The sequence below is a fragment of the Melospiza melodia genome, chromosome 1 (genome assembly GCF_035770615.1).
Source record: "Melospiza melodia melodia isolate bMelMel2 chromosome 1, bMelMel2.pri, whole genome shotgun sequence".
In the NCBI taxonomy this organism is placed as follows: domain Eukaryota; kingdom Metazoa; phylum Chordata; class Aves; order Passeriformes; family Passerellidae; genus Melospiza; species Melospiza melodia.
Genome location: NC_086194.1, coordinates 163,619,221 through 163,763,399, shown reverse-complemented (window position 1 = coordinate 163,763,399; position 144,179 = coordinate 163,619,221). Strand labels below are relative to the sequence as shown.

General features: G+C 40.1%; 1 long non-coding RNA gene across 2 annotated transcripts; it reads right to left on the bottom strand.

Moving 5' to 3' along the window:
- Positions 1–43,794: 43,794 nt before the first annotated feature.
- On the bottom strand, positions 43,795–132,714 carry LOC134430650 (uncharacterized). Of its 2 annotated transcripts, none has more exons than XR_010030884.1 (3): positions 132,591–132,714; positions 127,003–127,152; positions 43,795–43,953 (listed from the first exon to the last, which is right to left on the bottom strand). It is a non-coding gene; the product is annotated as an uncharacterized LOC134430650 (long non-coding RNA). The 2 variants fall into 2 exon arrangements; XR_010030886.1 differs by lacking the exon at positions 43,795–43,953 and adding an exon at positions 83,638–83,771.
- Positions 132,715–144,179: the final 11,465 nt, after the last annotated feature.

Genomic DNA, 144,179 nt, shown 5'->3' with positions numbered 1-144,179 from the left:
GCATCTTATAGGCCGACTGTTTTTACAAAAAAAAAAATCAATATCAGCTTCTTTGATCAGTTTGCAAGTTCAGAATTTTTTCATGAGGCTTTATTTGACCAATACATGAGAGGAGAAAGGTGGAACATTTTAAAAAGGATTGAAATGGCTGACCTAGCTAGGAAAATACCACACTGAATAAATCTAAACTCAAAAGATTTTCCTTAATTTTGGCTCTCTTTTAGAGACTATTATCCCACTGGTTTGAAAGTGAGTTGTAAGTTTAGGCTTGCAAAATTCTTTTTTCTTCATTTAGTAGAAATTAAGCCATTAGCAGGTCTTTGGCTATACATCTACATTGTTGGCCATTGTGATGGCTCCAGGGACCTGTTTATGCTGGTATTCTGTATTTAAGGGCTGCTGCACAACCCTTTTGAATAAGAATGAACTGAAGATTTAAAAGTGAGCGCTGTTCCCTCCAAAACAAAGAAGAAAATTGTAGTCTGTACCACTTATTCCAATTGTCCTTGGACAGAAGATTGGATCTGAAAACCCAAGCCACTAAGTACAATTTTTCACTTAAGGGTTATTGTAAATGTGACCTGCTCAGCAATTATGGGGAGCTCGAGCAACTCAGAAGACCACTTGTGTTAGAAAGACAGGGAAGGAACAAGGACAATTCCTCTTGTCTTTAAGGGATGTTGATAAGCCTTTGTCATCATCTTTTGGCTTCCTACAGAAAGAACAGAGGTAGATATGATGCTACAGAAGCAATTTGTGTTGTGATGAAAGAGAGTGGTGACAGACTGGTTTGAGTAAGAACATAGAGAGACTATTTAGACAAAGAATGAAATTCCAAGAAGGAATTTCTTGTAGAGAGAAAACTTGGGTCCAAAGAAGTCTTTGTAGAGTAATTTCAAGAGAAACTGATATTGAACAAATTCAGAAGAAAAGTAGTGGACACTTTTGAACAGTACTGGTGCTGAAAAAACTTATACCTTAACCACGAAACAATGATTTCTTCTCAACTCAAAGTTTTCAAATAAAGACTTCCCTTCTGAAATACTTGCTTTTATGTAGAGAGATGTAAAGGAAATCAAATAATACAAAGAAATCAGATTACTAGATTAATAGTCTTATCTCCTGAGAGACTTGTAGGAAGTCAGTGGCCAGATTTTTGATAACATTACATGGGAAATGTATTTACTGTGTTATTTTGCTTAAAACTAGATACCTAGAGTTTCACCAGCCATGAACAACTTTAATATAAAATTTTTATGAATTTTTTCTCCAATAATTACATTCCTTGATCTCACTTGAGACCTTGGAGCAATCTTGTGCTATGGACAATGTCTTTGCTAGAGTGAATGCAAGAAAGGCCCACTGTGGATATATGGAATACTACATGGGAAACCAAGAACGTGGTTTGAAAAACCCTAAATGGGATTTTCATGATCTTATCATTATCACACTTGCATAGCAGATGTACAGTTTGATCTGATAAGTGGGTTTGAATTTGCAGTAACACCATGCAAACTGTTCCTGTGTATGAAGCACTAGATATTGAAGAAAAAAGGCATAAAAATAGATCAAACTTTGATGCTTGGAGGTACCAAGTAAGACTTGGTTTCAATTGCATTTAAAAAGTTTCAGTTCTTTTGATACCAAACCTCAAAGCAAGAGACCAGGGTACTAATCTGCTGGTGTCCATGTGCTTTCTTACTTGTAAATGTCACCAGTCATTTCCTTAAAAGTCCTGCAAGCAGCTACAGATCAAACATCAGGATCAGCACTGGCCTGTGGGGGACCTTTCAGTGCTTGGGTAGCATGTAGATAATCAATGCTTATAGTTATTAGCACTCAGAATAATGGGTGCTAGAAATCTTTGAACCAAAAGGAGTTTGCAGTGACTTAATTATCATTTAAGTGTATTGTTGACATTAATAACTGGAAGTTAAAAAAAATTACAAATCTTCATTCAGTCTTTTGGGGAGAACAAATGTTATAAGATTTAAGCATCAATATTAAGTCTCATTAATTAAGTATCAATATTGGGTAAAAAACCTGTAGTTCTTAATCTGCCCAGATGTTCTTTCTTATTGTAATTCTGGTCTTCAATTCCTGTAGCCATGAATTTCTGTAGCCACAAAACCTCGTGGAAACGAAGGTCCTGAGCTTTTGCAAATTCCATTTTTCACTCTTATCCAATCAATCGCTTCCATGTCCAGTAGGAATTGAAACCTGATTTTTATATTCATCAAAACTACCTCAAATCCTTTCTTAATAACCTTATCTTGCCATACCTATGGTTCTGGGTGCTGTGCAGTTCACATCAGAATATTATACAATTATTCACTTGTCCCAAAAGCTGGGAGGTTGCAGACACTTGGTGTATTTGCTCTTTTCTTACTTTTCTCTATAGTTCCTTGCATGGGCATTGCTAGCAGGGGTCAATGGGCTAGATGGACACTTGGTATGACCTAGAGCAGATGCAGAATCATAGAATAATTTAGCTTGTAAAAGACCTCTAAGAGCATTAGTAATGCCCTAAACTGAATTACATGCAGTCCTGCAAAGAGCTGTGAACCAATTAATTTCACATTTGTGGGGAGAAGGGTGTGAAAAGCAAAATTCTGAATATGCCAGAGTCGTTCTTTGAAAAGTTATGAGACCAGAATCAGTCCCACAGATGGAAAGGATGCAAAACACAGAAATTTAGAAACTCTTGTGGTCATGAAAGACCACCATTGTATTTGTGCATGACCTATAAGCTCCGGGGCCATGTGTGAAGTGAAACACGCAAGATGTTACTTTAAAGAGAATATTTACTGCAGGTTTGGCAGCTCCTGCTGAATGCTAGAATATGTGACCTCTTGATAATTCGTAGTGCAATTTTTCAAAGAAAGCAGGAAATAGAGGCTTACAGCAGAAAAAAAAAAAAAAAAAAGGAAAGAGAAAGAAAAAATCCACTCTCGCTTGAAAGAAGTCTCTATATATAATGTTCCAGAATACCCTAACTGAACCACTTACTTCACTTACTTTAACCATATTTGTTGTTAATTTAATTATAATGTAGAGTCTCTTGAAAGAAAGAGAAACATGGAAATAAATACAGGCTGGAAGAGAAAACCTCTGTGTTCTCATTCTAACTCATTCTTCATGTAAGTCTAGTTTTACAATGATGCAGAGGAAGTAATTAAAGAACTTCTACTTCCCTGTCTGTAAACTGAGCATAAAAATATTTTCTTTTTTTACTCACAGTGGTGCTTTGAGGCTTTTACCCTTGGAAAAACTTCACTGTTACTAGTGGGATTCCATGGGAAGAAATTGAAGAAGTGTGGAGTAGAAGCATTAAGAAATTTAAATGTGTGGTTGGTCACACCTGTGCTGCAAGCCATGTGTCAGAAGCCATGGAAAACAGGCCCTGCACTGCAGTGCTGAGGAGAGCAGGACAAGCAGCTGAGCAGCAAAACAGGAGGCAATTGTACCAGCCCCCACCCTCCCCATAACCTGTCTTCCATGGAATGGATGTGTCTTGCACTGTCCAGCCCAGAAATATAAAGAACTAAAAGGCAACTGTGGAGTCATCACATTCAGACTCTAATTAACAGTGACATGAAAGCTTATTGTTTCTTCCAAGAGATGAGTTATAGGTAAGGAGAGAACTACTTGACATCTATGTAGATGTCTACATTTTAATTAGGCCAGTCTCTGTTAATTTAGGCAGGATTATACTTATTTATACCAGAATATTTGGCTTTCGTTATTTATTATGGCCATCTTTTTTCTTCTTTTTTTCTTTTTGTTTCCACTTCAGCACTGCCAGTTAAAATCAAAACCAAACAGATCTCTGCAAAAATGGGTCACAAGTCTTTGTGCAAAGCCAGGAAGTTGGCCCTTGGCAGCATGTTCCCATTGTGTCCAATTCCTCCACAACATTCTGCTCCCTGCTGCATCCACTCTACTGCCTCCTCTGACACTGGGATGTCTTTCCTGCAGGACACAGAAATTCGCTATTTTAAGTGCTCATCTCAGCATTTTCTGTGTTATTGTGATCCACTGATGAGTACCTGAAGATGAGAGATATGTCAAAGCATACTTTGGAGTTGTTACATTCTGTTGATTTTGACTTAGCACCTAAGGCAAGGATGAGCCAATCCACAATATTAGAGCTTTCCCATCTCTTCCTGGGAGCTGTGGGAAGGGAGTTTTGCTGCAGGCACACTCATCCAGGTTGCTATTGCAGTGATCCTATGACTACTTGCAGAGATTTCAGAGATTTTGGAACAGCTCACTGAGACTCCTGCAACATCTTGCTCAGCCTTTGTTCTCTGTTGGTGCAGGTGTTAAAGGGTTGTGCTAAGAACAGCAGTCTGTGGTGCAGAATGAGTACAAGGGGTGGAGTCCAAGTTTCACCTGTGGATAAATCATAGTAGAGGAGATGTTGGGGCTGCCTTTTTTACTCTTTTCCACTGCACCATAGTGACCACTAGAGTTTGCTGTATTAACGTTCGAGTGAACTAATCCAAAAGATCTGAAACAGCCCTACAAACAATTACCAAAGAAAGCATGCATTCCCTTACCAGAAGCTGCAGAAACTACAATGCCCTTCTCCAGCTGTTGAGATGAACTCAACTAGAAATGTAGGGGGAACTGCAGGAAGTGTATGATTAAGCAAATGGCACTATTTTCTCTCTGTTGGTACTCTGCCAATGTTCTAGCAGAGTGCTAAGGGACACTGTGCTATTTTCAGATCAAGCGAGAAATCAAGGTCCTGACTGCTGGTCATTTTAGCTAATTAAAGATCCCTTGGCATTTATTTGCAGAAGGAGGGATATTAGCTTTGATGAGCTGGCAAAACTCCAGCTAAGAGAAGAAAATGCGGCAGAACAGGTTTTCCCTGAAGTTCTGAAGAGTGAAACATCCATTTTCTTCTTTCACTCTTCAGAGAGTAGCATAGAAATTTAAATATTATAGCAAAAATTAATTTGGGGATTTTGATCCAAAGTGGGACACTAATTTGGGCAAGTAGATTTATTTCTGGATGAGTCTCCAATGCAGTTACAATATTTTGACATTTGAGACTTCCTAGTGAGATCCATATATTCCCCCTGACAGAGGTACTGGACAGATTGTTCTCACCTCTGCTCATACCCTTGGTTCAGCTGGACACAGTCCTAGTGGTGGCATCAGCAGGGAGAACTCTGACAGACCAGAGAATCTTTTGTAATTTTCAGTGACTACTGCCACCACAGTCCCAGGGAACAAGAAACAAGGAAGAATAGTTCTAAAGAAGTTTGCCCCACCTTGCAGCTCTGGTAATGGGTGTCCTTGTTCACTGTTGGGATTGGAGTCTGCTCTGTCAAGACAGGGAACTGTTTCCCCTGATCTTCAACAAGATTTCAGCTTGTGGAAAGTGATTATTTTCAAACACTCATGATTTGGCTATGTTTTTTACACAGACAGCAAAAGATTCTGCATAGCAAGCCCACCCTTTGCCAAAATTCTATTCCCTGCTTTGAAGCCTGTAAGGCCCAAAGCCTCCCTTCAAAATAGCTTCCCAGCAAAACAATTCTAGGGTGAAGAAAAAAGCATTGTCCCCATCCTCATACCTCACAAACCTCCTCCACATCACATTTTCAAAGAAACCAAAAGAAAATAAAAAGCAAACAAAATTATCCACAAAGACTAAACAATTTTAGTCCAAGCAACTACTGTTTAACAAAGTGATAAGCAAGTGAAAAATGTAGCCAAGCACACCAAGCCAACTTATCTTCTACTAGTTACTTGAAACAGCAATAATATTTACCAGGCTGATGATACAGGAACAAAAGGAGAGCCTGAGATAATAAGCATATACAATTATAATATTGCCTCTTTTAACATCCCATCCATCTGTTTCAATTACTCACTGCTGCTGTCCCCACTGAGGTCATAACCCAGTTCACTCATGGTGAGGTAAACAGAGTTTAATGGGACTAGTTGTAATGAGTGGGTTACAAGATGCCCTTTACTGAATCACAGTCAGGAGTAAAATTCCAAATATTCTTAGGTTCATTTTCCAAGCCTGAGATCTCCAGTCAAAGGTCTCCTGCATAGTCTTGATTTTCATAGAAAATCAGCTTTCTAAGTGCCTAATTCTTTTTGGAATAGAGCCTAAGTCATCTAGCAATAGTGTTTTGAAATTGTGACTTTCCGTCTAGTTATCTTTGCAGAGCCACGCACTTAGGGAATTCATAAACAATAAAACCCAGCCATTGTTTTTCCTGAACTGAGCCCCAACCCAATAGATGCAGTTATTAAGAAATTAGTTAAACTAGAAACAAACACTTTAGGAATTGCCTGAACAAGCTAAAAATAAGAATACGTAACATGATGCAGAAATAAAATATTCTGCCAAAAATCTTGAACAACAGGGATCAGAGGCAGCTTGAGAATTTCAGGGCCAGCCAAAGAAACAAAGATTTTCAGGAGTGACAATTCAACTTAATCAAATGCTCTCAATTGTGACAATTCAGAAAGGCTGGCTGAAGAGGCCATAGGGAGAATTAACTAGGTGGTATATTGGGAAAATGGGGAAAGGAGCAAATGCGTTTCTCAACTTTAGGTGACTGGGAGGATGCTCTATTATTTTTCCTGGTGTTCCTGAAGCATCAGAGGAATTCAACTGCTCAGTTATTTTCATCAGCATCACTCTAAGACTTTGATCATGCTTTGTCAAGACATCAGGAACTGTTCTGAGTTTATAGTATCTCGTCTTCTCATCCCCACATATCTCATATCCCATGAAAATATAGTTTCTTTAATGCCTATCCCTTCTAAATTATAAAGTTGTAAAGTCAATGAACCTTTAATTATTAGTCCTTTCTTTACCCAGTAAGCGAATATTAGGTGTGCCCTTTAAAGTCAGCAAGCAGTAAGACAATGCCTTTCTGTCCAAATTTTTGGCAAATATCCGTGAACACTTCCTAAACTCTAAAGCACGTGATATTTTATGTGCGGCTTCAAGTCCAAGACCATATCAGACAGTACTGTGCTTTAGAGTTGAGGCCACAACCTCCCCCAGATGATGACTGCTGCTGTTCCCAATAACAAAACAAAAGTGGTTGCAGATGGCTTTCCTTGGTCTAACCATTCTGCAGAAGTGATACTCTTCTTTAAGGGCAGTGATCTTTCTGCTCTTCTCCAGCTCTCACTTGCAAACTGCAAGCAGCCCTTTAGTAATTTCCACATACAAACTCTGGGACCAATGAGAGGTTTCAGTCTATTGTGTCAAAGTGCAACCCTTAAAAGGAGAATTTCATTACATTTCAAGATAATGCAGAAGAATCTCTTCTTTCTAATAAGTCTGCCTGAGCACTTGTGTGATGCTTCTGAAATTGCTGTTTCTGCATGTCTTTTAGCACTGTTGGAAGTTTCACCTCATAGGAAACCCTTCAAGAGCAGTAACCCTCTGGCTGCTTGCACAGTTGTCGTGGGAATTGTGTAACCATAGGCACAAACAGGAAGGTATTCTTAAAGAGATTGGCAAGAGGTGTTCACAGGCGCCAAATTATGTAGCCAAGCAGGGCTGAAAGTATTATGTTAAAAGTTTAGAGTGAAAAGCCTAAACTAAAAAAAAGAAAACAAAAATAGCTGTTTTCCTGTGCTGATTTAATGCAAACCTCAAATGCAACTTTAAAAGAAGAAGGTCTTTCCAGACATGGTGCACAGATCTTAGATAAAAAACCCACAGAGTGTTAAATTTCTAAGAAAAATAGCCTATTTATGGACACACTGTCCTGTGTGATCCCCTAAACCCACGGCAGCCTATATTTATCAGATTTTCAACACCATTTTTGTGTGCATTGCATGAACAGTCTTCAATCAGTAAGGCAGAGGCTGTTGAATGGCTGGTTTAGGCTACAACTTTTTAGGAGTTTGTGGGTAAGCAGCAGCAATAACAAACACTACAAGAGCATTTCTGAATCACTTAACCCAGAGCCTAGTGCAGGGGAAGGCACAAAGTGGGATTTAAATGGCCACTATCCCATACTGCATTTACACCAAAACCATTTAAAATGATCCCAAAAACCATCCTCCTACTGAGCACTCTGAGCAAGGGATATGTACAGCTGTTGTATTGCCTGTGCTTGGGGATATGACATGAGTCTCAGCCTCTCACTTGGGGCATCCTGAGCTGGAAGAGGACCAGGATGCTCCACTGGCACTGCCAAGGTTCAGTTTCCTGTAGGGTAAAAGGCAATGCAATCACAACAGATTTCTTCACTGAACTATGAGCTAGGGCATAGATATTTTCCCTGGCATCCCATGGATTATGATGCTTTACAGTGGGTAGAAGTTGAAGGAAATGGAGGGGTGTGCATCTCACAGCTTTAAATGCACCATAAATTCACCTTACTATAAAGGGCAGTGAGAGGATCACACCAACCTACAAAGACAAGCGTTATCTTTTCCTATTTATCACCACATTTACTGTCTCTCACATCAGTCACAGCCATTTCTCTACAGGCTGCACAATGTACCTATGACTATATCACACTCACCTACACACCAAACACCTCCTACAGGAGTACCAAATATTACATTGGAGTAACAAAATAGGACTGTGTCTGTGGATGAATTCATCAGGCTTTGCTAATATTCTGGCATTTATAACACAAATAATTTATGCTTTTCTCAAGTATTTATTGTTAACTGCTGGTGAGAGTTTACTTTCTGGAATATCAGAAGACAAGATCAGAGCCAACTCAGAAATATTATTCCTAGTCTTGCCCTGCTAGACTGAAGAGTCTGTGCAATATCCTGTATGTAAACGTGTGTGCACGCCTGAATATGTGTGTACCAGAAAGTGCTTTAAAATCCTATTCTGGCATGTGATAGAGAGACGTATAAAATAATTTCCATTTCTTCTGGAAAGTCTTGAGAAATATTTTTCACAGATTACCCTCAAGTTTGGGCAGATATAGTTTTCAATTTGTTCTGCAAAATACCTTTTTGCTTTTTACAAGCTTCTTGGTGGCTGTGGACCCACAGATACATTGTCTAGACGGGTAAATTCCATGGCTGGGTGCAGCTGGCATAGAGGTGCTCTCATTCTTAAGGATCCCAAGCACATCATAAACTGTTCACAGAGCTCACACCCAGCCTATCATTTAAATACAGCCACTGCTGCAGTGGAATTCAGCAGCTGCTTAATGGTTCATAGATGGCTCTTGTTCCCAATTAGGCCAGTAGCAATCTTTCTGCTGCTTTCAGTGAGAAGGTTCTCGTGTGCTAAGCCAGGCATGCACTTAAGTACCTTGTTAAATCACAGTCTCAAGGCTTAAACTTTCTCATATAGCATTCATACGGGCTTCACTGGATGCAAATCTGAGCCTTCAGGGTGGAAATAAGTAGGAAGAACAAATGAAAAGACAGAATTTTAGGTAGAAGGAAAATAGGGTGAAGGTGGAGTACACACAAATGGTAAAACAGATGATCCAGATGTTCCCTGTGTGCTCTAGCTGAGCACTTGAGACATCAAAAAGGGGCCAGTTTCATTCTTAGAGCAGTTTCTAGTCTCATAGAGGGGAATACTTAGAGAGGTAAGTAAAGAATGACTGTTAAACATGAGCTAATGAAAGCACTTTGGAAACTCTCTCTAAACTGATGTGAATGTCCATTGCAGTAAGAAGCATTTTCTGATTTTCCAGTGGATAGTGTCCCTGCCCATGACAGGGGGTTGGAACAAGATGATTTTTAAGGTCCCTTCCAACCCAAACCATTCCATGATTCCACGATTCTACAGCCTAGTTCTCTTGGTCTCCTGTAATAGTAACTCTCCATGATTTCAGTACCAGGCATGAGCATACAGAGAGTAAGTCTCAATTACTCAGTCAATAAGCAAGTTTTAGGTATGTTTTCACCTATACAGTCTTCCCCTGTTTGATCAACTGCACACTGTACTTCCTTCTCACTTATTTGCTGACAGAGAGAAGATACAATTGCAAAGTTGCCATTTATTTCAGCAACAGGGGCCTTTGATAACCAATTGCCCGGAAAACCCACTATTTCTAACTCCCTCTGCATTTCCCCCTCCCTCTCAATGCCTATTTTTTTTTTTATTATTTTTTGTGAATAAATTGAGTAGACAGGCTGCAGAATCTCACAGATACAGCACTCAGTTCAATAGACATGATTTAAAAATACTGGGGATTTTTTCTTCCTGTATGACTGCAGAAATTTTTGTAATCCCTTTCACACAAAAAGTAGAACTTCCTGTCAACTGTGAAAAACCAGCTGCTTTTCAAAACAGTTTGATTACTCATCTTTCTCAAAACCTTTTGCCACATGAATATCTTAAACAGATAAACACAATTAATTGATGTGAAATTAAGATGTTACAGTATGAATTAGTGATTCATACAGACTAATGGGAAATTTACTCATGCTCATCACCAACAGAATATGCCTCAAATTAAAAACTATCGAGTTAGAGACTGGCATTCATTGTAGTTTTTACAGCATCTAGAAGAGGACTTAAGCTGGTTTCATACCTTTATATGCAGCTAAAAATAACAGAGTTTAATCAGGAAACATTGGAAATACTTGTAGATGTTTAATTTATGACCACATCATTGTGAAATTTTAAATGTGGAAGCAAAAAAAACCAAAGAAATTGCCTTAGGAAGTTCACAGTACTTTAAATGAGAGAAACCATTTGAGTAATATTTTGGAGGGTTTAGGACAAATTATTTTGGTCTGGAAATTTTCTAAAGGATGTTTTAAGAAATTATTAACCTCAGATACTAGAAAAGCTGGAACTTTTGCTGCAACATGATTTGATTTTATTAAACTTGCCCTTCAGAGAAGGACTCAGTTGAAGAAAATACCTTGTATTGAGGTGTCTGCATGCCAGCCAGGGATGAAATGTATTACAGCTACTGAAGACTCAGAATTTTATTTAATTTCTTCACATAGTTTCTTAGTTAAGTATCAAGTTGGACTCCCAGGTACCACTTTGTGGTTCCATGCCATCTCAAGGAGATCATAGACCTGCTTGAGTGGGTTCAGAGGAGGATAATAAAGTTGATGAGAGGCTGGAGCACCTCTGCTTTGAGCACAGACTGAGAGAGATGGGGTCATTCAGACTAGAGAAGTAAAGGCTCCAGAGACCTTATAGTAACCATCCAGTACTAGAAAGAGGTGGGAAGGGAATTTTTATCAGGAAGTGTGGTAGTAGAACTAGGAGTAAGAGTTTTAAATTGAAATAATATGGAGCGTAAAATTAGATGAGACATTAGGAGAAATTCTTTACTGTGAGAGTGGCAAGGCACTGGAACAGGTTGCCCAGAGACACGGTGGGTGCCCCATCCCTGGAAAAGTTTATGGCCAGGTTGGATGGGGCTCTGAGCAACCTGGCCTAGTGAAGTGCCCCTGCTCGTGGCTGGAACTGGCTGATCTTTGAGGTCCCTTCCAACACAAACCACTCTACAGCTCTGTGATGGGTTTCTAGAGGCATCAGGGGGGCTGTGTTTTCAGCCACATTGCACTGCACTTAACTGCACTGCAAAGACTCCCTGCAAAATGTTTCCACAGTGCCGCTTTTACATTTTTCCCTGTAAAAGGAGGTATCTCTGGGGATTGGTGAAGATTGCACTTATGAGGAGGACACGGTGAGTCAGATCAGTCACAAAAGACTTCCAGCTGCTCAGTACAAACTCCCTGAATATCACTGATCCTTGTGAATATTTTAAAATAGCATGCAAAGAATAAGTAAATGTTTTTAAAATTTAAGAAAGAGTAACAGAAATCACTAGGATATATTGTATTTTTCTTGTGTGTTTTCCAGGCAGTGATTACTTTGAAACATCATTTGTCATCACAAGTCAGATAGGAACTTTCCAGCACTGCCCCATTGTTGTGAATATCTTCATTCTTTCTCTCTTGCTCTATACCTGCCCAGCTACATCACATGGTCAGGAAGAACAGGAACAAAAAATTAATAAATGTATTGACAAACTTCAGAAGATATTTTCCCTGTGTACTGCCAGCAGAAGTTTGAAATTATCTGTAACTTTGAGGAGAAGGAGAAAACATCACAACCAAATAACAAGTCTCTTTCATTATTTCTTGCTAACAATCTTGTTTGATTTTTATTTTTCTACAAACTTCTGAATCCTAAATTTTCATATGCATTTTAAAATTGAAAAAGGTAATCTAAAAAGACAGGATGATATGTACTTTAGTAGATGCTTTACTGTGACCCAAGGAGTGTGGGTCATTTCACTGTTCTTTCCTGAAATAAACATTTTGCCCACACAGACACAGTCATTTGTCACGAGACTTTTGAGGTGCCTGAACAAGGTGTGAGAAAAAACCCTACCTGGACTATAGGCCAATGGTCCTAAATTTGGTAAAAACTTCTCACATTACTTATACTAAGATAAAGGCAAGGCATCATATTCAGCATAACTACCTTAACCAGTTCTATTTTATTCACACCTTCTTTCTTTCTTCTTATAATATTTTCTGGTTATCAAATATTTCAACATTTCAATTCCTTGCCTGTGAAGGTGTGGAAAGACCAGAGGAGGGCAGGCAGAGTCTGGAAAGGAAAAAAGCAGAAGCTAGAAAGAGATGTTTAAAATATGTCAAAGAAATCAATAATCCAGCTGAAAGAAGAGAGCTTTTGTAGCAAATCAGGGAATTCACCTTGGCTTTCCACACAGAAAGAATCCTGAAGCTGAATGCTGCCTCTTCTTACAGCTGTTTTCAATTAACAAACATGAGGCAAGGTGACAGCCAAGTTCTTCACTTCTTCACCTAATCTTCCTTCTCCTTGGATTCTTATTCTAGGAATATCTAAAAGTTGCCTCTGTGGATTGATTTCTCATTTTAAGGACACAAAGTTACTGGTTATTTATTACACTGCTGTGGCAGATACTCAAAGAATGAATCAGGCACAGACAGCTCTTCTTTCTCATTTGACACATGACAAGACAAGTAGTGGACAAAGATCTCTGCGGGAAAGTAAGGTGGGAAGGATCACTGGGAAACTGAGACCATAAATGCTTCTGGTCTTTGCATAACTCCAAGGAAAGAAGGGAGAAGAAACCCTTCCCTCTTTGCTGGCATGTTTTGAACAGCCTAGGACAAGTAGGGAGAATGCCTTTCTTCTGAGGAACAAAGAGGTATTTCTCAGGATGGGTTTCAGAGGGCACATGGTGAGAGGTGAGCAGAGACAACATCTGTTCATCAACCTCTGGACTTAGAGTTTGCTTAACTGAGATGTAAGGAAGGCAGTCACAGGTCTCTTGTCCTTTGGAGAACAAAATACAGGACATAGACTGCAGGAAGGTTGGAGGTTGAATCACCAAGACTCTCTCTAGAGGTAGTGCCACTTTCTGTCTAAAGGGGCCATAATCCCTCGAACTGCAGCTAAACCCAGAGGTCTCACCTAAGGTTCATGACTTTCTTGTGGTAGAAGCTCCTGTGCTATTCAATACTAGGAGAAAATCTAAAAGTGGCAATGGAAAAAAAATGTGACTCTTGGGACATAAGGCTAGTATCAACAGGGGAACACATGTTTAGTCTTTTGATATCCAAAACCAGAATAGGTTCCAGAAGGAGATTGAAAAGAAGACAAGCTGTAGAGTTTCTTGTGTGATGAAAGCAAAAATACTTATGATTCTTTACTGTTGACAGGAACTAATGAGTAGAATTAGTTTCCAAAGTCAAGAAACAAGCAAAAAGAAAGTTGATAAACCAGAATGAGTAGGAATGCTCACATATTTACTATGTTTTGGTTGCTCCAGATCAATGTTAAGAACACATTCAAAAATAGCATTTTACTCTAAAAGGCACACTTTTTACTCATACTTTCTTTTTCTGGCTGAAGGCTCAGATAAAGTCTACAAGCAAGATTTGAAAATTTTGTAGAGCTATGCTAACGTTAGTAGGTAACTGAGGAGTGTCTTGTGATAAAAAGCACAAAATGCTGAAGAGAAGACTCAGAACCAGGGTTCACCTGTATCCTGCATAGCTGGAGACGAAGTTTACTATTTTTGCATCTGTTCAGAATTTGGTCTTAAGTCAGGATAAAATAAACCCAAGCTGCTAATAGTTGATGAGATCACTGTGAAGACATCAAAACATTCAGGTCTATGTAAGCTTCATCTCTGCAGGAAGGGGGACAATTATTACAACCCAAGTGAATTTCATCTCCATTGGGTGTAGCCATGTTGCATGCCTGGTGTGCACAAATCATTTAGATCATTCTCTCTATACATTAAGAGGGAAAAATAAGCAGCTCCACAGGGGGATCAATTCTTCTGTGGTACAAACCTGTGCCCTGTGGGGATGAGACACCCTCTCCACATATGGGGAAACTGAGCTGGTGTACATGCATTACTTTTAACCCTACCAAAACACGTGGAGGAAATGCCACCAATTGTTTTTCCTAATTAACTACAGTTGAATATTATCACTCATCTTCCAGATACAACTGGAAAATACTGCCCATATACTGCCCAATTTCTAGACCACCTGGCATGTACAAAACATCAAACATTGTCTTTAAATATGGATCATCCGCTTTCCCATTAAGACACCTGAATTACATCCTTTTAAAAGAAAGTATAAGCATTCAGCTAGAAGCACTTGAGTTTATTCCTTCAGAAATGAGAGATTAGCAGCATCAGACTAATAACTATGCACAAAACCAATCATCTGAAAGATGCCATGGCAGAAAACTGTGACAGGAGCTGGATTATACAGTCATAAAAACTTGAGAGATTTGTCAAGGGAATGTATAAACCCAGAGTTGTTCCTATTTCTGTTCAATTTAATTTCTTAAGTATGTCTGTTTTTCTTTCTAACATATGATTCTGTCTCATTAAAAAAATAGGGAAAGAAGCATTTTATTTTCTCTCTTTCTCCATATGCATATTAATAGACCAACACTCTAATACATGAGTCTCATTTTCTGTAGCTAGCTGTTGAATTTTCACATATATTGCTAATAGAGGTGGCAACGCTGCCTAAATTTGAAGTTATCCAACACTCCTAATAAATTTTTATTTTCAGTGGCTTAAAATTCTGTCAAACTGTAAGCACTCAGGCTAAAATTTTCCAGACTTGTTATCTGTCTCAGACTGAATTTTTAAAGACACTGTCTCTCAAAACACCTCATCCATTTTTCACAAAGACACTCAGGTAACAGTGGTTGCCCATTTCAGACAAATAAAACAACTGTTTTTTGGGGTAACACTGAATATGTGTTTTTGTGTGGTAGAGACTCAAAATGTAACAGGTGGGAAGTGAAGTCAGGACTAAGGATACTTTGCATGCCATTTCTGTCGCTTAGTTGTAGCCTTTTGAAAGGCCCCTGAGTTTGTCCATGCTCAGACAAGAGCTGAGGCAGTTGGCAGCTGCATGCTTAGAAATTCCTTCCGCACTGGTTGTGTTTTCCTGCCTGCTGCCAGCTCTCAAGGCCAGGAAGTGCCTCTTTCTTTCTCACTCTTTGTGTGAACTCAGTGTTTCCTCTGCTGATGGCTAGGCCCAGGTTCTCTGAAGGAGGATACAGCCCAGTGTTATCCAAGAAAATTCAGCTCACCAAGAGTTTGGAAGTCAGGTGTGGCATTGTATAGTAGGACAGGTAGCACTTGGACAAAATGGAGCAGATGTATCTGAAGCTTCACAGTTCTCAAACCCCTCAGCAAACATTTTGTGCAACTCCACTGGGAAAATGTGCATTTTTGTATCTGCTAGTGCCATTCAGCAGAAAGTATGAGAACATCACCCAGGAGTCACCAAACTAACTCCAGAGACAAGAGGTCTCTGCAGTGGATGCAAAGGTTGCTGGGCCTGAAAGGGCACCTGTGCATGTCACTCAGTTACTACCTGATGGAAGTTTTGTTTTGTTTTTCTCCTTTTTCCTTTATTAGAACTCTAGGAAATTAGCTTCTTTCTCCTTCATGCACAGACACCCTTTTGAAAGAACCCTGACATTTCAAAGTCATGCACTCAGAAATAGCAAGTGAGAAATGCAATGCAGTTAAGTGCATATCATAAAACAAGGGCTTTAACGTAAAATTTTAACCACCTTGCTTCAAAATAAATATGTTGCAAGGTATGTGCACATATACAATGGACAAATTAGACTCTTAACCAAGTCTCTCTTAAATTTCTTTTGAATGGTTTCAGGCTCTTTCTTTCCCATTTCCTGCTCAACCACAAAATTTGGCTAAATGACTTTCTTCAATTTTGTAGAAATGCTTACATTGAAAATCCTACCTTCTTGCAAAGTGAGTCCAAACTTTGGACAGATTTGCAAGAGAGGATGAGCATATTTTGCCATTGTTTGGCTAAAAGCATCCAACAGAATATCACATAGCACATAGCAGTGGAGATTTTTTGTTGTTGTATGACACCAAATTTCCCCCAGCAAAAACACTGTTGACTTTATTTATTTTGATGGTCTTTTTCTCCATAGCTCAGCTGAGAAAATCCACATCAGTAAATATGGAATGCATTTTAGTCATTATCATGGTCTTAATAAAGTTTCTTCTAACTATTGTATCATACTTTAGTAGAGCCTTTGCCAAAGGCATAACAGCACTTCAGTAATTATTTCCCTTCTTCAGGACCATGGACCAACTCAAAGAAGTAGGTTGGGTCATCAAGTGGGGGTAGCAAAAAAATCCGTGGAAATTAGGTCTTGCTGAGACAATTGTTCTATAGGGCAGGGCTGGGGCCCATGCAAGAAACAGCCTTTCTAAAGGAGGAGAAGAAAATGTGGCCTTGATGGAATCAGTGTTGGTTGGTACAGACTTGAAGACTTTGAAATAATTTATTTTTATGAGAACAATACTTTTATAAACATTATATACCATAATCCAATAAAAGGCATCACATCCTCTACTGAAGTTATTTATTTTCTTATGCTTTGGAGAGTGGACCAAAAATTTGTTATTTACATAAATAAAAGCCTTGAATAATCCTTTCAGCTTGTTCAAGGTGATCTGGTCCAAGTCTACACAATGAACCATGCATAACACCTGTCTCCAGCTGAGAACATACTAAGAATTTGTGGTACTTCAAATTGAACAATGTTGAGATATTGGGTATAAATAAACACATTATCTCTTGGACATGTTCTTCACTTGATGTCTAATTGGAGCACTCTGGCATGCAATTCACAAATAAGGGAATGCAAGGACTGTTTTTCTGTAGGAAATATTTTCATATGGTTTTCAAAATGAATTATGACAGTACTGTAGACAAGAGATTACTGTAACTTGTTTGCATCTGTTGCCCTAGAGATTGATGCCACAGTTAGTAGATCAAGATCTCATAAGGAAACATAGGCTACAAAAACCCTGGAAGGTTTATCTATTATAATTAAAATGCATTTAATTCCCCAGGAGCTCAACAAAATGCCCAAAGCAAGACACAGATACAAGAAATTGTATGGGTATTTTTTCTTCTGGTTTAAACCTCTAATTGGTTCCTCCAAATCTATACTTTTCTATGAGAATGCCACCTTCCTCTGGCAGATTTTCCAAGTAAATTGTATCATCCTGTTGTACCAAGACCTATCCCACTGTTGCTTGCACACATTGCAGTTTGTTACAGCATGCAAAACAATGCTGAAATATTTCTACCATTACCTTTATTATTTTTCTCTGTACTTCTAATTCTTTTTTTATTGCATCTAGTAGATCTGTAGAGATCAGTACTAAATAAGGTCAGTAATACTTATATTGTGCTTTTAACAAAAAAAAGTCCTCAGTACTACATCATAACAGCATGTTTTTAACCACAGCCTTGAAAGTCATTAGAACCAATGTGACTTTAATTCATGCATTTGCATTTTGCTTTGTGTAGTACACAGATCAAGTGCTTCAGTATTTCAATATCAGAGATCCTTTCTGGTGTTAGAGGACGTGTTTAACTCCACTTACATTTTCTTCCTTTTCCAATTAGAGATTAATAATTATCAATTGATAGGAAAAGTTTTCACCTTGAAAAATAATTAAATAAATGTGTGTGTCATCTGAAGCTGATTAGAAGTCAAGAGAAAAAAAAATGCATTTAGGTTAACCCAAAACTTTACAGTCTGCAGGTGGTGGCTGCCTGGCGCCTGGATCCACCCTCTCCAAGTGTATGTTCTCTTGCCTGCTACTGATAACTGGGACACATCAAGGGAACAGTGAATGTACCCACCAGTGATACACATCTGGTATTAGAGAAGCTCTTACTGGCTTGTGACATAGTTGAATTTTATGTTCCTTTATTTTATTTTTTCTTCTTTTTTTTCTTTTTCTTGCTCTGTGTGTGTGTTTTGTTTTGCTTTGTTTTGTTTTATTCAGATGTTTCTTCTAAATAATTTCCTCTAATCCATTTCACAAGGAAGAATAATAATACCCTTTTCCTTGGCTAAGCAGAGCTACTTAGCACTTCATTAGGCACCGTGCTAAACACACATCCCAGCAGGAATGGGAGCACAACTCACTTCTTGAAATTGGGCTGTGGGATGTTCTGCACTGATTTTTTCGTTGTGAGAGGAACATCATTCTGAGTTTTATGCATTCTCTATCCTTTTCTCTCAAGAGAACAGAAGACACAACCAAATGGCATTAAAAGTATGGAAAGCACTAGATTAAGGAATATTAAGGAATTGCCTTGGCTCTGGTTCTTGTACAGATAAGGGTTGTGAACCTGCAAATTTTTTGATGACTCCTGTCACTAGCTGGGATAAAAACCCAGAGAAGTGTAATTTGGGATGAAGGCAGAAAAAATTGGGATTTTTGGAGTGGTAATAAAAATTGATAATAGCAATATAGAGGAACTTTTATTTAACTTTTCATAATAAGTTTTAAACATCCTGAGAAAACATTTCCAACATGATGGTTTTTTTGCTTTCACCTGTCAGGTTTGAGCCTGCCTAAAGGACAACTGGTTTTCACTGCCACATGTACATCTTTCTGCACCACCATCAGGGTGCCAATGTCCCTGTGCTGCCACATTAGTAACCATGTCCTTTTCTTTTACTGCTATCATTGCATGTGGTCCTAATCAAAAAACAGAAATTCAGGAGGGCTTCATCTGCTTAAACATGGATTTTTGCAATTTAGGTATCAACATCTGACTAAGCATACTTTGGTCTTTGGTTTTTCAGTACAAGTGTGAAACTTGCAAAATTGTTTTGTTGTGACAAAGGTATAAATTCTACAATTGCTTGGTTCAAAGTTACTAAAATTCTAATTCAAATGCTATGTTACTGTAGCAAAGAGCATACAAAGAAGGGAAAACGGGACTAGTAGGAAAATAACATGTCACAGTATACTGCCTGGAATATATTCTGACCTCGCAACACCCACATTATCTCCCAATAACAGTAATGGAAATTGTGCACACACATCAAGGCATAATATAGAGCTAAGCCTTTGACTGGTTTGATATGTATTTATGAATGTATTTATTCCCTCAGCCAATTTAAACACCTGTGATTCAGAGTTTAAATTTATTCATTAATACCTTCAAATAGAGAAAACCAGTATGGAGACAACATTAATTTAAAGAAAAGCAATCTGATTATATAGTAAAATACATCAGGCATAAGGAAATAAATTAAGGTTAATATTTTTTTATCCCATTGGGATCAATTGTTTGGAAAAAAAATTTGCATGCTAAAAATTTATAGTACAATTATAGATCATTTGTATAAGAAAAGGTACATGTTGTTTTGCATAAACATTAATAGACAGATTCTAGAATATAGAATTTGATAATTACATGCCGGCAGATGTGAAGAGTTGGGCTTGAGATTCATCATATAAACAAAAGCAAGCAAAAGTATGGACATATCTTTTAATTTATGTAATTGAATCTATTTGGACTAGTTTTCCCAATTGGTTTGAAATCACATTGTGAATTATTGTGAAATTAATATGTTTGAGAATTAAAATACTTTAGATTAATAAACCAATTGAACATTGAAAGCAGGCTGTAGATCATGCACCCAACCACCTTCTCTTAGAATTGCAGGTAAAAATTTCTGCATTCTAATATACTAACTATAATTTTGCTTTATTTTGACTATTAAAAGAATTATACTTAAAGGCACCAATTTAGAAATAAAAACCAATATAGTAAAGATTGCAGGCACATAAGCAAAACAAATCAGAAAGATTTGACATTCAGATGTAATGGACTTTTTTAAGTCTTACATCTGTAACTTTGTGATTGGAATTCTTTTAGATTTGAAGAATTGGAATTTATCTCCTCTGCAGACACAACTTTAAAACACATAAGTTAGCTCTTCACTTGAAAACCTGATTTTTTTTTTTCAATGAGGAAGAAGAATTCTTTCCCTGGTATGAGCAACCAATCCAGACTCCAAAACCACCTTACTAGATAAAAAGGCAAGTACTAAGAGCTGAATTCTTTGCTTCTCAATGGGAGTTTCTAGAAGGTCAAATTTCATCAAGCCTGGCTCTTTTATTAGTGTTGATGATGCATCCTCATGTTATGGGCATGCCAAAATGCTGAAACACTCTGAAACTGATCAACTCTGCTATCATAAAAAACCTCAAATTTGTGGTTTTAATGTCAGGAAATTATATAATCTCTTTTAGAGCTCTCTCATAACAAATTGACCCAATTTGTATGCAATAGTGAGTTCCTGAACTTTGGATGGTTTTTGTTGAAAGGGAATTTCCAGATTTGATAGCTCTGAAGCTGTTTATGCTGGGCTCAACAGCCCTGTCTATATCACAGTCCTCCAAATTGCAACAAATCAAAAAAATTTCCCAAGCATGACATTGGAACCTGTTACAAAATATCAATCCAAACTTCCCCAAACATGAAATGAGTTATTAGATCACAAGACTGAGTGTGTTTATTATAAAGATCAGTCCAGTTTGATAAGATTTGTCTTAAATCTTTTTCAAGGCCTTATTTCCTTTATTTCAATGCAAGTTTTATGCATATGTCCACTGTGACTTTTCTTCCAGTTCAGTTCACCTCTGGTTTTTTTCTTCTCATTCCAGTTTTTGTGAATAAAACCTCAGTCTGCATCACTTTGTTTCATTTGGTTTCATAATGAGAGGAAAATTTTAACAGAAAATAATGGAATTTTCAAACCAGACTGATTAACCTAAAAATGAGATGTGAATTTTTTTTTTTCATGAGAAGCTGGAGAAACTTGATAAAAGTACTGAAAAAAATGCTTTGAAGAAAAAGTTTGGAAGGAACTGAAGAAAGATTGTTTTGGTGTTTTTTTGCCTAGACAAAACAATCTCATTCCTGAATAATTTTAAGTTAAAAGAGACAAACATATTTTTAAACCTGAAATATGCAGTCTATGAGAGTTTTGTTGTTAAAATAAGTCAATTTTATAATGAAGAGTTTTACAATAAAAATCAGTTTTATCTTAAAAGTGAGAAAGATTATTTAGTTTTGGGGTTTTTTCTTCAGTTGGAAGTGATGACTTCAGAAGTAATTTACAAGTCCTGCAAATACCTGATTGGTATTCCTGCACAAATAAATGCATAACTGAAAAATTTCTGTCTGGTGCATGGATGGCTTTGAAACATGAACAGGAGTAAATTAGCCAGTTTTAAAAAAAACTTTAATTGAATGTATTTGTTGATGTAATCATATATCTTACCTTCCTTTGATGATGCAGAAGAGATTCAGATGTAATATTACAGAATGAGTAGAATCCAGTCATCCAGTCCATTCTATTCCAACTGTAGAAAGGAGCTCCTCCTCATCAGTGTTGAAACATAGATTTTTTGTTTCACTGACCTGCAGCAGAGATGATGGCTTCATTGTTACTCAATTTCTGTGAAGTGTAACTGACTGCAAAAATCAAAGCACTAAAACGGGGTGTTTAACAGTGGTGCTGTTTTGCTGTGGCCCCCACATATAGCCACAACTGCAGAATACACCACTGTCAAAATTGATTAAATACACTCTGAACATTTAACTCTGCTTCAGGCAAAATCAACCAGAAAAATAGAGGTATTTTCCTCTGCTTTTGAGGTGATCAAAATCAGGTGAGAAAGCTCAGCTGGCCTCCAGGTGTCCCTGCAGAGATTAGACAACAACTGGGGTACTTGTGCAGGACAAGAGCAGAAAGTGGTCATCTCTGGGAAATTTGGTTTAGGGCTCTGCAGACTAGCATCTGCAAGATTAATTGTGTAATCTTTTAAGTGCCAAATACTACATTGACTGTCTCTAGCCAAAGAAAACCCAAGTCACAAGATATGTGAAAATATATCAGTCAAAACACCACTAAAATAAAATGCTCCCTGTGTGCACAAGACTTCCCTCCTTGCTCCTCGTGCTTTTCTAAGTAAGAGGATGAACTACACACACCAGAAGAAAAGGATGCTAAACCACAAACACATAAGAAAATCAGGATGTCTAAGCTTTTTCCACTGCTAAATGAGGGGATTTCTACCAGTAAAGACCTGTACCATAAAGTATAGAACAGAGTCTTTACTCAAAAAGCAAAGAGCATGCAGAGATTTTAATTTGAGCTGAGAATCATAACACATTTCTCAATACATTTTTTCCAGAAGGAAGAGATGCAATACAAATGGAAAATTTATTGGATTCCACTATGTTTTCATCAATAGAGTCTGGCAACTGTTCACTTCATATGCGTTAGTTCACTGCTTCTTTTCTGGGGGGTTCTAAGCAATCTCAAAGACACTAAGTTCAGTTAGCAAGGCTGAATATTTCTTCTTCTTCAGACATCCAGATCCTCCCCTGAAGGTAATGAATTTGGTCAAAAGTTTATGGCTTTCATCTAAACATTAATAAGAAAGAATAGTGAAGAATATGAGCCTTTCAAACCTAAATTCAAGCTCAGTCCCCAGACTCTTTAGCACCTGAAGCTATACTGTCTGAGTGGACTTAGCACATAAAGTGACAGAAAGAATAAATTTCTTTTCCTCTTAAAGGTTTAAATTATTTGTATTCCCTCCTTTTCTTAAGTTTTCTTTGACATTCACACTAATGTAATTGCTTCAACAGCTGACATGCTCAAATAGCAAAGATTTGAATAGGTACTGTGTATAATTAGAAGAGGAATGAGTTTGACCTTGCTGACATAAAGGAAATCTGGGAGAGCTATGGGTACATATATGTAAGAAAAATAGACAGACAGGTTGAATATAATTCTTTAGTAGAGTAGTAGTTAAAAAATGGAGGTATGTCTTGCTGAATGACATGGCCCAGGTCAAGCTCAGCCAAAGAACATGGAACTCTGAAAGAAACAGGCATCAAAATGTCAAGTCAAATTAGTCACTGGAATCAGTTCTGCATAATGGCTGGCTGTGACAACTGAACACTTGAAAATGCAAATAAAAAGAAAACTTGTTCCTCTGTAGGTCTTGAGGGCTAAAACACCTGTTTACCAAGCTTACAAAGACAAATTACAGCTAATAAGCAAGTTTTAAAATAATGTGTAAAGAATTAATCAGAGAAACAAGATGCTTTCGTCCTAGAAACCAGCACTTCTACTGATTCAAGGAATTTGCATGCAAAGCCAGTCTTCTCTGTGACTCACTGCCATGCTTCATTTGTTCTGTTGTGAACTGTGAGGTCCTGGTTTGTATTCTCCCAAATACACATGCAGAAGTGCAAACACCTTATTGCACACGCCAAACGGCAGTCACAAGCACAATAACTTGTTGGCACAGAATTGGTCACATTGAGCACAAAACAAACTACAGCTCCTGTGCAATTATTTGGAAGCATTCATGAGCACACATATGGCATGCAAAGATTAATTATAAAAAACTTCTTTTAATTTTTATTTTCCCTGTAGATGTACAAAAACTGCTAATAGAGTACATGATGCCTGTTCCCCACTAGTTTCCCAGATAGCTACACAGGAAAGTTGAAATCATATTAAGAAGTTTATTCAGTTCCTGAATAAATCTCTTCTGCTAGAGCAGGAGCCGGTTTGCTGGCAGAACCTGTGACTCTGTGGAAGACCCTGGCTGGAGCAGTTCATGAATTACTGTGGCCCATGGGAAGGAGACCCACTTTGGAGAAGTATGTGAGGGACTGTGTCACATGGGAGGGATCCCATGGTGGAGCAGGTGTGAGGAGCCCTGTCCCGAGGAGGAAAGAGTGACAGAGATCATGTGTGATGAACTGGCCACAGCCCCCAAAACCCATCCCCCTGCATCACTAGAGGGAGGAGGGAGAGAAAATGAGGGGTGAAGTTGAGGCCAGGAAGATGGGAAGGATGAGGGGAGGGTGTTTGAAGATTTATTTTAATTTCTCATTATCCCACTCTGATTTGATTGATAATAAATTTGTGTCTCTTTTGCCCATGGCAATAACTGATAAATGATCTTTCCCTGTTCAACCCATGAGCTTTCTTTTATATTTTCTCTTCTCCATCCAGCTTTGGTGGGCACCTGATCTCTAGGCTGGATCAATCCACCAACGTAGTATATCCAAAAGCTGAAGAAGAGTGAAAGTATTCATGATTCTGAGTTAGAAATAAATATTTCAGTAGATGGCCTGCACTAAACACATAAATGCAGAAAGGGTAAAATCTCATTCTACAACACAGAAGCTACAAAATATACAACACAATATCAAACAGTTTACTTTCCAAGAAATTAATATGAATATTATCTTGATTTGAAGATGCAGCAGCTCATGCCCATTGAGTTCCACTTGAAAAGCTGAAGTTTCCAACTGAAACTCAGACAGAGCTGACAGTGTATCTGTGGTCTCTTTGCAGGCTACTCTCACAAAATAAACAACCGCACCCAAAAGTGAATAACTGAGTAAATATTTCCAGAAATTATGTTTAAGTGTCTCAATTCTTTGTTACTCAAGTAAAGTGCTAATAGGATCTTAAAATCAAAGCAATTCTTTATCACTCTTACAATGACAAGTGTGTACAAACATTAAAAGAAAAATAAAAGTACATACACATTAAATAAGAAACTAATTATAAAGACAGGAAGGAAGCAGAGCATTTTAGAGGTTCAATCAACATCGAAGACAGAATGTTTTTTACTGGAAAAAGAAGGAGAAATAAAGAGCAATCTATGAGGGCTTCCTTACATTTCAATTTTTACTTGGCCAGGGTCATGAGCTGCATATATGATTGCAAATGCAGCGAGCTATCTTCAGAGCTCTTCTCTTCTTTCTCTCAAATGTTGAAACCCATACTGTCATCCATGACCTAGCAGAGCAGTGGGCTGAAAAAGAGAGGAATAATTAAAATTGGAGAAAGCAAATAATGTCATCCTGGCTTCTCTGTATGAGTCAACACACAACAGAAGTCTCAGCAATGCTGAAGGTTGTGGAGCCTCATAGAAAATCTTAATAGAAAAACCTTTGTCCCCAGGCAAGCTTATTTGCAGACTTCACAATCATATGCTCCCACAGAGAAGTGAATAATGTCATGAAAACCCAGATCCTTCTGTTTCTGATGCCACAAGATCATGCAAAGAATTGACTCTGTAATGGACAGGAAGAGTCTACGTAAAAATGAGCATTTTTGGCAACGTTGGTAAAGCTGTGTATGCAGTTAAATCATACCAGCCACTCAAGAACCATTTTTACCATAGCCACAGCAACATGTGGATTTGAGAAAAAGCAGGAGCAGAACATAATGTGCTACAATATGGGGGCCCTTCCTTGTTGTCTTCTTTTCCTTCTGGTTCAAGCAATTAAAACCAGCATTGGTCTGACCCTGCTATGTTTGCTTTGAGGGAGCTGAAACTTCCACTTGAATTTGGTCTCCTTCTTCTGCCTTGTACATTGAGAAAACCCATAATCAAAGCTCAACACCTTCTCTTCATCAGTCTTTGAAACTTTCATAAATTTTAGTGCTGGATTTTTGTATGAGGCATGTTTTTCTTTTGCCTAATAATCCCCTTAAACCACAACCCCAGGAGCCTATTCATTGTCAGCACCATGCAGAACAATGGAAAAAAGAAGCCTTAGTTCTAACCAAATGCTGGTCCATGGAACCAAATGGGGAGCAAAGCCAGCTGTGTGACCCCATGCAGGCTCCTATTGTTGACTCTAACCCTTTGCAAGTTGTCCAGATCCTTTTTCACAACACACTGGCCAATAGAATAGGTGAAACCTAATCCAGTTATGCTCATGGTCTGGGATAACCTGAGTATCAGTTGTGTGTCTTGGTTCTTTGACTATCCCTGCCTGCTTCATAAATATCATAACTGTTATTTGTTCTTGGAATTTATTTTGCTGTGAAGAAATGAGTTCCCTTCAGAACAAAGCCTGGGTGTGCCTGTGAGTCCAGACAGTTTGTGGGAGGGAACTCTGCTGGAATGGCATTGAACAAGTGTAGCTTTTTCTTCCCCGTGCTGTCCTCCAAGTTGCACCAGAAAACTCTGCATGTTCATTCCTGCTCTTATGAAGCACCTCGGGGCATAAAATGCATGCCCTCAGCAGTATGCCACGAAAAGTCCATTCCAGGAACCAGTTTAAACATTCCTCACAATTTGAATGGGAAAGCATCACTAAATTTTTTGAGAACATTACAACAATAACAGCAGATGCACTTAGCACTGTTGAATTTAACTACTAATTCTACAGCTTTCCATTATCTCATTAAAAGCTCATGTTTTGGCACTAATGCTGCCTAAACAATGAAGCACCTGAGCAGAGGTGGCCAGTGTCAGAGAAAAGGATGAGAAAATCCTCATGGCTAACATGAATATGCAGAAATACTCAGCAAATGCCTAGGCTGAAATGTATTTGAATACCTCTGAATTCCTTGAAAGACAACCAAAAGCACCTCATCAAACTCTGATCTCATATCACTTTCACTGTTGTGAAACTGTGTTGACTCTGCTGGCTTGATCTTCAAATGTATAACAGTGTAAATAAGAGAAGATTCTGGCCCAGGGTTTTTGATCCCTGTGGCTTGGCAAAATTACTAGAGAGCTGCTGGAAATGAAGGCTTGGGGAACACTATAGCCAGGCTGTATCCTTCCTATTGTCAGGCTGTGCAAGGGACAGAAAAACCCTGAGAATTACAGGCAATATTACAAAAGTAGTAAATCTCCAAAAGACACATTTCCCCCGTACTTTTCTCCTGCATCACCCTATCAATAGAAAGGGTTAGACAGGAACATTATTGTGAGGGAGATTTGCAAGAGAACTTCCGCAAAAACCCCAAATAAACTACTGAATTATAAGTGACAGGACCATGCCAAAATTGCATATACATAAAGTCATCTGACCTCATTGAAAGCACAGGATTTTGTGGGGTGACAGAGGCATTCCCAGGGAGTCAATGAGCTGAGCATAGGGAAAGGAGATGGATTTAACAAGCAAAGCTTCGGGAAAAACACAAATCTTTGGGTTTTAGTCTGCTGGAAGCCTTTGGGTGGGATTGGATCTAATCACCCTCTAAACCTGATTTCACCTCTGCCTACTAATATTGTTGTGTTCTTTATTCTGGAGTAATAATTAGAAGAATACATATACACATAGCCATGTTTTAACAAGACACATGCAATTTTAAAACTATCAGAGAAAGGAAAAAGTAAACCTTACTCTTTCTTCAACTTCTAGAGAAAAGATACAGGATTTTCCTTCAAGTGCTACTCAACCACCTGTCCTTCAGAGAAATCTTTCTAACTTTGAAACTTTTTGCTTTGACCCATCATAACAACCCATTGTCTCTACCAGAACAAGAAGTTATGCCATTATCTGTAACCATAGCAGCAGCAGGAGTAGGCAATTGAATTTTCTGGATGAAATGTCTCCATCAGAAGACATTGCTAAGAGCTAAAATGTCACTGTAAAGAAAGACTTGGGAAAGGAGGACAGATTTAGAGTTCTTATGGTTGTCAAGAGAGGTGTCTCTTTGTCTTCCAAAACCTCAAAAATGCTACTAGAAACAATGTATGAGTCTGGTTCACTTTTTACTACCCCAGTCACCCGAGTAGCACTTAAAAATGAGGTTGTTATATATTTCTCATCAAAAAGCATCAGGACTGCTGTGTTGTTAAAGCTTTTGTGGATTTCATTTCAGAATCATATTTTATATTATTTTTTCACTATCTTTCTGCTACTTAATTGCCCATAACACTTAGTTTTACTAAAGATTAAAAACGGTTTTGTTATCGCAGTGAAGCTGTCCTGGTGACTGGTTAGAAGAATAGATGCCTTCAGCTGAAACCTTCCTAAAAATAAGAAATCAAATAGTAATGATCAGCTGGTCATTTTTTAAAATTATATTTTGTTTTCTAGGGAGTGTTTTAAGTAGACACATAAGCTAAAATGTATATATATTCAATATCTTCTCACAGAAGACATGAAATAGTCGTTAATTTTAAATTTTTTTTAAACTAATTTTAAATTAATTTGTTTAGCATTCTTACCAGCAGTCTATCAACTTCCTCAAAAAATTATTTGTTCAAGGCTTCCCTATAGAGGCAAAAAGGATATTATCACATCACTTTGGAAAAATGTTGTAGATAAGGGAGGTAACAAAAGATTAACCATTTCAATAACCATTAACCAGGATCATAACTTATTAGCCAATATGGCTCTTGTATTGCACTGATAGGCTTTTCAAGAGACACAGAAGGTACATTCCTTTTTAGTCATGCCACACTTACATCAGCAGATCTACCTGAGTAATCTTTTTTTCCACACCTGATATACCTAATATCTCCCACAGAAATAGATGTGCAGTCCTTGTTGAATGCAGTTCCTCTATTTTATCACCATGATTTCTCAGAGCCTATTTGAGTGGCCACAAACCACCTGCTTTGGTGGTTGTGAGAGCCATTGCCTTGGTGCTGTCCATCAGTGCACACAGACATGATGTTTTTGTGAGATGAGGGAGAATAGCTGGACTGGGAAAGTAAGCAGCAACAACACTCACAGAGCGGGTACATAAAAATAACAATTAGAGACATATTCTGATTTGGCCTCCAGATCTTTCCACCAGATCTGGCCTACTGTGGATGGTGTACTCATGTCAGAGACACAGTTTCATCTGCTTTCTGTGCTATTAAAATATATGTAGCTTAAGATCATTCAGAGTATAAACCTATTCATTTTGGAAAATTCTTTTGACATTGTCATATCCAATATCCAGAAACCACTTAATAGTGGAACAGAACCGTCTTTTCCCAAAATGTCATTTTATAATTCTCAGAAGGAGGCAATTTTGGCTTTCCCCAGCCTTGTTTGCATTTACAACCTGTGGTCAAGTTTCATATTGAAAACATGTGACACAGCTATATCATGGCTGAGAATACTTGTCTACATTATGTCCCATTCTTCAAAGTTCAAATATGATCTCACATCTAGTCTGACAATCTTTCCACCGTAACAGAGGCATCATTATCTACAAAAACCTTGCCATTCCAACTAGTAAAATGTTGTTATTTACACACGTAAAGTCAAACCTCAGTGCTGAGGTTAAAGTTATCTCATAGGCATTCACAAATGAGTAGAACTGCATGTAAATAACTGAATTCAGTCTCAAGAAACAGATATTCATCTCAGTCTGGTTAAAATGCTGACAATCTCCTCCCAAAGTAACTAGGTTAAACCCATGAAGGCAAAAGAATACAGAACGTGGAAGGAAAAGGTAGCACTAACCATTAGATGGTTGACATAGTGTACCTCTCTGGTCTTCTTCAAATCATGGTAGACTACACTAAAAACCCACATGTCATTTTAACAAAGGGTTCATCAGACTAAGCAGGATGTTCTTTGGTTTCCTGTTGCCTCTGCTACTGCTATCCTTTGGAAAAGGAGCTGTCCAGCAACACCTTGGAATGTCTTTAAAAAGAGTCCAAAAAAGAGACACAAAGCAACCAGGGAAAGCTTTAAGCTTCCTGCAGACATTATCAAGAGATGACAAGTGAACATAAGATCCTTGTTTTTCTAGGTGAGGCATCTGTGTCATGCTAAAGGTGAACTGAAGCAATCTGTCTCCTCAGACAGACAGACTGAAAAAGAGAAACATACAAAACTCATATGAGTAATTTTTTTCACATTCACAACAGATATACAGGAAAATTTTAAGTCACGTCCAGTGTTTGTTCTCTGAATGATGATGCAAGGTTAGTGACGCACTGTGGTACTTCTGTGGATACAGAACAACAATTGTGTTACCAGAGGATTCTAAGTTCCTTTTCATTGTCTTAAAAAAAAAAAAAAAAAGAAATGGAAGACAAGGAACCCCAGTGTATGTGTCTACTAAGTCAGTCTAAAGTCAGGAGAGAGGAGATAGATCTCACTGCTGTGTGGACTCTTATATCTAAACTTCTGGCCATGAGCTTTCTTCATAATCAATAGAGGAAAGGCCTGTAAACTCAGAAAACTTTAAGGTATACTCCTTATCCTAGAGAAGGCAGAAGCTTTTGATCAGATCAATCACACTCAACTCTGTTGTCTCTATTGAATTTGATTACAATAGGATAACTATCTCAGACAGAAACTTATGGTGTGAATATCAAAAGATAAGGTAATTTCTGGCAGGGGATTTCATGTCATCTACAATGTGTGCTGTCAGTAACTTTGTTTGGAAAAAAGATAGTTAAAAAATACATAGGAATGAGTCAAAGCAAAAGAAATATTAATATAAGAAGCAAATATCTTAATTGTTATCTGCTGTTGAATTTATTCTCTTATTTGGATTATCTTCTATTTTACCATCCCTTATTTGATAAGGCTGTATTCTAAGAGGTAAATATCATGCCAAGAAATATTTCTAAGGCATGGGATGAAAGGCTCAATGATCCAAGTCATAGATAGACACCAGTCTTCAAGATCCTAAAGGTTTCCAGAGCATGTTAACCCAGCTAAAACAGTATAGGCACTACTGAAAATAAACAGTAGTACAACCTCTTGTTGCTGGTTGATTTTTTAAACATTTTTTTCTTAGCATTGGCAGTATAATCACCCTCTTCTCTTCATTTGATTAATCACAAAGGGCAATATTTTCATGCCTGGAACCAGGCCATCTTTTTAATGTATGTTTTTATGATATTTACATAGCAGTTTGAATTAGAGAAGATTGTCATTAGAGCTCCATTCCTGCATTCCATCAGATAAACAAAAAATTATCTGGGTTGATTAGGTTCACCTTGACAAAAGGGTCAATGTCTGAGGCTTCATCTGACAAATTCATAACCAAAGACTTCAAGGGGAATATTTGTTAGTAATTAACTTGAACTAGTTTCTGGAATAGGAATTTAAGGGCTTTACTTTGGTATTGTTTATCAGATCAGGCATCTAAATTTCACTGACTTCTCAAGGAGGTGAGCATGCAGAATGCACAATATTACTGCAGTGTTTTCCTTGGGATATGAACTGTGGGTTTGTGACTGGTAATCAGCTGTATGGATTCCTCAAAGCACTCTCACAGTCAGTCTGAAATAGAACTCATCTGCTATTACTGGCAAAACCATAAATAGTCATGAAATTAAAAACATATATCCATCCATAACCTGGAAAAAGTTGGATCATTCCCCTGAACCTTGTTACATTAATTTAACCAAATAGTAACAGAATTCACTCATAGTTTACCAGATCTTAACATGTCAAGAAAATAAGGTAGGTGTTCCTCTTTCATTGGAGAGGCAGAAAGAAAATTCACATGCATAAGCACTCATATACATATACACCCACTCTTACATACCTTTTTTTCCCCCGGAAGATATTTTGTTTAGACTGATAGTGAGCATCTGAGCCATCATATGAGATCATCATCAGATATTTCCAAGTTCCTGTGAAGGTTCATAATATTTTCTGATTGTCTGCACTAGAAGGAAATCTACCCTTGACAGTGAAAGGAAACCAGGAAACAGTTTTGGGATGCATTTGTCTTAAATTCCAAGCTGCTAAAAAAAGAGCATGTTGTTTATAAAATTGCACGAGCCTGTATGAGTTCTGAGAGAAAAAACCTGACTTCCTTTCTGTGCTGATTTCTCAGCCCACAAGCTGTTTTCTTAGTAAAACCAGTTTATGACAGAACTCTGAGTGTCTCTCAGAGCAGACTGTGTCACAGCTTTGCACTCAGAGCCAGCGTGTTACTGTACCTTGGCAGCTGATGGCTTTCACCTCCATCCTGCATTCAGCACCTTCCCAGACTGGGTTGTTAACAGTTGAGTTTCTGTGTGAAATTCTGACAATCATTTGCAAAAAGCTGAAAAAGTGAATATATTTATATTTTTTTGATTTAAGCTGGATCCTAGCTGGATTTTAAGGCATTCTTAAATACCTACCTTCATTGCTGGCCTGAAATTGATTAAGAGACTCAAGTGAAATGACCAGAATTGGAGGATCACTGGATCAGACAGGATTAGAAAGGTCTAGGACCCATTTGACTTTCATTATTTCCTAGTACCTTGACCCACATAGAGTGCCTAGAGGATGGTTTCAAAGCTCTGTAAAATATGGCTTCTTCATCATTCCTGGATTGTTTCCAGCAACAAATATTAGCAGCTCACCATGATCTTTCCTCTTGGCAATATTCAGCTAAATGAGTGTCTGCTCTAAGCTGTACTGACATAAATCCAAGGTAATGTCACTAAACCAGGGGAAGATATTTGGTTCTGCTCCTTTAACTCTGTTGACTTTGGGGACTCCTACCAGTAACTCAGGGTGTAGACCAAACACTCCTCCCTCTTTTCAGATTTACCCTAGGACCACTGAATTCAAATTTGACCCATAGTCATGTCATCACTTGAAAAGCATCCTAGCTGGAGAAACTAGATCAGGTTGTTAGTATTGCTTAAAATAATTGTCCTTTCTTGAGAATTTTTTTTTCAGATCAGTGACACCTGCTCCCTTCTAATGTGTGGGCTGCTGAAGGTATTAAATTAAAAGTCAATATGAAATGCAAATTTGGATAAAACATAAAAAATTGAAAAATATGAAGTTCTGGGAAGAAAAGACAGAAGATGGCTTAATGTAGGTGACATCTAAATGGGTACATAAGCATGTGTCTTGCTCAGACATAATCCCTGCACGGAAAACAGTGGCCATAGTGATTTAAGTGTAGGAGACACACAGAGAAATGTTGGGCAAAGTCACATGTAGACAACATTTCTGAAAGGAGCATCAGTGTTGAATTATTAGTGTCTCTAATTTCAATGCCAGATTTCCCACAGACTTCAGGGCATGCAAGCCTTCTGTCCTATCCTTGATGATCACAGATTGTCACAAACTTAGTTTTTCATTATGTCATCCAACCTGGTAATGACAGCATCCAAAAGTTTTTAAAGTTGTTTTTCAAGGTTGCATAAGCAAATAACCACCTGATGGAATTTGGAGGAGTAATAGTTTTACCACTTTCAGGTAGATTTTTTTCTGTCATACAGGGGAAGAGTCACAAATCAGTTTCTGCATTAAAAGTGAGTGAATACAAACACCCTACAAGCATGAAATGTCAGTATTTCCTTTGCTTTGCTCTGAGCAAGCCTCAGGAAGCTATCCACTCTGTTGTAAAGGTTTTTGTGAGAACCACACAGGTCATCACATCAGAGGGAAAAACTCTCTTTGTGTGATGGGTTTTGCTACTGCAGTTCATCTGCCTGCGTATTTGATCTGCTACTCTGTTTAATTTTCCTGGAATGGTCTTGCCAGGAATGTATTCACACTGTTCAGAAATTCATTTCTCCTGACTCATTTCCTTTCCACAGTGACATCTCTTGTCGGAAGTGTCAGCAGAAATAAAGCAGTTATCTTGGATCATCAGTGATTTGCATATCTCTGTTAATCGTTTAACCCGAAAATCTAGACAAAATATTCAAAATATTAATCAGTTTCAGTGGGATTTGTTGCTCTTTGTTGAACAAAGATGTTTCAATATCTTTGAAAATCAGGCCAATCTTGGGAACCGAACTACAGATATGAGAGCCCATGTTTGGGTTTCAGTTCTTCAAGTTCTGGCCTTCATTAATTTTAACAGCAAAAAAAAAATTAGGAAAAAAAACCCAATAACAGTGCATTTTCCCCAGGAACTATTGCAGTATCAGTTCAGTAATGAGAGACATTGTCAACAGGCCACTAAGCTGACCTAGTTTAATTTCAGCTAAGTTGATTGGCATTTAATAGCTTTGATGATAATTTGCTGAAAGTTTGCCATGTTATGTGTGTCATGCTGCCCTGTGCCCAAGGTGCACAAGTGTTTCTAAGGCTCGCTTTCCAGGGGGGAAAAAAAAGAAACTGCAGATTTCCTGTGCAATAAATGCAATTAGCGCAAGGCTAAGGGCAGTAAATGCAATCTATGCTGCTCTGGTCCCAGGACAAGAAGACAAAGACTCGATCTGCACCAGAGGAGGTTCAGGTTGGAGAGCAGGAGGAATTTCTTCATGGAAGAAGTTGTAAGGCAATGGAATAGGCTGCCCAGGAAGATGATGGTGTTGCCATCTCTAGAAATGTTCAAGGAACAACTCAGTGCTATGGCCCAGTTGACAAGGCAGTGATTGGCCAAAGGTTGGCCTCAATGGTCTTTTCCAATCCAAATGATTCTGTGGTGTAGCAACAATGCTGCTGCTAATATCCTGATCAAGAAGTCTTCATTAAATCCTTTCCTACCCAACATTTTTCATTATTATATTATTTCATTATTATAATATTTCTGTTTTTCCCTCCAAGTATAAGAAAATCCAGGGAGAAATAAAGTTCAGCAAAAACTCTTTGGGCTACTTTTTTCCTATGCACATGAAAGTGGAACAAGTACGATATCATTGGAGCTGGGTGAGAAAAATGCAGACCCAGGGATGCTCCATACCATGTATTCCCATCATGTGGGATTTGATCAGTGTACTCCACATTTGTGTCTACATCACTCTCCACGTGCACAGGCAGCTCATCTTACCTTTTTCTGTGTCCCTGGTAGCTGACATGTGTGATCTGAGGCTTCCCCAAAGGGACAGAGAGGATGGAGTAAAGATGATCAGAGCTGTGCTCCCTGACTTTCTTTTATTCACAGCTAATGCATTATACAGCTTTGTGGGACTCTCCTTGTTCTCTCTATCTTTTCCCCCAGGGTCCTTTGGTCATGCCAATCATTTCAGGGGAGGATAAAGGCAGATACATAAAGGCACAGTTAGAAGGGGTAGTGTGCCCTCCAGCTACTTTGCCCAGACATGTATTTTCCCCACACAGTTTTGTTCCTCTATGCATGGTGTAATACACTTTGATTTCCCATCCTTTCTGAACTCATTATCATCTGAAGTCAGTGACATTGGCACAAATTAACACCTCATATCCATTTCTAATGAAGAGAAAATATACCAGGTGGACATTTTAGAAAAATCAATTCCCAGGATAAAGCCAAGGATATTAAAGAGAGAGAGAGAGAAAGAAACACAAAGATTACTGAGCACAGCTCTCCTACAGCAGCAGACAGAGTGGCAGCCAGCCATTGTTCCAAAAGGCAGCATCAGCACCAAGAATCAGATGACTAAGCTCCTGATGAATGAAATATTTTTACTATGCTGAAAAAATTCTGGCACTGCAGGGGGACTCAGGATAAAGGATGCAATTTTGGAGAGTCTTTCTGAAGGACACCATCAGATAACCTTCTAGTACAAGAAATTCCAGTATCCTGAAGAAAAATTATGGTTCTGGGTTTCAACAGGCGTAAAAGGATACAGGCTTAAATTAGGTGGGCTTAATGAGAACACACATGAATAGTATTCTCTACTAAGTATCACCAATATTGCTGCAAGAGACAAGATGCAATGCTGGTCAGGGCTCAAGCTGGCTCTGAAAAGGCAAGAGAGCCTGGGTATCCCTGAGTCTTGCAAACAAAGAAATGTCTGCAGCATCCTAAGGTGTTACTCCCTGCTCAGCTGCTCATTGTTACCCCTTGCTGAAGGCTGAGGAGCCTCTGCAGAGCTGGAAGGCAGCAAGGTGCCTACAGCTCATTCATGTCTGACAGCTCTGCACAAACCCCCTCATCGCAGAACTGGGGATGGTAAAATCTCAAAAGCAGGTTCAGCAGTGCTCATATCCTCACTTGTCTGGCCATCACAGCCTTCTGGCACCCCATCCAGAGGTAATGTGGTATCTGCCTTGCATTGCTGTGTCATGGGTGTACCCTCTTTGGGTACCCAATGTGTCACTGCATGGCAGAGGGACCCCATGCCCAGCAAAAAGAAGACAGGGACCAGAAGAAGATTGTTCATAAGCCAATGTCATTCATAAGTCTCATAGTGTCAGCACCATTTGATTAAACTGGAATTACAGAAAGATACTTCAGCTCACCCTTACAAAAATGAAAGGCAGAAACAGATGGAAATTAGGTTTTCAATGCTCATATACAATCATACCTACATACATATGTCCATGCTGAAAAAATAAGGCTATATATATTCTACTGTTAAGAAAATGCTAGCAAAAATGTTTAATAGCATGAGCTAAGCTTTAAAATATTCTGTGGGATTTTTATTCTGTTTTTTTTTTTTCTTCTAGAAAATAGCTTCTGAGCTAGAACCCCTCCACTGAAATAAATAAAAAAAATCACTTTAATCTTACATATTTCAGTTTTTGAGCTAAAATGTTTGCAATGTTGAAAGGGATCTAGAAGATCATCTAGTTCCACCCCCTGCCACAGGCAGGGACACCTTGCACTAGACCAGGCCTTGAACACTGCCAGGGATGGGGAATCCACAGCTTCTCTGGGCAGGCTGTTCAGGGTCTCACCACTCTCACAATAAAGAATTTCTTCCTAACCTCTTATCTAAACTACCCTCTCTTTTATCATGAAGTAATTTTAAATGGTTGAACAAATTTGTGACCAGATCTGGTGGTTTAAATTTGTGCTCATTTCCTAGCAATGATATTCCTTTTTATGAAAACTGGGTAAGTCCAAGCAGTGTTGTGTTTCTTGCATTAAACACCAATCCCAAAATCCAAAGCTTTGGTGGGCATACAGCATCTACAAAGCCTTCATTAACAGTGCTGTGAAGCTTTGAAGCTCCGCTGGGCAACTTTTAACTGATCTTGTTTAACAAAGAGTGCTCCAGGCCTGTGTGTGTTTTTGTGGCTGAACAGGTGAGGATTTTCTCTTTGCTGCCACCAGTCAAGGACTTTCCACCACCAGGATCCAGTTCTGGGATCAGAGGTCCAGGCTGTAGCAGGGGAAAGGAGAAAGGTTATCTCCAGTGACTTTTAGTTCAAAGAAAGCTTTTTGCTTTCACACTTTGAAAAACACCGACTATCAGATCATCTCACAGCCAGGTTAATAGTGGGTTTTGTTTTATTTCATGGCTAGCACAATTGTTACGTTTTGTGTTTGTAGGAATAGAAACTGCTTAAATGGTAGTTGCCTCTCTGTATATTCTAAATTCCTTTCCAAGTCTATAGCCTGCTTATACTGATGGCCTTGTTATCACTGATTCACAGACTTAAAACCAGACTCTTAGGTCCAGTTTTTCCTTGCAGATGAAAGCAATTGTATGCATCAGCCTACTCTATAGTGATGAAGGGCAGTAAGTCATTTTGCTTACTTTCATAGAAGGTGTCATAGGTAAGCTCAGGAACTGTGTCTGGGTGAGTGGACAGTGAGCTGGATGGAGAACTGGCAGAATGGCAGATCTCGGAGGGTTGTGGTCAGTGGTGCAGAGTCTATCTGGAGGCCTCTAGCTGGAGGTGTCTCCAGGGGTCAGAACTGGGTCCAATCTCACTCATCTCATTCAGCAGTGGCTGGAGAAGGGACAATGCACTGTCAGCAAATCTGCCTTGCTGATGATAGAAGAGTGGGAAGAGTGGTCTGGAGTGAGACCTGGACAGACTGGAGAGCTGGGCAGAGAGGGACATAAGGAAGGTCAACAAAGACAAGTACAGGGTCCTGTGCCTGGGCAAGAATAACCCCAGGCACCAGAGGCAGCTCTGTGGAGAAGGACCTGGGGGTCCTGGTGGTCAAGAAGCTGTCCCTGAGCCAGCAGTGCCCTTGTGGCACTCATGGGATCCTGGGTGCATTCGGAGGAGCCCTGCCAGCAGGTCAGGGAGGTGACCCTGCCCCTCTGCTCAGCCCTGCTGAGCCCTCAAGCACTGTTCTGGACTCCACAGTTCAAGAAAGACAAGACAAGGAACTACTGAAGAGGGTCCAGTGGAGGACTACAAAGACAATTAGAGGACTGCAGCACAGTTAGTGGAGTGGAGCATCTCTCTTACCAAAAAGAAAGGCTGAGAGAGCTGGGCCTGTTTAGCTGGTAGGGGAACAACTGAGAGGGAACCTCATCCATGCATACAAATATCTTAGAGCTAGGTGTCAGGAGGATAGGGCCATACTCTCCTCAATGATGCCCAGTGGCAGAAAAAGGAGTAATAGGTTCAATTGAAACACAGGAAACTCCATCTGACTGTGAGGAAAAACCTTTTTATGAAGGTGATAGAGCACTGGAACACACTGCCTAGAGAGGTTATGAAGTCTCCTTTTCCAGGGATATTCAAAACTTACCTGAATAAGATCCTGTTGAACTTTCTTAGGTGAACCTACTTTAGCAGGGAGGGTAGACCAGATGATCTCCAGAGATGCCTTCCAGCTCCAGCCATTCTGTGATTCTGCATGTTATAATTTAGAGACCAGCTCTAATGCACCAAATAACACATATGCATCCTTGTTAGGGGCATGAAACTCCATCTTATGGTGGTGGTCCTTTGATGGGCAGATGTGAGCGGTACCTATTTGTGCACAGATGAGGTCAGGTGCCAGGATGTGTTAGGCATGGCACTGGTACTGCAGGTACAATTAGTCTCAAGTATGTCTGAGGATGATTTTACAGAAAGAGCAACAGGAAGACAAACAGGATACAATCTAGGAAAGGTTAAGGGATTATTGCTCTGATCATAAACCCTGGATTACTTAAAGCAAGTGTAGCATCTGGTTTAACCTAAGAGAATCCTAAAAGGAACACAAATAATGGCTAGGACACGTCACCACATTGGGAAACTATTTGGAAAGAGACATGTTTTCTGACTGCTCTGTAAATGGTCCCAAGACTTGCATAAAAGCACTAGCTAGCATGACTAAACAAACCCTTTACTGGCAAAGGCAAACAAGATAAGGATATTCTGTTCTGTAGTCTTGACAAACCAAGTTTTGCTTAACCTCCTATTAAGATAAAATAAATATATCTAGAAGGAGAATAGATAAAGTTACTATATTTTAACTATAGGGGGTAAAACAAAGTAAGAAAAAAACCCATCACATACAATTCTAAAGAGTTTGTATTTTTCAGAATCTGTGGTCTGGCAGCTCTTTTCAGGATTATAACTACTGCAAGGAAACAACTGATTTGTCTCAGAAAGGTAAGAGAGTGTAAGAAGAAAATGGGTAATACTTTATATTGAATCCAGGCCTTTGGCATTTACATCAGTGAACTACCAAGTAATACACTCCTCTGAAACCATGCCAGCCTGCATTGTAGCTTCTTATCTAGCTTAAATGGAGCACTGTCATTGTGTTTTTCTAATGGAAAAAATACCTTTTCATACCTAGATGGCACCTCCTAAATTGATCAGGCAGCAAATGTAACAATGCACTGAATGGGTTGAAAAGGGATTTGGCAGATACATAAAAGGGAAGCCCAGTGTGGGTCATTAAAGTTGATTATTGGGAGACAGATCCCAAGATGCTGACTGTCAGGAAAGGGTCACCTTGCCTCGTAACCAAATTCCTTACATCTTTTCCTAAAATATTCTCCAGTGGTCAACAAAAGAGTCACAACACTGAGCTAGCTAAAGTCAGTCTCCTGTGCTTCAGCAGTTTGCTGCTGCCTTATCTGCTATTTCTCTTGCAGTTCACGAAGATGATTTTGAAATGCTGGGTTTCAGTTCAGGGCCTGCCTCTCCCTCTGTTCCTGAAATATTTTCTGGTTTTGTTCCTGTTGGGATTTCTGTATGTTGCCTAATGGGGTCTGGTTATAACATAGAACTCCACATTTATATAGGACAAAAATGCCTCCAAGCTGGCATTCAATATATACCTGACGGTAAAACAGAAGAGAGATGGCTTTGACATACATATGAGGCCAATGAAAAAAAATTTCTAAACTCACAGTTTAGTTTATCTACAATTGAACTCGATTCTAGTAAGGAAGAAAAGAAGATCCTTATTTAATATGTCATGAAACCATGGAAATACCTGAGCTGGAACTTGCAATTTCTTTTTAGTATTTCAACAGACCCATCTCCTAGATTACAGGGAAATTATAAAAGTGTTTTCCACCCTTCTTTTTTGCTGCCCTAAAACTAAGTTTGACCTCCACAGTGAAAATGTTTTCAGTAGGAGACCAATCCACATCACTTCCTTTTCCCACAGGATCCATCTCAAGTAACCAACCCCTACAAAGGGTTTTTCCAGGACCTCTTGGGGAAAAAAAAACTGCCTCTTTTTCTCTTATTAATCTGTTTTTTAAAAAAAAGGTAATCCACTACCACTTCCATATTTACACTTTTACAGTTTCAGAGTAAGCCTTGTTTGTTTATGAGTCAGAAGTTAATAAATATCCTCCTTTTTATGTACTCATAAACTTCCTCAGGACCTCTGCATGGCAAAGCTGACAATCTGCTCTTTCAGGGTTGAACTGGGAAGGGAATTAAGCAAGCTGGAAAGTGGATTTTCTCAAAAATCCACTGCATCAGGGAGATGCAAATAAATAATTGCAACCTTATCTTTGCTATTGAATACAGAGGAAGTTTTGGATATTTTGATTTTTGATATTATCTTCTTTTCATGGAGACAAGGTAGTCACAGAGGAACTAAATTGGTGCTCGTAGTTCAAGATGCACAGGGTCCAAGTTCTATCATAGTACCTAAATTTTTCCCTGCACCTTAAACCCAGGTCAAATGTGGTGAAACTCTTGTTTGATCCCTCAGTCTTGAATTTGGAGTAAAGTTGTGTTGTTATGCAGCAAAACCTCTTTCTATAAAGCAAAGAGTGTCTCAGCACCAGAGACATCATGGCTCCGCTTCATGTTTCCAGATGTGAAATCCCTTCAGCTGGGTCCAAAAGGAATGGGGGAATGAAAGAAAAAGAGAAATTTCCTTTATCTTCATTTTCATTCTTCAGGGCAACAGCTCATCTTGGGATTTGCTAACAACCGTTATTCTTCTGAAGGAATAGAAAAAGAGAGTCAAACCTCCTCTTTCCCTCACTGTGATCTTGCTGCAGTTTTCTTTTCTCCCTCATGCCCAAAGAACATAGAAATATTAATCCTGAAAGTAACATAACATATCTTCCACTCTTTTTCCTACACACTTTTCCATTCTATTCTTCACTGTTTTGGGGCTTAAGATTAATACTAGTATCAGAATTTTCTGGAGTCTTTGACATATAAGTTTGAAAAATGTGATGCCATGCTGAATTTCACCAATATTTCAAGTGTCACTGACTTGGTTCCCTTCCCTACATGTTTAGGGTTTTTTTTAGTGCTTTTGTGAAGTGGCAACAGTGACTTGGGCACCTTGCCTCAAATCTTATCTGCTCTACCTTTGTGTTATCATCTTCCATATATTTTCCTCATCATGGTGACCCAAAATTCTCTGTGATATGGGACAGCTGACAGCAAGGAAGCACATGCTGAGAAATAATGTGCATGAACAGAACTACAATCTGTTGGTCATACACCTCTGCCTTACTTATTTAGTGCTCTAAATAAAGTAATTTCTTTTTCTGAGTCACTTCTTGCATTTTTCCTACATTTCCAATTCCCTTTGCTGTGTGGGTTTAGGCCCTTTGGTTTTTCTCTCTGAATACTCTGCCATTCTTATTTCCCTTATATTCTTCACTTGACAATCCTTTCTGCAGGGGTCCTTGAGCAGAAGATTGATACTCTCATTGCAGTTAATTACCGCACACTCATGCACACTTGCCCACAGTGCTGCCTCTGATCCATAGCCAAAGCACTTCTTCATATTTCTCCACAGCCTGTCCTTTGCATTACCTCCACCAATCTCTGTCCCTCCAAATTTTTCTTCATAGTTACTATTCTGTTTCTTTCTCCTCATCTCAGACATTTTCTGGAGGTAACTGTGTGATGGGAATGAGGTGCTTTCAATCCATCCCTCTCGGGTGCTCTTGTTTGTCTCTGCCCTGAGATGCGTGGGATGGTTCTGAGCAGCTCGAGCTTTGAAGGATGAGACTGGACTCTTCAGTTTTCAATCTTCAGGTTGTTTATTATTTCTTATCTACAAAGCTTTTCTTTCTGTCCAGCCAAGGTCTGAACAGCAAGGCAGCTAAAGGCACTCTGACCGCCCCTGAGGTGGCAGCATCTTTATATACTGCAAACTATGTATATCATATTTACTTTTATGTCCCAATACCTATCACCTGTGTTAGACAGTGCACTTCTACTCTAAATCAATCCCCAAGTGCCAACATCATCACAGAAAATGGATGACATGAAGAAGAAGGATGAGACATGCCCTGATTCCTCCATCTTGTCTCCATAACCCCCCCCCACCAAAACCCTAAAATCTATATTTTCACCCTGTAAATATATCATTCCTGCACCATTCAAACCCGAGTGCCTCTCATGTCCTCATACACAGGTGGCAAACCACTAGATAGATCAAAGTCAAGCCACCAGGCACTTCTGGCAACATTCCAGGTCTTCCAAGCCCCCCAAGAGTGTTCCCGGCAACTCTGGACATCCAGAGTGATGTGCTGAGTGCCCACACATCCCTAACTATTAAGATAAGTAGGAATTGTCCCTGTCTGAACAACTCCTATTCTTGTAGCTGGATGAGCCACTGTTCACTCTGCCTCCTGAGGAGCTCAGGCCAAGCTCATCCCTGAGATGCAGGAGAGTCAGTCAGGGCTTTGCTTATGGAACCCAAAGCTCCAGATGTGGCTTAGGCAGCTGCTATAGCCTACTTGCTGTAGGGAAGTTATTCCTGCTGGGCACTGGAGGCAGGTTAGCTAGACAGTGAATTTGCTGTTGATGTCAGAGCTCTGATAGCTTTACATAATTTCAGAGCTCTCCTCCAGTGAGGAGATTCTCTGTGAGTCTTACAATCAATTGGCAGCTTTGACTCCTAAAGAAGCAGCTCCACTTGAGAATCTTCCGTTATAATTATTCTATCCTTGTTCATTTCCCAAATATGAAATAATTAGGCTATGCTAATAAAAATGCTTTAAGCTGCACATGAGGAAGTACCATGTCTTACTTCTCCTTCACTAAAGGTGTTTACCCCACTTCTTCACACCTCTCCTGCTTTGACCATCTTCCTTTGCATCTAGTCCTGAGATATAAGATCCACTGCTTATTTTGCAGCATCCTGATTTTCTGCCAGAATCTTTGTGTTTTAATTGATCTTATTGTGCCATGGTAAGTTTTTCTTCAGCTGCAGCTCATGAGCTATGAATCCTTTTTTTGCCAAGTGCAGAGCTCATACTTTCGCTTGATTTACTGGCACTAAAATATTGTCTGATCAGATGTCTTAGCACAATGCTATTCTCATCTAAGGATGACATTTTTACCTTTCAAAGAAAAACAGAGCTTCACTTGAAGATAAAAAGGCAGAGACCTGAAGAATGTAAACAGAGTCTAGATTCTCTTATCACAGTTGAAGAAGAAAAAAATACCCCAAACTATTTTAAACAGAGGCCCTATATAAGGAAGTCTGCAAAACCACTTCCCATTTCATAGAACAGGATACACCAAAGAAATGATACAGCTTGGCACAAATAATGAAGATAATTTCAACTTTATTTAAATACAACAAGGACGTTTAAAGACATCTCAGGACATAAATCCCATTTTGATTACATTCTTCAGCTTTGCTTTAATGTTCATCTTTTTTTCTGAGTAGAAAGATAGTCAAAACTTGTGGTTTGTAAAAATTATGAGCATCCTGTAAGCAGGTCTGGAAATTAAAACCTTAAATTTCTTCTCCCTAGAAGCCTGGAGAAGGAAGCCAGCATGTAATCTTCTTCCCTTTGTTTTACTGGAATACTTCTATCACTCATGGCTGACCTGGAAGATGAGAGGTAATTTAAACTCAAATTGTCTCAAAAAGAACCAAGCAAAGAAAACAAAACTATATTAAAACAAACAGTCTGCAGTCACTGAACCCATCCTCTCTCAGACTTATCACCCTGGGGACACTGATGGATGGGTCAGAATTCAAGCACTGTAGGCAGGGATCACTGATGAGAACAGCCCGTGCTGGCTGCTGAACAGATGGGCACCCTCCAACCTCCACATATCCTCAGCTGATGGAAATCAGCACTTATCTGCAGGGGTCAATAAAGAAATATCAACATTATGCTGCCAGGAATCCAGCCTATACAGTTTTCAATTTGGATTAAGCTCAGGATTCACAAGTGTTGAATCCAAGAGCAAGGCACGAGAGGTCCCTCAGGATTTTGCCATTTGCAAGTGCCAGTAAAAACCACACAGGTGTCAAGTGAACCTGCACCTATGCAAAGCCTCATGTCCTGCATACATGCAAGGTTCACAAGAGAAAAGACAATTTGAGAGAGCTGTAAGAATTTAATTAGGAGTGCAAACCTATAGTCATTTGGCTCTTGAAGCACTTACACTAGACAGATGAGTCATGATATTAAAAGCCAGTAGCTGGTGTCCCATGGGGAATTTTTTATTGTTGAGGAAAAAACCCCATCTGCTTTCCATTAGGGAATAGTTCTTCAATGTGCCACAAAGTGTGCTTGGTTTAGTTCATCCTTCTATACTGGTTTCAACTCTACTCCTACAATGAAACTCTTTAAAAATCATTGTGTTACGAGAGTAAGGAGAGGCAGTATCAGAAAACTCAAGGCTAAAAGAATGTATATACAAATCACAGGTTCTGCATAAATCTTATGCTTCCAGTCCACAAAGTGGAGAGAATGATTCAAGTCAACGGGAAGACTCAATTAGGCCTACCTGATATACTTTGTTTAAATAAACCAAGCTGCCTCTTCATTTTCCTTCAATGCCCAAACACAAACTGAACGTAAAGCAGAGAATCAACTTCCATGTTCTAGAAGATGATAGTAGAAGTTTTGCCAAGCTTTGCCAGCTTCTGAAAGTTAGAGTGGATGGCATCTATCTGGAAGGCCTCCAGACTTCATACAGAATGCTGATCAAGTCAATTCCAGAAGTTAAGAGTTGGACATTTTAAAGTATTATCCCTTGTTAATATATATGTATACCTATATATAGATAGAATTTTTAATATAAATATATAGAATATCAGCATAATAAATCTCCCAAATATTCCAAAATCTTCCAGAATAATCCACAGAAATATTTGTAAGGCTCAGACACAGAGGGAGGCCTTCAGTCATTCACCCCTGTTCTATGGTGTCATTGGACTTTAAAATTATCCAAGGACTTCCTCCCATGTGTGCACTGCAACATCTGCAGGGCATGACATGCATCATGGCTCATGCTGTGCAGATTCTGGTGATATTTTCAAAATTATCTAACACATGAGTTGGAGCTGAGAATCCAGATTCTTTAGGTAAATCACCTGTCTTTAAGTGGGAGATTCTTCAGACTGTGCCCAAGACCACAAAGGAGGAAAAGTTGCTTGAAAAATATCATCTCCAATGTTGTGTGTGACCCTGGGCACAATTTGCTTCCAAATTATTTGAAGAGAGAAAAAGATATTTGCCAGAGAAATATTTTCAGGACATAGTTATACAATAGCAACTAGAAAGGTCATCATAGGGCATTGTCTGGTGTTTGTTCCTGTGCCTTTCATGGAGAAATCTTTAAAAAAAAAGTTGGTTTCATATAGGTAATAACTCTACCAATTAAAAAAAGAAAACTGAGAAGAGTCCTGTACACTGCCACCTTATAATGTGAGGGAGCTGATGCAGAGATCTTATTGCAGTTCACTGATAGCATCTTTGCTCCTATGAAGCCAGCCAGATAGTAGAAACCACGGCCAAAAAACGTCCTGTCTCTCCAGGCAAGGACACAACCCTAACTGGGACAATGGAGGCAGGCTGGAGTGTCTGAAAAGTGAAAGAAGCAGAGCAGTAATCAAAACAAGTTTGCTTTGTTCTCAGCCTGGGTGTGCCCTCATTTTGACTGAGGAAGTAACTTTGTTTAACATCCCGATCAGCTGAAAAACCTCAGCTTTACCGTAAGTTCAGTTTTTCACATTCCGTTGCTCTTCTCTCACTCTCTGCTGCATTTTCATAACTGACCAGCAGTGTCTCTTCAGTGCTGTTCAGACTGGTTCATTTGATGACCAAGGCCACCTTCCTTGTGAAGAAACTGGTACAAAAAAGCTGTTTCTGCACGTGTGCCAACTGTGCCTGCACATGTTGCCTTCCCATTACTCCTCAAACACCAAACGTGGACAAACATGAACTACATGCTCTCTGGGAATTTTAATGGACAAAAGAGCCTTGTAAAGCAAGCCAGGAAAAAGTATTATTACAGTGGATAAGAAAATAAAAGGCTACAGAGTCCTTTGTCCTTGTTGCCAGAGCTTTTATATCCAGTCCAAGCCCCACTTCACAGGGGGCACCAGCACTCCCACAGATGCTATGCTGACCTTTCTTCAAATACTTCTCAACTCATAGACATCAACCCTTCTGCTTTGAATCTGTCAAAAGAAGAAATTCAGCTCCAGATACACAAATCTTGATGGAGCTCATGTTTGGGAAGGCTGAAGTACAGTGGTTTTTACCGCTGCTATTTCTTCTCAAGGATTTTTGGAAACAATATCAGCAGGTTAAAAAGAGAGAAAATATCATTATGTAGTGCTGGTGTGAAGCTTTGCTGTGTCAGTCTCAACTCAAGAACAGGAGGGGCAGACTGGAGGAAGATGTTACTTGCTTGCTAATGTAAAGAAAAGATGAGAAATCACTCATGTGGAATTGATAGCACCTACTCTTGAAAAATGAATTTGCCATGTAGACCCTGTAGAGCCCAGCCATTTAATCTGTTGAAAATTTGAATTAAACTGTCCAAGGGAAACTTCTGGGCACTGTTTGATTATGGAACCCTTGAGAGTTTTATGACCAGTCAAAAAAAAAAAAAAAATTCTTTGTTTTCTTGGGGCAATGGAATGTATATGGGGAATGTATCCAGCAGTTGTAGCTTTCATCTTCTACAGTGTCTCCTCAGCTTTCAACTACTGACAGCTGCTAGAAGGGGGATGGCATATTATGAAGTTGTACTGCTAAACTTTTATTTCCCTCTACTTCTTTCCCAGAAGGAAAATCAGTCCCTGTACTGGGATGTGGTGCCTTTGGATGTCCATCCTGAACAGGGGATACAGAAAGGGCTGCTCCTGAAAACAGGAACACATCATGAACAGCTGTAGGTGCAACACCAAGGGCAGTACCCAACCCAGAAACCCAACACATTTGAAACACCTGACATACAGACCCCTGAGGCTTTGCTCACTACTAGATGCTTTTTTAGGCAACAACCAAAGCACTGCAGGTGGCAGAAATAATAGCAGTAACAGGTTAATCAGAGCTAGGTGGTTAAAAATAAAACTACCTATTTTGCACAGGTGTTCTGTCTTAAACAGGATGTGGGGTAAGCTGCAAACATCATCATAAAAGGCTTATTTTTTTGGGTGGAGCTAAGAATATTGACACTTAGTGACTTGTCTATTAAACCTGTGTGGTTTCCTGAAGACTCCTTTTCTGTGACTTCTGAAAAGATTGTACAGGTCATAGGATAGTTTTGTTTATGAACATAGGATTGCCCCCTGTTTAAACTGCACAGATAATGATCAAGGGCTAAACCACATCAAGGCAGAGTCCTTCTCTGACTGCTGTGTCCAGAACTGAGTAGCTTATTTTTCTTGACAGTGGTGCTGATCTGAAGTTTGGATATATTTCCAGATGCAAGCACCTTTTCTCTCTCAGGGTTTCAAAACTTCAGTTTCCTATTTTTTCACTGTGAATTGCATATTAAACATAATCTTCATCCTCTTCCCCACAATTCAGACACTGCAAAATCTCTATACAAGATTGTAGCAGCAGTGTAAATGAAAATCCATGACGATCCTTCTATTCACAGGATCATCCACTGTTACCAGGAAGGAGCAGTCTCTGAATTACAAAGTTTATTGTTTTAGTTTACTAGTGGTTGTGGTTTGAAATTACTTTACTGTTGTGCAGAAATCACTGCCATAAAAACACAAGCCACTGAGCTTTTGATACTCTACAGCAGGGAATGAAGCCAAACATATCAGCCTTGAGCTGTGTACTTTTCTGCCCTTAATCTGATCTCAGCAGAGCAATGACATTCCTTCTAGAACATCTGAGCCATTGTGTCTCTGACCAGAAAGGAATACTTAATAGCAACCTTTATAGTGCTTTTATTGAGAATGGAGAGACAAGTGGCTAAAACGGCTTTGAAAGTTCATCCTTTGGCCCTTCCTACCCCGACATCCACCTCCTTTTATATATTCTCTAGAAGATATAATAAACATACCTGATACCTGAAACATTTATCAGATGGTATCCTGTGATATGTTTCTCATTTATGTTGGCTAATCATCTCCACTGCTTCACATGCACAGATATAGGAGATACCTGCTAAAGATTATATTGTTATTTCCTATCTTGCCCATGTTTTACTCTAATCCCTAGAGTGAATACATAGCAAAAAATACATTTTTGGTAGCTGGGAACCTCTGGGATTCTCAGGTCTCAATATTTTGCAGTTTTGAAGAACTGGATAGCAATGTTGGTTGCATAAGAAGCAAATTTCTGCCCACGGGAAGGGTGTGGTGCCCAGCAGCTTTTGGGTCATTGATGCAGAAAAAATGCATGTCTCAGTTTTGATCATCACAACCCTGTAATACTATTCACACACAAACCCAGGAGTTTGTAAGCTACTTTACAAACAACCTGGTGTTTGTTACAGCCAAGTGGATCCCAGAGAATCATTTCTTTTGTTGTTTGGCCTCAAGGTAAATAGTATTGCTAATGGCAATGCTATGAAAATTCAATAAATTGACAGAACAATTTTCCCTGTGAAGTACTTTATGACCTAGAAATTTGGCTGTGGAGAGTCTGATATGTCATTACCCACATTTCTACAAGGAGTGTGGGATGTGGCTGGTCTGAAGGGAAAAGTTGCTATCAACAGCTAATAAGGAGACTTCAGAGCAGCAAGTTTCACAAGCTGCCCAGAGACTTTTGCAGACAGCAGAAACGTCAGACTTTTTTTTTTGCAAACAGTGTTAAGGTACTATTAATGATCATAGCTGTGAAGGCCTCAGGCTCCTCTTTCACAGAAGGAATGACACCTTCAAACCAGCCCCTCTCTGTGTCCAGATGAGGCCCTGGGTCTGAGGAAGGATGAGATGTGCTTTACTACTGACACTGCTCCCAGCCACATTTGCACACCCTCCACTCCCTGCTGTCACCCAGAAGTGACCTCTGTCTTCTGAGTTCAGATGTAGTGCAGTGTCTCAAAGCAGGGAAGGGAGTGTGTGATTTAATGAAAATTTGCATGAGATACAGTTAAAGGCTGACTCACAACTGACAGAAATTGTCTTGAAATATTGTCAGGAGTGTTGTCTACCTCAGCTTCAGCAAGGTTTTTGACACTGTCTCCTGTAGCATCCTTGCAGATAAGCTCAAGAAAGGTGGGTTAGATGAATGGACAGTGAAGTGGATGAAGACCTGGCTGAAGGGCAGAGCTCAGAGAGTTGTGATCACAAGAGTAGAATTCATCTGGTGGCCAGTGGCATTCCCCAGGGATCTATACTGGTCCTGCAGCCAGGAGGGATAACCCCAAGTATCAGTGCAGGCTGGGGCCTGACCCACTAGAAATTATTTGCTAGACCCACAAGCAGCTCTGCAAAGAAGGACGTGGGAGCCTCGGTGGGTGACAAGTTATCTGCCAGCCAGCACTGTGCCCTTGCAGCTGGGAGGGCCAGGGGTGTCCTGGGGTGCATTGGGAAGAGAGTGACCAGCAGGTCCAGGGAGGAGATGCTGCCCCTCTGCTCGGCCCCAGTGAGGCCACATCTGCAGTGCTGTGTCCAGCTGCGGGCCCCTCAGTACAAGAAAGACAAGGAGCTACTGGAAAGGGTTCAGTGGAGGCCACAAAGGTGATTGAGGGAATGGAGCTTCTTTCTTACAAGGAGAGACTGCAGAAGCTGGGACTGTTTATTCTGAAGACTGAGAGGAGATCCCATTAATGAATATAAATATCTCAAAGGCAGGTGCCAAGAGGGTGGTGGCACCTTTTTTAGTGGTATCCACAGACAGGATGAGGAGAAATAACCATAAACTTAAATACAATAAGATCCATCCCAATATGAGAAAAAGCTTTATGTTGAAGGTGACAGAGTCCTGGAACAGGTCACAGAGGTCATGGAGTCTTCCTCTCTGGATACATTCAAATTCCATCTGGATGCATTCCTGTGTAACCTGCTCCAGGTGACCCTGCCTGGGCCAAGGGGTTTTAGAGGGTGATCCCCAGAGGTCCCTTCCAACCCCAGCAATTCTATGATTCTGTAAAATTGATTCAGATGTCTGTGGGACTGGAGTGAGCCATAAGCAAGGAGAGGCCCTTCATATTGTAGACTTTTCTTGACTTTTATTGGCTATAAATCATTAAGTTTTGAATGGCAATGCCTCTCAACACTTGACTCTTTACACAGCTCTTATATCAACAAATATTTTCCCCAAAGTGTTGCAGTAATTAACATATAAATAAACCATGTCTTTTCAAAGCTGGTGACATATGTTAGCAAGTGTTTGCCAACACAAAGCTTAGCATGGCAAATATAGAGAGATTCCATTTCTTCATCTTTTCAGGCAGACTGTTGCTAAAGAAGGTCATTAGCAAGTTGCAGAACCTCCAGTTGTGATCCATATGGCAGGAACTAACAGCTATCAGCTACATCCATCCCACCAGCCTAACCAGTGCATGGGCAAGGATTTTCAGGAATACAGGTTACAAGGTATAAGAAAGCAATACAGAGATGCATCCACAGCTGGTGTATTTTGACATGGCCAAAATCCTAGAATCACAGAACCAGAGGCTGGGAAAGACCCTTAATGTCGTCAAGTCAAACCATTAAACCAGCACTAAACCATGTCCCCAGGTGCCACATCTGCACATCTTTTAAACACCTGCAGGGATGGTGTCTCCACCACGTCCCTGGGCAGCCTGTTCCAATTATTGAAAACCCTTTCAATGAAGAAACTTTCCCTGGTATAAACCTCCCGTGGTGCAACTTGAGGCCATTTCATTTTGTCCTATCACTCACTCCTTGGGAAAAGAGACAAACCCCCACCTGGCTGTCTCCTGTCTATCTCCTGTCTATCTCCTGCAGGTAGTTGTAGAAAGCAATAAGGTCTCCCCTGAGCCTTTTTTTCAGACTCTGTTGTTGGTATTGGTCCTCTACTTCTCTCCAGTTTTGTTGCAGAGGATTTAGTCCTCACTATTAATATTGTAACTCTGAAGATTTACATCTTTGTCATGATGGATTAATGCAGATCATGTCACTGAGCTGAGAGCTAGAGGTGTCCTATCTGTCAAACCTAAATCATTCTTGTAAAGAACTGCTCCATTGTATAAAATATTGCAAACTTTATTCCTTGGCATGGGAAAATATTTGATAAAATAAGCTAAAATGCTAGAGTAGCAGCTTACCCTAGATGGATGGATTTCTGCTGTCCCTCTATGGTATAACAAGCAAGAGTATTGAGCTTGATTACCAGATCTCCTGATGGAGCCATGGACAAAACTAGAGTAACTAAATAATTAATTAGCTTTTGGTGGATGAAATTTTCATTGTAGATACTTGTGGATATTCATTCTCCCTTAGTGGTCTAGTACAAACAACTTGAAAACCTCTGGAGTAGCAATTGTAAAGAAACTGAAATAGAAGTCCTTCATTTTTGTTCTGTCCACCCAACAGAAACCCATCTCAGGTTCATGGAAAGGTGTCAGGAGATTTCATGGAAGCAGAGAGTGGTTTGGGGAACATGACTGTAGAAGCACTGTATTCTGAATATTTTTCCCAATATCCTTCCCAAGCTGATGAGTATTTCATCCATCAATGGCACTCCTGCCTCTCTCCATATCACAAACTCCCAACAGTGAAATTCTTAACATTTTTACATTAAAAAACAACAACAAAACAAACAAAAACCCCCCAAAAACAAAACAAAACAAACAAACAAAAAAAAAACAAAAACAAAAAACAGCCAGTCTTAATTCGGATACAAGATATAGCTAATTTATTTACCTCATTCTAAGCAGAATAGCAACCAGACTACCTGGTGTGCTCTGCATCCACCTTAGCTAAAAACAAGCCAAGTCTGATATCAGAGCATGATAAAGGTGGGCTGGGTCCTCTCATACTGACCATACCCCATCAGGCATCTAAAATCCTTAAATTCTAAAGATCTCACATGGGAATGAGAATTTTTGGGCCTGTCTATAGCCTTTCATCTCGTGTTCCTGATTGACTGTGTTCTATGTCTTGACAGAACTCACTATCCTCATCTGCCACAGCCACTTGCAGAAGCAATTGGCCAGTTGCATTCAGCTGAATGTACCAGGTTATCAGACACTGAAAAAATAAGAAACCCAAAATACATTGTAGATAGAATTATGGTGCTGACACCATAAAATCCTGGTGGATCACTTCTTTGCCTGAGGCATCATGGAAACATGCTTTTGTCAGTAGAAACCAGATTCTTCTGTTTTGCTCTGGCTGGGTGCTCTATTGCAAGTGTGAGCTTTGCAGGTATTCAGGAACTGAGAGCTTAAGGGGTCACTGATGAGGCAGGGATGCTCAGACATATTGAGAACCTGGTACTGAGACCAAAAACACAACCCTTGATTTTAGAACTACTTGTTTAAAAAAAAAGCAAAAGACAGGTAGCCTTCCCCTCTCTAGCTCTGAAAACTAACAAAACTACATATAATAGCAAAAAGTAAAGTTTAGGCTTGAGCAGTTAAAAATCCTTCAAGGAAAGGGAGATAATTCTGTTTATGAATGATGTAATATCTCTTCCTACACAGCACTTGAGGGGTTTTAGCAGCACAGAACAGAATGCACCATCTTTGCCCCAAAAAAACCACTCAGATCTAAGTCACAGGGATGTCCTCTGTCATTCTCTCTTTGCTTCTGGCCCTTTGAACTTTGCCCTTTTTTTCTGCCCACCACTACTTTTGCAAGGATGGTGAGTAGGAATATCCTGGTGCTCAGGACCTAACCCTAAGAACGTCAGGCTGAAGTGAGCAGAATGCAGATCTCCCTGTGTGTGAGCACTGAACAATGCAGGAGACAGCCATGACCTCTTCTTCCCCTCACAGGGCAGCTGCTTTTCAAAAGGAGAAAGTGATTCATTTCCTTGCTACTCAGCCTGATCACTTAATACTACATGTTTAGGAAACAGCTCTGGACTGTGAATCACACAATATTAGAGGTGGAAAGTCTGAGCTGCAGAGGTAACATTTCAGACTCTCCTCTCAAACGCGTCCTATAGGAACAATTTGTTTAGGTGCCCCCTGCCCTGTGCTGGGATTTCTGGCTTTACAAACACAAATATCCCAGACTGCTGCACACAGGATGCACACAGGGACCATCTGAGGACTTTCTGGTCATTTTAAACGTGAAACTTTAATGTGAATATGAGGCACTGTAGAGGATATACATCCGTTTAGGGCTTTGGAAAAATGAACTCAGAGGAGCATTGTGGCACAGCCAACTGTGAGGAGAAATAAGTGTTACTGACTGACAGACTTGTCAGGCAGCCAGGTATAATAAGGTTCTAGCTCCATGTGGAAATAATGGCTTGTGAGTGTTTATTTACTTTCCATTACTTTCAATTTTGATATTCTAGGGAAAGTTTTGGATGACAAAATGCTTTAAAGTACACTCTTCCCTGAATAATGGAATGGATTCAATTGACAGAACAAATAAACTTGAATACTGAGAGCAAAAGAAAACATAAATAGGCAAGACAGAAAAGTGGTGGGAGGCAGAACAGAGAGACAAGGCAGGGAAATTGCATGCCAAGGTCACAGAGCAAGACAGTAGCTAAGACAGAAATAGAATTCAAAAGACTGGCTTGCTTAGGTATTTTTTAAAGCTTAACAAGTTATATCCTGTTTATTAAGCTTAAACAGATTTTTTTTTATTTGTTCAGCTGACTGCAATAGCAATTGTAAATATGAGTCAGGTCTCTTTTCAGACCCTGAATGTTTCTCTGCGCCAGCTCATTCTAAATTATCATCTTATTCTAAGTATTCCCACTCATAGTGGGAGCTATGTTTTTAAAATCAGAAAGCAGCCAGTAAGAAGTCCCATTCTGCTGCCTCTGAGCCATCAAAATGCCCTGGTTGCACATAGAGATCCACTGGCTCCAAAGTCTGTAGCATACAGCTTGCTTTGGGAGATTCATCTTCCCAAACTATTTGAGCAAAACCTGTGAAACTTTGGGCTGAGATCCGGAGCAACTCCATTCTGTGTTGATCCAACTCCCTTGCAAAGCCTCAGATTGAGCCAGGGCTCCAGGACCATCCTGAAGGGCCCAAGTCTGGGATGCTGCAAGACAGGAATGCTAGAGTTCAATAAGAAAGAAAAATGCAAAATAGCAGTGAGCTCAAATATAGTTTATTTCAAATTTTACTTTGATTTCAGATGGCCTGAGTTACACTGTGATCCACCAGCCAGGTATCTCTCTCACCTGAGAAGGGAACCAGAGAAAAGGAGGAGGTTGCATCTGTGCATACATCTGATGGAGAGGGAGATGGAATTCCTAAAGCTTGTTTCTTCAGTGAACAGGATTAAATTTGCCTTTGAGAAGGTTGTGTCTTACTCATTTTAGAAAATTTACCCTGTGTAGAAATAAACAGACAAAAACTGGTCATCAATCTTCACTGAAGCTTTTAAAAATTCTTCTTAGGTATTATGGATGGAGTGAGACCAAAACATATCCTGTTAATTTCTTCCACTATCAAATATGAAGATATGCCACTCAGTTTACTGTGCTCACCAGTGCCATTTTTGATTCTTGTCGTAGCTGGTTTGGGTTCATGCTTTGCCTGATGGTACCTGCTGACTTCACAGGTTCAGCTTTGACTGTATAGTTTTGAATTTTGTTTTGTTTTCTTTTTAAATATCTTCAATTGAAAAAATTAATACCAATTACTATGCAACATGGGCATATTTGGATTTAGAGCTGAACTTGAGGTGTCATGGGGGCACCTGCTGAAAATGGCCAAACAGACCAGCTTTCCTGCACCTCAAAAAGTCCTTGCAGTTTTCTAAGTACTGTGAAACCAAGGTCTCAAAAAACAAATTTTTAGTGTTGTTTCAGTGGAACATAGAGGTTTTTCAGTATATGTGAAAAATATCATATTGCTTCCCTTTAATTGCTGAGCCATGAATTTCATGGGTCTAATTTCACATACTCCCACATTAGAAAATGCACTGTATAATCTCTCTCCATCTCAGCTTCTCCATCAATCAACTGGGAATAATAGCAACTGATTTAGGAGTACTATGGACTTTAATTAATATGTGTACAGCATGTTGAGATCCCTGAAGAATAAGATGCTTTAGAACATCAAAGAATAAACAATGACATTCTTTGTCTTATGTCCTGGAGTCAAGAGACTTTAACATTAAGCTTCAGACCTATAATGGATTCAGACAGAATCCCCTTACAGCACTAAGTAAAACCAAAATGTGCAGCTGCCAACAATTCTATATTAAAAAAAATCACAAGCACTTATTTCCTATAGTCTCAATCTGAGAAAACATTTCTGCATGTTTTCCCACTCCTTGCTCTATCTTACTATTGCTGAAATTTTCAGCTCCAGACCACCACAGGATGATCCTCATTAGCTCCGTGATGTCAAGGAGTGATGCTTGAGGTTCTCACATCAACATCACCAGCACAGGCAATGCATCTGATAGATCTCAGCTGATCTCTGGATGTCCATGAGGCCTGCCCATGGTCAGAATGGGCAGAATATGGTACATAATGTGCCCTAGAGCAGAGCCAGTGCAGCCAGCTTTGGAGCTGAGTGGTCACACTGCAGTGCCTTCCCAAATCAGCCATCACTCGTGCCATCCTCCATTCTCGCCCTGCTGGTCCTCCACACAGCAGTGGATTCTGTTAGTGCAGCCAAATTTGGCTTCTGACCCTGCTGAAGGTTTGTGAAGGTATTGGAAGACCCTAAGAATTTTTGGTTTCTGTATCCTCACTACAAAGTGAAGAAGTAATCCTCTTGGAATTACAGGTAACCTGAAGTCATGATTTCCATCTTTCACTCACCCATCTCCAACACTCTAAAGAGAAGTGTAAGATAAAATGTCATTTATCTCTGGAGAAGATTCTCTCTTTGAGAAATAGGAGGCAGGCAGAAAGCCTGAGTGAGGATCTCCACTATATCTACAATTAAAGCAAACCCATAGATCAGGTATCACACAGAAACAAGAACAGTGTGTGTATATATATATAGTTGCTGCTGCACCCATAGACACAAAGTGCAAAGTGCTCCAGAATTGTGTATTTTTTCTGAGCAAATTATAATTATCAGCAGTTTTAAGTTAATTTCATTAAGTTAATTTCAAAGACTCAGAACCTTAAAGTTTTTCCTTGCATCTGCATCATTTATGAATACCATATAATTATAGATATGGTTCGTTATTCATAAACAAAACTACATTTCCCAAATCCTGTGAATATTAACTAAGATTTCTTATAGTTTTCAATGCTTCCAGAACTTAATTCACTTGTCTTTACAAAGACTTTCCAAATGCTTAATAGAAATCACATTTTATGATCACTAAAAGTGTCATTACCCTTTGAAGTCTATAGCTGAGACAGCAAGTTTCTGAATTTTATTTTTTTTACAAGCATAGGCTTTTCATTCATATTCATTCATATATCCTTAGTTTAGTTTTGTCATTTTTCTGCCTCCTTATTTAGTGTCTGCAGAGGCAGGGAAAGACATCCACAAAGCCAAAGAGACCACTGGAGGTCACAGAGGATTAGCACAGAGCATTTTTGAGTCTCAGGCTAGACTCTGGGCTGGTGCAAGTCAGCAAAGCTTGACTAGCCAAGGATATGCAGCTGGAGTTTGCAAGGCAGCAAAACTCTCCACAGAGAGTACAAAAATACACCTGGCACCTACATGATGGTATTCTTCAGGGGAATAGATCTTGTCTGTCTGGGGCTGGAATTTCTGAAGACAGAGGGAAATGTTTTCAGGAGTGAGGATGTGTTGCACTGGGAGCTTCAGTCACTCACAAGACATTAAAAATATGCAGAAAAACATACAGCAGAGTTGAGTTTTCCAATTTTTCACCCAAAGGAGGAATTGTAAATCTGTAGCTTTCCCTTCCCTCCCTCTTTTCACTGCACTCTTGGCTCTTTCCACCGCCAAGCCCTAACGTGAGTCACCACTTTGCCCTGCCCAGGTTGCAGCTACGAGAGAGGGCTGTTCTTCTTCCCCATCCCTAAACAGTCTCTCTTATGACTCCCTTCAGATGTACCTTGATTCCATTGAAACATTTGAAAATATTAGAGGGAGAGGACAGTTGCTCTCATTTTCCTGGCTATCACCATTTGGAGTGTGCCAATTTCCAAAACTGGGATTGCTGGATAACCACCAGTTATCTGCACTCTGCCTGTGCCTCTGTGGTGTAAAATCTGACTCCTGGTGAGTGCAGGAAAGGTCAAGGACGGGGCTTGTCCTTGCAGTGAAATGGAGGTCACTGGAGCCTGAGGGCCCTGAGAACAGTTTGTGAATGAAAACATTAGTCAGATGTCATGACTGAGGGGAAAAAGGAAGGAACAAGACTCTTCTCTAGGCCATCACATGCATATGATAACAAAAAAATTACTCTGCGTTATTCTGTGGTTTTTACTAACTTTAAACCATGTTGTCCTCCAAAACATCTGGATGCTACCAATGACTCACAGAGTGAGCACTTGAAGCTATGACCATTGCAGATAATTGTGCTGCTGCCCTGTGTAGAAAAGATTTTCTCATACATGAGATATCTTTCTGAATGCAAATCTGAGGGACAGTCTGATATTGAGGCTTTGCTGGAAGAATTTTTAGGACAACTTAATAAAATAGAAGAGATGAGACCCTGGGTCTTGACAGCATTCATTCACTCATTCACTCATTCATTCATTCATTCATTCATGAGTTTTCAGGAATATAGTTGTGAAATTGCTGAGCTGCAGTATGTTTCATTTTGCATAAATAAGCTTTGTTGTCAATGTTAAGAAAGATGGGAAATGTGACAGTCACCTTTAAAAAGGGTTCAGGGATAAATTTTGTCACAATTCACAGTCAAATCAGTAGAAACAACAAGAAAATTTGAATTAGTAGATGTGGGTGAACAGAGCCACCAAGCTCACAGTGGAAAAGATGCTTCAGCTAAAATAATGGAGTTTATTTTAGAAAGCTTTTCATGAGGCCCTTCAGTACAGTCTTAGAAAAAAAAGTAAATTTTCACAGGACAAAGGAACAAATCATCATCGCAACTTGAATAAACTTAAAAGACAGAAAGGAAAACTTAGGGATAAATGTTAAATTTATATAACTGAAGGGAGCTCACAGTGGAAATCCACAGAGATCCATGCTCTTAAAGCACATAAAAAACAGTAGAAAGAGAGTGAAAAGCTCTATGGCAAATACTGAAAATTAAGCAATGTAATGAAACCTAGAAAAAACTGGGGAGTTGTAGTAAAGTCTCATAAGACTGAAGGAGAGGGAAAAATGGCAGATCTAGTACACATATCAAACAGTATAGAAAGAAATCATATCTGCACAGCCAGGGTTTGTACTTCAGCTTTACTCAGTCATGGTAAATGTCTGGGAAATGCTGAGTGCAATGCCCAATAAAACATCCCTCCAGTGCTCAAGGGCAGTCCAAATTTAAGCAGAGAGCTAACAGAAGGGTACAGGCAAACATAAAGCATCTATCTCTATGCTCTATATAAATTTACAAGATATGAATTGATGAAAAGCCTTTAAATCTAGTGTCTAGTCCCGATGAGCCCATTCTTTTCTTATTTACAATCATTGTGAGCAATGGGTTATTAAGGTAAATGGACTTTTGTTTTGACCCTGAGGGGTGGCTCTTGTGTTAAGTAACATGAGTAACAGCTGTTAGACATTTGTTCAAAGTCCATATCCCAAGAAAAATTACACTTAAGAATAGGACAACAATTGGATATTGACAGGCAGGCGTGATGAGATAAGTTTTGCAGAATGAGTGATTTTTGAGTATTCACAGTAACCTGGTCTTCAAAGGGTCGATTTTTCACTGGTATTGCAAATTAGACCCCCCATCAAGTCCCTCAGGCTGGACAAGCAGAGACACTGATCATTTCTGAGCACTTCACTCACCAGATGCATCATTACTGACAATACAATCTTTTAAATTGTTTTACAGACTCCTTAATTTTAGGATATCCCGTTTTCTTCCCCATTGCTAAAAGATATTTCTAATCAATATCCAGGTTTGTTGAATTCTTTTCCCCCTCCCATGCTGCATTTTACTAGCAGCATTTAGAAAATGCAGCTCTCTCTTTCCAATGATTAACAAGCACAGGGACCATTCTCACCATTTTGAAAGCAACTCACTGGCATCCTAAAATCTAAGTAATTTTATAATAAGGAAAAGATGGCCCCAGGCTCACAGACAAGATTTTCTTGAAGGGATGATAGATTTCAAGCTTACCTGGGAAGTAGGAGTGCATAATGCATAACGCACTGTTGGACCACAGGCTGAACAGGTGGGAAAATCAAGAGTGACAAGGAGCACAGCATGGGTACATGGACTGGGAAGGTCTCTTATCTTCCCAGTTGGGAGGACACAGGATCCCATACAGATTGAGCTCTACCTGTTCTTACACCTCTTCCCCTCTCTGGCAGGAAGGCACCTGTGTGTGGCTGAATTAGAGTCAAGGCTGAGGGCTGTGAGAGATGTGATGGTGCCATGCACACTAGAAAGTGGAGCCCACATCTCCAGGGTTTAGGTGACATGAAGGACAGCTGACAGCAGAGGCAGTGCAGATTCAGGGCAACGGAATCATGCTAGAGGCAGAAGATGGATGCCCAGGGCACAGACCTGCTCATGTTGTTGTGGCTGCTGAACTCGGGGCTGCTCTGCCCACCTTTGGCCAGAGGAGCCTTCAGGTCACTTCAGTCAGGTAAGCATGTGTGGATGGACAGCAACCTGACCTCTGGGAATCTCCCTTCCTGTTTTTCTCCAGGATAAGCATGGCCATTGAATGACTGTTTTGTCAACTCTTTAAGGTCTGCCCTTAATTTTGAAGAACAAAATATTGCTGCTGTTACGGTGAGAAGAGCAGAGGCAGCTTGGCTTCTGTTTTTACACAGACTGCAAAGAGCAATTCTGCTGTGCAGAGCACTCAGCTCAGTGCATCTTCCTCTGAGCACCTTTCCCCCGGGGCTCATTGGCAGGCATCAGCTCCCTGCCTCCCTGACTGAGTTTAAGACTCCCTGGCACGGTCTGGAGTGCTGTAACTCAAAGGGCAGCTCCCCTTGGCTGGGGCAGTCGTGTCAGCCCTAGCCCCCTCACCTCTGGAGCTGAAATTATTCGATAAAAATGCCACTGCAGCAGCTATGGGCAGCCAGCTCTGCCCCTCCCTTGTCAGTCACAGCTATCTGCCGGCTGCCTCTGCGCTTTTCATCTCCCTTGCAAGTTGGAGGAAAAGAAATAATACATAGCTCAGCTGTTTCTGTCTGTAGGCATTTAAGCTGGTAAGGCTCAGCTGTATAAATCTTCCCAGCTGTGAGAACCTCAGTGCTTTTATTCCCATGATAAAGCCTTTGGCTCTAAATGTGTTTCAGGGATATTCAAAGTGGAAATCTTTCTCTCCATCTGGGGAATTGCTTGGTGTCGACTGACAAGGAAATGGAAGGTCAGTAGCATTAAAAAAAAAAAAAAAAAGCACCCTGGGTTATAGAATTAACTTTATACTAAACCTCAGTGTGTGTTTTAGGAAGAGAGGGGTGGGAAGGAGGCATGGGGGAGGGGAGGTTCGACTTGCGCAGAGCCTTTCATTGGAAAACTAATGCAGCCATCCCCAAGGCGCTGCGCTGCTAAGATCTGGCATTTTCCTGCTGCAATGGAAAAGGAAGACCAATACTTTCCTTATAGTAACCTTTGCTGAATAATCAGTGTGGTGACATTGAAGTCAGTTCCAGTGGGAAATAATTGCTGTCGCTCTCAGACACAATATGGAAATAAGATGCCACGGTGACAGCGGCAGTTTTGAAGGGCTGGCAAGGAAATACCGATCAAAGATCAATGTCTGGCAGGCAAAGTGTTCACTTCAAGTCAAGGAGAGAATAGTTTAGGCAGAGAGGTTTCTCTTGAAACTGATAGGGTTTGGGCAGAGAATGGGCAAACTCAAATAAAAACCTGGATACAAGGAAATTTTAGTTCTGCAGATTGGCTTGAAACCCAGGGCACAGGATGCAGCTGAGCGCGGGTAAATCCTGATCTGAAGGGTATTTCAAAGGTCAGCTGCTCAGATGGGTAAAACAGCATCCTTGCTATGGTGCTAGGATTTGGCTTCCACTCTGAGTTCCGCTGAACCTTTTCCTGTTGGTGACCATGAACATGACCCCAGTCTCTTTTTCTGCCTCAGTTTTTCACTTATTTAAAGAGCAATGAGCTCTTTCCTTTCTCCAAGGCTGTTGTAAAGGTATCAAAATGCCCATTGCTCAGACAATAAAGTAATGAGCTGAGATGAACTTGAGGCCTTTTTGTTGCCCAGACTTAGGTTATTAAATAAATATGTCCCATTGTTATATAATTATAATTTTCTTTCAAATAAGTCACAAAGAGTTCTGTTTGTGGAACTGATACATATCAGTTTATACCTGGAAGAAATTATCGTCCATTCAGCTAAGTTTTATTCTTGGGTCCTTGAAAACAGTCAGATTTTCTCTTTCTTCACCACCCCAATAGGACTGAATATCCTGGTGTGATCCATGTCCTCAGCCAAAAACTGTATGGGGAAGCTAAAGGAGTCTCTGTCTCAGAGATAAAAAGGGCACAACTATGTTAATCTACTGACAAATTTGATTTTAAACATGTAACTGAGAGTTTCCCAAGCATACAATAATCCAAATGACTGGCTTCTTATAATAAAAAGCAAGCAAATAACTCACCTAACTCTAAGGAGTGATATGTTATCAGCATTAAAAATACCTTAATGATATTTCTCCTCTGGGAATAAATACATGGTTTTGAATAATATACAGAGCTATCAACAAAGCAGAAGCAAATACAGCACCTACCATTTCCCCTGACTCTCATATTTCTAGGAGGTAAATGAAAGCAAACCAAAGCAAATCACTGTGATCATGAAAACATATGGCATCAAAAGCAAGGGGCTTCCACATGGCTTACATGGGAAACAGAATCTGCTTTCCATCAGCATAATGAGAATTTGTTTCCATACTGTTCTGATAAAGCAGGCCTCAGCTAGGAGAATAAATATGTTGGTGTCTAGGGATAAATTTAATTATTTTACATTTTTCATTGGTTTTATATGACCAAGGAATGCAACTTCTTGCTTGCCATTAGCAGGACTTGGATGGCTCACAGCTGCCTGCAGTAAATGACTCTAGATAAACAAGATCTCACAGGAATGAGCTGTAAGAAGGGAAAATAAGAGCAACCTGAGAATCAGCACACATTGTATTGGCAACAACAGCCTGCAATAGAACCCCCAGCCACACAGATCCAAGGGAGGCTGAACTGGGAAAAGAGGTGGATTCATCTGGCTGGGAAACCTTGACTCAGAGTTTAAGCTTCACCACTGAAGCCTCATTTCTAAGACATTTAGAAAGAAAGATGTGTCTCATGAACTTATGAGGTGCCCTCTTACGATGCTGGTGTTGTTTCATGTGCAGTGCATGAGCCTTAAGCTATGGTGCAAAGTCCAGCCAGATCAGCTGGGAACCTTAGAGAGGTTTTTAATTTTACTCAACACAGGGATGGCCTGAGCACCCAGTAAAGATATAGCTATTTCTCTGTCCAAAGAAAAAATAAAAACAGATGTAATTCTCTAGTAGGACTTGAAAAGCTGCTTGTTCTAGCCCACAAGCTGCCTTTATGAGGAACAAACCAGTCCACTTCTCAGGGCAGTCCACCCAGCCCTTTGCCTGCTTTGATCTTTTAGACTGTATGACTCTAATTCTCAAAGTCATTAGTACACATTACACCTACTGATGTGATTTTTGAAAATTGATTTTAGTGGGAAATGGCATCCAAATTCTGATGATGATGGAAGCTAAGCTCTTTTTGAGACAAAATATGGTAGTGTAGAACATCTGCCACAATGAGGAAATGAGGCTTTGCTGATGGTTAAAGCAATACTGAAGGATAATCTTTTCACTATCATTTTAATTGTCTTTCACTCAGAAATTCCTATAGCATTTCCTGTGTCCACGTCCTTTCTTTTCTCACCTGTTATGTCAGATGAAAGATGACCATCAATCAGTATGAGTCATGTGCCAGAGCTTGTTTTTGCCAGCTCTGAGGAGGCTGTGCATTAAAATGGGCAAGAAGAAAATTAATGACCTATCGGGCACAAATCACAATTGCAGTGTTTCAGAAGTTGTACAGAGAAAAACTAATTAAACTGACTGCCACATACCCAGGACAGGAAACTGGGAAATGTGCCAAAACAGTTCCCAAAATAGCTCCTTTCAAAAATGTAAACTTTTTTTTCTCTTCTTTCCTCACTCCTCTCCCCTTTTTAGCCAGTCTGACATTAATTTCTGCATAGAACATCCAGGCAGTAACTTTCTTCCATCTAGTCCCCAAAAAATTCTGCAGATTAGGGTTGGTGTTCCATGCACAGAACAGCTATTCCTCATTGAAATCTATCACATTTCATAAAAGAGCATATTACATCTGATACACCTGATAAAGAGCCACCTCTCTACCAGCATTCCCTGTGGATGGGCCTCAGCCTTGTCCCAGTGTGGACATCCTCATGCTCTTGTTGAAGAAATAAGCAGCAAGACGGAGTTTTGCCAGAAACAGACAATGAAAAAGCAGATTAAAAAGTCAAAATACATCTCCTGAAAACTGGTTGGAGAGAAATGCCACATGAAAGAAATTCACAAGGAGGACTCTCCTTAAGGTCGGTTCTGTGCCTCTCTCTGTCCCAGATTTTGACTGGAAGAGTCACATTTTCTGTATGTCACTTCACAATGAAGAAAATCATGTTTTATTTTCAGTTAGGCCCTATAGCTCTCCAGGATAAGAAAATATCTCTAATTACCCATTTATCAAACACCATAGATTCTTTAGGAATAAAAATTGTATGTTGTCCTTTTGTGGCTCCACTATTTCTTTATTTGCATTTAAAACCAAAGTATCATGGAAAGAACCATCTTTAGTGTACATTAGAGAAACAGATGCATAAACCTTTCTAAATATGGCATAAGTGCTTTTGGTTAATTACAACCCAGAACTAGAGCACAGACATGCAATGAATGGGAACTTTAGAAGTTTCTCTTATATCCCAGCTGTCAGAAGGTACCTCATTTCCAAGCTCCTGTAGATAGGAATTCCATCTCTAAAAACACTGTAGTATGTCAATGTGTTAATTTGTTATTCTGTGACATTAATATGTAGTAGTGGGAGGCTGCATCCCTTTATTTTCAGCAGTCTTATGCTGATTTATGCTAAAGAAGCCCTACAGAGAGGGAGAGATATAAAATGCATGTTACACTGTAATCAACATTAAAAGGAATAAAGTACTTTGGTTTCTACTATCAAGTTTGGCCAGTGATAAAATATTTTTCAGGAGAGCTGACAGCCCCATGCTGCTTTTTCCCAGGAACTGATGATTCTGGCTCTGGGGAGAAACTTCATTCACCCAAGTGCTGCATCATTCTCATAGAGGCACAACACAAAATTCCCACCTGCATGACAAAAAGTTCCTTGAGTATCATCAAGCTAAGCTCAACATGCCAGGAAGCAAGTGAGCAGCAAAGAGATATTGATCACAGAGAAAAAATTTCCAATAGCAATTTTAAACCAATCTTGCCAGAAGGCAGCTGGATTCCAGAGACTGTGACACCAGCTACTGCATCCTTCTGTATAATGCCAGCAGATTTGGGAATCCTTAGAGATCTTTGATGTCAGTCTTTATTCACCACTCAGAAGGGATATATCTGGGTTTTTTTCCTTTGTTTCCCATGTTTCCCTTGTTGAATTGATCTGTCAGTTCTTTTTGTTTTTATGAAAAAAAAATGTTATTTAAGTGTGATCCCATTTAAGGATATATGTGCAGACTGACAGTTTAGATGTTGTTCATCAGTTCCCAGATAAAATATTCAGAAGAAATAAAGTGACTTATGATCCTGCTTCTCAGTTGTAATTAAAAAATTTAAGAATTTACGTTGCAGTGGAAGTCTGAGCCAGCCATAAACCTAGATGGCTGTTGGGAGTTAATTTAATTTAGGTCTCAGGGTCACCTAGGCTTTTTTGAAGATACTCTAGTTATTTTTTAAATTGGATGAGATCCTGAGAATGGGCTGAGGGAAGACTGAGTAGTACTCCATACATCTATAGTCTGTGCTAAATACTGTGCAGTTTGGTCATTTCAACAGAAAGTAAGAAATTTGTTAGACTAGGATAAACTCAACAATGTCAAAAAAGTTTGCTTATGGGTGAAGAGCAGTAGCAGTTTTGAGGATAAAATTCCTGATCCTTTATGCAATACATCCAGGGCACAGTGAACTAAATGCCATTTCTCCAGCCTTTAAACATATATGCACTTAAATCAGCCTTCTGGGATATAGGAGTGTCTGTGCTGGAAGTTCGCCTGAAGTTTAAAGCACTAAAATAGCATTTCAGACGTAGCAGAAGTCAACTGACTTTAGAGAAATTGCGACCATAGGATTAACTATTGCCCTGCCAAACTTGCAGCAGCACAGTATTCTCTCTTTGTCAGAGAGGAGAGAGCTGAGGTGTGCTCAGAACTTCATGGTCAAAACACCAGTGGATTTGAGCTGCCCTTTTGCATCCTAGTTTTCAGCATTAAGGAACAACTGCATCAGCAGCTGGGACCAGTAGGAGGCAGGGATGAAAATGTGTGCCAAGTACACATCATGTCCTCTATCTTCAGAAATCTGGCCCTTGCCTGCTAAGCTGGCCCCTATTTCCTTATCCTGTCCTCCTCATATGTGCTGGCTGGGATGGTAGTGGGGGAAACCTCAGTTAAGTACAGACCAGCAGGGAGACACTGGGCTGCTGCTGACTGTGAGCTGCTAATAGCCCATGCCTGGAAAATGGTAATAATTATGGCATGCTTGTCTGCTTAAATTTTTGCTCTATTCATGGGTCAGCCCAAAAGCCAGAGCTGTGAGCTGGTTTATAGCTCAGGTCCATTTCTCTCTTGGCTGCATTTTGCTCAGTGCGTGTAGTTAGTTTCTAACTGATCAATCTTGTCAACAAGAAATTAGGAAGTATTTAGCTTCTCATTTCTCTGGATATAATGATAGATTCATAGACATTAAGTGGCTGGTACTTACAGCTACCTCATTTTAGCTTAAGCTGTGGCTAAAGCACCAAATTTTGATTGTGAGACACAGGATTCAACCTCATGGCTCCAACTGTTGTGTCTAACTCAGGTATGTATCTCAAGGGATAAAGACAAAATTAAAACAAATTCTACTCCTAATACTGTGAAATCTGATTAGTGCAGAAAGGGCAACTCTGAGCCGATATTTGATATGGTGATGATCACATTTAACCCCATTACTCATTCCTGATTTGCTTAGCATGTGCATCATGCTGGACAAAAAGAAATATTCACAGACCAAATCAATATGTTTCTTTTAACACTGGGTGTGCCCTTGGTTCTTTCAGCTCACAATGACCTCAAGTGCTGACATCTAGATTTGATCCAAGTTTTTATTCTGCTTTACAGAGAATAGCAGAATAGGGAACTCCTGATTCCAGCACTAAGGGAAGCAGGAGTTATGGCCATTCTGGGAATTTAATATAAGTTATTTTGTGCATCACAGTGTATCCAGTGGCACCATTAATTGTTCATTGATCCTCTATACCTAAAAGGTTGCAGCAGGGTTGTTTGCCAGTATCAGTTAAGCAGAACAATGGCTGTGGTTGGAAAAACATTGAACACTTTCTATGTTAATGTTTTGCCTTGTCACAGTTCTTTTTCTGCTGGGTTACTCTGTTCTGACCTGTCATGAAACACCTGTTCTTTAAGTGGTGCCTTTGCATGTTTTCCCTGTTAGTCTCTTTTTCTCTCTCTTACCTCTTTGTGCAAACATAGTTCTGACAGTGACTTTGGAATACTTCACAGCTGTTTTTCTTATTCTGAAAAAAGTCACCCCACCACCCACAAAGGAACCCACTTGGCTTTTCTTTATGTCACTGCCATTGTGTGGGTCTGTAAAGAATCCTGCTCCTTAAAAACTGTGCAACCAGCCACTGTTGTGTCATTTTATTCATCTCTTTGTAATTTTGGTTTTGGATAAAACTGGATTTTTTTCTCTAGGACAATGATGCGGGGGAAAGAAGGGAGCAAATTTTTAAAAAGAGAAAAGCCTGATGGTCAGTAAATAATGAAAAACACTGACGTAGCTAAAAAGCCTTCATGAATCAATGAGTCACCCTGACAAAGGCATGTTGTAGAGCTAGGAGTCAGGGAAACATCTAGACATTTGGCAAATCTAATGAGCTCAAATAACAGATATATTTAGCAGTGCTGTGTGACATGAAGGATGATTCTCATAGTCAGGTTAACCCTTCAACAATGGCAGGCATAATGCCAGTCTTCTGAGCACTGACTGAGATACTGGGCAGGAAAAGTTATGTCTTCTCATGGGGAGAGATTGATGTAAATAAGTGTGTAAATAATCGCTTTCCTATTCCACCCTTGTTTTTGTGAGAGTGACATCTACCTGAAAAGCTGTAGTAAACTACTCAGTACAAGGTTATCCAAGCAGGCTCAGGGGGAAAAATGAGTATTTGTTCTAAGAATGATGATGATGTTTTTACACCTCAGCTGAGCAGAGGCAAGGGGCTCTTTTTCTAATGTCATATAAAAAGCCCAATCCCAGACCCAACAATGTCAGTTCTGTGGAAGCAGGCCAGGATCAGTAACTCTCTGTGCCACTTAAAGGTGTAGAAGGGCAGAGCAGAACTGTCAAAATCAGGCTTTATCATCTCTACAAATTGTGAGGACAGCACAGTTCCAGGACAAGTCTATCAGGGAGAGTCTTTCACTACAGACAGAAGAGTGAACTGTACTGATCCAGGAGTCCGGAGACTGAGATTAAACCTACCAGTAGCACAACAAAGAGATGGAAGATTGGATTCAAGTATTTTATCTAATTTATCTATCTTAAGAGACTTATCTGTGCCTCTTGCACAGTGCGGAAAACTGCTCTCTGGGGTTAGCTGAGAGCAGGGCAAGTAACACTCACTGATGTTATGTCTCAGGTTGGTACCTGGTAACTCGCAGTGTCTGGATTAGAACACAGAAATTTTTCAGAGTTTAATTTCAGGGGAAAACTTTGGTTTCCTTTCAGTTTCAGAAAGAATTAAGAAAATTAGATAAGAGAAATTCCCTCTTTTTTTCTATCTAAGAACATTTCTCCATTTCACCTCTAAGTGATATGGGCAGTATGCCTCAAAGGTCCTCAGAGGACCATTGAGGCCTGAGATGGTGTTTAGTTTATCTAAGTAAACTCCATCCTCAGACACTCTGAGGGAGGTGGCTCTCTTTTAGGGAGATTAACACAATGCCATTTTACTACAGAAAAGAGGTTAACTCTGATATTGATAGTTCTGCTAACTGCTCAATTATTTTAACCCCAGGATAGGAAAAAGTCTATGACAGACACTACAGAAAGGAGAAAATAGAAAGATTAGGAAATATTAAACCGAATGGCAGCAAAAGCTGGCTCAGTCTCACCAGTATTAATTGAAAGGATATTTCTAATAACTTTGGTTTAAGTTAAAGGAGAACACAGTTTTCCAATACTGGATTAGAATTTAGATTAAGTCTAGCCCTTATCACGACCTTGTTGTAGTCTTGACCACTCAATCACTGTGCAGTTGGGTCCCTTTCAGAAAAATGGAGCTCACATTACTGTCTCAGTGATTATATAGTTTCCCACAAGGCAGAAACCCAGTGTGGTTCCCTCTGTCCCCAGAAAGTGTCAACGAGCCCCAAGCTGAAATCACAAAGTGTTGTCACCATGTTGTCTCTATTCCTGAGTGGATTGTTAGCACAGGATAACCAGGATCCACATTTTGGACTGGCCCAAAAAGCTCTGACAGTGGCAATAATATTGCATTTCAAACATAGGCTTGCTTTGCACTGCTGGATCTGGCCATCCTATAGACACCACAAAAACACCACACGGGTAAGCGGGTAACCAGGCTGGCTGAAATTTCAAGCATTTGCAGGGCATTATTTGTGAACACTCTCTAGAGTGAGAATGATACAATTCATTAGAAAATGAATTTTCAGATAAATTTACACAGGAGAAAGAATGACATCTCTTGAAGGAATCATTGCAAATGATTTATGCGGTTTAAGTCAAAATTGACTATGAAAGGTCGTTCGTCCCACAGCTGGTGGAGCAATTTACAGCTGATAAAAATGGTAGCATTCAGGCAGCCAATCTCTATCAAAACCAAACAAATTTATTACAGTGTCTCAAAGCTTAATACTTCCTTCACAGAGCAAAACCACAAAGTATGTGTAAGTTATGTTAGTGGCATGTGTCAATGGCCAAAAAAGAAGGTTTTGAGATGGAAGGAATTCCATACAACATACCTTCTGTGCATTTAGTGAACATCAAAAATCAGCATATTCTAACTGCAATGTTTCTTGTTGCAGTTTTCTGGAAATACAGTTTGTCCTGAAATGTCAGCACATAGAAAGATGGAGGTAAGAGTACAGGACTATCCCACCAGTCCCTTTTCATTCCTGTTTTATAATCAAACAGAAAAGTAAAGCAGATTTGTGAAGGAAAACAGAAACCTTATTGTTATTATTTGGAAGTGCCAGGCTTTAAAAAGAAATCAAAATACAACTCACAGTTGAATTATCAGTCCCCAATCTTGCCCTTATGATCTATGTATTTTATTAAAAATCTGTGAACCCCAAAGTCTATGTCTTAAAGGCTTGCAAAATCTCCAGCAGATGGGGTTTTGTTTGTGCATCACTACTGGGCCACATTTGCTCAGCCTGGCATATATTTTTTCCTCTGCCCCAAAATATTATAATTTGTATGCTTAAGATGCCAGAATTTCTGATTTTTCTGAGCTGCTCTCATCACTAGAACAGGCAAAACTGGCTTTAAGCCACTTATATCTTTCCATGGAGTCTGTAGACAGCCAGATGTCAGTCCAATACCTGGCATAAATTGCAGCAGCCTCAGAAATGTTCTGCCTGCTTATCCACACACACAAAGGGCTACTCTGGTGCCCAAGAACAATCAGGAAAGCAGAGTGCTTCAATTACGTTTCTTTTGCTCCTGATATCTCCTTTCCATTAGGGGAACACAAAGCACAGTGTGGTTCTTAGAAGTTCCTACTTTAAGTAATGAAGAGATTTAATTATTAGTAAGAACCATAAGAGGCGAGGTATCAATTTTGTGACCTTGTAGGGCTGGGACACAGACAATGCAGCATTTCTGAAATTTTATGAGCAAGAATGATATTTTTCTTTCTCCTGGTATCAAATGATCCAGGAGAGTAAGCTCTGCTTTCCATAATATATTAAATATATGCTATGACATCAATGAGGTATTTTTTCACCTAATGTATCTTATATCTCAGTAATTTAAGGTGCAGTCTTGCTACCTGTTCTGGGGACCTAAATTACACCAGCTAAGTGCAGATGCAAAATTATATCCATAATTTTACATGTTTAAAAAATATATTTTGTGTTAAAGACAGACAATTGAATATAATATGTGTATTTGAATGCATATAGAGGACGTAAATTCTGACTGGTTTTCAAGGGAGCATCAGTAAAACATTGCCAAAGGGAGAGAACTGTGTGATATAATCCATCTCAGACATTATTTCATGATCAAGGTAATTTTTCTGTCCCTGTGGCTATATTTTACACAAATATTGTTAAAGAAAACTGTCCCTATTTGTTTCATCATGCTTCTGAATGTAAATTTTGATTTGAAGTGCCTTCTGAAACAGAAAGCGAATGCTGAATTGAAGGGCTTGTGTCTGCAAATGTGGTGTGGGAGAGCCAATGCCTGAGTCACCAGGAAACAGCAATTACATCTGCTGTAAAATCACCTCCCATGCAGAGAGAATCAAGAAGAGGAGCAGAGAGATATGTCTGTGCACAGTGGTATGTGTCTTTAGCACACAATGCCTATTTTCCTTCTATTTGTATCTTTCCATCTCTTGAAACTTCTTCCCTGATCAGGCGGTTAATATTTTGTATGTCTCCTCCTTATTCCATGTCCCAGTCCTTTGACCTGTATCTCTTCTAAGAATTCTTCTTTTCCTATATGGTCCTGAGCATATACATTTTATATCATGAATATGACACAATCTTTGGCACAAAAAAAATGAGGTGTAAAGACTTTTTTTATTATTGTATCGATATGCATAATAGGGTTGAATTAAGATCGCTAAGAACCCTTAAATCTCAATTTTTTATTACATGCCTTGAAATTGCATCTATATTCCCTTTGTGTATTTCCTAAACATATAATTTTCCATGTCTTTAAATTATCAAATGAGGAAAAAGGATAGACTTTGTCTAGAGAAATAGATATTTCTCTATTGCACAGAGAAATGGTGCAAATTTGTGGGACACCCACACAAATCACTGGGGAGTTGGAAATCTGAGATCTGCCTCTGCCACTAGGCTTAAAGCAGAAACTAATAGTGATAGATGATTGTCATCCTTTCTATGAACAGCTCTGAAGGAGAACCAGAAGCTTTTTCAGAGGGTTTTGCAGAGATTTGCTTTATAGCAGACTGACACATAAAAAAATGCATTGAATGAAAATGTGGGCTGCTCTTGTGGACACTGCCAAAGCCTGGCTACAAAACAAGTGTTAAGTGTTTCAGTGTTTCTAAAAGTCAAAACCTTACTCTGAGCCATGAAGCATTAGAAAATTCAAGAAACAACTTCTCCACCTTTTTTCTTTCTTTTTTTTTTTCCCTTTAACTACAACAAAACCAAACCACCTCTGGTTTGTTTGGTTTGTTTTGTTGGGTTTTCCCCCCAACTTCATTCATGAAACTAGCTTCTCTTTAGGAAAAAACCAACCAAACAAAAAACATTTGAAACAGGCACCTAATGTAGAGTATTAAACACCAGTTCATTAAAGATATGAAAAATTATTGGCAGCTGGAAAGCAAGCCTCCCTAATGAGATGTATCAGCCTGATGTTACCAGCTGGCTTACAGCCTCTGCCTATAGCAATTGAGGGAATTTGAGAAATATTTCAGACTTCAGAAAGTCTACAATATAGAACTGGAAGCATGGTAGCCTATTGCTTTTTTTGGAAATCATACACATGGCCTGCAATAAAAAAAAAAGTCCCTCACAAATATTAATATATTAAATGAGGTAAATTTTTATCAGATGTCACACTTGTTCAAGATACTTTCATCTGAAGCTTGAGATAAATTGGTAACAGAGTATAGTAAGGACCCTTCACCCTCTACAGGTGTAGTTTTTGCCCATGGGGTTCTTGATTATTTTGTTTCTTGAGTTTTTCTGAAAAATACTCATCTGGATTTATTTTTACCCATTACAATTTACTAGAGCAGTTCTTCTTGGCACTGTGACTAGGTCTTGTGAAATTCTAAGCTTTTTATATATTTTTTTAAGGGAGTCATTTTGTATTAGCAACAGTGTATTTAGATCTCTCTACAATCAGCTTCTAAGGCTTCTTTTACTCTTTTTCTGGGTATCTGAGACCAGAAAATAAAGAGATGTTAATTAGACATGCTTGTTTTCTAATTGGGGAACAGATGGCAAGACGCTCTAGTATTTTAATGGAGACTGAGGCAGGTTTTGGGGTAATACTTTTGTTTGAGTGCCTGGAAATTGTATAAGCACAGCTCAGTTGCTCCTGTTACGTAGTTGTCTGAGACTGACTGGCTGTCTCAGGACATAGTCACACATCCTCTTCCAGCTCCAGCTGTTCCAGCTGAGACATTTACTCCCCACAGCTGTTCATCACTGCATCCAAACTGGAATTCTTTACCACCCATCTGATTTATTGGTGGAGAAGCTCTCAGAGGCAGTCCCCAGCCTGTTCTAACCAGGTTAACTACCACGGTGGAAGTGCTGTGCCTTTTGTCTGCAATGCCAGGGAGCAGCAGAGATGGGAGGGTAAGAACATTGGCTGCTCAGCTTGGGAAGAGGAATGAGGTGGGAGAGATAAAGCCACCTCTTTGGGAAGTGCTATTAAGGACAGGATGAAATGCATGTCCAGCCTCTGGGAATGACAGCCCACTGCCACTGCAGTGTGCATGCAGAACATCCAGATGCTTCTGTTTCACTTTTGCCTTGGAAAACATCCAAAATCTACCAGCTAGTCTCAAGGCCCTTGCTTTGAATGAGTTTGGAGCTGTCTATATCTATGGAAAGTTAATCACATCTTCAGAGCACTGCAGGGCAAGATCTTGAGAATATTTTTCTTTCTGAAGCAGTCTTTTATTGTCATCACAGTGAGTGGAGAAATAATAGAAAGGTGACATTGGCAAAACAGACTCATTGCCACTAGATGATTTGACCAGTTCCACCAAGGAAAGACAGAGAGAGAGGGATTTCAAAGAAAAATAAGCTTCACATTAGGGTATGAATGTGCTGTATTCCTCTTCTCCCTTTCTCCCTACTCCACTCCTGTTAATTTTAGAAATATTGAAGTCTCCAAAACAGAGGCCTGTCATTATTTCTTGGATGTAGAAGGCTCTACACATTGTAAGTGGCAGCTGAGCCCAGAAGCTACAGCTGTGCTCTTGGTGATCCATGCAGGAAGCAAGGATTATAGACTGAACTAAAATATTTTTTTAAATAATAGAAAAAATATATTGCAGATTTTAATTTTTGAGTGAAGAGTGAATTGTCAGAAAGAAAATAAAAAACAAAACAAAACCAACCAACGAACAAAACATATATACTGCTCCCATTGGCAGTTACTTGGCTGGTAACAATAAACATTTGTGTAGCATAGTATTGCTAATTTCTGGTCTTCTGACATCTCTTTACTTTCTCCTCCCCTAAGGCACAAGGATGAATTTGATGACTCCTAATTTCTATGATTCTATCATAGCATCTCACAGCTTTCTAGCTAAAATGCTCTTCAGTGTGAAATGAAAGATTTAGAAGAAGAAATGTTCTGCACAGAAGTGAAAGGTCCAGGGTGAGATCTAACCTAAGCTGAAAGTGTATGTCACATATTTTTTTTTCATCAGCTATGAAAGAACAAAATAAATTATTACAAATGTGAAAAGCTGAAGGTAGTGAGCACCAGGAGGACTATCCACGGTGATGGTTCTGTGCACAGAATCATCTTTGCCATTATTAGATTTAGAAAGCTCATGGAAAAGTTTATCATTCCTGTGGTTCTCAGACCACATTATTGGACTTTTCATATCTCCTCAAATCTGTTGGGGTGATCTGAAGCATGTGTGTGGGGGGAAATGAGAATTTTTCTGCTTTTTGCAAACAAAATAACTGGGTACTGCTTGAGTGGGCAGGAAAAGATCTTGTCCTCAAACATGTTCATAAGCTCTTTAGTCGTAGAAGTGTTTTAGTAGTAGGAGAATCAAAAGCAAATTTGTTCATGCCAACTATTGCACAATATTTTCCTACTCTTTTGCAACACTGAAAACAATGCCAGGAGAAGGTACACAAGTTAATAAAGTCATATGCCCTTCAAGCTTATCAATATGTACTTGGATCTGTATCATAAGGTTTTCACAGTCTTTATAACTTTCTTGATAGTGAATAATGTGTATTTCAGTCAAGGACTTATATAGGTGTTGTTCACATAACTTTTGACACAGTTGGATCAGTGTAACTTTATACCTGCTGCAGTGATAAAAGCATTAATAGATGAATGTGCTCTTCTGAAACTGCCCAAACAATGGAAAATAGTTTATGGCTTTTGATATTTTTTTGACTGTGTGATATTCTTGTATCACTCCTCTTTGCAAAAATTCTCATCCATATTTTTCAGATTGGTTTCCCAAGAGAATTTACTCAGTTTCTCTGGGGGAAACTGGCTGTTAAGGCTAAATCTGGTCACAACCCAGAGGACCATTTTCCAGCCCAAGCCTATTTAGGAAGGGAATGGCAATTTGTTTTCAATGACTTCACTCACTCTTTCTGCAATATTTCCAGTAAATGTAGGCGTTGTTCTTCTGGTGTGAGCTCAGCAAATCATTCCTAATGTGGTCCTAAGAGAAATTTTATATTACTTACTGAAATATGTACTTTTCTTTATATGTTCTTTATCTCTCATATTATTATGCTGAATCATTGTAAAATGAAAAAAAATCTGATGAGCTATCCACAAAAAAAAAAAAAACCTAAGCAACATTAGATCATCACAACTGGTGCTGCTAAATCAAATGCAAATAGCCAGTTATTAGCCAGCAGATCCAAACCACTGCCAAATAGTTTTTGGTTGCTGTGTTTACACAGTGACAGATTCTCATGTTAGTCATATCCTTCTGAACAAATGTTTTGGATGGATTCTTAAATCAGTGTCCACAAGGAAACAGAGGGAGGCAGCCAAACTCAGTTGAACAGCTGCCATTGACAAAGGTTAAGCATTTACAGTCACTCTCTGCCTGAGTATTCTAAGGAAACAGTAAGGAGTGAAAAACAGAAGGCAAGGATGTTCTGTACTCTGGGCAACAATGCAGTAAGGGCGACAGAAGTGATTCCAAAATAGCCAGAAACTGGGCCAGATCCTGTTCCTGTTAACATCACTGGTAAAACTCCCTTCAGCCTAAAGGGACCAGGATGGGGCAACTGCTCCTTTGAGAGACTAAGGAAAAAATAATGAGGTCTTGACTCTTCTCTTTTTGCTTCCACTTTTTGTTCATGAAGAATCTCTATGGGACTGAATAAAACTAAGTCAGGATGTAAAGTATGTGCTTCCACCAGACTTTCAGGAAGGCTAAGAACATACTGCATCCTCTAAATTTCCCTGAAAAACTGTAGCTGTTATCCCCATTTTTTTCTAGCCACTCATAATATTTCTTCTTCCCCAATTAGTTTCACTGACAAAAAATCAGCTGTATTACAGCTATGGAAGAATATTTTTGGGTGAAAATAAAATTTAAACCAAGGTGAATTTTGTTATTTCAGTCCTCACCTCACTCAACTGTAAATTCACATATATCTAGGATGACTTTTTGGTCACTGCCCTGACATTTAAACCTTAACCCTCACATAAACCATATGCAGGGCAGATGGATGGACAGAATTCACTGACACAATTCTGCTCTGACATCTCTATAATACATTGAATATACCTGCAGGTATCCCAAGGAATGGAAAGTCATGGACAACTGCTGCAGGCACACAGGACACAGGGGAGATATCCTTACTCACCAAGGACAATACAATTTTTAGGTTTCACTGTTTTTCTTCATTTTCTTTGGTTTTCAGATTAAAATTAAATCTGAAATATTTGCAGTAACTCTCCTGTAGATTTTAAAAAAATAAATGCAAATGCAAAGTAGGGAAGATATATTTACTTAAAATTTAGAACCTTACCTGCTTTTAGCCTATAGTGTTTCACTTGTTATCCTATAATAAGCAAGGGATGAGGATATATGCATAAGCTGAAAATATAAATCTTACTTGTAAAGTCAGACAGTATCTGAAAAAAGAAAAATTGTTTTCTCAAATGTCTGATTTGTTGTTCTTAAAGAAAGTGTCGCTGAAGATATATAGGCATTGAGCAGCACACTACTTTGGACTTTTTAGGTTTGTAAAGATCATTTAGTTTCTATAAATTAGGGTATGCTCCAGCACACACTGTGGGCAATGGTAAGACCCGTGAACACAGTTGAAGACAGCTTGGGCTTTTTGGGCTTTTAATCTCTGTGCAGCAAAGCAGAGGCAGAGTTCCTGTGAGGTACCTACTGCACCGCAGCAGAGATGAGGGCAGGGAGCCACAGTGAGACAAGGATCCACTGGCCTCGTGGAGTCACACCTCTCCTGCTCCTTCTGGTTATCAGAGGTGACACCTTCTTTAGGAAAAGAGGGGAGGGAGTGAGTTAAACATTCCATTTCCAGGCCCAGTATTGTTCCAGACACCATTCAATTCTCATAGCATGTCCATACAAAAACCAGCTGATAGAAAATTGTGTGGGGCCCTCTGAGAGAGAAGCCTCTTGCAGTCAGCCAGACCTCCCAAAATCCATCTCATGTCCCATGAGCTTGGAGTCCACTTTTCCCCATTTTTGCCATGATTCTGTTCTAGTGAGAAACAGCTACAAGTGATCCCTCAGCACACAAAACCCCATTCAAGATGGAGTGGAAATGTTTGCCTGGCCCTGGCCTTTAGCCTTTACAGAGAACTTCAAGTGCTTTTAGTGAAGGTCTAAAAACCTGGTCTAGTGGAATCTATTCCATGGCAGGGGTTTGGAACTAAATGATCTTTAAGGTCCTTTCCAACCCAAGCTGGTCTATGGTTCTATGAAGCTGGCCCACCATTTCAACTCTTACATAAAAAACCTTCATTCACCAAGACTGAGATATGGCAACCAATATTTTGCTGATATTGTAGTATAAATAACCAGGATACTACCTTTTTTACCACATTTCTAAGTTCTCTTGGGTCAGTAGCAACATCCATGAACAGTAGTGATGGGAGGCAAACTTGCCATATTTTGTTCAGTGTAATCCAGAAAAGGGTATGTCTGCTCAGACATGCTGAAGTAAACATTAAAGTTTTCCTTAGTTAAGGACTGCTAACTAAATTCACAGCTAGCCCAGGTGGGGCTACTGTTCATGTTAAAATGCTGAGTATGTATCTCAGCCATACAAATTATCCTGAAAACTAAATTCAGGGTAATCTTCTCCTGGCGCTAAATCTGAAGTGGATTAAAACTATATATTTTAACAACATTTTATTTGTCAGGTTATTTTTTTTAAATTTTTAGAACAAAGGAACAAAGAACTGGAAATCTTCCAGAAGAAGGGATAATTTGATGATTCCCCATATAAATCTAACATTTCTTCATCTTTTATAAATGGAATTTTGCAGGTCATTAGTCCGTTAATGTAGTATAACTATCAGTTGTAGAGTGTGTGTGTGTGTGTGTGTGTGTGTGTGTGTGTGTGTGTGTGTAACAAAAAGCATTAAAATGGTTGAGATACAGAGAAAATTGACTGCTGCATAGTCACCACTTTTAATAAAGATTTTTACTACACCCTTGGTATTATGGATCTATAATATGCAAATGTGCAGCATCATTAATATGCATTTGCTGCATACACCCTCCATAACAGAGTATGTTATGGGAATACAAATTAAAAACAATACACTCGACTCAGCTAAATTTTAATGGCCCATTGTATGAGTGATCCCCAGTTGGGAGGTACCTAAGCCCTTTGTCTTCGATGCTTCCTTTCCTTCCCCACATCCATTTTCTTTATTTGCTCTTGTTTTCACGGACACCTCCACAGCTGAATAAGTTAGGTCTCAGCATAAAAAGTAAAGTAATATGAAGGTTCTTTGTTACCTTCAGCAGGGGTAGCTGGCACAAGAACTGAAAGCTGAGTCCTAGAAATTAGTTCAGCCAAGAGTGCTCATAGTGGGATAAGCTTGCAGCCCAATCTTCTGCAGAAATGTACCCTGAGGTTACTTTGGCTTGAATTTGCTGCTGAAGGGAGCTAAGGCATTGCCTAACAGAGGTGAGTCATTTGAGCACATCCCCTGGCACACTTCTGCTCTCTCCTTCCCTTCCTGGATGCCTGTCCAGGGAAAAGAAGCTTCTGATCCCTTCCCCTTCATCCATCAAAACCTCTCTGGAGGGACAAGATCCCTTCATCTGCCAAACCAGACCAAGAGCTCTCTCACTGACTCACATATACCAGTGGCTTAAGTTTTGACAGTGGATGCAATCACTGGTCTCAAGTTTTGCCTTCTGACTCTCTACCAGAGTCAGCACTTGTGCTGCAAGGACAGACAGGACAGACATAACAATGAAGCATCTTTAAAGCACTGCAAATTACAGCCCAGCATTTTAGTGTCAACTGGTGTTGACTGAGGCTTGACCTAAGATGAGCCTCAAAATGAAGCCTTGCAGGAGACAGTTCACAGGCAGAGCAGACAGGGACCCTGCTGGCATTAGGAAAAGCAGATGCCACCCAAAATGAAGTTACCCATCCTCATTAGCCAGTGCATGCAGTCAAACCTAATAACCAGCTTGCTGGTCTCATCAGTGCTTTTTGCCTGCAGGCTCTGAACTTCGTAGATCAGATGCACCTCCAACCACACTGTGGGGACAGTGTCATCTGACAGTGACTGTGAAAAGGAGTGGTAGGGAAGGTAACGTTTTCCACTGACCCAGTTAAACCTAGCAAAGAATTGGCTAAAAGTCCTTAGTGGATGTTAAGAGTTTAACACACTGCCAGTTTATCCTCATGTATTTAAGGCTAATCTTATATATGCTAACATAAACTGAAGAATTTTTAAAAAACCACAGGCACTTTTACAGTTTCCTTTATTCAGTAATGGATTTTTCTTTATTCAGTAATGGATTCCAATGTTATTTTCCTTTACTTAACAATGACTGTCCCAGAGCTTAATCCTTCCAAAATGCAATAGGGAGAAAAATAACACAGCAAGATGCACTCTGCTAATTGGACTTCCCAATATGGTGTGAGGGCATTTGTCACTCAGCCTGCTTATTCAGTGCTGCATATTCAAGCTGTTTCAGCAGGTCTAGCTACTCTTGTGGGAAATTAAGCTGCAATCAGATTCTGCAGTCATCCAGGTCTAGACTGTGATATTGATCACAGAGCAGACAGACTGAAGGAACAAGGTTGAAATGGACACTTTGTATAAGAGCACAGTTACTTGACAGAAAGTGGTCTTTTGCAGAGGCAAATCTGCTATATGAGGTGTAATGTGGTTGACTCCAAAAGCTGTGAATTGGCTGGGAAGCCGTAACATAGGAAAGATTCCATTTATTTTAATATGTCTGTCTCATGTCACCTTGTCCATGAATCTGAATTACACCAAACCTTGGAGTTTAGTGTAATTCAGGATCTCTTTCAGATTTGTAGTCATTAATCACAATGTCTTTCATGGAAATTTCATCACAGATGTGAAGAAAAAGCATGCTGCCCTGACGCAAAGATTGCAGAATCTTTGATGCAGTTGCTCTGTCCACAAATTCTTTGGTAAGTCCCAGCTCCTGCCTACAACAGGAATCAAAAAAGTTGAAAACCTCAGGAAAGCTATACAAGTTTCCATCAAGTGACAGATTTTCAGCTCAAAGCTTTGTCCTTTATCAATACTTGATAACTACTGAACATGGGTTGTTGAAGTTCTTCATGCTTTGAACTAATTTTACCACAGCTATAAATGACATGTTGACCATTGAAGCAAGAATGGGATGACATAATGGAACCAAACATTTTCATCTGCCATTTTCAACTAGCTGATGATTAATTATGAAATGTAATATTGATAATATTCTAAGTGTTCCTGTCCAAAGCTGAGTGGGAGTGGGTATGTAATGTGAAAAAATATTTATTTGTATACAAATAATCCAGGCTAGAATGGGCAAAAGGCTACATAAAAATTACAGTCCTGAACACTGACTTATAAAGCACAGATATAAATTCCAGAGGGCAAGTGATGACAGAGATAGAAATGACAGTTGTGAACTAGGGTATTATTAGCTCACAATCAGAAGTTCCTAACAGAAACTATAAAATCATTAACAAAGTTTTTTATTCTTAAGTAATATTTAGTAGTCTGAAGTAATATATTGTGCACTGTACAGGAAGCTCAAAGAAAACTGCCAGTGAATTGACACAGTCACTAAACCTAGGCTATAAAAAGACTATAGTGAGCACTACTACAGATGGAAAGGAAAGGACTCTTACTGAGGATAAAATAGTTGTAGATTTTAAGAAACCTCAGAAAATGTAACTGTCCAAATAACTTCTAGTGGTACCTTACAAACTCTTCTGACATCACAATATCCTTCACATAATGTTTTCATTTGTGAATAGGATAACCAAATTTACAGACATGCTTAAGCAAAACACATACAAAATAAAAATATTTTGAAATTTTTATTTCCTTTCCTATCTTATTTTTTATAAACCCCAGAGAATAAGCTAAATTAATGATTATTTTGAAAAAGATTCAAAAAGGTTTTAAGTGCACTTGCATCCTACTCTTAGAAATATTTGATCCATTACTTCCATCTCTGTGAAATAATGTCCGTGAGGAAAATACTTGGTCAGCTTTTGAACAAAGACTGGAAATTGCTCAGAAGATATTCCCTTTTCCATACCCCCATGGTGCCTAGCAGCAATGAGCACCCTGCTGTCTTCACAGCTGGAGCTGCTAAAGGAGAGCCCCGGGATGACAAAGACCTTCTTCACAGAACCCTCCCTTTGGTGGGCTGCAGCAAGCATTGCTGACAACAGCTCCTACTGAATTACTTTCTAGCTTACAACAAAAAGACTTTGTTCCAAAATTCTTTCCTAGGACCTACCTGGTACTAAAGATCTTTTTCCTCAAAACCAGCGAGTTCTCTACCAGACATAAGAGAGGAGAAATGGCCTGCACATCTCAGAACCATGAGTTTTTACACTGTGCCTGAGCAAAAGTTTAAAATTTCATATGACCATCATATATTTCTCAGAATAAAGGAAGCAAAATGAGAAGTATTGAATAGCAAGCCTAAGAGACCAAGAAGTTCATGGCAATATCCACCAGAATGTCAGTTTAAGCCCTGTAACTTACAGCAAAGTAGACTTTTAGCAGAGAGATATTTCCCCTAGAGAGTTAAAATCCACTAAGTCCAAGCTGAAGGAGACTGGTTCACAGCAAATAATTGAAAATTCCCCATGCTTCAGTCTAGATTCAATTCACCTGATTGCTGGAAAATAAAATAAACCATCACTTGATAGGATAACCTTGGTTAATCATTCAGTCTTCTACTCATAAGAGGAAGATGGCAGGTCACAGTGCTCATCCTTAATAGCAAAAATAATTTCTTCATTGAAAATTCTGTGTCTCTATATAGAATTTTTCTTCAAAAGATTATAAAAGTTCATGTGAAAAACAGTGCACAGGGAGGTTCAGTCTCGTCTGGCTGAATTGGCTTTGAAGCATTGGTCTCTGAGCCACTTGCTACAATTAACAGGTCCCTTTCCTCATTAATATTGGACCCAGCTGGTTCAGGCCCTGCAAGGATGGCTCATCTGGCACCCTGAAGAGATCAGTGGAGGAACATAAATACAACAGAAGCCACTGCCATCAAAAAAGCTGCTTCTTCAGCATAAGAAAATAACTAATTTACATAAAAAAGTGATATTTCATTTTCTCATTCTATGACCGTTAAAATAAACTGAGCATTTTCTTAATATCCAGAGGAATAAAAAAGGAGAAAAGCAAGAAGGTGTGGCACAGCACTAGTGAGGACCAAATAAGACAGAAGGAAAGGTAGTTCAAGCTCAAACTCTTCCTTTTCCTTTTCCTTTTCCTTTTCCTTTTCCTTTTCCTTTTCCTTTTCCTTTTCCTTTTCCTTTTCCTTTTCCTTTTCCTTTTCCTTTTCCTTTTCCTTTTCCTTTTCTTTTCCTTTTTTCTTTTCTTTTTGCTAAGTTGCAAATATATATTGAGCCAGAGAGGAGTACAGACAGAAAATTTCAGAAACTATAGATTCGGTATCCGAATCAGATGCTGTTTCCCATCCAAGGATCTTTAGATGTTTTAGGAAAATTGATTAGATTCCAGTGCAACTGAGAATGTTATCCCACTCATCTGACAGAGAAAAGAGAATGACATTAATTGCTACTGGCAGAAAACAAGTCTGTATCAAAGCCTGGGCCAAACCTTCCAAATCTTGGTCTCTACTTGTAAGAGAATGTTACTGTCCACTCCAATGACTCTGGAGGTTGAAAATACTTCCTTTTCATATTCCAAACATACACATATATCTATTAAAAACAAAAAAACAAAGATAAAACCTCACCAAATTTTAAAATCAGATATTGGCTTCCTCAGGAAGCCAATGTTTTGACTGCTTTAAAAATTGGTCATTAAAAGACTTACAATAGGTTTCTTTTATCAACTTATTTCTTTGTAAAATAAGTTGATAAAAGAAACCTATCTTATTCATTAAGTTGACAGTCACTGCAATATTCATGCCTTCAAAATAACCAAGTTTTCACTTTCTATAAATTAGTGCAGGGGCACCTCAGTGTTCTCACTCATGTTTCACACACACCTGTTAAGTAGTGATTGTACTTGTGAGTTTATAATGCTTGCACTTCCTGTGGACGGCGGTGCCTCTCCTGCCACAGCCATGAGAGGATTTCCAAAGCTGTTCCAAACGTTTATTATGGGAATAAAAATTGTTATGCTGAGTGAAATCTTACATGTTGAAAAAGTCCAGTTCCTCAGAAGGCTGTGTTCAGCCAACTTGACAGGCTGTGAGGGCATTTGTCCTGAGGCAAACGATGCACTGTCAGCCCAAGGGAGCCCGCTCTCCTGAAGTTTATCTGGGATACCACAGCAGATGAATCATTCTTCTGGTAAAAGCGTCCTTGTGTGTGCTATTAGGAAAGAAAACGGGACTCAGAACGCATTTAGCAGATCTGTAACTGGAGTTGAGCAATGCAGCCAAGCCCCAGATTTCAGCAACACATGCTACTCTGCCCTCACACTACTTGTAAACAACTTCTTTCCTTGCTGCTTTCCAGCCAGTTCACTTCCCTTTCTAATCCCAGGAAGTCACTGCCCACCCTTAAATGCTGAAAGATACATTTTAATCAAGTGGAGAAGTGAACAGTAGCATAATTTTACTTAGAGCACTCACCAAGCCACACTTCAGAGCTATTTGGGGAAGAAACCAACCACAGGCAGGCAGCCCCCCTTGCAGAGTTCAGGCTGGGTGGTCACTGGAGCCAGGGACAACACAGTCAATTCACACAGATGGCCACTAAGTCAGCCAGGCACATTTGGGGAATAGCCAAGATGTTAAAAAGGAGATGCACACCTTCAACTCCCTGCAGCTCGAGTAGCCTAGACCATTATTTAGACCAAATATCACCTAGTAAATTCAATTTCTATTTACAAGAAGCTTAATAACTCCATTCTGTTGCAAATGTATCCTTTTTCATTACTCCCTGTACTTGTTCTACCCCTCAGTCCATATTTTTTCAGATTTCACACATATTCTCTAGAGTCTGTGTGCCATGTTTCTTGGTATGTTAATTGCTGTCAGATCAGAAGGAGCCGGGACAAACTGTACAGTACTCAACAGCCATTTCAGAAGATGGAGAATGAGGAAAATTTGCTTTGACCTGTTAAAGGCATACTGAGACACCAAGGACACTTGGTGAAGAGGGCAACAATCACCCTATGCTGATGAAGACCCATAATTCAAAGATGGGCTCCCATGCTCACAGAAAGCAAGGAGTAGATACGGCACAGGAAGAAACAGCACTGTATTAAAGAGGGAACATCAAAAGCTGGAAAAAGATTTAGCAATTTGTGAGGGCTAATATTTATCATTAATATTGCGTCTGGTTTTAGCTCCATGCTCCCAGTAGATTAAGAATTGCAAAACCTTCACCCTGAGTCAGGCTGAAGGAACATGAAGATATCAGAAAACTTCCTGACTTCCTACTTTTCATTTCATCTTATTTACTTCCTCTTCCTTGTTTTCTTCCCCCTTGTATGACTGAGCATCTTATTCTTTACTGCATCATCCATGTCATACAGATGATGTCCATCCATAAGGCTGGGGAGGGAAATAACACATCTAAAAGACATAGATGCACATTGCAGCTGCCATTCAACAAAGACACAGAGAGATGTGACAAAGTCCCCATCACACTTTGTCCTTCCATGAGTGGCATCTCAAGGTCAGTAACTCCCACTACTTGCTAGCTGCAGCCACTGAAATTAAAATTAGTAAGCTTTGGGTCCCTTTAAATGTCACAGAGGGAGGCCAAAACCTCTTTAACCATAAAGATAACATCTGCCTCAGAAATGGAAAGCCAAAGAAAAAAGCCCAGACAAAACCAGTTGCATAAAACATGTAAAGTTTGCGCTACTTGTTAAATACAAAACATAGTCATGTAAGACAAAAGCCTGTAACAGAAATTTTTAAAGCCCTGAAAATACAGTATTTTTTTGTATCTACATTCTCTGAACCTTATATTTTTACAGGTCTGTAAAAAAAAGTTAACTCTAACATAAGTAGAAATGCCACAGATTTACCAGGGTCACTTGGAAAGTTAGCAGAAAGAGGTCACGCTTCCAATCACATTAATATACTAACGTGCCCAGCAGTAGATTATGTTAATTTTTAGAGTAATTTTTAAGATTTGTAATGCAACACATTACTTGATAGGATTTCTGAGCCTTCTTGGAGCTTATTAGTCTGCCTTTATAAACCAAATGTCAGCTTTATCAAAGTCAAACATTAATTATTAGTGATGGGCGAACCTCAGAAGGTTTAGAGGTTAGGTCTAGTTTGACCAGACAGGCATGAGACCAGCTGCTTTTGTGGGTCATTTTGATGGCAGATTGGACTCCTGATTCTGCAAATGCTGCACAGTTATTGCAATGTAAGCACCCAGACAGAGCCTGCTGCCTTCTAGGAGGATGGTGGAGTGTCCTGAGCTCGGCAAGTGTGGGTCTGCCCTGACTCATCATTGTCAGACTGCACCATCACCACTTCCCACAGCATCCCCTGCAGTGGGTGTGACTGTGCACCATAACAAAACATCTACAGGGAGCTGGGACTAGGAGAGGAGAGGAGAGGAGAGGAGAGGAGAGGAGAGGAGAGGAGAGGAGAGGAGAGGAGAGGAGAGGAGAGGAGAGGAGAGGAGAGGAGAGGAGAGGAGAGGAGAGGAGAGGAGAGGAGAGGAGAGGAGAGGAGAGGAGAGGAGAGGAGAGGAGAGGAGAGGAGAGGAGAGGAGAGGAGAGGAGAGGAGAGGAGAGGAGAGGAGAGGAGAGGAGAGGAGAGGAGAGGAGAGGAGAGGAGAGGAGAGGAGAGGAGAGGAGAGGAGAGGAGAGGAGAGGAGACATATACTGAGGTATATGCGACAACAGATAGAACAAGAGGACACAGTCTCAAGCTGCGTCAAGCAAGATGTAAGTTAGAATTAAGAAGGAAATATTTCACAGAAAGAGTGGTCAGATACTGGAATCATTTACCCAGTGAGGTGGTGGAGTCATCATCCCTTGAAGAATTCAAAACGAGACTGGATGTGGCACTTGCTGCCATGATCTAGTTGAACAGTTAGAACATCGGCTGGACTTGATGATCTTATAGGTCTCTTCCAGTCTTGAACTTCTGTGATTCTGTGATTCTGTATACTACTAATGAGCCAGAGAAGTCTTACAAATATTCTAGGACAGACCTGTATACATTTGTATAAGCTAAATGACATATTGGGAGTCACAAACCCAGGAGCCTGAACACAAATCAATATATTTGCAAGGGCTGTGCTTGAGCTGAAGAGCCCAGCCTCTTCTCAGGACTTATTGGCTCAAATAGGGTGACTTTTTACTCTAGCAGAGCATGCCAACATGGTGTAAGTGAATGGTATGACTTTTGGGTTGAAGTTTGCAATAAAGAATACTGGGTGTGCCAGCATACATCAGTGAAGACAGACCTGAGGGGGGCATGTGTGAGGAGTTAAGCTTTTGGCCTGGAAGTATGATTGCTTACAAAAAATGAGAAAGTTTAACTTGTTTCTGTATTTCTGTGAGTAACCAGATGAGTTTTACTGCATGGCAGAGATTTACTGGGAAAACCTGTGGTCACACTGAATAACCAGCAACAGGACTTCACCAGCTAATGCTCCTCCCTGTCCTGTAACAATGGTCCTTCAGAGCAGAGCTACAAGGCTAGTCCACGACCTCTCTCACTTTTCTTTATTTTTTAACCTGAAGCTGTTGTTTTACGTAACTATCACCATTGCTACTTGTGGGAGCGATAGCAGATGGCTCAGATCATCATCACCACAGCTCAGATTTCTTCTTCACTGCCTAAGGGTGGTCTATCCCTTTCTCCTGTCGCCTGCTGAATTTTTAAGCACTGTATGAAGAGCTTGTAGATGAGAAAGTTCCCTACATACACCCACCTCTTTATTAATTTTGAGGCAATCTTCTGATGGAGGGGAGATGGGAAGGCATTATTTCAAACTGACAGTGAAAACTCACTGAAATCTCATCCTTCTGTTACTTTTTTTTAAAAGCTGCCATTGCATCCAGAGGGGAAAGTGAGCACTTGCATGTCAGCTGTTTTTTGAGAAAGAAGGACTGAGTCCTCTTTCATTTTGAAAAGAAACAGGCACATCCCCCCAGGGGATGGTTTTACCGTGCATTAAAGAAAGCGTCCATGTCATTTCCATTTCCTGTGGGGAAGTCTTTTCTCAGTGCTGCAACTTTTGAGAAAATTCCTGAGGTTCTTGTAACTTTCCTCATCCATTACATGGGGAACTTAAAGAAAAGGACACTTAGGTTTCCTTTCATAGTGAAAACCAACCACCAGAAAATGGGCACTGGTGACACGAAGTGTAAAACTCCACAATAAATTTATGCCTAAGTAATAGAACAAACTGGTTGTGAAGCAGAATCTGAACCTAGTTCTCCCAAATCCCAGCTAACTCTATAGCTGCTGCACCAACTACAGGAGCAAGGAAAGATCAGCATCAATCTTCCCACATCTAATTATTGTAGAGAGCCTACATCTTCCCCCTTAGTGCTTGGAGATGGCCACTGGGGAGAAACATGGCTTTAGATGAATCTTCAGCTCACATCAGCCCAGCTACACTTGTGTCCTCATGCTAGAACAAGAGCAGAGCTTATGAGTAGCTGTGTCAAACCCACGTCAGATGCCTGGACACTATGGCAGTAACAGCAGCAGAAAGCACAAGAGTGAATGACATTACAGCCATAAGGGGAGCAGCGGCCAGTGGAGGAGCCGGTGTGATTTCAAGCATATCAGTAACAGGGACAGGCAGTGTGGAGGCAGATAGGCCTCTGAGAAAGCAAAGGCAGCCAGCTGCAAGACGGAAAATGCTGCTGCAAAGCTGGTGAGACAGATACTCTGATGGGAGTGGGACTGCAGCAGGAGCTGCAGCAGCAGGAGCTGCAGCAGATGCTGCAACTGCCTCAGAGCAGTGAGCAGGCAGAGTGTAGAGATGCAGCTGCAGGTGCTCTTTCCTTCTGAATTCCTAGTGGTCACCACTTGCTGAATGGGAACAAGGGCTTTTACTTTTACACAATAATTTCTGCAAATTACTGGGGTGTGGCAATGCATGGCACTGAGACCAGAATTGCATTTCTCAGTGATGATCAACCCCTACCCCACTTCACAACAGCATGTACAGGCCATTCAGTGGGGCGACAAATACAATAAAGAGTTACTCTGAAAAATCCTACCTCTACCCCTTATGCTGTTCTGTAGCTGAGAGTATTTTATACCCCAGCTTTCTCTGTGAATGCAGACTCTTCTTAGCTAGAGGAGAAAGTGACTGTGACACTTGCTGAAATCTTCATAGATTGGATTGCTCCCAGATTTTCACCGGCTGTGCCCAGCCTAGGTCCTCTCTCAGCCTTGTGACAGACCTTTGTTGAGTCCAGAGAGAGACTGTTTCATCAGATAAGTGGTAGAAATTATGCAAGCCTTTCCCAACATGGCACAACATTCTGATAGTTTGGGACATATCAAGCAAAACAAGACAATATTCAGAGCATGAAATTTTATCATGAAGTAGTTTTTTTTTTAATGTCTTTTCTCAGAAGCTATGCATTCAAATATAAGCATCTGAACCTACCCAATGAACACATATTATTCTGGTAGAAGAAAAGTTTCAACACTAAAATTGAAAGATTTTTGAAATTGGAAGGTAAACAGAAAAATAATACTCTCCATGGCCTTGAGACCATGGTGAAGGAAGAATGGACACTACAATCATGGCCAGTTAAAGATGTGCTCTGTTCATTTAAGAAGAGTCTCAGTTCTCTTTGAAAAAAAGGTGATATTTTCATTCACTATCCATTAGAACTATTTGAACACTTCTTAAAGATATTTATAAGTCTTTCTAGGCAAACATTTCCAAACTGTGTGTGCAGATGAGCCCTTCAGAAGTAACTTGATACCTCCTAGTTACACCATAATAATTGATATTACAAGCTCCAAATTTCTCCCTTTCCCTCTCCTTTTTTTCCCCCTTCATTTCTAACTGTAATTTCTATTCAAATGAAATCTTAAATATTCTGCCCTGACCTTTGCTGGAAGGAATTTAATTACCTATGGAGTTTACATAAATTATATGGCCTGTTTGTTTAAGATTAATATTACACAGAGATCAATAGAGCCATGGAGCATCAGTATAAAATGGCTTCTTGCAAATGCCACCAAAGGTCACAAAATTCTTTCCGGGAAAAGGGGACAAGAGACATGGTGTGGCACATTCCTGTCGTCAGTCCAGTGTTTGTCACTGCTGCTGCATCTGCAGCCACTCAGGGATGATTTATCAGCTGTTGGAGGACACTTAGTACAAACACACTATAAGAACCAGCTGAGGAAAAATTAATTGAATGCAGTGATGACTACAATTCATCATTCTCAAAAAAAATGGCTCAAACAGTGAGAGAAGGATGATACATCGACCACAGCTCAGATAAACTGCTTTTTATAACACTCTTTGGAAACAGCCTCTTGCTCCCACAAATGCAATGCCAGTTTCCTTGTGGAAAAGGCAGCTCTTATTCTTGGTTTATGAGATGATGAGGACACACTCAGTATGCACAGTCAAAAAGATTCATTAGAAATTACATGCTTGTAGCTTGTAGAGCTGCTTTCTGTATGCCCTAGGTATGTTTACCAGAAAATCTGAATTTATTCTCATATTAGGTTGACAGATTTAATGCAGTGAAAGTGCAACACTGTCAACACTTCCTGGCTGATCAAGACTAGATGGAGTGCCAAGAAAATGTTTCCCCATGTTAAAAGAAAATGGGTTGAGAGAACAGAGAAGAAGGAAATAGCAGAAGAAAGTATCCTACTGTTACAGCAGTGATGTGAAATGGCAAATTGGGTTTATGTGGCCAGGTTTTGGTAGTGGGGGGCTACAGGGGTGGCTTTTGTGAGAAGCTGCCAGAAGCTTCCTTCATGTCTGGCCAGTCCCAGGCAGCTCCAAGACAGATGGGCCTCTGGTCAAGACTGGGCCAGTTAGAAATGATGGAAACACCTCTGTCACACACATAGAAGAAGAAAGAAAGGTATTGTGCAAATGTAATTGCATCCAGAGAAGACTGGGGCGAGAAAATGTGAGAAGAGCAGCCCTGCAGACACCTAGGTCAGTGGAGAGGGAGGGGCAGGAGGTGCTCCAGGCTGAGATTCTCCTGCAGCCCATGGTGAAGACCATGGTGAGGCAGCTGTGCCCTGCAGCCCATGGAGATCCATGGAGATGCAGAGATCCACCTGCAGCCCCTGGAGGAGACCCACACCAGGGCAGGTGAGTGCCTGAGAGGAGACTGTGATCCCATGGGCTGTCCATGGCAGGGACCTGCAGGCAAATGGAGAGAGGAGCCCAGGCTGGAGCAGGTTTCCTGGTAGGACTTGTGACCTTGTGGGGGTCCACAGTGGAGCAGCCTATTCCTGCAGGATTGCACCCCATGGAAGAGTGACCCACATTGTAGAAGTTAGTGGAGAACTGTCTCACATGGGAGGAACCCACACTGGAGCAGGGGAAGGACTCTTCTCCCCAAGCACCAGCAGGAGCAACCTGTGATGAACTGACTGCAAACCCCACTCCCATCTCCCTGTGCTGCTGGGGCAGGGGGTCAGGGTGGGAAGGAGGGAGGGATTGGGGGAAGGTGTTTTAAAAGCCTTATTTTGCTTCTCATTGTCCTGCTTTGATTTTGTTAGTAATAAAGTCAATTAATATCTCCAGTTTGAGCCTGGTTTTCCTGTGATGGCATTTAGTGATCTCTCGTCTTAACCCTTGAACTCTTATATTTTCTCTCCCCAGTTGCAGAGGGGAGTGATAGAGAGGCTTTGGTGGGTGCCTGGCATCTAGACAGGGTCAACCCACTGCAATCTCCAAAGACTACTACATCTGAGTCAAACTATAGAGTTCAACCACAGCTTTCCACTGAGAAACCTCTGATTTTGACAATAAATTCTCCTATTCTGACCCTCACCAGAGTTAAGCACCAGATGCCAAACCTTTTGCTAATATTGCTAATGTGAGGGGAGAATTTCACAATTGTTCACAAACTAGCAGCTCCCATTGTGACATATTTTGAAAGAGACCAGTAATTAGTGTACACAGTTCTTAGGACTTCTAACCAATTAGCTCTGTGCCAAAATAGAAACTGAGCTTTTATGAAAATCAGTTCCTCACTGTGGTAATTAACAGAGTTGGTTTTTTTTGTTCTTTTTTTTTTTTTTTATCTGCAAGAGGTGGGCAGAATGATTTTAACTTGACTTTGAGACCTGCAGGCTGAATTTCCAGTCTCTGAAAGAAGGAAAAAGCAAAATGGTATCCTCCTTTGTAGACTGGGATGGAATTCTTTGGTGACAACTATATTTTGGTTGGTATGAAAGTCTTTCTCAGCTCTGCTTGGGATAAACTTCTATTGGGATGTGAGACTTACCGGCTTTATCTCCAGGGTATGAATTTTTGGGGCTATAATAAACGTGGATTATAAACCAACTGGAAAAGTTGGTTTTATTGCAGTTCTACATAATAGAGCACAGAAGCACTTGACCAAGGACTTCTGCTCTACAAAGCAGTACAGCATGCAATTCCATACATAGGAAGATGACTTGAAGCTATACAATCTGGAGCCTCATTCCGAGTATAGTTGGATTCAGGCCTTTGGTTTGATCCACTGTGGAGAGGAGGCTCAGAAGCTGAATTGAAGTGGGATAAAACTTGGATGTTTAAAAGGCCCCAAAAGCCAAGCAGAGTTTTGATGTGGAATTATGCTCTGAACAGCATTAGCAATATTACCAATCTTCCAATTACTATGCAAGCCTCTTTCAGCAAGCCTGGAGTCAGAACACCATGCTGAGGGAGCATTCAAACAGAAATGATACATTCAGGGCAATAAAACTCCCATTGTTTCCATGTCCTATAATAAAGCCTGTAAACCACAGATGCAATCAAGGCCATCTTTTGCAGGGCACTGCACATACAAGCAGGATGAGACAGGCTTTCCTCTGCTCACAGACCACGAGAGAGGGAGGGAGAAGGGTGAGGATGAGGGAAAGGGACTTGTCTCCATGCCCAGCTTGGCAGGAGCAGAGCCCAGCTCTGCCTTCTCACTCACAGCCCAGCAGAGAGGGAAGTACTTCCCACAAGTACCAGCTGCAGCTCAGATGGATGTTTTAGGTTCCAGTTACAAAAGGAGGCCCTAATGGGCAGCCCTGTTTGCTGGCTTGGAGCCTAGGGGTGCCAGAAGGGGTCTGTCCACTCACACCAGCAGATGTGCACACTTACAGTGTGGCTGGGATTTTAGCAACCAGGATGGGCTGCACCTGGTCCCTTGTACAGGGACAACTGGAAATGATCTACCAAGTGTCTGTCAGGCAGTGGGGGACATATTGATTTCTGGTGTAAAACTGCAGTTCATATAATTAACTAATGAGAATATCTTTGAGTTTTTCACCTACGTCCCATTTGATGTCGTTGATGGTGTAGGTTAAGCAGAACATGAAAACTTCCATGTACATTCTGTGCCACTGCCAAACTCTTACTGGCAGTCACCAGCCCTGAGGCAGGCTGCTAACACTCAGGCTTCACAACAGAACTGTGTGGATTTCTACCTTTTCTGAGCAGTGACAATTGTACCAATACCAGCCCATTTGGACACAGGCAGAGGTGAAGTGTCCCAGAAGCCTGAAGGTAAGGGCCATTTGGTGAGTGGACTTGTGTTAGAGCATCCCACTCACAGGCCAGGAGGCATCTCCATACCTTCAGCATCATCTCTGAAGACCTTGTGGCCACCACTGAATTTTGAGTGAGTCTTTGGCTGGCTTTGTGTTTTAAGGGAGGGGATGGGTATATAGGATAAGAATCATCATCTTTGCTGGAACAGGAGAGCATTGAAGCTCAGCCTTGAGATTCTGCATATTTCTTTTTTTTTACTTTTGGGGTTTTTTGGGGTTTGGGGTGTTTTTTGGTTTTTTTTTTTTTTTTTTTTTTTTTGTTGTTTTTTTTTTTTTTGTTTGTTTTTTTTGTTTTTTGGGTTTTTTTGGTTTGGATTTTATTTGTGATTCCTAAGACAAGACCATGATGGGGAGCAAAATGTCTTATCAATACTTTGCAGTGGTAGTGACACAGGGCTTTAATTTAGGAGTATGTATCCACATCCTTTTTATTCCCTTAGGGACTATGTTTTATTCTAATGTGAAAGATACAGAAAATGTCCAGAAAGCCAAACACTGCTTCCAGGACAACTTTAAATTAAAACTTTGATTATGCAATTATTCGATGACCTATGAGAGGGGTAAGAGGTGGTTACTGGTTCATTTCTCTTGTGAGTCAGGATACCACCGCCAGAAATATTAAAGTAGTTTATAGGTTGTGTGATTCATTCTACAGAGGAAGGAAAACACTTGAAAATAAAATTTAAATGATGATGTAAAAATTGAGTTTTTATCTGTGCATGTTACATCAGTGCAAATCTATGCAAAGAAACCTGAAACACAGCTTGGTCCCTTTAGGCATTTCTAAATATTCTCAATTAATACATAATAATTGAAAATCTTAAATACTTGAAAATGTATTATTGTATTACAGACATTGTCATTCTTGGTATAGTAAAAATTAAAACCAGCATTGAACATAAAGCATATTTTACCACATCAAACATTAGCTATGATTATGAATTCTCATCATTCCTTCACCAATAATTTAAAGTATTAGCCCAAGGCAAAACCTTTCTGGCATTCTCCTTATATTACCCATAACAGAATGTCAATTTTAGTACCCAGGTCCTTTCATGTGCCTTTCCTTGAGGTGAAATCCTTAGCTATGAAGGGGCTGTGGCACTTCACTCAGTTTTCCAATGATCTTCATGCAATTCCAGCCTGTAACCAAGCAGAGCAAATGTTTATGCACAGAGCCGAAACAAATCAGCGCTGATGCCACCACTGAGAACTGAGTGACCTTTGGCAGAGGAGCCCAGCTTCCAAGGTTCAGCAGGCAATGAGGATTAATTTTATGGTCTGGACAGAGTCCTGAATTCCAAGCATAGAAATTGGATGTTTGTAATAAGCTATTTACAGTTGCAGTTCTATTATTTTTATTGGTCCTCAAGGACCCACAAACAATGCTGCGCATTTTGGTCACCGTCTCCTAACTCATTGTGTATTCACTGTCTCCATAAATAGATATTGCTTGCTGGACAGCATCCTCCATATCTCTCTCTCTCAAAACAAGGAGCCATTGGGTTAAGAATTACAAAGGCTGAGAGTGAAAGAAGAGACACAGTTTTCTCAGCTTCCACATGGAGTGGCTATAACTCTGTCACCAGGGCAAATGTTGGGAACTATAGGAACAACCACAGCATTTTTAGTAACACAAATTTGCAGAATGTCCAAAAGAGGAAAATTCTGTCAGAACTTAAAGGATAAAACACTCTAATGAAATCTTTTCATAGTGTTGCTGTCAAAGCCTTTCCTTATTTCTCTCTGGTACCTGAATACCACAGACAGGATATTCAGCACATTTTATCATTGCTTGCAATTTTCATTTAATGTATGAAGCCCAGGCAAAGCTCTATGGAAAACCCATTCAAGATGTATAAAGTATGGTGGTGTATGAGGTAAGAGTCATTTTTCCTGCATGCCCAGCCTAAAAGCTGCAGAGTGAGGGCCTGCAGGGACACAGATCTGGAGTCTTGGCTGAAGTTGACATTGTAAACCTGAACTCTGCCAGGCAACATTTTACAATCATTCGGCTTTTCTTCCTCTGTGAATCTGTAGATTCTTCCAAATGCTCAGTGTAGGCAGTACAGATTTATCAAGCACAAGGCTGGGAAGCTTCAAATACAAGGAATGTCTTGGATCCACTGCAGTTTGAACAGCAAATTTGGTCCATATACTGCTCTTTGAAACTCTTTCCATGAACCAGTCTCACAAAGTGACTGATAGATGTATTTTACTGTAATAATGTTAACTACATGTTAAAGCAAAAATGGACAAGGACTGCAGAAACACCAGCATAGAAATTGTAGATTAAATTAGAAAGGGAATATTTTTTTTCCACATTTTCCAATTAAGTCACAGGGGACACTAAGCCAGAACCAGGATGGGTACAGGAGTTGCTGTATACTCCAGTCCAAAGTTGCGTCATCATTATACTGATATTATCAGCATGGTATCTTGGAAAATTACAGGAGTAAAAGGAAAGAAACAGCATGGGAAGAGTCCAGCCCCTCAGTCAGTAGTGTTCAGAGGACCAGAGAGAGAAAGCCATCGTTAATTATTAACCAAGGTCAATATTTATGGCACAGGGAATCATTTTAAGTGTACATTATTCATGTAGGGACTTGTAATGAGCACTTCATGCTTGAATAGAGAATGTATATACTGGGATAATTTTAATAAGAAAGCTCATTGGAAACAGGATATATCTCCTCGGAAATGGTCAATGTGTCTGTCTGTCTCTCACTCTTGTTCCCATTGAATCAGTCAATACTTTCCACCATTACAATTCATGATCAGAAATATCCTTCAGCTGGAAGTTGGTAAGAACGGAATGAGATGTTTTAGACTTTGGTTTTGAAGCTCCTATTTATGCAAACTGAATCCAGACTGTAAATTTTTCTTGAAAAATGGTAATGTAACCTAAATTATGTGAGGAACTCCAGCTATCCATTCCACATACCCAAACAGACAGAGGCCACTTGCTGGGAGCATTTTCATTGCTCAGTTTGATGAAGTTTCTGAATCACACTTCCACTTGCTCCGTGAATCCTTCCTCCTCCTGGAGTGTGTATCAAGGATAAGGATGTGATAAAACACTCTTGAACTAGGAAATGACAGCTTTGCTGTGACAACTGCTGAAGAAACAAGTGGCTGGGTTATATGACTGTAACATGTGAGCCCTTGCATTTGGGATTTGGCTTGTATTCCACACATTCATACAGCATCAGTCATTCACTGAGAGCCTGCTCTTTATGCTGCTGCTCTCACACACACAGAAGAGTATCACAGTATGCTGAGTCAGGCTTTAGGCAAATAAAGATGCTGAATGGCTTCTAATAGGATTTCCAAATATGCCTAAGCACACAAATTCTGAAAGGCACCTCTGAAAACTCCATAAGGCAGTTATGTGCACCTCAAAGTGCTTGAAAATCTTATCATTGAAAGCAAGTAAATTTCTTGCACTCTTTACCTGTGATTTTCAAGAGGGGCTGGAGAGTTTTAAGTGTTCTGGACTCTTTAGTTGTGTCCTTTGAAAAACCCAGCCTAAGACCTTATCCATTGCCAACCACATCAAAGAGAGGAAGCTCAGCAAAGTGATTTAGAAGTTGGTACTAACAAGCACTCTAAATCAATCCAAAACATGTCTCATGCTGGGTGACGTCTGCTATTGATCAAAGGGACAGGACAAGTCAAGTCAAGGAAACATGATTGGGAAAATAATAAAACAGCCCCAGTGAATGTTTCAAGGTTTTTCTTAGCTTGAACGATGGCACTAAAGTGCACTGCTGGCTGAGAGGTGATCATCTGTGGGATACTCCCTAGACAAAGAGGAGACATGGTGTATTAGAGGGACAGTAAAAATGAATTTCCCTCCTCATGACCCCTTTTTTCAATCTACAGTTTATTTATGTTCTTAACATTAAGACTATACACAACTAATTCCTTTCTGACAGATGATGCATTGCTAACATAGCACAGTAGATTGGTACTCTGTAAGGACCTGGCAAAGCAGTTGGTGAGCCTGTGAAAAAGCTGCGGGAGATACTGCCAGCTCACAGACCTGCTGATGGAGTCAGAAAGCCGGAAAGTGCAGAGAAGTTGGGAGACCTGCTTCCAGGACAGGGCTCTTCTCAAAAAGAATCATTATCAGGGTCCATCTTACACAGAGGAAGTTTTTTCCCTGAGGACACTGAAGACACTTTCTGTCTCAAAGGAAGGTCAACTATTGTTTTATGCATGCTGGGTAGAGTTGTGTTGCTTCTTCTTTTTCTATCAGAACTGAAAATCTGGTTGAGAAAAATCCTACTGGCATGATTTCTGAAGGCCACCCACACATCCCTGTAACTTAAACCTCTGTACTTAACATAGGGGTAAATGTCTCCCCAGGGAAGAGGGGGGGAAGGACCATGTTGCAGAGTTACAAACATCTGCAGAGATGGAAGCCCATGAAGCATGTATGTTTCACAGAAGGAGCTCAGGAGAAGGGGAGAGAAAAGATCTTTGTTGCCTGGAAGGACAGATCTTCATTCTCCAGGGGCAGGTGAGGAAGGGGATGCAAGGTCATGACTGAGAAAGGTGAGATGAATAAGGGCTGAAAGTCTCCTGATGTGACTGCAGACTGCCCTGGAGATTCCATCCCTCAAAAAGGGCTGGGAGCTGAACAACATTATCCTGAACTGGGAGACACTGTGAGCAAGGCCAAACCAGCAGCCCCCCTGCCTCAAGTCAGTGTCTTCTCCTTGGCTACAGATTGCAGCCAAACAAGGATGCAAATTGTAGCCAAACAGTTTGCAGAATTGCTGCCTTTTTTTTCCCTTTTTTTTTTTCTTTTGTATTTTTTTTAATAACATAAAGTAGTTAATGAATTTTAAAATAACAACCTTAAAGCTGATCCAAGCTACTCCATTGCAGCTATAAGAAAAACTACCCTGGTCCAGCTGGCCTGCTGCAGAATAACTCCAGACAGCTGGAGACATGGTTAAAGGAATCTAGTCCTCCACAGCTGGGCCGCCGAATGAAAAAGTATCGTGTGATGATCTCAGAGAATTGCTACTACAGAGGAGAGAAACCCTGGAGACAAGGGAAAGATAGTCTTTGAGAGGTGTAAAATTCTCACAGTCAGCCAGAGAAAGTAGTTGTGTGTGCAGGAGAGCCAGCTCAGCCTGGCTTCCTATGGATTTGCCTGTGGTGGATTCGTGGCTGTCTGATCTGAAACAGATGCCAAGCGAAGCTTTTATCAAAGCCAGGGAATTAGAAATCTCTCTCTCCCAGAAGGATTCTCTTCTGATTCTTTCCCCCAGTGAATGGATTAATAGTCTCCATCCTACCTGCCTGCCTGAGACTTGCAGGAATTTGCTGCTACTTTGCGTGACTGAAATGAAAAGAGCAAGTGGGTTAAAAATGCATCAGATTGAGGAAGAATACACACAAAGAACGTGATACTCTTGTTTAGAAAAACATGCTGAAAATATAGCTGATGTGGAACATGCCATCCCCACAACATATTTCCTCTTTAGCCCCTGAATTTTCTTCCTGGTCTGGAAGATTTTTTTTTTATATATAAGGAGTGGGAGAGGAAGGACAGAGCTGTGCATTAAGGGCACTGAGGACTTACAGCTGGCAAAACCAAACCCATTACTTTCAGCTACTCTAAAGAGCTCTGGATAAGTGCAATCCTGCAAGCTGCCTGCCTGCCTTAAGTAACAGGAGTTTCACTGGCTTGCATCAGCCAGCCTCTGGCTCTCCTTATGCTAACCAGGCCAGCATTATTGTATTACATTTAATGGAGCTCCTTATGTCATTCCAGCCTTGCTTCCTTTTTCTAATCCGTGTGCTTTCCCTCCCTCCCATCACCTCTCCCTCCTCTCAGCTGGAGTATGCATACGTGTTCCTCTTCCCCTGTACCAGACACCACTGCAGTGCAGTGCTTATGATTACAAATCATCTCATTAAAGCCAGACAGCCACTCAGCTGGATGCAAATCACTGACCTCCTCCATTTATGAATGTCAGATTTTTCAGGGTGGGAAGGGAGGGAGGAGCAGGGCGGAAAGCGTTCCATTAAATGGCATCCATCAACCCTATCACATTTATAAGCTAATAAAAAGGCTAAAATGAAGTTCATTGGGACTGGCTGGATCTAGTAGTACCAGCTGGTTCTATGAAATATTAATAGAAACAAGACACGTCTCTGTGTTGGAGTCAGTTAGGTGAAAGGATGATACTCTTATTGATAAGTAACTGCCCTGTCCATTCTTCTGAGTGACATCTTCAATTTTCCTTCTGGTAGTGTTAATCCTTCTCTGCAAGTGACAAGACAAGGCTAAAACACAGGAGACTCTCCTACTGAAGAATAAAGACGCATATTTTACAGGGTATCAAAAAGATAGCCTCAACTGGCAGGCCACACCTACTATTTTGACCTTTTCCCAGCATCTGTGAACTTTGCTGCCTTTGTGTAATTCAAAGGCAGAGCTTTGGCTTTAACTGGTAGAGGGAGACATGTCACGGAAGGTGTTGAACCTGAATCCTGAGGGAAAAAATGCAAACTGTAATGAAGAGTTCAGATGATGAAAATGCTGTTTAGCAGCATGGCAGAAGAGCTTGATTCAGGATTGATCAGGATTGATGAAGGTTTTCCCCATTTTGGTCGCCTCTCAGTTCAGCAGGTTCTTGGACTTTGAATTAGGAATAAATATGAGCTAAAAAAATCTGCTTTTTGCTGGGATACATAGGCAACCTGGACATTCACATATCAAGGGAATTAGCTCAGCAGATCCAGACAGATAGGACCAAATAGCTTGAACAGAAAAGCCAAATAATAAACAGGCCTGCATTAATCTCAAAGATCTACAGATGGTCCTTTCAGGTTGCATGAGCACTATAGCATTAGAGGAAGGAGAGTGTACCAAATGACGTCTGTCCTGTGGCAGAGCAGATCATCTCCATCCATGTTAATATCAATTAAGCACTTCTCACCAACACTGAGAAACATTCTCATCTAGCCTGGGCCAACCAGTCAGGCTGCTGGGGGTCTCTGCAATCATTGGGAAGTATCAGTATCAAGTGTAAAAGAGAATGAAAACGACAAAAAGAGGAGATCTCTTTGAGTCACTGCAAACAAGAGTTTCACAAAGGCAGAAACATACACCATAAACTTTTTGTTCTACCAAAGTCTCCTCCCAAGATAATGGCCAGTCACAAGCTTTTAGAGACAAGAATAAATGCACTAGAGCATATTCCTTGGCAGAGCCAGGCAGATGCAATGATAAATTAGCTGGCTGGTGGAAGACTACCCACTGAGTAGAGAACAGGTTGTCAAACAGATTCATTTATGGCTGTGAGAGTGATCAGTTGGGTTCTGAGCAGTTAGTGGAAATAATTATATCACATAAACAGCATGTTTCTTACAAAGTACAGATATGCCATTGACTAGGTAGCAGAAGCACAACTTGTCACTGAGCAAACATACACACAATAAATTTGAAGCTCAAAACCAAATCCTTTAGATTTCCCCAAAACAGTTCAGTTCAGAGGAGAGCTCAAGCATAAGCAATGTCAGACAAAAAGGTAGTAGTTGCAATGGAAGTCTGGTGAGAGGTTTATAGCAATATATTTATATGTTTGTTTCACCCAGAGGGGACAAGAGCCAAATGAGTCTTCAAAAAACAGTAGCTATTGCACACAGAGACATCCATTTGCCAAGTGTCATGCTGCATAACTGCTTACAGCCAAAAAATATCCATTACTACAGTGAACAGATGTGAGCAAGAATAACAGGAAAGGAGAGCTGCTAAGAGAAGTTCTGCAGTGATATTCAGAATGATTCAAAGTACAGTAATACAGGCAGGGAATCTCTCCAGGTAACAGTAAACCAGCCCTATCTTCACAAAGCGTTTCTATTATTCCCACATTTTTGACAACTGCTGGTATTTTAAACCATCTTTCAGGAGCAGTTTGATGGAGTTGGTACCCCTGCAAAGATGAACACAGGCAGAGGAAGGAGATCAACATCCCTTGAGCTGTATGAAAGGCAGACAGCAGATAACATGGCAATCTGCACTGCCTTATTGTTCTGCCCTGACTTGAGTTTGAGAAGAAGCAAAAATGGATAGGTAAGCATAGAACTGGTAGATCATAAACATTCTGGTATTTGACAGTGATGGAACACCTGATTTTTTGGAGAAGATAGAGGATCTATTTGTCTAGGTTAGGCACAGGAATCCCACAACCTTTTTTGGTCTTCAAAATCTCTTTATCTAAGAAAAAAATTGTTATGAAGTACTTTGCAAATTAGACATGTGCAAAAAATATTTGTGTGAAGAACTGCTGGTTTGAGACAGCCTGTAGAAGAAGTTGAAGAGTTTTCTCCTCTTCAGACTCAGCAAGCTGCTTTTCACAAAAGAAAATTAAGATTAAAATGTAATGCAAATAATCACGAGAATACGTGTGGAGTCTAGCAAGTGTTCACTGTCTGTTTTGTTTTTTCTCCAAGGACAGCCAAAGAAGTCAGACTCTACCTAAGCTACTATTTGGCCCCATCAGCAGAGTATGTGTGCTATATCCAGTGGCTGTGTCAAGGAAAATCTATTAAACTGACAGTGACAAATAACCAAATCTCCCCCTTCCAAGGAGACTGTAGTCAGTCTTGCTGGTGTTCTCTTTCGTCCCAGAAACTCTTGAGTCCTGTGCTACAGCTGCCCAGCTTCAGTAGGAGCTCTGGAGCATAGCCTAAACCCAGCTTGATAATTTGGGATAATTAACAGCATTTCCCCAGTCAGAGGAAGGACTTTGAGCCTGGACCATTGACCACTGACATCCTGGATGAGTGCTTCAGCCACTGACTACTTTGCAAAGTGTGGCTGAGGAAAGAAGGTTGTGTAGTAACAATAAGGAATTGGCCACCATTTCAGAGGAAACTCCCAGGACTTGTTAGTATCTCAAAAAAATGAATGCAAGCATTTACCCTTGGGATAGTGTCCCAGATTTGGATTGGGAGTGAGGGCCCTAGAGACATACATCTTGCCCCTGCCCACCCAGTCCTGCAGCTCTCTCTGTCCTGGTTCTCTCTCAGCATCCCACTGTAGTTCCCTGCTTAGCCTACGGCCTGCTTTGAACCCACCCTAAGCACATAATCTCCTGTAAGCTGTGTCCTTAGAGAGCTGCAGTGCTCACCTTATGGCACAACACTGGACAGACAAGGTGGCCACTGGACTTTACCAAGCTACTGAAAGTGGTCTCTGTTGGCAAAGGAAATTGAGCTGGGTCCCACAGAGCTCCAGAGCTTGAACCACTGGTGTCTACACATGCACATGCATTCATCTTTTTATGAGACAAAACCTTTTTATTTTAACTCTTCTTCAGCAAATGCCTTTAGGTAAAAGGGAGCATTCCCATCAAACGCTGACCTAATATAAAATTCCCTGATTGAATAACTTTGCTGAAGGAGAAACTCATAAAATCACATCGTGCTCACTTTGGCCCAAATGTTTTGGTGTTTTGTCAGTCATTTACTATTCAATTCTCCCACTGAAGCCAGTGAACTAGAAAAGAACATGCTTTCCATGAGTACCTAGACTACATTTAACAAAGGACAGACAAAATAAAAGAGGGGGGAATCTACATATTTTCCAAATGGTCTGAATGAACATAGACCTGAAAAGGCTGGGATAGATGCATTTATGTGGCTCCTGATCCACCAGGCTTATCCAGACTGTATTGACTGCCAGAATTTTGAGCCAGCATAGGAGAAATGCATTGATCTGCTGAAAAGTGGCTGGAGCCTGTGTATCATGCTGAATATCTGCACATGGAATCATAGCCAAATTTGGGTCTGAGCCCAGCTCCAGGATGCTTTTCAGGTGAATTTCATCCAAGAAGGGCTTGTACAAATATACACCTGGTAGGGTACTCTATTTTTGTCTCTGCCTTTGCTTAGCTGTACAGAACGTGCTTGGCTGACACAAAACCTGCTGAAAACTCTGCCCAGGGTAAAAGAATGTTCCTGCAGTAGGCATTTCCCTTTGTTTTCTGTATCCTCTCTACTTTTTATTTGGGCTATACCCTTCCCCCCTTAGTCCTCAATGAGGTAATGTTTATCTGAATTTGTTTGCACTTTAGTATCAGATGATGACCCTCTCTCCTTCACATCATCAGCTGACTCTGCCCGTGATGCCAAGTGACACAATGGGTGACAGCAGAGCAGTTACCAACAGTTGCATCAGAAAAGGCATGTGACACCTGCTCTCAGGAATTAAAAAAAGGGTGAGCTCACACTGAAGGTGACTCAGCAACGCTTCTTTGCTGCTTGTTATAAAACAGGCAGGCACAGTTTGATCAGCCCTACAGCCCTTTACTGTAAGAGGATTTGAAGAATCTTTACATGAGCCAAATGACAGAAGCAACCTCAGCTTATACAGACTCAGGGTATTTCTGTCTGCACATTTTTATAACCCCATGCTAGATGAAACTTGCAGTTGCACTCCCTGATGAGTAAGAATCTGAAAGAGCATGAAACAGCTGAATCATTATTCATCTTCCCACTTAAAGAATATAGAGAACAGGTGGGAAGGAGGAGGCTACTGAAGGCCAGCTACACATTTCTATTCCAAACAGAACACTGTTATCCAGTTGCTTGAGATTTGAGAATTAAACATAGGTAGTGGATATTTTTTTTACATTTCTTCTTATCTTGATACAACCAAATGAAGAAATCATCTCAGTGATTGCTTCATGTACAGCATATACACTACTGCACTTCCCAAAGTTTGCATAAATAAAAATTATATGAGCTGAAACTGTACTTTATTCAAGCTACATTATATAAATTCAGTCCTGAAGAGAAGAACTCAGGGATATTGGTGGATGAACAATTGGACATGAGCCAGCAACGTGCACCTGCAGCCCAGAAAGACAACCCTATCCTGGGCTGCCTCTTCAGCAGTGTGGGGAGGGAGGTGACTCTGCCCTCTGCTCTGCTGTGGGAGACTCCACCTGCAGTGTCACATCCAGAGCTGGGGCCCCCAGCACAAGGAGGACATGGACCTGCTGGAGCAAGCGCAGAGGAGGACCATGGAGGTGATCAAAGAGCTGGAGCACCTCTCCTATGCAGACAAGCTGAGAAGGTTTGGGCTCAGTCTGGAGAAGTGAAGGTTCTGGAGAAACCTTAGAGCACCTTCCAGTACCTAAAGGCAACTTATTAGAAAGACAGGGGCAGATTTTTAGTGGGGCCTATAGTGACAGGACAAGAGGCAACAGTTTTAAACTGAGAGAGTAGATTTAGATTTTATATAAATAATAAATATTTTACAGTGAGGGTGATCAGAGACTGGAAAAAGTTGCCCAAAGAAGCCGTGGATGCCCTGTCCCAGGGAGGCTGGATGGAGCTTTGGGCAGCCTACTACAGCAGAAGGTGTCACTGCCCATGGCAAGAGAAGAGAACCAGATGATCTTCAAAGATCTCTTCCAACACAACCCTTTTCTTTTGATTCATAGTTTCTATGATTGTTATCCTTTATATTTATCCTTTATCTGATCTCACTGGGGACTGTTTTACCATTGGTGCAACAGAGTCCAGACTAAAGTGTCTCTTCTGATCACAGGGGTTGTCACCCTCACTCCCACCTCTCACAGACTGGGGAAGATGATGGAGTGTAGGCTTAATCACAATAGTTGAAGGCTGACATCTTAACTGGGTCAAAAGTGTGAGAAAACTGCCTCATACACTGTCTCCAAGTACTGTCTACCTTCTTAAGTATGAGACAGCGTTAAATTTGCCTTATTTTAGTCTTAATACAGAAGAAATGCACATTACCCTCCTACCTTATTCTTTACTATGACTTACACCTTTTTATGCTTCATTGTCCAAATTAAAAAAACAAGCATGAATTAGAACTAATTGAAGTCTCAACTTCTGCAGCTGTAGCCTAGTGCTATAGGTTAATAATAGCTGAGCTCTCAGAAAAGCCCTTAAAGCTTCTAAAATACCCCCACCCTTACACATTAACCAGACAAAAATGAAATGACAAGGCAAGACAAAAAATTTCCAAGCCTCCTCATATCTCCATGACTAATATTACTGCTGTTGTGGAAAGATCAGGAGGAAAGTGAATAAAAAATATAAATTATATTTATGCCTCTCATCCATGTCTTGTTTGTTTTCTCTTTATCGTGCATTGTATTAATGAGGAGGATAATCGTTATTTAATATCCTCTTCCAAAAAAGGCACTCAACCAAAGCATATGAGGGCTTGAAATAATTAGGATGATATAATTGGGTACATTATAGAGGTCATGAAATTAACTGTAGTTAAATTAACTCTTCTTTCTCACATGAGCATAAAGGAGAATTGCCGAGAACACATCTTTTCCATACTAATTGGAAGCAGAGTCATGTAGTATTTTATCTGCCTGAGGTTTAACTCTGAATCACAGGTGTGCTTGTACATTCTTCTGTTGAACACTACCTCTAATTGTGGTCAGCCTTTGTTTAAATCTCCTGGATTCTCTTCTGCCTATAAGCAATACTGAAATTAAAGCTTGCTGCATAGTGCTTTAATCCCATTTAGGTCAACAACTAAATTGGAGCCTTTCAAGAACATTTAAATGTGTCAATGATTCATTTGGCCAGGACTAGAGCAACATTCCTGTTTCATGAGATGGAGCATTAGTGACCTTTTTTTCACAGTAGAAACACTGGTATTTGATCTCCTGTTAATTCTCTCCCCATGGACCTGCTCGGCCACCCTGGGGTGTGTCTGAGCCTGGTTCCCCTCGATGGGCTGATTGTGGCCCCAGCACCAGGCGGATGCTCTGGTGTGGCTCAGCCTGTCCCAGCCCCTTGGACATGCCCAGGGCCTGGGGCTGCCCCCTGCCTGCCCTGCTCATGGCCAGGGCACTGGGCTGGCCCCTGGCTGTGAGAGAGAGATACCTGTGCTGCCAGAGCCCTGCAGGTACCACAGCCCCCACTGCACCCTGACAACTTCCATCTCCAAGGCAGAAATCTTCTTTGAAAGCCAGATGCAAACACGCTTATGACAGTTCTGTTCCTTCCAGAAGCACATTTTAATATCTTGCTGTTAAGAGCCTCATTCCAGCCAAGAAATAGAAATGCAGCTGCTGAGAAAAAAATTACAAATTTAAGTTGAATTCTTTTCAGCCAAAAAAGAAAATGTAAAAACAGTGAAAATTGTTGAAGGCTTCTGCCAAATTTTCAGAATGAAATGTTTGGTTTTTTTATTTCAAAGAAACATTTCTTACTAATTTTTTTTATTATTATTTTTTTATTTTTAAAACTTTTGCTTTCAAGACTGGACTAATTGATGACTCTTCTCCCTAAAAGTAACAGTATTTCAGAGATGCCTGTGCCAGGATCCATGTGTAGGTGTAGCTTTACAACTTTTTTTTGGATGGGAAAGCAGAGATAGGCTAAGCTCATAACAGTCTCACAGAGGCCTGAAAGAGCTCTAGGAGTTTGGGAAAGCCCTGCTTGTGGAACTAATACTCACAAAATGACAACTTCAAATGTTCTTTTGTACGTTTTTGCCCTGTGAAATTTCAAACCATTGAAACATTATTTTTATTAGTGTAAAGGGATACAGCTGGTCTAAACATAGGTTAACATCAGAAGTGAAAATTTAGAATGTAAAAGTGAAGGCTTATTTGCTCTGCAGATAGGGAGTTGAAAACAGCTGTTTTGTATGAAAGCACTCATTACCTCATTTGTAATTGGTATCATTGAGAACAACATGCTGTGGTTGTCCAGGAAGGCTGAAAACATAACCCAGAATGAGTACTTGAAATCCAGCCACTCTGGACCCATCCCTTTCCCAAGAGGAATTTAAGACTAAGAGATAGAGTGGTGATTTGTAAACAGGCAGAAATACCTTCACGAGGAAACAGTCAATGTGGGGGAAGCCCAGAGTGTTCCACCCTTATGCGTTGCCAATTTTCACCCTATTAAGTGAAACAGTGTTCTTGTTGGATATGAGGATGAGAACCAGGTGACCTAGTCTTGTGCTCTTCACCAACCCAGATAATTGTTTCATTCACACACATATTTCAGAAAAGAAAGATGGAGGTGCCATTTACTCTCTCCACCCTCTGCTACCCTCCTTCCTCCTGGGTAGCACCAGCATCCTACAAGATATGGCAATGTGCAGCCTTTCTCCCTCTCCCTCTCTCATTTAAAGTCAAATTGTTTTCTCATTCTCTGAACTTCTGTTCCTCTTTTTTCTTCTTACTGAAAGTGTACATTCCTGGTGATCTTAGTAAGCCATGGTACTGCAGAGGTGTCTGAAAACTGTATTCAAGGTCCTTCCTCCTCAGTGTCACTTCTAAAAATGGTCTGAAATCAACCAACAGCAATATTAGCTAAAATAACTCAGATGAGAAGAAAAAAATTAAAGAAATCTGGACCAGATAACAAAGTCAAATAACAAAGTCTAGATTACAAGAGGGCACACACAGAAAGTAAAAGACAGCAGTAAAACACATTCATTTCCAAAGGTGAGACTTCAGTGAGTCAATCTGTATTCTAAGTTATTGGAATATTGAGGGTTTTAGTGTAATTTTTTTCCAATGAATAATGCAGGATGTAACCATAGATCTTCAGATGGTGTAAATTGGTGTCAGTCACCCCAAGACAGTGCAGAACCAATGGCTGTCATCAACCCAAAACCTGCTGCTCATTTTGAAAGGGGCTGCAACTCTTTGTGCCTGGAGCTCACTGAGGGTTTCAGTCAGGCTGGCTGAAGTCAGCCTCCCATGCTCAGGCTTTGGGATGCGGAAAAACAGCTGACCTAAAAGTGCTTGGCCAAGTCAGAAAAGAGGCAAATGAGAAGTAGAATCCATGGGAAGCACTAGGAAAAGGGATCAGGGGCAGGAGTTAAAGGTGGAGCATGGCAATTGTTGGAGTAACACAAGAATATGAAGATACACAGAGGAAATCCTGTAAGGACAAGAAATGAGGGGACAAAATTAGAAACCTGGGCATCCATCAAAAGTAGCAGCACTGAATGTATGAGGAAGGGAGAAAGGAGGGAGGGAAACCTGAGCAATTTGTCAGCTTCCAGCTGTTTGTCAAATTTGTAATTTTGCAAAGATGTATTAGTATGCAGCACTGCAAAGGGATGACAACAGGTGATGTTTGGCCCATCTGCTACTTTTCTTCACTGGCTTTTAAGAAGGTACGCTGTAACTTACACAGATTACATGAAAAGTGTTTCCTTTTTTTGTTGGATTTGTTTTGTTTTGTTTTTGTTTTTTTTTTTTTAAGGGTAAATTAGAGGAAAAGGGGGTATATTATTATTACTCAGCCTCAGATGCTGAGGAAGATGATATCAAGCAATTCCCACCAGTCCTTGTTAGCTACCTGCAGTGTGAATGTTATAAATATTTCAGGTTTTCTCCCCTCTGGAATGAAGCTCTGACTCCAGTACATCTTGAAGGTACTCCCCATTTCCTTTTTCTAAGCCAGAAACATCAACATGCATGGAAGTGTCTGGCAGTGGTAGATCTGAGACATATATGGCAGCATTACGGTTTGCAGTCAGCTGGGGACACAGAAATCAAAATAAAATTTCAGTCCCTCCCAAGACATAAGATTGGGGAAATGTTAGGCAGCTGAAAATAACCTACATCATCACAAATACACATGTACAAATCTATTTTACAATGTCTGAGCACAAAATCGCTTGAAAGCTTTTAACATCTCCCCCAAGACTACACAATGTTTGATTTGATGATCCATAGGTTATCTAAATATAATAATATCTTCTAAAAGTCAGAGATCTACAATATGCAAACAGAAAGCTGCAGAGTGTCTCCAACAATAAGATTGATGCCATGCTGACTTTTGTTTTTGCAGAACCTTGGCGTGGGTATGAAGATCATCACCTCTTGTGACTCTCTTTGCATTCACTTGATTTAGGCAAGAAAAATCAAGTGAAAATCCCTGAAAATCAAAAGGTATTTGAGTCTGTCGATCAAAATGTTTTTCTCTTTAATGTGCTTGAACATTTTTAGGATAATTTTTATCATGCTCACAGATGGCAAAGCTTTTTCTTTATCCTGCACTGTGACCATTTAGAGTGAATCCAAATGAAAGGCAAAATGATGAATTGCAATGTGAAGAGGTAAGTAATCCCAGAATTTGGCTTTAACATGTTTCATTTGTCTGTAAGAAAAGTATCCATCACTCCTAGTAGATCTAAATTGTTCTGCAGAAGTCACTGCTAAACTGTCCTTCTTTTCATATTTAAATCTCAGAATGTGATAGAACCTTATAATCATCATTTTCCAGGAAGAGAACATAAAGCACAGGACTATGAAAGGACAAAAGTAAAGTTATCTGGAAAAGACTGAACCACTGAAAAAGAGGTATTTGAATCTTCGTTCAGTACCTGCAGAGTAACATTTGTGGAAAGAATCTACAGCCAGTCAACATGATATAATATATTGATTATAATCACTCATATTCCAACACCAAACCTGAAAATGAAATTATGTTTTGCTGGAAAGCTATCACTGTTGACAAACAAAGCTATTATGTGTCACAGATAATTTGATGGCTAGAAGATGAATGGACACCAACTGTTCATGGGCTAGAGAAGATCCGTGACTTTGCAGTGAGGTAGGGGGAAAGCACTGGCAGATTGGAGTCCCCACCTCACCCATACTGAGCAGGTACATTGATGTCTGATTGAAAGGCCAAACCCTTCTCTTTTCTCCCAAGGATGATTGTTAAAGTAGTTACAAGTTGTAGCAGTTTTTTGCAATTGAAACAACACCACCAATTTTCTGGACTTGAAAGTTTGTAGAGCTGATGCAGAGGCAGCAGTTACATCTCCACAGGCAGTTTCTTGCCCTTCCCAGCATGCACTCACACACCTCGTGTTTGTTGTCCTGTTTCAGGACAGTGTTGATGTTTGCAGTAGCCAGGAAGGGCATGGCCAGGACCTGGAGGCCATTCCACACCACCAATCCTCATTTTCCAGGAGATGGGGAAGGGTCCCTTCCAGATGTGCTGCTAGACAGGTACTATTGGGCTTCTTTTGGCAGAGTAGTGAGCATATCAATCCCTTACCTCTCTTGCATACATTTGTTATTAATGTTGTTGTTGTCAGATTAATATTGTTGTTAACACAAAACTATTTGTTTTCTTATCTCATTGGTGTTTCCAGTAAATTGTTCTTATCACAACCTGTGATCTTGAACTTTTGTGCCTCCAATTCTGTTTTCCACCCCACCCCAGGAGAGGGGGAGGAGGGAGTGAGCAAGCAGCGCATGGTTTGGAGTGGTTTCAGGAGGAACACTAAATTGGAGAACACCATTCCCAAGCTACAGCACCTATAAAGGTATCCAAAAGTTTTTTGCTGAGTCCATGGGCTGAACTCATCCACTCTGGAAAAACAAGGCCAGTTCTCAAGATTAAAAACCACACAATGCACACAATCCAGTACTCAGGTACTAAGTCACCAAGAACTACCAAAACACAAAACAACACATAATAGTTATAATATAATCGTGGGGAAAACCCCCGTTAATTTATAGCAATCCTATTAAATTCACTATTAACTAACTGTATAAGACGTTATAGGACATACATATCTTAAGCACCATTTATGTCCCTGAAATGGGTCAATTAATTTTCAGACCCCTACCACAGACATCAAGAGAAGGCATCCCAAACTCAAAGTCCAAATAAAAGATCCAAGAGAGAAAGAAAGAAACTCAAATACTTTGATTTATATTTTGATAATTGTTTGAGGTTCCCAGGCTTCATGACCATTTAAGAGGAAGTCACATTCCCATAGAACTAAAAGCATCCATGGAGAGCTTTCCATAGATGGTGGAGTGATGTGTTACATATACATTTATTTTTCATGGAAGTTGAATGCACATTCATCTAAGTCATTTCTGTTATATTCTCTGACAGCTTTTGAAAATTGCCAGGCTAGTTTTTTGTATTTGATCTTTCAACATTATTGGAGGTTGTATAAACAGGAAGCGATGTATAGCTTCAGCATCAATTAAGATAATTCTAAACAAACACACTGTCACAGTGCTGTCAGTTCCCTGTGGTGGGCATGTTCATGGACTAAGATCACATTGCAAATCCACTTCCAGTGGAAATGGCAGTCCTGGTGTTCCTCCACCTATCTGCAGCTCTGGCTACATTAGTAGCCCAGGCACATCCACACCATGGAGTTAAATACTGCACAGTGTGGTTCATGCAGATTAATAATTGTTACATTACCTGTGGATGGTGGGAAGAGGGGTTGAGCCATGTGGATGCTGTTCTGCTTGCCCTTAGGGCCAGAGAACAGGACTTGACCTGCTTTATTTAACAGTAGCCTGCAGCTCTTATTCTGCTACCAACCACCACAGGACGGACCACATAAAGCAGATGGGCGGAGGCCAAACCATGCTGAGCTTCAGGAATTCTCTGGGTCTTCCTGGGTTTATCAGTGCGTGTTCAATAAGGAACAGCAAAGGGAAATCGGGTTGGGATGGAAGTTGGTGGTCATTAGTCCAACATCATACAGTGGCACATTTATTAAAAATGCATGTTTTTTAATTCCCTTGAAGAAGTAAGTTGCATAGACACTCTGAAGATTGATCTCCCAAATAAAAATCCATGAATGGAGTATCAAAAGACATGGGGAGGTAGACTCCATTACATTTCTGTGCAGAGACTACAAACCCTTCTCTAGTCATTAATTCCTTCCATTGTTTTAGACGAGAAATAAATTCAATATTTCAACTCTGAAACTGGTAGGAAGTTTCTCACAGCATTCAATGAGCTTTTGATTAGACCATTCTTTTAGCTGTTCAGGTCCTGTACATTTACTATGTCTGCAAGTGTGTAACATTGGCTTCTCATATATCTCTGGAGGAGAAGTATCTTTCCTGACATTAATTCTAAATGTCAGACTAAGGCTCTTTATGCCTTCCCCCACTAGGCCCTTACAAATTGGTTGTATATGATTATATCAATAATTTCCACAGCACAGATCTCAACAACATTCTGCAGGGGGACTTCATAAGTGATTGCTTTCCAAGAAAATCATGAGGCCTTCCAATCTAAATAAATGACTGGAAAAGAGCTCCACTTACTCTGTGTGGGTGCTTCCCAAAAGACTTGGGTGGACAGGAAGAGACAGAGTGTGATTTCTCCCAGTCATAAATCTTGTGCAGACAGGATTCTTCTTTCATACCTCCTGCAATGAGCAGTCTGGAGAGGCACAAAGGACTGTCTTGTAAGCAAGAGACTGCAGAGATGCTCAGACTGCCCAGATTTGCACTTCTGTGATCAGGGCCAGCCCACTGAGGGTACAGATGTGTCATATGTGTGCATTGTACACAGGCACATGAGTAAAGATATTTAATGAAATGCTTTAATCCAGGGAGGCAAAGGTAATACTTCAGCCTACCTTAGAATAGAAACTTCAAAGCAGGAAGATTTTCTAAGCAGTTTCAATTGTCTGTTTTCCCTTATTCTCAACCTACTGAGTCAACCTCCAACTACAAGTGAGAAACACAGTGTGCAAGCAGGTCACAGTGGAAGAGAGCTTGAAAATACTCTCCAGAAGGAAATATTTGATTTTCATTTCTTCCCTAGAAGTACTTTTATAGATTCATGGTACTTGATGATTAAAAATGATGCAACATGTCATATGTGGATATGTCTGTATAGTGTATTACCCAAGAGACACAAAAAGCGTCCCTACACTCTGAGCCAACCAGAAGCCATTCAAACCTGGTTATCCCAGCTCTGGGTCTTACCTAATCCACTTTTCAGAAGAACAAATCAGCTCAGGTCCAGCACTGATATAATTGTGTGTATCCAGCTTTTGGTTGCTCTACGCAGAGCGCAGGCAAAACTAACTTAACTCTGCTCACTGTGGACCCTGTATCCCTGCCCACAACAGGGCCATTTGTTGAATACAGAAAATGTTCAGACCAGGGTAAGGGATGTTTTCACTTATAGGAGATATAAAAAAAGGCTGTTTTAAAGTTTAGTTGAAGTTTTTTCTAGTAGAGACACATCCTTCAGGAAAAACAATACAGTGAAAAAATCTGTCATAGACATCTTTTATGAAAAATCCTTTCCTTAGGATTTTTCCTCCTGAGAAGCTGAGACGCCTCAGGAACAAAATGTAAACAATGATTATCTGCTGCTGTGGAATGCAACAGGTGGATCTGTGATTAGCTCATGTTGGTTGTTTTTAATTAATGGCCAATCACAGTCAGCTGGCTCAGACTCTGTCTGAGACAGGAACTTTTGTTACCATTCTTTCCTATTCTATTCTTAGCTAGCCTTCTGATAAAATCCTTTCTTCTATTCTTTTAGTATAGTTTTAATATAATATATATCATAAAATAATAAATCAAGCCTACTGAAACATGGAGTCAAATCCTTGTCTCTTCCCTCAGCCTGAGACCCCTGTGAACATGGTCAAAAAAACCCTCTTTCTTCTTTTCTATTCTGTGTTCCTTTCACCATAAAATGTGTCACTAATTGAAAATGGAAATTAAAAAAGGTGATTAAATTTCTAATATCTTTAACCTAGCTTTGGGAAAAGTCAGGATTTCAAGAGCAATTGCTCTGAAGATTGCCCTTAGAGTGAGGTTTAATACTTCTTAAATAAGTGTGTGTGGGCATGCATGAGCAGCTTTCTGAGTAACTGTTTAGCAGGATGTAGAATACAGATATGTTGGGAGTTATTTTGGCAAGTAGAGACTGTGCACTGTGTTCCAATGGGTGAACAGTGGAATAGAAAGTTAACACTCAGTTGCAGCCTCATATTTTCCTTCCAAAAGCCACGTACATAATCTGGAAAGAGTCTGTATACACCTGTGGTCAAACATAAGCTTGTTGCAGCTTGAAACTTATGTGGAATTCAGAGCTCATCTGCTCAATCTAATATCTCATCACTAGTTGTTTCTTAAGAGTCTCATGATAATCTCATTGTACAAGTATATATTAGTGGACTTGAGGAGTGCTTCAGTACAAATACAGATTTCATTTAAATGTGATGCTTCTGTTTATTTTTTAGCTGCTTGAAAACAGCATCAAAATGCAGGACTGTTAGAAACTGAAGGAAAAAGGTTCTGGTATGAATGCCCTAGATATAAAACAGTAGATTGATAAATCCAGCCAGGGATAAAAGAGTTCACCTCTGAAGCACTGGACTAAATACCAGGCAATCTGTGTTTGTTTTTCCTGGCTTCCAGTGAAAACCTAAGCAGCAGTCACTTGAATCAAGAACTTACCAACACAAACATGTTTGCATGCATACTTCCATGATTACTATCTTTGAATTCAGTAGACAGGCATGGGAATTAACTGTTTGCTGGATCAGCACCTTCACTACTATGGTTTACACCTTACCCATGTTTCACTTCTACTGTAGAAACAAAGGCAGCATATTGCCCTACAGACAAAAAACAAAAATATGTCATCTGTGACAAAGGCATTAAGCACAGACTGTAGTGAAATTGCTGATTTGCTAGTTTCTGCCATTTAAATTAACATGCAAAATTTTCCCAACTTTTCTCCCTGATTATATGCTATCTGTGTTTTCTCTGTGTGAAGAATAGAAACCCACACTGTTTACCTTATGCAGCTTCTTCATGAGCACATGATCTTGGTTTTGTAGGCAGTATCACAGCAGTTCCCAAGGGAATGTTTGTATGCATAATAGTATTTATCTATAATCCCCATAGCATTTTTTTATCAGATCAATGCTGAGCATTTCCATAAGATCTCTAGTATAACACGATCAATATCATTACATAGCTCTATGTAAGGAAGACATTTCTTCTTTAGATTAAATGAAAAAGCATTTTTGCATTCTGAGCCATGTAATCGTGTTACAATGAGAAGAAATTTATGCATCAAAATCCCATTACTGTGACTGAGAGGAACACAAATAAATGCTCATGTATCAATCATTACTGTAATTGTTATTATTATTCAGGCTGATTTATAGAGGACTATTGCTTTTGTGTAGGAACTTAATAATCAATCAGATTTGCCAGCCAAATAAAAGGACTCCAGCTCAGTGAGTATAGAGGTTAGTGGACAAATTCTCCTACCATGGACATGAAAAGATATGATACTGGAATGTTTCTTACAAGTGGTTGACATAGTATTTTAACCATGGACTGAATCCTATGGTGCCTGTTTATTATTTATAAGTATCTTAAAGCTCCCAACCCCACACAGGTTTGGCCTGCCAGAGACAAAAGAGTGTAAGCATTTGAGTGCTTAGCATTTGAGATATGAAAAGCTTCAATGAATATATATATATCACAACAAAAATCATTATTTATCTCTTTTGGAAAATGGTAAAAAACTTAAGGTTTCTGAGGTAGGACAAGAAATTTAGCCTACTTCAATCACTACCTTAACTTCTTTCCAATTCTGATTTTGGTAAAAAGGGGATTAACAAAATTTGGTCTGGTATATTAAAATATACTAAAGATGTAGAGAATTATCAGAGATGAGGATATGTTCCCACAAAGAATAGAAGTAAATGCATGGTGCTGCCTGTAGTCACCAGCATCATTGTAATTATTGCAATGAACTTGACACAAAATGGACTTCTGTGAGCACACAGGATAAAAAAAAATGTACTATGATGTATAACCATAAAAAAAAAAAACTAAATAGCATCTGCTCCAAATCTTGGTATTGATTTTCTAGTAGTTCCATTAACATGATACTTCACATAAACACTCTACCACTCTGAACATTTTGGGAGTGTAAATAATTTTACCGCTGTAATCCTGGTTGACAAATCTCACATGTTTCTTGTATGGCCATGAGTCAGTACATCTCAATCAAAGTTGTTGTGTATTTTGACAAGGGAGGCTCTTAGACACAGCACATCTTCCTTGTGTTTACTGCCACCACATTCTGAAACATGATAATAGCCATTTGAATCAATCCTGGGTGCAGGCGTGGGGCATGAACCACAGCATTCCTTCTTGGTGCCACACAGTTCCTGATATACATCAACAATCCATATCTGAACATGGCAGAGCTGTTTTGAAGAAGGACATAATTGATTGCCTTGTTCTATCATAGTTGTGAAACCTTGAAATTCTTTTTTACACTCTAGATTTCTTTCACCTGGTGGCAAAATAAAATTGATACAATCTGCATTTGAGAGTTATAAAGGCCTAGAGAATACAAGTATGAGGAGGAAAAGAAAAGACAAATCTCAGGATCAGGAATCAGATAAGACATGTTTTCTTAACACTACCAGTGACTTCATGCCTGACTGCGAAGAAAGCTTGGTCTAGTGAAATGAGAACAGAAAAAGTCTGCTCCACCTGCATGTCAGAGATTTTCAGGTGAAGACAATCTCAGAAACACTGAAGGCAGTAGGTAGTCTGAAAAGCCTTTTTGTCTACTAAATAAATCTCAAGAATTATCTGAACAAAAATATTTTTCTAAAGCAGCAAAATTCCTTGCTTTAAACCAATTAAAGTCCATAGGATTATTCCAAGTAAAATAGGCTCTGGCCTCGGTCTTCAGAGAGGCAGTTGTCAATAAATGGTAGGTAATTTCTGAATGAATAAGAACCAGAAAACCTTGGAGACTAAGGCCTGGATTTATAGACAAACTTGCTCCCTGCCAAGAGCTAAGGCATGACTCCCAGCAGCCAGTGCTGCCCCATAACAGGCTGCCCACAGAGGCTGTGGCTGCCCCATCCCTGGAAGTGCTCAGGGCCAGGTTGGATGGGGCACTGAGCGACCTGGGATAGTGGAAGGTGTCTCTGCCCATGGCAGGGGGCTGGAACTGGATGATCTTTAAGATCTCTCCCAGCCTGGATGAACTTTAAGATCTCTCTTCTGTGATTCTGTGGTAACATCATGAAACACGACTTTCACCATTCCTAGGCATCAGTCCTTTTGGGTGAAGTGATACAAATTTGAAGCTGCCTTTCATGTTTACACATTTACTGAGATTATTTTCTCACTACCACAGTCACTGAATCTGCTCAGTTTTATGTAAAATGCATTAATCTTTCTCTTCCAAAGCTGAACGAGAAATGTCTGTTTATCTTGGTGGTTAGGACAGGTGCAGAAAACTTCAGATAGTTCAAACTGAGCAGAGTAAGGATTTAAAAATGGAGTCTACATCTCAGACAGTTTTACAATTGGGCACTGGAATATGACCTGGGCTATAATTCCAATGCCACTGATCAAATTAATAAGCTTGGGAAAATGAGGGATCAGAACTCAGGGCTCCTTTACCACCAGGTTCCCCTTCTGTAGCTCCATCCTTTTTTGCAGAGCTCTAACAGGAGGGACACAAAATGGTCTTATTCAGTGCTCCTGTGACAAGTCAATATCACCAGTTTGAGCCCTGGCAAGGTGATGATGGCCACACCATCTGCCACAACCTGGATGGATTTCCCGTGAGGAAAATAGGCAAAGGGCAGAGGACAACAGCATCCCTGCTCTTCCATTCCTTCTTCTCAAAGGGGCACAACAGCTGCTGGGCTTCACACTGTGGCTGCAGGTGGGTGACAGCTGCCAGAGGAGCCCCTGAGGGGTTCCTCATCTCCAGGGACTGGGAAGGAGTCTGAGTTTCAATCTTCACAACTCTGAATTGACAGCTGAGTTCAGGAAGGAATAGGAAACTCCACTGTTCAGCATCCCATGATGCTGCCAGTGAACTGAGGTTTTGGCAGCTGGGGAACTAAGACCAAAAACTGCAAACACTGATTGATTTTAGGCATTTCAGAGGTTAGGTGCTACTGGAAAGAAGGCTGTCAGAATTGGTCTCCTGGATTTAAGCATTTAATCTTGCAATATGAATCTCAGTCTGTAACCTCCTTTTTGTTTCTTTTTTTCTTTTATAATACAAAAAATCACAAAATTACTGGTTACAAGGAAAGTAACACCACATTAGATTTTGGTTTAAGTTGTCAGAAAATCTTTACCTGAAATACAGTTGAATCCACTTAAATCAATACATGTGAAGAGAATACACCTATTAAAATCAGAGGGTAAATTACAAGTATAACTCAACTTTACAAAAGGAACAAAATCTCTAGAAGAATTTTAGTTTAAGTCAATAATAATGATGAGGATAATAGCCATGTCAAACTCTTTTGAGCTAATAATTCTTAATAGCAAAAAAATATTAAAATATACTTTCAGTGAACAAAGGTTAAGCACTCAGCCAATTTTAAATGTGTTCTCAATGGTTGGAAATCAATGTGTACCTTCAGGCAGATATTGTATATAAACATACATAAAAGCAATGACTAACACAATATTATAACTTGAAAGTGTCCAGTAGGTGTGTCTTATCTACAATGTTATCCTACTGCAAAATCACAGGCACAATTTGTTGACTAGGCATTGACTGTTGAGCAGCAGAATTTCTCAACAGAGAGGTGTTAAACAAGGTTCAAACCCTGAAGGCTTTGAACAAAAAATTGCCACTGAAGTCAGCATGAAAAGATGCTGAGGGGGGGGATGGTTCTATCTCCAACCTCTGTGTACACATGAAAATACTGAACTTTCTCCACTGCCTCCAGTAACACTGGACTCAATGACATTTTTCCTTCCCTGCTTTCAAAGCTTTTCATAATATTACTGTCCTTTCAGCAGTACACAGAGTCAGCTTCCTGAGAGGGAAAGTCTCAGGGAAGGATGAGAAAGGCAAATTTTCTTTCAGGAACACCTCAAGAACTGCCTAGACACTGGGACATCCCAGGACTTCTCCTCAAATGCAATCCAGACTTGCAGTTCTCTCTGACATTAATAAAATCTTAGGGGAACTGTCCTGAGTTATTTCAACTATATAGCCTCAATGAGAACCATCCCAGGAAGGAGGGATATCAGATATTTGCATCTCTTCTAACAGCTTACTATTCCTGCCATGAATAGAAAGAAAAATTTTCCTCCTTGTCTTCAGAGAGATTACAAACTGTCTGGTTTAATTGCTGCAGACACACTCATTTGCAGTTGAAGTTGCAGGAGCCCACAGATGGCCGGCGGACCTGCTAAGGTGAACTGGGCTGCACTGGTGGGACAAACGGTTTCAGAACAGGAAGGGCAGGCAGGGAAGAAACAAAATTTTCTCCTGAAAATAAGGAGATATTCCCATTTTACTTAAGAAAGGAAGATTTTTCTGTGGAGGGAATGGAGGCTTGAGAGTAGCTGCCCTGTTTCTGAAGTGGTGCTTTAACAGCTCTCTCACTTGACTGACTCATGATCATGGATCATTTCTTACATCAGTGAATAAATTGGACTCTAAAGCTCATGGTGCCTCTGGGAAAAGAATTATCATGGGAGCTCCTGCTACTACTCCTGAGGCCACATCTAACAAGTTTTTTAAATGGTGATGGCTCTTTCATACAGAAAATGGATTTAAGTGTTAATCTTCTTGTTTTCTTGTCCTTTAAAATCATTCTTTACAAAGCACCAAAAAATTAATCACAAAAAACCTTCCCCAAATACCTCTTCTGGCCCTAATTTTCTATCATTAAATCCAATTTTATAGGCAACAAGATGTTATTCAACTAAGTACTTAAAATACTTAGGCAATCAAATAAGGCAAGTTCTTCATTAGTAGCACAGAGACCACTTATAAAATTTTATTGTATATCTGCAGTTGCTGGCATGTGATGTTATAAATGTGCAATGAACACATCTTCAAGACTACTGCTGAAGCAGTTAAGTGAGTAAAGAAGTTGCAACCACTGAAAAATATCAGAGTAGTGAAATGTACCTCTCACTAGAACATAAGAAGAAGCCTGCCTAAGTAGATAGGAAGTAAAGAGGTAAATGCCCATTATACTGGCATCTGCTAGTCAGGTAGGTCCATGAGGCACAGAAAACATAAAAGACATGGTGGCTGACAGCAATACTCCCAGTCAGACACAGCTGGACAGAAATTCTCTCCAAGAGTGGTGCCTTATGTGGCTTTCAATGGGATAAACTAGCAAGAACATCTGACAAACTTGTCAGGTGCCAAATTCACAACTGTGTGAAAGTGGAGAAAATTACATTCCCTTCCTCTGCCTTGTACTTTTGTATCACCAGTCAATCTCCTGTGGGCCTGCTGACACCTACTCCATCACTGCACAAGGGAGCATAAATGAGTGCAATTTAAATATCAAGGCTTCAAGAAGGGGTGTAGGCAGAGGCAGGCTGGAAACATCTCTGTCATCTGTGGTCTCACAAATTATCTGCTGTCTTCTCAAGATAGAAGTCATGTTTATTTTGCACTTCCCTGTGCAGTAGTAGAGTAGGGATGAGGGAATTTTAAGAGCTAGACCATTAGGAAGTCAGAAGTCAGATTAAATACATCAAACTTACACTCACCTCTCTTTCTTTGCTGGGAGAGGATCTAACTTTCTACACTTTCAGCACTGAGAACTTGGAAAGCATACAGCTAACTAGGCACTGGGGAGAGCAGAGGTATTTTGATTTGTTTATAAAAACTGTCAAGCACCACCCACACGCTGTCCTCAAGTGACCCAAATATATTCTTCTGCCTGAAGATGAAGCGTTGAGATATCCACCAGCACACAGAGTGCAAAGTGTGTTTTATGCTCCAGCAGGATAGATGAGCAACCGGCACAGAATAACAATAATAAACACACTAGCCATAATAAAACTCTTGAAGTCCTTTTCTCCTGAATAGGAATAAGCCTTGTTTAACTTTCTAAAATATTTGCACAATGGGGCTTGGGTTTCCAGTTTTTTGATATTTTTTTTTTCCCAGGCTTATTTTGGCTAAGATTCAAAGCAGAAGAGCCAAAATTATACAATACACAAATACAAAAGTGTAGCAGTGAGCTAAATATAGCTAAAAATATAAAACAGACAGATGGGCTGGTCTTTAGGCATTTCTAGATATCTAGATATTTCTATTCAGTGTATTTGTAGCACAACCTTGCACAAGGCTGTGGGCCTATTGTAGAGAAAATATTTAAAGCATTGGTCCTATTTCATTGTTTAAAAAAAAAACATGTGGTGGAAATTGTAATTTTTTGTTGTTTTTTTAATCTCTGATCTGTACTTTTTTTTCTCATTGTTCCACAAAAGCAACCTTGTCTTCTGTCTGACTGAAAACAGTACAAGAGTTAAATGAGCCTCCTGAGAACCAAAAGATATATAGTAGGAAACAAAAAATCCCCAAAGAAGCAGGAGCTGGAAACCATGTTGAGGCGTGTGTGACAGTATTTTCCATTCTACAGTCACAACAGAGGCAAGGTGAGACCAGGTGATAACAGCATTAAAAGAGCTGCCTGAAACAGCGAACAAGGGAAAACATATGCGGGCATCAAATTCCATGAAAAGTCTATTGCCTTTGCTGGCCAAAAGTCAATTGGGAACAATTGGGAACATTTTGTTGGAGCTTGCCAAAATGCTGAGCAAATGCTGCACCAGAAAAGTAAACAGTTTACAGAGCACTGGCAGACTAGAACTGAGGAAGGGAGCTTAGTAAGAAGAGAGTAAAGCAGGTCACAGAGCAGTGATTAATGGGCGCAGGAATCTCACATGCAATCATACACCTGCACAAAACAGCCTGGAAATATGGATTGCCAAATGGCCTGTGAAAAATTAGAGCAGGGGAAATATGTTTCAATGTGAAGCATATATTACAATGGAGCAGAAAGTGAATTCTGAATTTTACACAATCTGTACTTCAGAGGGTGCAAAGAAAGAGGACTGCTCTTCAAGGGGACAAAAGAGCTATCAGCAACTTACAGACACTCTCGTTGGTCACTGAGATCCTGGCTTGGCTTTTACTTCTCTTCCAATGGTCTCTACTTCCCAAATGCCTACTTTGTGAGTGGTGAAAAATCCCTAACTTAAATTCTTGGTAACAATATTTTAATAACAAGAATGGGTAAAGCTTAAGTTGCACATGGAAGAGTGATGGATTTTTCTTCTAGTTTGGCCGGAAAACTAATTTTTAAAGCTACTCAAGGCATAGGTTGCATGGAGCCCTATGAATAGCTTTGCCCTTACTCAAATTCTAAGGCTAATTCTTAAGCTAATAAACCTTACTACTAATTAGAACTCTACAGTGATAGACATGACATTTCAGATGGGCTTCTTACCAAATTTAACAGCTTATTCCAGGGAATAGGTAAAGATATTTGAAAGAGGATATCCACATGGTAGTCTTATTTTACCAAGAAAAGTAAGACAATTAGAAATAGTCCACAAAGTTTTGGGAAAATGCAGTATTACCTTTGTTTTTTTGGTCATAAAGAAGTTCTGTGGTCTTGGACAACAGTACACACTATGCTCATCCTATTCAAATGCAATTGGACTAAAGCCAGAGCACATCAAATCTGATTCTTGGTGTCAAGCATTAAATTCAGAATCTCAGTGCGTTTTTTTTTTTGGGTTTTTTTTGCCTAATGAAAACATCTCCATCATTTATTTGTAGCCATTATAGTCGCAAAGAAAATTAATGAAGCTGTAATTGAAAAAATTATGCCTGCAAAGATCAGGAGGCATCTAAAATTACACTCCCGGGAGGTGTGAACATCTGCTTTTAATTCTGCAACCTGTTGATGTTGTGAGCAGCAATAATATAAAAGCACTTCGTGTTTCTATGTGTGTGCACCTAAGAAGGTAAAGGAAAGGTAAAGGCTGAAATTTTTTATCACTAAAGGAAGCCCTTACCTCTGCAGATAAAGTAGAATGGAAAAAAGGTCTCAGTGGCTATGGGAAGACAATTTGACCCACTTTCACACAAGGCAAAGTAGAGTGCATTAGAAACATTTGGGCTTGAGCAAGAAGCAGCCAGCTGTGGACTTACCCAGAGCCCTAACTTGCCTTAGTGTGACTCTGTGTGTGCAAACTATTTGGTCTATATTTGAAGGGGTTTAAGTGATTTATAAGCCTCTATGAGCTCCCTCCACCTGCCTGGATGTCTCCTGATGAGAACATAGAAAAATCCCAGATTTTTTTTTTTCTCATACAGAAATCTTAAACAGGTTCTCTCAAAGCTGAGAAAGCTGGCAAGCGTATGGACCACATTTTCCCAACAAGACCACCAGTGTAACACCAGTAGCTTTTCCTGTTCCCCTACAAGCCAGCAGAAAAGGGATGTGAGCCAACTCTTCTTCTTGGTCCCAGAGGCTCCGTAGGCAGGACCCTGATGGTGCTTTTTTGGCTGTTGCTTCCCCTTGTCAGGTACCTGCTCATGGCAGCCTTGGAGACTCCTGATCCTTTTCTGCCGCTAGCCAGGAGCAGCATGACTCATTATTGACTGCACCACTCATGTTCCTGCCTTTCCAACAAACTCAATTAATAAGGCACTGACTTTCAGCTTTCCTTTCCAGAGCAGGGATCCAGACCAAAGACATTTTTCTGGAATGTCTACATGAAGTTTGTAGCATCTGAAGGCCAAAGGACTTCCCTGTGCTCTGTGTTTAGGGAGAACAGATGCTGCATAGAAGAAGGGTAAGGAGAACAGAGAAATGGAGCCAAAGGAGCTCAACAACTCAGAAAATTTAATTTCCCTACATATTTAAATTGTTAAATGTGGGCAGCCAAGACTGAAAAATTTGCTTTGTGCACGTGGAAGAATTTGATGTTCCATTTTGCCAGTTGTGCAGACAGAGACATATGCAATATTTCCTACAGGGTTTGTTTGGCTTTTTTTTTCCTTCTTTAACAATCTATTTTACAGGGCAATTTCAAGAGATGGCTGTGAGCACACCAGAGAGGTGCTATATCAAAACAAAGTACACCTGATTAATTATCTAACAAGGGAGATGTTTGCACAGCCAGTACCATTCATTTTTCATGTGACAATGCAGGCTTTAAGTGTTAGCAACCACTAAACCAACACTGCCAGAAGGATGTAGTTGCCATCCACACAATCTTTCCTTTCTGTCTCACACACGTGAGTGTTCTGCCAGGGATGTCCCAAGTTCCAGCCCTAATATCTCCTTTGTACTTGTTTCAGTGACTTGTGAGCCATTTCAAATAAGGGTGTAGATTTTTAAAATGTCATTAAATTGTGGTTCAAGAAGATTTAGTAAAAACATTTTAAAATATTGCTAAATTATTACATTAGGGAACAAATTCCCTTTTCTCTCATCTTCATCAGATTCACTCTCCACTAATGAATACGAAGAATGAATCTCCAAGGAATTTATATTTGAGTTTTAAAGGAGGTTCAACATTTGGATTTGGCTATAACTTCAATTTCCTTTCATGAATATTTTATTTAAATCCTGTATTAATCACAGAGTCACAAAGATAGTGCTTCTGTGACAGACAATGAGAGCAAGCAGAAGCAGAAGGCAGGCTTTCTCTCAACCTTAAATATCGCTAATTAAAAATTTCCCTGAAGCCAACTGATACCTGTGTGATTAATGGGCTGGCTAATAAATAAAATGCACCATGCTACTTTAAGACCATTGAACCATAAAAGCATAGAAAGTGTGCCAGTGGCCTCATCATCTTGAAATATGTTTATTAAAGCAACAACACAGAAGTCCTAAGGGTCCTGAATTGCTCCACATCATTAATAACCCGATAAAGCATACACTGAGAAACCTACTTCGGTTCATTATTCCAAGCAAGGAAACTATGAAAACAAGGGGAAAAGAAATCAGAAGAGTGAAGAGAAGCACAGGGCTTGTTTCTCAGATGAATAAACCACCATCTCATCCTTGGTGTGAGTGTGAACAACAGGGAAGGACTGGATGTTGCTGGGACAAAGCCTTTCACTCCCAGATTTCAGTTTCAAATGTGCTCCAGGTTGCTGAACACAGTGCCTGTCTGATGGGTCTTGTTTGGGTTAAACAGTCTAGGCAGCAGTTTGAGACAGCTTGAGGCTCATACTCAAAACCAGGGCAGCTTCTGCAGAGAGGGTCATGGGGACTCAATTACAGCTTCATCTGTGCTTAGGGAAAATCTCTTTCAGTGAAAGGAGCTCAGGGCAGGTAACTGCATCGATATCAGCTTAGTCTGAAGTGGTGCACAGATGTTTCCCCCCACAGAGGTAATACGCACCTTATGGCAATAAATAGGGCAACACTGACAGATCAGCTTGGGTTAGTCTACAACATGTCAGTAACATCTACTCAGGAGCAGATCAGGGAGAAGAGATGCAGCCCCTAACAAACCCTCTGCCACCCTGATGTGCTAAGCCCAGTGTAATGAAACTCTAGGCAGGCTGGCCCAACCACCTTGCAGGGCAGGCAGAGGTGGCAGAACCAGGCTCACATCTCCTGTCTGGAATTTTCTGTGCATTTCAGTACAGAGAGGAACAGTGGGTGAAGCCAGATGGAAACACACACTGATGCTCTGAAAGAGAGCTCTGCTATGAACTAAAGCTCAATATAGCTGACCCACACAGCACCAGTGGAAGGTCGAGAGTCTGTGAGAAATAATGGGCATCAACCCTTGCATCTCACCAGCCTCCAAGGTAAGCAGCCAGGCCTTGTTCTATCACATTCAAGAGCACTTTCCCTCGTCAATCTGATGTGAGTCTGTCTCCACAACCCCAGTGCTTAGCACTCTGGATCCTATGCTGAAATCGCATTTATTCATGCAGAGTTTTCCTTTCCCCTCTGCCATTTTTTCCACAATAAGCACTGATTAATTAGTAGGTTCCTCACCCTTTGTTTAGCCTAGGCCTTTCCCAAGAGTTGCTTAACTCACTAATATACACCATAAAAACACACCTGTATTTCAGATTCATAAGGAAACCAGCAAAATCCTCTATGCCTTTCTCACCAAGGATACATTGAGCTTTTTTCCTTCACTCAGGGTTAGGAAATGAGTTAGGCAAGGAATGGTCTCAGTCTCACATTCTGCTCTGTGGTTTGGCACTGATTCGTCAAAAAAAGAAGAGAATCTGGAGCTGACTCTGCTCTTTAAATAGAATTCTCTCCCTCTGCCATGGTTGCAACTGAGCACAACAGCCAGCTAAGTATCTATTGAAATAATTCAGCATTACAGAACCCACAAAACCCACAAAAGCACAAAAGTTTCCATCATAATTGCCATTTTTAACCAAAAAAAATCATTGTGGACATCAACAGTGGCAAGAGAGGTATCAGGTAGTATCAGCAGTCATTCCTGAATGTCTGCAGCCATTGAAGTGAAGGTCTCCTTCTTCACAACAGCAAAATCAGAGTCATCAATCCATACACATGCATCCATGTGACATGCCAGCCTACTATCAGCACCAAAACCAGACATTGTCCGGGCTTGTGTCAATGAAATGGACCCCATGACTACTCTTCATTGAATACAATTCACTGTCTTACCCCTGGTTTCCTCTGACCCCTTGAAATATTTTTTTTTTCAAATATTAAGTCTCTTAGTGAGGTCAAAGTGAGTAGCCAGATTCATCCATGGCTATTTAAACTCACAGTGAGCTGGCTTAGGTACTACACAACAAATAACATTTCCCTAAAATTAGGCTCAGCCACCCAAGGCCTGGGATATCTCTCCCAAGGTCCCCATCATGCAAACATCTGTATCTGAAGCAGCTCTCTGGGTGCCTCCTGTAGCCAGAGGACACCAAAGCAGCAGAGCCAATGGTCTCAGGGAGAAATACTTTTCACTGAATGGAAATGACATCTTTTGGCTAAAACAAACACAGTTCTCCACTGGCTGACTCAGACTCTGCTCTGAGATGGCTGAAGTGAGCTGTTCAGCTGTAGATACCTGTGTTCTCAAAACAAACATCAACAAATCCTGCCTCTGAGTATTTACTTATTTAATTTATATAGCTGTTCCGCTGAAATGACCGGCAATAATCACAGTCAAGCTCACAGATCAACAAGTTATTTAAAATCTAGCATGTTTACTCCATCTAAAGCTGATCAAAACTATAATAAAAATAACTCCCACCTGTTTGCACTTGTGTAGGAGGCCTCTGGTTGCATATAAAGCACATGCATCTTTACTGACCTCATCTTGGGTACGTCACCATGACTTCTAACAGCAGCCACATGCACACATAATTCACCAGCTTGACACATATAATTGCATGAGATGCATCTGTAAATACAAGTAATTTATTCTGCATAAACATAAGTTTCAGCTGAAGCCCATTTGATATTCATGCAGCAGATTTACATCCTCTCAGTGGTTCGTGTAGAGCTAATAATATAATGATATAATACACCTGCATGTTGGGACAGCTGTAGTTAAATGAGGCAGAGGTTTTCCTCAGCTCCTCAGGGTGGTTAAGGTGATATCAGCTTCACAAGAGGGAAAAGAGAAAATGTTATATATGTGTTGCCATAATCTGGGCCCTCCTCAGAGGACTTTGAGTTTCCAGTGGAAAAAATATGTTTAAAAAATTTCACAGTAAAAAAAGCAATAGGAATTTATTTGTACCTGCTCTGCAAATAAATAAAAGAAACAGCTGTATGAAACTAAGGGTGTCAAATCAGAAAAGACTTTGTCAAAAAACTGAAGTTGTGAAAGGAGTCATAGGATGCTTAAGAGTCCCTTTAGCATTTTCATAGCAAATGTAGAAAGCGATCTGGAGCAGCAACAGAGCACATTTCAGAAATGCTTTCTATCAGCCTCACAAAAATAGTTTACTACATATCTGCTTGTTTTCATCTACATGCTAGCAACATAACCTTCCAGCTACTGAAGAAGATTGCATAAAAAAGGAATATAGTGGCTCAGGTAAAATCATGTGGTTTAAATAATTCTGTCTTCTTACTGATGCACTTTAGGGTAAAAAATATTAGGAAACATTCTAGAACTTACATGTTTTAAGACGATTTAAAAACAAACAAACAACAACAACAACAAAAAACCTAGGGCAACAACTTCAGGGACCAAGTTACAAATAAATACTGATTGTTAGAGGAATGTATACTTGTAGCATTACATCAATTTTAAGCTTCACCTTTGCCAAAAAATTTAGTTCCAGGACAACTGAAATACTGCAGGAAATCTCATCAACTTTTGATGTTTAGTTGGCAGAACAGGAAAAAAATTTACTAAAATAAGCTTTGTGATGCTTGAAAATAATATTTTAATGTCATGATTGATATTATACAATTTTAATAAGCTAAAACCTAAATAAATTATTTTGGTATTTTTTTAACCCATCTCAGCACAGTTGGAATTTGTACAGGAGTTACCTCCGGAGACAATGCTGATTTTATTCTGGTCTCCAAATCAAAATGTAACCAGAGATCACCACCTCTGACATATTTCTGCTGTTTTCTCATCTCAGTTCCCAATACTCAAATATCAGAATCTGTTCCACTTTGCAGAATATAATGGCATAACTTTGATCTTCACTGTTGCACAAGACAACTGGTGCTACCTTGCTTGTGTTTAAACTTAAAAATCCTCTACAAGGTGAAAATCATCAGAGTCATCACTGATACATCTATACAATAACAGAAGCCTCAATGCTGTGTGGTTTCAGAATGTGCCTTAGTCCATGCAGATGATTGAATTAGAATAGGTATGAGATATGAGTAAAATTTACAGGTTTAAGATTTATTGAGAATCATTGTTGCCAAATCCCACTCTTTATGTTGCTGCTCCATTGCTTAAAGGAATTACAGGGGGGAAATGCATTTTTGATGCTGCCAATAGAAGTGATCACTTCACTTTCTGACATGCAATGGTTGCACAAAATACCTCAGATTGCATTTAACCAATGAATGACATCATAAACTTGAATCAGACACTGCTGGGAGCACAGCAGTTTTTTCTTATGATCCCTCAGTATGAGTTGCTAAACAGAAACATTTGTGTTGGAGTCACATTGTGGCTTTTGTAATACTCAAGACTTTGGAGCAAGTCAGTGAAAAGCTATTCATACACATTGTGTCTGGCTCACTATCCCACAAAGTATTTTAGCTCTAATCCACAGACTAATGTTCCTGTAGTTTCTGAAATAGAAATCTCCTAATCCTGGCATCCGAGGAACTACTGCATTCAGATGATAAAACTGAGTTTGTTTTCATTTTTTTGTTTACAAGTGTAAATTTCTTTGTGAATTTCTCAAGATGTTTGTTGTAGATCACGGAGGGAATAAATTTTCTGCAAAAATATTAGTTAGTTTAATTCTTTATCTTTTTTCTCTCTCCAAGCTTTTAGTTCAGATGAAATAAAGACCTTTTAAGGGTACTATATGTAAGTCCAAAGGAACCACCCTCAGACATGACTATGAGCAGAAACAAGAATTTTAACACCATTTTTACTCCTTATAAAACATTTGTGGGTGAGCTTGGTTCAATCTTCTCTGTTGAAAGTGTGAGAATTCATTCAATTAATAATTGCAATAGTACAATTGCAAGAATTAAATCAAGTTTCTAGCTCTGCATTGATCTCCTCTCATGGAGCAGTGGGATTCTCCAGCACAGAGGTGATACAAACAGCTGGCACAGAGGAGAAAAGGAAATAACATGTCTTAGTATTGGATTGTCACTATAATCCAGGGGATCTAGTACAGCCACAAATAAGGTAAATCCTAGTTAAAATCCTTAATCTAATAAATAGGTGTTTTACACAAAGGGAAACAATTTAAAGTAAAAAGGCAGAAAGATCAAATCCAGAGAAGATAGAATTTGGAATATGAGTCTCAACAACCTACACCCCTCCAGTACAAGAATAGGTACTGGACTAATGATTTTTCATGGCAAGATCATCCTTCAGCCCATATCTCCCACTTGCCTTTCTTTAACTCCTGCAATATTATAATGAACTTGAGAGGCTTTCCCTAATAAATTGATATTAAGACATTTCCCAGTAGAAGCCTAATTTGTCAGATAATATTGAGCAAACTCCAGTTAGCTGAAAATGTGTCACATGTGGCTGGATTCAGCAGCTGCCATTTATTATATGGTGCCAACAGCACTCAAACAATGAGTACAAGATTGCAGGTCTGACTGATCATTTCTCTGGCCAGCATCACAAGCCCCTTTTCTCACTGAACAGCTACTCAAACATGAGACAAGTGGCCAGAGTTGACTACTAACCACTCCTGCTACTTTTTCTATCCCTGTGCAGCATATTGTGGTGCAAGGGAAGAGCTTTCCTCAGGAAGATTGTAAAACAATGGCATTGTGGATAATTCCTGAGTCTTCTCCACATCCAGACAATCCATAGGTGAATGCAGAGCAGATGACCAAGTGACCTACGTTTATTGCTCTTTCCAGTTGAAGTTAATTGAAGGTTTTCAATCAGATATCTGTATCTGGAAATTCTTTACATTCCTGTATAGAGCATTAGCCCTTCCCTGAACAGCAGAGTAGGATGCTGTGTCTGGTCTCTGGAGTATGTGTAGGCTCCACATTTTCCCCTGGATATTCCCCCTTAGGAGCTGACTGGACTTTGCCACAGCTGCTTTCTGACCTGCAAAGCCACATTCATTCACATCATATCCAGGGTACAAACTTAGGAGAAATACACACACATCTCTGTGCACTTGTGTCTTGTTCTAATCAGGCATCAGACCCACAATATATATAAAAATATTTCAGAATGGCTATTTCTTCTGTCACTACCAGCACTTACATTGCTATTTGGATGTAATTGCCAGTACAACTGCCTGTGCTCTTCAGCCTGATTTACAGCAGCCAATAAGGAAGCTGACAAGAGAGGAGAAGCTGAGATACTACAGCAGGATGTCAGAGCAGAGAGCTATCAATGCTACCTCTCAGAGATAAAGCTAAAGGAATCAGCTGGTACTGGAATACTCTTGCATTGTGTTGCATTAAAAAAAAAAAAAAAGTTTAAAAAAATAGAATATTTTTTTCTTCCCTAGAGTGTTTATAATCTATAGAGACAAACAGATGTTATCCAAATTCATGGATCAGGAAACTTGAGTTATAATTGCCATGAAACTAATTCACTAGCTTTAGCAAAGGAAGGAGAGAAAAGAGAAAACTAAAAGCAATGTATTTCAAGAGGGCAGACTTCAATAAACACTGTAAATTGGTGGGTGAGATCTCCTCGGAAACAAGTTGAAGTGACAAAAGAGTCCAGAAGAGTTGGCAATTCTTTAAAGAAATGACAGTGAGAGCACAATCAGAAGCCATGCCAACATGAAGGAAGGATAGGAAGTGTAATCAGAAAACAATTTGGCTAAACCATGAGTTCTTCAATGACCTGGAGCTAAATAAAATGTACAGGAAGTGAAAACTACACTGAAATACTAAAGACAAATGTGAATGAATGACATAAATATGTGGGGAAAAATTCAGAAAGGCAAAGGTACAAAAAGAGAGGAAATCTGCAAAGGAAGCAAAAAGCTTTCTGTAAGCACATTTGCAGTAAAAAGAACTCTGAGGGAAAACAGTGGCTTACTGCTCAAAGGAGAGAACAAACTCCTGCCAGATGAGTCCCAGAAAAGTGAAATATTTGGCACCTTTTCTATTTCAGCCCTCACTGGAAAGGTTAACTATGACTAGAAAAAACTATGATAAAACCAAGGAGCAGCAACTCAGGTTGCAACAGAGGAAGATCAGATTAAAGAATACTGAGGGTTCCAATTGCCAGTTCAGTGTGACATTAGGACATTTATGCCAAGATACTTAAAGAACTTAAGAACTAAAGAACAGGCAGAAACAATCTCACAGGCATTAGCAAATCTCTTGGAGAATTCATGCAAGATCTGTAGGGTCAGAAAAGTGAAGGAGTGCCAGCAGAACCACCTATCTGTAGGAAGGAATAAGGGAGGAGACAGGGAATTACCAGGCTGACAGCCTACCTTGATTCCTGGAAAAGTACTGGAACAAATAATCCAGCTCTTTCTAAGTGCCTAGGTAGTAAAAAGGAGAGAAGTGGCAGCCAACATGTATTTGTCAAGATGAAATAATGTCAAACCCACCTAATTCCACTCTAAAACAGAGTAATGAGCCTTGTGGGTAGAGGAGGAAAAGAAAATGTCATACATCTTGACTTTAGTGTGGCTTTTGACACTGTTTCACATAATATTCTCACAAGTAAGCTAAGAAAACCTGGTCAAGATTAAACTACAGAGAAAAGGCAAGCTAAGACATCTGGAAATCTGAATTTTAAGAGTAATTTATCGATGATTTGGTGTCAAAATGGTAGGATTGTCCCACGTGAAAATCACAGTGTTCTGTCCCATGTCTGGAAAAGCTCAGTATTTTTATGAATAATTAAGAAGAAGGGATAATAATGTGTTTATTGCATTTACAAATAAAATCAAGCTCAGGCAGACAGTCTGTAAACACACTGAATGATAGAATGGAAATCAGAAAAATTGTGGCAAGTTAGAGAGGTAGTGAGGAAAAATGAGGTCCAATTCCACAGGAACAAATGAAGTGTATTCACATAGGTGAGAACAACAATTGATTCAAATACAGGACAAAGAACTGTTGTAGAGATAAAGAAAGTGATTAGGGAATCACAAACAATATAAATCAACAATGTTCCATTGTTTTGGAAGAGACAAACATGACACTGGTGTGTACAAGTAAAAATGTCACCTGAAAGATCCTCTTGTCCTACTCAGCCCTGCAAGGCTGCACCCAGCTTCAGGAAGGACTGGCCAGGCAGCAAGAATGTAATGTGGAGAAAAATGTGACCCTGGAGGAAAGAACTGAGGTTCCCTTGGAATAGGGCAAGCTGGAGAGGAAACATGAAAACATTCATTAAGTGCTTGAGAGGAAAAAGGAATAAGCTCTTTTTTTATGCTGAGGCCAGGATGAAACACATGGATTTTAACTGTAGCAAGAAATCCAACAGTAAAAAATTAATTTGACAGACATTTGCCAGAAGTTGTTTAGGTAGAGGTGATCCTAACACTGAATAGACAGATAGCCTAAAAGGCTTCAAAATGTTCCTTTTATCCATCTTTTCTTTTCATGGCACACTGTAGATTTTAGGGACACGGGTCACGGATGATTAACCAAAGTTCACAAGGGCATCTAAGAGCAAGCAGAAAATTGAAAGCTGACCTTAACAACACCAGTTCTTTACCTCAGAATATCTTTTCTCTCACTTCCTCTGCCTCAATAAATAGATTGTACATCTAAAGTATGCAGTAAATGGCACATTAAGTTTTTTTTCACTTAGCAAAGAAAATAGCATCTGGGCTGATTTTTTCATTCCTAGTTTTGCTGCCTCTCTTATGATAATATGTGTTAAAGAAAGACGATATCAAAGCACAGTTGTCTGCTGGAAAATATATTGCAGATACACAAATATACCATTAGACTTCTGCATATTTAATCTGCTGATTAAAGGTCACCAATAAAACGCCTTTTGACACAGCCCCCAAAAAAGCTCAGCTCCCTCATACAGCACATGTCAGTGCAGAACAGAGAATGACACATCCAGTTTATTATATCACATTCAAAATTTAGAATGGATTATTAGTGACAATATTTCTTTTACAGAAATAGCAGATGCCATCTTTTTTTATTAGAAATGCTGTGAATAATAATTAATAGCCTCTTTTGCTGTTAATAATATACTCATACCCAGTAAATATTGGCTAAATAATTAAGTAAAGAGGTTTTTTTTCTTTCCAATCCCCAAGCAATTTGCTTAATTTGATAAATTTTAATTGGAACAGTGAAGACTTGGTTAATATTTAAAAAACAAACAGTTAACCATGTTCTTTTGCACTGCCTGTATCAGCTCCATCAGAAGCACCATGCTGTTCTAGAGGGACAGAAACACCAGAACTGAGGCACCAGAGATACCAAATGCTATCTTTGAAATATGGACTCTTAAAAAACACATAAGTGCTTTTCTCTTTCTAGAATGCACTGGGGCCTAAAATACTCTCAAATCCCAGCCCATTCCTTGAGTGTATTCTTGGCACATATATTCTCAGAAAGTTGTGGGAATTGAATATCCAACTGTTTAGATGCCTTTGTCAGTTCCACTGTGTATTAAAATAACTGTAATAACTGCTGATTAGGCCTCAAGTGGATAAAGGAAATCAGATACAGAATGCCATACATATACATAATCCTTACATGCTTCCTGCACAGTTTAGTATTCTCCTACACTTTTAACCTAAAGTACTTCAGTTTTAATCTGAAATAGGAGTTATCAGTAGCACATATAAATCATTTTCTACAAACAATGTTGGCAGGGAAAGGTGTTTTCAGTCCTCTGCAGGTCTGTCAAAATATTTGTAGAAGTAATTCACACTTGCAGTAATCAAGCCTATGAACATTTTGCAATTCACTTCAAATAAAATCTCTATAAATGAAAGACCAATTTCTACCCTCATTTATTTTTTTTTCTTGATCAAGGTGATTTCAGGCAGTAGGTTGTATGAGCCACTAAGACTAAACCTAGTTCATTATTACGAACTCCATGGTTTTTAACGATTGCCTGAGCTTTGAACACTTTGGTCCCATTAAAGGTAAGAAAAACCCACTGTTTAAAATCCTGGATGACTTTGAAATTTCTAGCCAGCTCGTCTGAATTCTGCTGAGGACCTGACTCCGTGTATGTTCATGCAAATCCTATTAAAGTCGGTGAAAGTCGCGAGCATGTCTCTGGGGCAGAGTGGGACCCCCTGCTATCTAGTCAGTGCAAATTAACAGCTGGGAGTGGAAGGAATGTAAAAAAGCAAAATCTCTTCACAGGGCCACATTGACATGCAAGGGATTTGCTTGTCAGGGCGAGATGTGTGATATGAAGTGAATGTTTATTGCACGCTGCAGGGAGCATCCAATAGTAGCCAAAAGGAGATATCTACAGTAGATCTGGATCGGAAGCTGTCTTAAAGCCAAGGCAGAGTGAAAAGCCTTTTGATAAAAAATACCTTTGTGATCCTACTTATTCCTTGTTAGAGGGAAAAACAATTGCCAGAATTTGCAAATAGAAGAAATAGTGGATCTTGATATTTTGCCACCGCTTGTAGCAACTATTTTGCAGTAATTTAAAGCATGCTTATCTATAGGTGTAGGTGGATGCAAAAAACTCCATAAATTCCAGCAATGTTCCCATAGGAGCTCTGGGAGAGGGGAGAAAATTTTCAGAAGTGATGTGGACTTTAGTCTGATAAGTCAGGTAAACTGTCGTGGCCCCTGGCCACAAACACCAATTTGGCTGATACAGACATTCCCCTCCTCTTACAGAGGGACTAAAATTCTTTTGTTCACCTGATTCCTGGAAGAACACAGTAAGGCCTTTTTATCTGTGTTGTGTTTAGAGTGGCCTGTTAGAGTCTTTCTTCTAGAAATACAGGGCAGGACGTTATTTCCTCTTCCAACAAGAACCACAGGCATCTAACCAACCCTTGCTTCCTTCCACTCTGCTGCCGATATGCATCCATGTGAGGTACAAAAACAAAGCTGCTGCTTGCTGCTGTGAATGCTACTGAACCTCCTCCCTCTGAGGGGGACCAGTCCAAGGGCACCAGGTGCTTGCTCAGGGATGGAAACACCAATTATGGATTAGCTAAGGATCCTTTTCTCTGCCACAGTTCCTTTCTTCACAGCAAGCAACCATTCAGATGACCAACACTGCTCCAAAAGCTTTTTCTAGAGTCAGCTATAGTACTTGGTTGGAATTCAAATGATTTGAGTCATTAAGTTAGTTCCATATTTTGGTGAGTTACACACGTTACTGCACAAATCACGTCTGCAATACTAACATGAATGATAATTTGAATGATCCCCTGCAGATCAAGAGTTACTTTCCAAAAGAAATTTGCAAATTACATTTTCTAATGGCCACATCAGGGAATTTTGAACTATGTTCATGAACCATTTGTGAATAGAAAATGAGGAGCTTCATCAAACAAATCACTCCTTTTGAGTTATTGCCATGCTCTTGCTGGTAGCAGTGCTACATCCAAAAGCAACACCCACACACTTCCCAGCTTGCCCAGTAGACAGCACAAACAAAAGCCAGTGGGAAAAGTGCAAATAAACACAACTGAGACAAAATGAACTGTCACACACAGCACAGGTGATAGACATACAAGCTGAGGATTCTGAAGCTCTTTCTCCAGCGTTGGTCCATGGGATGATGTTGACTGTCAGGCCCTGCTATGCAGCAGGACCTCCAGCTCCAGTTGACAAGTGGGAATGGCTCCACACTGTCCAGCAGCAGGGGTGACACAGCCAGCTGTTCTCACTGCCCAGATGGCTGGGAGATTGCAGCTGATTATCAATCAGCATGTAACCACCCATTTTCAAGATGGGATTTTGAAGTGAGATGTCACAGTTTGTTTCAGGACCTCCCCTGTTAGCAGACCAGCCATGAGGGGATGGTGCTGCTCAGCACTGTGGCCTCACTGGTCATCTGGTTTGCCAGCACTAGTTAGAAATCACAGTGCTCTGATGCAGAAAAACTTGAGTGGATCCAGATCTGTGGCCTTAAAGAGTGAGACGTGCATCACCACATATGCCACACAGTATCAAATGAAGGCAGGGCTTGATTAGAAACCAATTAGAAAACTCATAAGGTCACTAAAAAATGTCTGCAAAACCATTCAGAAATGAATGCATGGGCAGATGTGAAGTGCTGTGTGTGGGCAGCCCAGAATCAGACGCTTTGTGCCTGCCAGCCCTGCAGCCCTGAGTCCTTCTGAGTTCTGTTGGCTGGAGTCTACCTGGTCAAGTGCAATCATCTGCTAACACCAACAGGAATTAAAGGAAATAGCTACCCAAATGCCACTAAGGACATGACAGGCTGTGGTTTGTTCCCTACTCCAGTAAGGAAAACAAAGGATTTGTCTCCTCTAAGTGCTGTTTCTCTTCTTCCAGACTGAAAAATCAATTTTTCCAGAAAATGCTGGGGTAATGCCAGTATATATTATCAATCCAGATTAAACTAACTATTTCTTTCCCACTGAGCATCTGCATTTGGGCTTCTTCCCTCCAGTAATGCTGGCAGTAATGCTGGCTAACATGTCTCTGCAGTCTACCTCAGTTTGGATGTGTGCTTGCAAAGGTGGAGAGGGGTGATAGAAACCTTGAGCATCAGCATGACTTTTTTCCCCTGATCTCAATAGCAGGTTTGACTTGGAAAGCAGAACTTGCCAGAAGATGCTGACCACCAGCACCATCTTTTTTCCTCTTTCCTTTGGCACTAAGTTCAAAGTGAAACTTCGCAAGAAATTGCAGCTGTGTCCTTTGAGCCCTGTGACTCAGCACCAGCATGACAGCCTTACACATGAGGAAATATGAATGCAAAAAATACTTTCTAGGAGGCTTCTGCCTAATGCTGGGAAGCAGTGATGCACTCTGGCTCCAGGGAGAGGTAAAAGGTTGATTGCCACCCACTCAATAACCATTTCCTTCTGCGTGATCGATGGAGCATCACCAGAGCCCTGTCTGGTGACAGGTGCCCGTTAGCTGCCGGAGCCAGAGGATGGGGATGGCTCTGTGATAGATGCTCATGGAGAGGGAAGCTCTAAAGAGCATGGCAGCAGTAAAAGGGATGCAATAGGCTTCCTGCTCAATGGGGAGCAGGCAGTAGGATAACGGGAGGGACACTGATTGAATCGGAACATTTCTTTACACTTGGAGCCCCAACTGCAGCACTCTCATCACACAATGTAAAGTTTCTTCCAGTGCATGCTTGGTGACATCTTGACACACTGATTTTAGCAATGCTTGCTCTGTAATCCCCAGGGGAAGATAACTGAGCCCTGAACAGTGTTTTTGAGTAATATCTTCCAACTAAACCCATTTTCCACTTCTCTCCCTGCCAAGGTCACTGAGTTTCTGATCTCAAAAGCAAAAGCCTTACAGGAAAGGTGAGTGGAAATAGAAATGAAGGCTTGGGCTGCTCCTTTGGGGAGCAGCTGGCACAGCTCAGCCTGTGCAGTTTGCAGGCAGCATCAGCTCACATCAGGCTAAAGCTTTCCCATGTCGGCAGAGCAGGAGCACGGCGGGGAGCCAGGCTTTCCTGAGAGACACAGCCTGCCTTTGTCTGCTCTGGGGATTGCACAGTGAGACAATATTCTCACAGAATTCTCACAAGCTAAAGCCCTGCTGCTCCTAGATCTACAGGGGAAAATGGGCAGCCCTAATGACATGGAGTTATTGGTGGCAGGGGAAGGGGCTGGGTGTGGGACGTGCCTGTCCCCACACTGGCTGCCACCCGGAGTGGGGCAGTGAGGAAACCTCTCCTCTTGTCCTGGGTGAAGGACCTGCCTCTCCTCCCACCACTGAGGAGTTAGGAGATGACAGAGCTCCTAAAGCAAGAATATTCAGGTGCTTATAAGATCTTTCCTGTCCCTGCATCAATTAAGATGTTTTCTTAATGTACCTCTTTAAATATCATGGAATCATAGAATGGTTTGGGGTCAAAAGGACCTTTAAGACCACCAAGTTCCAACCCCTGTTCTGTGAGCAGGGACACCACAATATCCCCCCATGCCACTCTGTGATGCTGTTACACAAACCTACGTGTCCCCAAAGGCACAGCCAGGCTGCCTGCAGGAACAGAGCCCCACACACATACCTGCAGCTCCACAGGCACGGGGTGACTGCAGAAGTTAATCAGCTTCAAAGCATGCGACACAGTAATCAGAGGTTCACATCAGGACAAGGAAAGAACAGCGGGGCCTTGCATGCACAAATAAATGACCTTTGAGTCCTGTGTTCTCTGTGCACTCAGACACAGACCAGACTCTGTTCCCAACACCTCGGTGCAGGCACGTTCCCCTGGAGGAGCACTCGGGGTGAGGGCACCTGGGCCCCTCTGCCACCAAAGCCAGACAGCTTCAGCTCCTTCCAGGGCAGCGGGTGCAATTTTATGGCTCATCTCTTATTATGTCACCCCCTCCACAAAGTGTGAAGAGCTCGGTTTTGGTGCTTATCCGTAACATGTTCACAGGGCCAGGAAACCCTGCTATAGTTTGCTTTGACACATATTTCATCAAGCCATCAGACAGCAGAAACAACTAGGAAAGAGGAAACCACCTGAATTTTGAATAGGACCCCACCATGAGGAGCTTGAGGTAATAAGAAAGGCTACTGTTCCACAAGCACACAAAATATCAAAAACAATTGTGAAACAACCAAATAAAATAAACTACCCCTCCATCTGTAAATATTTGGGGAGATTATGTCCAAACTTAGGCACAAATTTCCTCCAAGCAAAAATATGATAAAATACATCCACGGATTAATCCAAATCACACACATACCCAGGGATAATGTGAAGGCACAGACTAATGTACATGTAAAACACAAAAAATCTATGCCTTATTGCACTCATAATTTGAATTTTTCACATGAACTGCTCAAATATTTTTGTACATCTGCTAAACTGCTCTGGGAGTAACATGAGAGTACACGATACCTAATAACTGAAGGAAAACTTTGAAGCTTCATCTTCCAGATTTTTACTCAAGGAAGTATTAGTCATTATATTTGGGCATTTTTTACCTTTTCCAGAGAAGTGGTTACAATACTCTCATTTTAATCAATCCAAAAGGAAAAAAAATCCTAACCTCTCTGAAAAGAACATCTTTGCATTAATCACAAAAAAACTTTGTTTAAACTGATTTTTTTTTTTTGCATTATCTCCCCCCTTTCAGAGTTCTTTTCAGGGTTAATTTCTAAACAGAAACACCACATTCAACTGAAAAGTCACAATGTTTGCAATAGATAACTCCTAGAAAAAAAATGTTGCAATATTTAAAGGAAATCCTTTCTGCTTGATTCCATAAATTTGACTCAAGTTGTTAAACTGTTTTATTCTGACCAATTTTTCTCCTGTTTCCATGAAGGAAAATTGTTCATGGACATTTACTAATGACCATCTTTCATAACTGTAAAACTTAGCTGTATATGGAAGTAAAAGAATGGACCCAACCCAAACACACTAAATAATCAGATGTGTTGTCTAACTCTGCAGTGATTCAGGATCTTATCAAAAGGGATTTTTGAGCACAGTTTGCAACAACTACCTCCACTGCCAGTGCCAAATCCTTCCAGTGAGGAATATATATAAATAAATTTTAATTATACATACTTGCATACTTGCAGGTGCATTTTTCATGAGATTTTGAATAATTACTTTGTTTCCTTTAAAATACATTAGAAGGAAAACTGTGTTTTGATTACCAATGTAATATGTACTCCCACAGGCTTATAGAATATAACTAAATATATAATATTTTACTGCATGTCTTAAATTCTTAAATAAACTGAATCTGTTGTAAGCAGATAGTTTTGAAGATTTTTTTAAATCATTATTGATACTTTTGAAAAATTCAGAAGACATTGAGATACTAAGGAAATATCAGAAATTTTAACTGCATAGCTTTTTTTTTTTTTTTTTGCCTTTTTTTTTTTCCCTACTCTAAAGAGTTTTTTCAAAAGCCTGGAACATGTTACATTGCCTGGCTGAACTGAGAGCACATTTTCGTAATCTTCGCACATTGTCAGCCAAATCTGGGAGTGGAGAACTGCAAAGGACACCACGGCTTCAGCAAGGAGCTTTGGGACTGGTGGCTGTAGTGGGAGTACAACCAGCAGCCCTACTGTGGGAGCCCTGAGCCTGCCTGGACACTGCAAACCAAGGCACAGAGCCAAACAGCCCAGTGACTGCCTTCTTTCTGTCTAATGCAGAGAGCTGAGGCAAGGAGAAAGGAGGGGGGGAAAGGAGAAAAAATGTTAGGAATATTTATTTGAAGTTACACTATCATTCTTCTTTATGAACAAAATCCACTGAAATTCTAGAAGAAAAAGGAAAATGTATTTTTTCTGCAGAATAACCTGAAGCCCAGAGGCCAAATCACTGGCTGGTATAAAGACCCACACCGACTTTGCTGGAGCCCAGGTGATTTATTTCAGGGTCCTGCTCCTCACTGGGTACACTGAGACCACAACAGCCCAGGGCTGTACCTGCGCCCTCCACCCTCCCAGCCTGGCTTCCATCATGTCACAAAAGTCCCATAAAAGCTGGGTTTTGCAAACACCACCACCCTGGGCCAGTCACGGGCAGGAGATAGGGCACTCCTTTCCCCCGGGGTCATGGCCTTCCAGATCCTGCCTCTCACTTCTAAAAAGTCATAAAATGAAACATTCATTGAAGTATCCCAGGCCCTGCCAGGGAAGGAAGATTCAGAGCCTGCCTCTGGGATGCATCCACCCCCCAAAATTAGCTCTTGGAAACAGCTCAGGCATATTAGCAACCTGTGCTTAAAGGAGTTTGTCAGATGAGAGCAATGGGAAAGTGCACAGCCCTGGGAAAACTCTTCCTGTGTGATTCTGGCCATCCCTTTGCAAGAAACCTGAATTTACAAGGGAAATAGATGCAGAGGAAGGTACTGAACTGACTAGAGAGGTAGAGAGCCCATTTAATCAGAGGAGACAAGGTGTACAAGTTTTGTTTAGCTTCACTGGACAGAGGTTGACCCAGAATGTGTTTGCTGTATCTAAATATCCCAAACTGATAAGCTCCATGGAAAAATTACTCAAGTAATGGGATGACTGTTGGCTTAATAAAAGAAGCAAGCTGCCTGTGAATGCCCTTAAGGGAGAATGGGGGTTCTCTAACCATCAAGTTTTTGACAACATTACAAAAGCTATGAGATTTCTCCTAGCAAGTTGTGGAAATTTTGACTTGAGCAGAGAGACTGAAATATTTATTTGAAGTTACACTATCCCTCAGCAACCTGCCCATCCCCTCTAGACCTACATCATACAAAAACCAAACTGAATTTTGCCACAGATTTAATACAGCTTTCTCTGAAATGTTAATCCTATGAACGTGTACATGTGGTCTGATCAATTTTGGGTCTTTAAATGATTTACCACAATCTTACAGACCAGATATGGTCTTAAGTAAATGAATGTGTAAATTGTTTCTTCAGGAGCAGGACTCCAGACCTGGGTACACAGATCTCTGTGCACAGAATAAACTGTGGTGGCTGCAGATACAGTTTATTAATCAATTATCTCTGTTTATTGGAGAGCAGGATCTTCCTGCAGCTGCTAAACCAAATGACATGCAATGACAATTATGTAAACTTTCATGGAACTCCAAAAAAGCTATCAGCAGTTTCCTGGCTGTTATTTTTGAGCTGATCTAATCTGACATATGGTGATTCCTTGAGTCATTTGATAGTGTAGAGAGCTAAGTAAACCCCTCTGCAAACACCCATAAAAAGTGGCCCTGCAGTTTTTGCTCCTTTTGGAAACCCAGAAGCACATTGCTGCAGAGAGTCAAACATGAGGAAGGATGAAATCTTATAGCAGACCTTGACCTTGGGTGCATCAAACCTTTTTAAAACAAAAATACTTTTTCAGGTAAACAGCCTACTTTTATAAAAGGAATCAGCCTTCTGCAGAAGAGCATGACCCTTCATCAGAAAGTGCAAAACCTAACTGACAAAAAGTTTCCATCCTAACATAGGAATTTTGTCAACAGTATACTTGTTAAAAAAGCTCCGTTTTCAGCTGTTGAAGATCAAAGCATTTCAGTTGACTTTTCAGTGAAAAAGTGACACTAGTGACCCTTCTTGAAATGCTGGAAATTTATTCTTCAAATAAATTTCATCCAGACATCTTCCAGGGCATATTTTTATTTCTGTCTTAACTGGACTTCCGTTTCTTACTTTAGGTTATGTCATTCAATCCTCTAAGAACTGTTTAATCCCATAAATCAGCCATCTATTAATGTAAAACCCCTAATTTTACACTTCAGAAAAGGATTGCATATCCAGACCCATTTCTTAAATATCCTGGAAACACAAACCAAGAGAAAACCTGTCCCAGAACATCACTTCTGCAGCTGATACCTACAGAATGAAACTGAGATTAGCCTAAGAAATTTGTATTAACTAATGCTAAACTGCATATATTGCTTACTAGTAATGGCACATCTAAGTTTAGTAGAAAGAAAATTATTTTAGAAATCTGAAGAACACAGAAATGTTGTACCACAATGATGCAGCAGCTCCTGGACAGACCTGAACTCATCCTGCTTCACTTCCTTCAGCACCTTAAAAATTCTCTGTGTTTCGATGCAATTCCTTGCATGCACAAAAGCAATATTGCTTAAATTTTCTGTTATTGACTTACAAGCCATTGAGCCTTCTTGGAATTATAAGGGAAGGTGCTGGGATGTGAAGGGATTTGGTTCCACCAGCAGCTGTAGCCGCTGACTGTGTCCTGTAGCAGTTGGCACATGGTAAAAAGTGAGGAGAAGGAAATGGCCAAACCAAAGAGCAGAGAAATGGACACTGCTGTGAGGTTGATTTCGTGCCTGCAGCTGAAGCAGCAGAGAATATCAAATGTCAGAAGGAAGCTTATCCTCCAAAGCTTTTCAGCCCCATTTTGCACAACAAAGAGATCTGGCTAGTTCAGATAAGGGGTGGATGAACATCCCAACTTTCAGTTGCTTATTTATCTGCAGCACTCCACCCTTCACTAGGCATCTCCTTTCCTAGAATGATTCAAGCCCCTTGATTAAAATATTGTGGCACATTACCAGAACACCTCTCAGTCCACTGTGCTTTGTCTGTCCCACCCCCAGAGAACAATCACAAAACCTGGTTCCGTCCTCCCAAGTTAGCAAAACTCCCACCAGCCTCAGTAGCACCAGGACTAGGCCTGGGTATGTATTTTCTATCCATGCACAGGTTGTGTTATCCAGTCATTCTCAACATGTGAGGATATTCACACACATTCACGCACACACACACACACACACCCCTTTCTTAAATGAAGTTTTTGTTTGCACAGCTGTGCTAACACCTTACATAGAAGAAACATTTATTCTGGAACAGCCACTTGTCACAGTAATTGAGAAAAGTGTGTATCAATGGGCCCCATGAAGGAAAGAAAGGACAGGCACAGATCTTCCCTTCCCTTGTCAAGGCACAGATCTTCCCTTCCATTTGAAATTCCTCAGTCAAGTTCTTGCTTCTCTCCTCCCATGTGTTCAACCAGTTTTAATTTGCTGATTTAGGAGACTCTGCTTGATCAAAGAGCAAATCCCTGTATAGCCAGTGTGAGTCTCTAAAGAGCAAGCTCATTCTTCTTAGGGGTCTTCTACCAATCCTCTGGTAGTGCTTCCTAGGCTTTCCTCAATGATCCACATGAAAAATCTTTCTTGCTCACTAGCCTTGAAGAGACCTT